Here is a 104144-nt window from a genome sequence, read left to right on the forward strand (position 1 = left end):
CGTATCGCTAGCTCACAGTCCGCAAGAGAAAGCCGATCTCCTGGCTAAACTCCTTGCCGATAACTCCGTCGTTGACGATTGTAGTGCGCTGCCACCAACAATATCTTCATGTGGCCATACGATGCCTAACATCAAAATCAGGCAACGTGATGTGGGTGCAGAGCTGCAATCACTTGATGTACGGAGAGCTCGCTAGCTATCCCGACGGAATACCAGCCATAGTGCTGAAGAAGTGTGTGGCGGAGCTGTCTCCTGTGTTAAGAAGAGCTAATGTGCAAGCGGTTCCCAAAAAAGGGGATCGGTCTGACCCGGTAAATTATCGGCCAATAGCTATCACCTCAGTACTTTGTAAGGTGATGGAACGGATTCTAAACAACCAACTGATCCATTACCTTGAATATCATTGTCTAATTAATAATCGTCAGTATAGGTTTCGACCCAGCCGGTCTACAGGTGATCTTCTAGCGTACGTAACACACCTCTGGGGTGAAGCTATCGACAAGCATGGGGAATCGTTGGCTGTCAGCCTCGATATCTCCAATGCTGTCGACAGGGTCTGGCACAGAAGTCTTCTCTCCAAGCTGCCGGCATATAGTCTGCCTGCTCAGCTTTGCACCTGGATGGCCAGCTTCCTACACAAGCGTAGCCTTCGTGTTTTAGTTGAAGGTTGCGCTTTCCAATTCTATGTAGTAAATGCTGGGGACCCCCAGGGATCTGTGCTATCTCCCACACTCTTTCTTTTGCATATCAATGATATGCTCTCTCTTTGGAACGTACATTGCTATGCAGACGATAGTACAGTGCATGGTGGATACCACGGACGCGCAGTGGCTGGGCGAGCGGAAATTGAGGAGAGGCGGAAGGATCTTCTCATTGAACTCGATAGGACATTTCGAACTCATCGCTAAATGAGGCTCTGATAATCTTGTTGAGTTTAATGCCAAGAAAACACAGGAGACTCTTCCCTGTGGTACTCCGCTGGTAATACAAAGCAAAATGGCCATGCTGGAGAATATAAAAAAAAGCTAAATATATCTATATTTTCATGTGTACACATGAAAATATAGATATATTTAGCAACACAAAATTTCATACTATTTTTATAAGACAGTGTTAGAAACACGAAATTAAGCTATGAATAATGATAAATAAATCAATAAATATATATTAGTCTGTAAAAGCCTCACTGAACTGGCGAATATTTTTTTTTTTTAAATATATTTAAAATCAATCATTTATTCGAAGTTAATATGTGTTCGATGTTACCTTGCATGACATACCGACTCATTATTACGACAAAGAGTGGCGCCCGCGCCGGCTCCCACAGTAACATTTCGATACATTTCATCAATGGTCCTCTCCTTTTTTATTTTCATCCTGCTCCTTTTTTATTTTTTATCTCCACAGAAAATCAAAGATTCACACGCTTCGAAGTGAGACGTTGTCGCTCTTTGTATTAAGGCATTTTTAGTTAAACGTACCTTGTAATCGGTTATTATTACGATGGATCGATCTTCGATTGGTATTTTTGATAAGTGTCTTAGGCCGTTAGCTATTGTCCAGACGACACGGGTATCAATTTAATAGAATCGTTTTTTCAATGATAAATTGAATTGGTCAGCATTTTTTTGATCTGTTTAAAATTATTTGTTATATCAAATACATATATTCGCAATGATAAACAGATTACTGGTAATAACTATAAATACTGGTGGTAGGGCTTTGTACAAGCTCGTCTGGGTAGGTACCACCCACTCATCAGATATTCTACCGCAAAACAGCAATACTTGATATTGTTGTGTTCCGGTTTGAAGGGTGAGTGAGCCAGTGTAATTACAGGCACAAGGGACATAAAATCTTAGTTCCCAAGATTGGTGGCGCATTGGCTATATGCATTGGATATATGGTGGCGTTTGGTGACCACTTACCATCAGGTGGCCCATATGGCCCATAAGGCGCTCCATTGATGGTCGATAAGCACACAACAGAATATCATTGAAACAAACGATGACAGCCGCTACTATGTAATACGAAATTAATTTTATGATTTAGGTAATCAAATATCGAAATGAGAACTTTGTATGCCTTGAGATATATAGAACAGTGTACCCGGGTGAGATTGGCGATTGACGACTGGACCATTTGAGCTTTATAAAGTTGATACAACATTTTTTTATTAAAACTTATTGCAATCATTGGCAGTGTTGAGGCAATGTTTCAAGTTCTTCTTACTATTGAAAAAAAATTGGTATAACGTTACAAAAACTTGCCATAAAATTTCCTACAAACTACGAGTACTTTGATGACAAATAATTAAATTAAGAACTTAAATTTTTTTGTCTCAAAATAATTAACATGATCCCGAATCGCTGTTTTTGCGGTCAGTTAGAGCCAACGGCTACCTAATTTGGTCTTGGAGTTGAGATAAAATAAGAATTTATGTAAATTCTAATACGACTTTACGGTCTCTGCTTAATTAATTTTGGTTATCGGAAATACCGCAATAGGCTATTTTGTGGTTGAATTACTTTGTTAGTTGGCTGAACTTGTCACTACCTTAAGGTTTAATACAGGACCTTCGAATTTGATATAATATATTATCTAATTTGTATTGGATAAAATATTTTATTTGTGATAGAATAGTGTCATGTTAAGTATCTTATAGTATTTAATACTACTCCTGATCTAAACCTAAAGTACTATTTTTTTACCTTATTCTTATCCGTATCTTCCTAGTTGTGACTGATTTCTCTCTTTCGATAAATATTGCAGTAGCGTCATCGCCACCTGCCGTTTTGTGCCTTTGTATTAAAAACTCGAAGACTGCAAATAGTAACTTATTATGCCAATTGCTAGCCATAAATATATATGACCAGAGGCTGTTAATGATGCTATTTTCTGTTTATTTAGGTCATTACAAAAAAGACAGGTAAAATAATAATTATTCGTAACAAATGTTATTAGTATTGTAATTTACAACAAAAAATTTGCTTTCATTTATTTTATATGAAAAATAAGCAACAGCAGCGCATTAAACAAACAAAAGAGGATAATAATAGTAGAGTACCGTGTCCCTTTACAAGTATTTACAACAATATAATATAATAGAAATAGCTGCACATGTGAATATTATTATCTGTGTTGAACATGAAAATGATGTTTTGTATCACTGTGGTCTGCCTCGGGCTGAACGGATCAATTACTTCGATGTTTCACAGATTGCGCCTTCTTGCTCTCGTACTGCCGGAGGATATATGAACTTTCAGCAAATGGTATTTACATACAACATCATTATACATAATACATATAATCATAAATGCCATGTATGATTCGTATTGGCCACATTGTATTCGTTTTAGCGTCTATACGTATATTTGTTTTAACAAAATACTTTTTAGTATTATGTTATAAAATAACTAAATTATTAAAGTGATCATTACATATATATATATATATATTATATATATATATATATATATTACATATATAATATTACATATTAAATCTGTTTTGTAAAAGAAAAGTAAAAAAAAAATAGAATTTAAATTCTGGAAGCTTCGGTATGATTACATCTCTTTCGGCGTTACTCAAAAAGATTTTTAAATATCATTTAATATCAAAAGGGTTTTATATATTAGTTATATAAAACATGTTTTAGTGTATTCGGAGAGGCTTGACGAATTGTTTACATCGTTGTTCCCATAGCCTGCGCCCCCACGCTGCGATATCGCCTCAGGCACAGGTGGTGAAATTTTCAGATGTACTTCCACGTACAAGGCAATTTTGCACGGGAAATTGTTGCAAATGTAACCATCGTGACTTCACGTGTGTTTGGATGGGCACGATTTTTTTTGCCTAATACATTTTTGCTCTAATGTCTCTTGTATTTAGGTTCACTTTTCATTGTCATAAGTGTCATTTATATGAATTGTCACAATCAATTTATTTTTAATATCGGTATCAGTCGTTGATTCATCCCGGAGTAATGGAATAATAAATAGACATATTCTTTCGGTTAGAGATAGGTTATAGTGGTTGAAGTGACGTAAGTTATTTTTATCCTAGCCAAATCCAGGGAAGTAAAGACGCGATTGAATTAATAATACGTATATAATTTATTATATTAATTTAGCATAAAACGCTTACGTGTGAATGGTGGAAGGACGACTGCACCTTTTGACGACCTTGAACAACACTATGATTAGCTAAGATTGATGTTTAGGCAATTAGGCTAAGTGTATAAAACTAGTTTTAGCCATTATAGATTAATCATGATTTTCGTTTATTACCCGTCTCTCGCATCAGAACTAATCTTTATAGACTTTATGGCTGATACATTTATTTATATTTTTTAATTACTTTGTTTTACTTTACTCAATTATTTTTTAGTTTTACTAATTGACTTGCTTTAATGCTGTCATTAAAAATTAGAGCTTGTATTTGAATATCTTTGTGGATTTTTTTAATGAGTGAGATAATAATCGCTTTATGTACGGAAGTTAAGAATTAGAATATTTTTGTACATTGAAAACAGTAGATGGTACTTAAGTTTATACTTTATATGTAACTGTATTGGTTACGTTTAAAATAAGAACGCGAATCGAACTGTAACAGCAATTGTCCTGAGGAACTGTGGCATTCCAGCAATTGTCTTGAGGAACTGTGCGCCTGAACTGTCTCCTATCCTGACACGTCTGTTTCGCCTCTCTCTTAAAACTGGTCAAGTGCCTAAGTCCTGGAAGCTTGCTGAACGTGCAGCCCGTGCCCAAAAAGGGTAGTTGTGCTGACCCTGCCAATTACAGACTCATCTCGGTTACGTCCATTATGTGCAAGACAATGGAACGTATCCTAAATACTAGGCCCCTGACGTACCTAGAAGCCAATGACATTCTCAGTGACCGACAGTACGGGTTTCGCCGAAACTGGTCCACTGGTGATCTTTTGGTGTACGTCACACACATCTGGAGTGAGGCCATCGAGAAACACGGGGAGGCACTTGCTGTTTCTTTGGATATCTCGAAGGCCTTTGATAGGGTCTGGCATGATGGTCTTATCAGCAATATGGCTTGCCTGCTAGCCTGTGTGCATGGATTTCAGACTTCCTGAGGAATCGATCGCTTCAAGTAGTGGTTGATCGCCACTCGTTGGATCAAATGGCTATAAATGCCGGTGTTCCCCAGGGGTCAGTGCTCTCGGCGACACTATTTCTGCTACACATTAATGATCTGCTGATGCCCGGTATCCATGGGTACGCAGATGATTGCACAGTCGTCGAGAGCTACAAGTCCAACGCGCGAGCTAGTGAGGCCCAAATCCAGGCTCAGAGAGAGGCCATGGTAGAGCGCCTGAGCGTGACCCTTAAGGCAGTGTTCGATTTTGGTGATGCCAATTTGGTCATGTTCAATGCATCCAAGACGCAGGCGTGTTTATTTTCCACCAAAAAGAGGGTCTTCCAGCTACCTCCCTCTTTCCGAAACGTGTTTGTACCTATAACTGACCATCTTGACCTTCTTGGCATTACTCTCACGTCGACTCTAAATTTCGGCTCTTTTATTGAGTCCAAAGCCCAATAGCCGCTCGAAAACTTGGTATCCTCTCCAAAGTGAGACGTTACTTTACTCCAGAACAACTGCTCAGCTTATATAAAGCACAAGTGAGGTCATGTATGGAGTACCGCTCTAACCTTTGGGATGGCTCTGCCAATAACCACCTTCAGGCACTAGAGTTGATTGAGAGGCGTGCCAAAAGGCTGATAGGAGACGTCATATTGGTCGAGTCTAGGCTCCAAGGTCTTGAACATCGACGTGTGGTTGCATCACTCTCAGTCTTCTATCGGATACATTTCGGAGAATGTGCTCAGGAATTACATGTACTGATTCCTCCAGCCCCTTTTTACTATCGAACGGCCAGGCAAACGCGAACAAAGCGCCATAGGTACACAGTGGAAATTCCCCGCCTACGTACGAAGCGCTTTGAATCCACATTCATTATTCGCACTGCGAAACTATGGAATGCTTTACCCGAGTCCGTAGTTCCTGATAGGTACAATGTTGGTGTCTTCAAATCCAGAGTAAACAGGTTTCTTATAGTTAAGCGTGCTACATCCTAGACCGTGTCGATGCTTAACATCAGGCATGTCAACGAACAAACGCTGGCCTATTAATTATAAAAAAAAACAGCGACATAAAATACAATGATTATAAAATTATTATTTACTGTATATATTTCAATTATTATATATTAGAAATCTAGATTATATTTTTAGTCTTTTAACCGAGATTATTTTTTAATGTTAATACATTTATATTTGACTTATACGAAGAAAGAAGGTTAACTTAAATATAATGTTAAAATTACACAATTTATTTTTATCTTCACCTCATTCAACTCGTGTTGTGTGGGCAGGAAACCGTTGTATAACACTACAAATACATATGTCAAAACTGTGGAACATTTCAAGTGTTAACTAACAAAAAACTACCTCCGCTTGCGACGAAATTACTCACACTTAGAGTTTTTGTAAATATATTTTTATATTGTTAATTGATTCGACCATCATACTGGGATCATATTAATATAATATCATAATAATAGCCGGCTTCAATAGTGACACGGTTTTGACACAAATGACAGTTTAGTTCAATACGCAATAAGTAAGATTAATTAAATATTGTTTGACCACCGAGTGTGTAATTGCCCTTGAGGTGTATGACCCGGTAATTTTTTTGTATTATATTCAATGAATGTTTTTTTTTTTTCATAAGTCAAGGATTTCATATAGTCTTCATATAGATGTATGTTTTTATTGAACGCTGAATTATCTCTCAGCGCATTTAGAATATATAGAGTGTTGCCAGATTAAGAAAAACTATACACATTTCTGTGCACATACACAGCACGAGGTACTCATTATTCTTATATTGTTTATTCTCTTGTTTCGTAAAGCATGAAAAGGTAAATCCATAGCCCTGGCCGATAGATCAGTTATGATAGTAAGGGTATCTGTTTTTTAATTTAGGTATGTTAACAAAGCAGACGAACAAATAAGCAATCTGATAGTTAATAGATTAGAAGAAAAATGACTTTACTATCTAAGATATTTATGTAAAGCGGTAGATTAAACGATTAATAATAGTATCCCCAGGTTGTACAAGGTTACTTGTATATTATGTATTAATGATTATGTTATATAATATTAAAACAATTAACAAATCAATTCATACATTGTATTCGTCAGGCCACGGACTTGTCATTTCTAACACCCATCAGCAATTATTAAATCCACTGAAATCGATCCACTTTTTACGGCGTGTATTTTTTGCGGCACCCCAATGACTAAGCCGTGATATTAAAACGCTATTAGTATAGATTGAGGTACGATATATCATTTTAGGGCGGTGATTTTATCGCTCCTAAATGCGGACAGGAATTTCGATGTCTCAATTTTTTTATATGGTTTTTGCGAGGCCGAAAACAATGTTCGGACTGCCATTAACGGTTCGGACGTTATATTAATGCGAAATGAATTCCGTTGTATGATTGTTTGTGTGAATCGCTTCGGACGTCTGGCTTCAGAACGGACCTCCCTGACGTTTCTCGCACTTTGTAGGTGGCAATAATAGCTAATTCGTATAAATTTAAACAGTTTTTTTTTTTAATTTATCTGTCAAAGATCACATAAAATGTGCCAAGATAGTTTCCTCTGATAGTCTGCTTTACCATGTCCACAGGTTATTTAAATATTTTTTTGGCTCGACCAGTTTGCTTCCAATGTCTTTATCTTTATACATTAATCTTGTTAAAAATAAATTAACAAAAATATCAAAAATTAGATTGTCATCTATACTAATATATAAAGTAATTGTATGTTCGTTTAAACGCGCTAACCTTAGGATCTACCAGTCCGATTTGAAAAAAAAATCTTATTGCGTTAAATAGTGTATTTATTGAGAAAGGTCATAAAATTTAAAGTTAAGGTAATATCAGGGAATATCTAATATCGAATTTTATTTACTTTGGTAAATGAACGGGTGTCTACGTAATACTTAAAAAACTATACCAATTTCGTTTTGTTTGCAATGTAAGCAAAGCAACAACCTGGAAATGTCACATTGCTGGTATACGTTCTATTCTCCTTTTGTGAGGAGAAGGATTTGACCTTATTTTGCCACTCTTCTCCAATAAGTCTTGGTGGATAAACATGAGGCAGTATTTCATCATATGAATCACAAATAAAGCAAACAGTAATATCGGCGCTTGCCTGTTTGAACCAATGTAACCGTTCCAACCTCCTCCTCCATTCATTCCAACTGAAACTGATTGATGATTATTATTATCGTTTCATTCGCACAATTAGATGATCGTACATAAAGCTTATTAACAAATACATATAAATAAACAATAGATTTTAAAGATTCCGTCAATTATATTTTATTAATTTTAAATTAAACCCATTCCCCGATTGTCATGCATGAAATAACGTAGGAATTAGCAAAAAATTACATATTATTTCTCATTGATGTCGACTGTACAAAATTATATTAAAATCGACTCTGCCTTGTAAAGAAAGCCAAAATTATCTTAACGTAATGTAAAAACATTTTTGCGTATTAGAAAAGATTTTTTCTTGAACGAAATTCAAGAGGACGAAAGCGAGGAGTCTTTGTCGTTTTGAAAGTAATTCATAAACTGCCCCGACATAGACAAATCATCAGCTACGTGGTAAATTTTATGGTGGTCCAAGAGTCGGCTTCCAACGTGAACTCATAAAACTTAAAAGGGACGGAAGGGTTTTTTTCATACAGATCACGCTGGTCGGCGGCCATACTCACTTCAATAGCACCGACTTTATCGGTAAATATAATAAAACTTTAATATTTATGTTCACTTCAAACAATAGATTTACAATAAGCAAGTACTGTAAAAATGCTTCTTTCACTGCTCGCCTTTCAACTACTACATTCAATAGTATACTTTATTGTTACCATATAAAGTATGTTTTAAGTGTCTTGTTGAGATCAAGTACGCCGTTCTTAATTACCCATTTTTGAGTTATTTGTAGTTGCGCATTGTCTTAGAAAGATATTTGCTTTCGTCAGAGATAAGATAAAAATGGTTTTGTTATTCATTTGAACTTTTAATATTTATTTATCAGCGGGAGACTGTTTGTATTTCTTAGTAGTATAAGAACTGTTGAGGTAATTAAATCATATTTTGCGAGAAACGGAAAAGATCAAAGGATACGACAATAAAACTAAGCGTTTCATTGTTTTTCTCAGCTTTCTAGCATTCTCGGTTTGCATTTGTTTTGCTACTACTTGACATTTTTAAAAAATTGAATTTTAAACAAAAGTACATACATATATTCTTTTCTCGCCTATCTATTTGTCAATTTATATGAACTGATTGCCATGGACATTTAGGTGTGGTGACTTAGCTGATAAGGCTGCTGATTCCGAGGTCCTGGGTAGGGCCTTTAGTAAGGCCAAAATACTTTTATGAAGCAGTTGTTTCTGTATTGTATTATAAGATGAGAGTAAATGAACAGGGAGTGCACATGTGCACACATCTAAAAATACTTACTGCATATTTGCACATTTAATAATATTTTTTAACAATATAGAACGATTATTATACTAAGACTTTAAACAGTAAGATTTTATTAGGTGTATCATAAACTCGCATCGATACAAAACATCCTTTTATTGTTTAAATTTAAAATAATCAGTTTGTTTATTATTTTAGCTACAGAATAGGATTTGCCTCCATTATGGAAAAGTCACTGTAGCTATTGCTAACATTCCCTTTTATCATGATTTATACTGTATGTATGTTCAAATTTATTTACTTAATTATATTATATTATTTATAGGATATAAGAAAACAGTACAAATTATTTTTTTAAGGATTACTATAAATTTTAGAAATACTTTTCATATACTTAACAATAATTATTGCTAATAATTGACGCTATTCGGAAGTCCATAACAAATTTCTTGAATGGTTCTTAATACATTCCAAATTATAACTTATTACCAAAACTTTAAAACAACTTTTTCCTTAACACACTTCAGGTTTCCTGAGATAATGACCGGTTTTTCTAACAAAGTCCTTATTCCTTCAAAAGTCGATTTCATGGTGTCTTTGCAAGGGACATGGTAAAGTGTGACATTGAATGAAGCATAGAAAAACCAATAATGGACTTTAACCAACGTGATAAGCTTCATATTGCAGTGTCGCTTATTAAATTACAAAAACAAATAGATACCTTTAATTAGTAACACTTCTGTTTCAATGAATGGATGGATTTGACCAGTTAAAGTCGAACTTTTGTCAATGAAAAATATGAGGATGAAAAACTTAGTATGAGCTTGGGTAACTATGGTTTGTTTCTTAGGGATATATTATTGTAATGTAGGTTCATTTCTAGAATATTTAACAATACCTATTGTAAATTACTGTTAAATTGTTCCTACTGTTTAATATTGTGTTGCAATAATCTATTGCAATAATCTATTGATAAGTTAACAGTTGGAACTTAAATTTACTAGCCCATAAAATAATGATAACCACCAATTTTATCCTAAATCGCTACTCGAGTTTCTGAGATTTCATGTAACAACAATGACCAAACAAATGACCTATAATAAAGTAGTCTTATGAAGTACAGCTTTATTTAAAAAAAATACATGATACCTATATTTTATTGGTTAGGTAAACCTATTATGTGTTCCAGGGCGTGTTCTGCGTGATGCCCTGGAACACCTAGGAGGGAGGCTTCGGGAACTGTTTGACGAGTGTCTCTCCAGTGGGCAGTTTCCGAAGCTGTGGAAGGAAGGAAAGTTGATCAAGTTGCCGGAGGAGGGGCGCCCACTAAGCTCTTCTTCGGCATACAGGCCAATTGTGCTGCTGAATGAGACGGGCAAACTCTTCGAGACGATTGTCGCTGCCCGTCTTGTTCAGCACTTCGAGGAGATGGGACCGGGTCTCTCAGAGGCTCAGTTCGGGTTCAGGGCGGGTCGATCAACTATCGAAGCCCTGAACACCCTGAAGACCCGGACCATAGTGGCCCGAGGGGACGTGGTCCTGGCGGTATCGCTGGACGTGGCGAACGCCTTCAATAGTCTTCCTTTCGGGACAATAAGGGAGGCGCTTCGATATCACAGGGTGCCTACCTATCTCAAAAGGCTGTTGGGGGCATACCTCCCAGGATCGGGTGGTGCTCTGGGAGGGGGGCGATGGGCGACTTGTCCGGCTTCGAGTAGGCTGTGGCGTTCCACAGGGGTCGTTTCTCGACCCAATCCTGTGGAACGTTGGCTTTGACTGGCTCCTGTGGGCACCCGTTCTTCCCGGGATGGGGGTGTTGTGCTACGCGGACGACACCCTCATCACGGCGACGGGACATACCTTTCAGGAGGCGGTCCGCCTGGCTGAGGTCGGAGTGTCGCTCAAGATGGATCGCATCAGGATACTGGGCTTGAGGGTCTCTGTAATAAAAACGGAGGCCCTCCTATTCCACGGTCCACGTCAGGGTCCCCCTCGAGGAGCGTCTATCACAGTCCAGGGGACGGTGATTAAGGTGCAGGCTCAGATGAGGTATCTGGGCCTGATTCTGGATGGAAGATGGAGCTTCGGGCAGCATTTTGTCCAACTCAGCCCGCAGCTCATCAACGCCGCTGCCGCCTTGGGCCGCCTTCTACCCAACGTAGGAGGGCCGGAAACACCTTGCCGGCGATTATACGCTGGTATGGTGTGCTCCATGGCGCTGTACGGTGCACCCATCTGGGTGGACGCTCTCACTGCTAGTAACAAGGCTCTTCTTCGGAGACCACAGAGAGTCATAGCGGTAAGAGCGATACGTGGTTACCGTACAGTGTCGTGGACGGCAGCGACACTTCTCGCGAGCGATCCGCCTTAGGAACTTCAGGCAGAGGTGCTTGCGAAAGTGTACCGGTTCCGGGTGGAAACAATGTCGAGCAGCGACCGTCCAGGATAGGCGGAGACCTCTCGCTGCTGAGCGTGATAAACGCCATGATCGGTAGGGAGAGGTGCTGGAAGGAGATGGTCTTTTTCTGCGAAAACGTCATGTCGCAGAAGGAGACCGCGGAGCACGAGCGTGAGAACAGTGCTTCCGCTGACCCGCTTCGCCGAAGAAGACCGGGGAGAAGACGTCGGCACTATGCAAACCTTCTCCGCCCGTCGTAAGGGTCGCCAGGGCTAGGGGGTGTCTATACCCCGAGAACCCCTTAGAATTTGGAGGCCTGCAGAGGCGGGCCTACCGTCGGGACGTCACGGTAATATGCGCAAGCGATCCCGTGGCGTCCCCCGAAAAGACGGTGTGGGTACCGCTGGTTTTTTTAATGGGTATTCCGGCGCCTTCAGCGTCGGCGAGCCCCACATACCCCGCCACTTCATGTGGGGAAAACGCGTAAATGCGTTTTTCAAGCGAAAAAAAAAACTATTATGTACAATCTATACCAGGTGTCTCCGGATGAAGCAATTAGTTGTGGACGCAAGCGTATGACATCTGCTGGTAGAATAGAACGCCTTACACGAATATTCAATTAACCGTGACAGAACTTTGTCATGTGAACAGCATATGTGTGCGCACGCGCCATTTTTTATATTATACACTTAAGATTACCCATAAGAAACTGTTTATAACATGTAACATCTGTTTTAATAAAAAAAATAAAAAAATATATATAATATTATATTAAGTAGATTAATCGAGCTTCGCTTAGCTCTGATACCAAATAATTTGGCTTTGTTTTTGTGATAAATTGCTTTTATCTCAAGACTCTTATTATACCTTATACAAAATTTGAGCAAAACGTTACAGCCGTTTTCGAGATGCACGAATTACACATACATTTAATATTATACCTAAGATATGTTTCAATATAAGGTAAATAAACTGATTCAAATGAAAATATGCTTTAATATAGAACCTAAATTAAGTTCATTAACCCTAAAGATTTAAACGTTATCAATAATTGTGTCGTGATTCTATGTCACAGATTTGTTGTAAAATATAAAACTTTTCAATCTCATAATCAGAAAATTCTTGGCAAAATGTAGTGAAATTAACATTTTCGATTAAATTGACTGTCGAAGCTATATACGGACATTTTAATAACATATATTTAGTCTTTATTATTATGATGTTACGTTTCACAATTGCATGTTATTTTCAACTTGATGTGATTATGTAATTGTTACTATTAAAAGAGACCGCACGCGTTGATGTCTTTATAAGCAGAGGGCTTAAGTGTAGAAAGACATTGCTTAATTTTGATACATTGAAAAAAGTTTTGATAATATACCGGTTTTATAGAATTTCTTGTTTCAATTAATGTTGATAAAATAATTATCTTAATTATTACAATTTAAGTTTTATTTATTTAAGTAAGTATATATTAAAATAAATAATTTAGCGAAAACTATCAATAATTACTTAAATAGGTGGTTAAGTATACGTACACCTACATTAAAACATGTATTTGATAATTATAAAGAGTTTTCAAGTCGCGTTTAACAGTTTTTATCGTCGATTGAAAACTATTGTAAATTTTTTATTTGTGATTGTTTTTATTATTACAATAAGTTTTTTTCTTATCAGCATTTTTGTTTCTTGTTACAATTGCGTATTGAATTATAATAAAAATAAAAATTACAATATTCAATCAGTACACGTGGTCGCGAACTGCGGCGAGCTACCGACTCAGCGATTGGTCGCCTCCGACCCTCCCACTGCGCGCGCGCATGATTCACGCGCCCGGCCCAATACAATATCACTATTGACACCGCGAGAAAGCAAATAATCACAGTATTTATCATTTATTAAGCGCTTAATATATCAAGCGAATTATAATTTTAACACATATTAACGAAAGTGTATTATTGTGTAGCAAATAAATTTATGTTGTAACGTAAGAAAAATGTTAAAAGGAAATTATAATACTAATTATTATTATTTTTCAGATAACATTATTCAATATTACATATCCAATTAAAGAATAATAAGAATATGTACATACTTATGTACTTTTCGACATATACTTTAATATTAATGTAGTTGGATACTGAATATCTGAGTAAATAATTTCATGCTATAAAAATAACCTATGTTTTTGTTAAATAATGTACTCTGTATGCATTAACAATATTCCTGAATTTTTTTTTTATTTTTCTTAAAACACATTAAGATAAGAGCACAATGACCTTTATCCTTCTTTCAGGAATACAAAGACTGACAATACATTTACCTATATAGTACCCTATTTGCTAAGTAAACTTCTTTGTTAATATTGTTTAAAACATTTTATTATTCAGTTTGCAATAAATTCATTATTTTATGACTTTTAAGACAAGACAAGGTTAAATGATGCTGAAAATGTTTAATGTTCAAGTAAGGTAATAATATTAATTGTCTATTTGTATGTGAAAAATACAGGCTCATTTCAATATCTATAAAAACATTATGATTAATAATATATGTTGCTTTTATATACCCAAAGAGCAATTTCAAATATCTTCTAAATATTAGATTATGACATTGTATGAACTTTGAAGGCTAAGAGATAATAACTTAAGATGGACTAATCAAACCAGAATTGTAAGATATAATCATATTATTTTGTTTTACTTAATTATTGTAATTGAATGGATGCAATATTTATTACAGAGTGTAGTTAGTAGGTGTAATCCTAAGTATGTTTTCACTCATTACAACCTGTTTTATTAATACATTTAATTCGTTTTTTAAATTATATTTAACTTTAGAACATAATGATGAGTTGAAAGACACAAAGTTGATCCTTAAATATATAAAGAATTATGTTAGCTTAGAGCTTCCTTGGAACTTGCTTTATACCAAAGTTTATCAATATCAGTTCAATGGCTTAGCCATGAAAGCGTAACAGATAGACAGACAGGCAGGAGGTAATTTCGCATTTATAATATTAGTATATAATAGTATCAACGTACATATGCTAAGTTATAAAAAAAATTGAAACAAAAGTCTGAAAAGAGAATCTAATGGATTTTAATTGATAGTTTGTGGTGTTACACTTATTATCAAATATATAATATATTATTTGATAATAAGTGTAACACCACAAACGACACCGAAATATAATTAGACATTTGAATCAAAATTAAAAAAAAAAAACAATCCGTGACAATTCATTATCTAATTGTATGATAATAAAAAAAAAACACGAACAAGAAATCGGGCGGGCAAGCGCAGGTAAAACCTCCCTCCAACCGACTCCGCCTCGGCGGTCGTGCCAGCCGTCGTCAGAGTGTATCGTGCAGTGACCGATCGCGCTCATGCGATCTTGCGGGTCCGCCCATCGCAATGAAGTGGCTGTGTTTGTTAGTGCTGTTAATGTGTGTGAGGTGCGAAGCTGCCAGCAAGCCAAGGAGAGGACGAGGCAGCTTATGGTGGTAAGCATACTTTACTTATACAAATTATCATAACATTATTTCAACAACTTACTTTCTATTAAGACAGGTTTGTTAAAAACTCATTAGCTTCGATCTATGTTCGTGACAAAAATATATTGGTTTCATACTATAATTACGAAGTAAACTGAACGAAATCATGCTAAATTGTTCAGATGAAAACTACTATAACAAAATTTTAGTATTTATAATTGTCAATTATAATATATTTGTTGTGTATTCCATGCGAGTTGACATTGTCGATCAGTCGGAACATTATCTGTATGGGAGGACATAATTAGCGAATCGTTAAAAAACGCGTAAACACACGCGCGCGATATTGCTAATGGTGCTGTTAAACTTAATGCGTCCTAAAACTTGCGTCTTACGATCATTATTTGAATTATTGCGCTATAAATAATGGTATGTCGGATTTGTTTCAGAAAACGTCCTGATTTACGCAAATTACTACGGATTTACAAAGTTATTTAATGTTCTTTTTGTAGTAAATTATTAATTTTATTTTAAACGTCAAATTTATTAATATATTTTATGTTAAATGCTTAATATATATTTTTTTTACGTATTCGTCGATTCAAAAATAAAAATGACATGAGAGAAATAGTTACAAAAACTACTGTCACTAGAACTAAGCTGACGTGCGTTACGGATGACAAAACTTTATTTGCACTCACTATCGCCCGGCTCCTGGTATGTGACAACCCTAATCCCCGCAGTATAGAGTTCACGGTCTATTAGAATTATACATTGATTTTTAATTTCTTAATTCTAATAAAAATATAATATAATATTTTTTTTTTATCATTATAAAAAAAATTAAAATAATATTGTATTATTTATTATTTTAAATATGTGTTGTATTCTCAAATTGACGATCAAAGCAAATTTGTCTCACATTTACTTGGTTCATATATTTTCGTGTTTATTGCTTTGTTTTATATGAAAATATATTTTTATTAACAACTTTAAAATATTTATTATAACATAAAACATTTCACCGTGTAGAATTGAGGTTGCAGATAATGTAAATTTAATTTGTTCCAAATCTTTACCAGATACTTATAATTAATTATAAAACATCTTAAATGTTTATCGTTAAATAAATTAAAAATAATATATGTCGAATTATTTTAAAATTTTAATAAATAAATACCGACGGAAGACTTTTGTCTTAAGAAATCATATATATGCATTTAATTAGATACTACACAAAAACTATTAATGTTAATACTTAAATACCTTCTCCTCAAAAAGAGGAGAGGAGGCCTTTAGCCCAGCAGTGGGACACTCACAGGCTGTTACTTAAATATAATAAAACACGACTTAAAACACCATGTTTTTGTACCATTTGTATAATAAATAGAATAAACCTTAACTCACTCTATTCTTAAAAAACAATTAATATGAAATAATATTCATAAAATAATGCATTTTATATATTAATACTAATATAGTTTAAGATTAAAACAGTAGGTGGCCGTCGGTAATCCATAATCAATCAACGCGACCGCCTATCTATTCTCCGATAATGATTAATTGAGTATTAAGAGTTTTGAATTTATTAATAATGATATACAACAAATATATAATAATTATTATATATTGTGTCAATACACAAATAATATAAATTAATTTGTAATAAAGTATAATTTCTGTTATAACTATTTTATTAATGATCAAGATTAATCATAAATTAGTTAGGGACATTGTTATGACTATAATTAAATTAACTAAGAGTATAGGCTAGCCTACTATAGTAATATATTTATTTATTTATTTATTTAGTGTACAGGAAACAAACAGTGAAATAATTACAATAAAATAAAAAATATAAAACAATTCTTAAACCAAAACAGTTTCCATTTATAAATTAACCATAAGTAATTACAAAACAAGACATTTTTTATATTTAATAAGTGCATGAAATTATATAATTCATTTATATAATTCAATTTATTTGAATTGATATACAATAAAGGTAAATTATATTACAGTCAGTACTAATAATAATAATGTCCTCCAGACCGATTTCAGTTACGGCGGCCAATCTCAAGAGAGATTAACCAACTACGCAGGAGATATTATAATGCACAAGTTTGTGCGCAAACACAGGTGCATTGTCTCTTCCCTCACTCTCATAATCCGATGGGACGGCAATCCAACAAGACCGGAAAGAGTTCACATCCAGGACCAATGGCTTTACGTGCTTTCCGAGGCACGGGAGTGTACACACTTCCAACTTCCAGATTCCGGGATGCTATTAAGAATTTTCTGAAAAAAACCCAATAATTTTTATTGGCCCAACCTGGGAATTGTACCCAGGACCTCCAGGTCTACGGCCTTATATCAAGCCACTAGACCAACGAGGCAGACAAAAGTGAAGTCAGTACTACGAACCGAAATATTACTACAATGTTACTACAATATTTTCTCACACTATATTATATATTTATTATCAACATAAACATATGTTGGTATGTTGTATGAAGGGTAGTTATATGTTAATAGGTAGTTTCGCATTAATAAAAATCAACGTCTATATATTTTAACATTAAATTATATTGAATTGTGATAATATTTTTTTTGTGTTTAAGCTTCTGCCCCTTCTAAAACTTTTAAGTAGTATAAAAGTAACTTATCACTTACTATCAGTGAGATACAGCAGCGCGTGCGCATTGCATTAAATAAATATTGCTCGTTTGTTTGTTTAATCAACTAATTAGTATAATACTTCTTTTCATACATTTTTTTCTTTACATAAGAATAGACTTTTTAGTCTTAATATTATTTATTTCATTTTATTTTTTTTTTATTTACCGTCTGGTAAATTTTTGAGCTTAAATTGTTAAAAACATAAATATAATATATTGAAAGTTTATTTGTTTCGTAAAAATATATGAATATTTATTTATAGCTACTTCTTAAGATACAATCGAGGATTTCACTTTTCGCACACTTTTAACAGGGAAAATTTTGTGTTTGTGTGAGTAACACCCACTCAGAAATCTTTCTACCAAAATGGTATTACTATGTTTATTAAAGAAAGAGTAATATTATTGTTTATTGTCAAGTTTCATTATAACATATAAATATCATTAGGTAATTGAATTTCTAAAATGATATAATTCGATAATTTTTTTTTTTTTTATAGAATAGGAAGGCGGACGAGCATATGGGCCACCTGATGGTAAGTGGTCACCAACGCTCTTAGACATTAGCATTGTAAGAAATGTCAACCATCGCTTACATATCCAATGCGCCACCAACCTTGGGAACTAAGATTTTATGTCCCTTGTGCCTGTAATTACACTGGCTCACTCACCCTTCAAACCGGAACACAACAATACCAAGTATTGCTGTTTTGCGGTAGAATATCTGATGAGTGGGTGGTACCTACCCAGACGAGCTTGCACAAAGCCCTACCACCAGTAAGTAAGTATAATATTTATGTATGACAAAGTTATTCTTATATTTGATGATAGTTCCATTTTCAATTTCAATCTTAACATAGGACCACAGGATCTGCAGATTTATACCTAACCTAGTCGCTGGTGTAGTTATTTTTTTATTAAATTTAAAATAAGAAGTCTGATAAAGCGCATCACCGCCTATAGCCAAAGCCACCAAGTATCTGTATACAAGTCACAAAGTATATTTACATGTATATTTATATAAAAAGATAGATATCATAATAAAATTTTATTATTATCTATTTGCTCTTTGTCGTTATATCATATCTTTGTTTAATATTTAAACTTAGTCTCAGTAAAAGAATAAAAAGCTTTTTTCACGGCAACACATGGCAGATCAAATAAAATATACCAAAAAAAAAATCACCACACCTTAACTAATTGTTATTCATCACACGTCTCACATATTGCATTACGTTGAAAATTGCGTGCTGGCGTCATGATATCACTGATAACGAAGTACCATCTTAGCGAGAGCCCAGCTTAAATACATCTTAGGACGAATTAAACAAAAAAAATTAAACGTTAAAAAATATATCACAATTTTTAAATTTCGAATATCTCCATAAACGGAGATTTGTTCTTATATTCTACGATTTTAAATACTTTTTTCATTGGTCTAGTGATTTCCTTATAGACTAGATTTCGAGGTCCTATTTCAATAAAGTTATTGGGATATTCGTTTGTTTCCGGCAGCAGCTTGGAGGTAATTAGTGTTATTATTATTTAATTATTACATTTGTTTTAGACTATAAAAAAATAACAATTTGAACTTTATATTGTAATTATTCTTCATAGTTTCTTAAAAGAAAACATTATTCGAACTCTTATTTGAGGGTCATTCTTTATTGGTTGAACATAAGCGATATTTTGACGCCTCGTAAGAAACTAACAAATTAAATATTAAAAGCCTTATTCGTATGCTGGGTGAGTACGAATCTCGTGGCCACCTACGCTTAAGGAGAAACTATCACCATTATTTAATTAGAAGTTGTATCGGTAATTTTTTTTAAATAAAAAAAATCATTCAATAAAAATAGGTTTATAATAAGTTAAATTTACCAGGTTTCATTTATTCTAATTTAAATTTAAATTAACCAGGTTTCATTTATTCTAATTTTTTTTTTTCTATACGAAACTATTAATTGTCATCGGTATTAAAATTTTGAAAGATGAAATGAAATAAAAGCTTATAAAATCACATTATAGTATAAATATTTATATTTACTGATGGTAGGGCTTTGTGCAAGCTCGTCTGGGCAGGTACCACCCACTCATCAGATACTACCAAAACAGCAGTACTTGATATTGTTGTGTATTGTGTTTCGGTATGAAGGATGAGTGAGCCAGTGTTATTACAGGCACAAGGGACATAACATCTTAGTTCCCAAGGTTGGTGGCTCATTGGCGATGTAAACGATGGTTAACATTTCTTACAATGCTAATGTCGATGCGCGTTGGGGTCCACTTACCATTAAGTGGCCCATATGCTCGTCCGCCTATACTATAAAAAAATATAATTTAGCTTATTATATGTAATATTATTTTAAGCTTAATTATAATTCAATTATTAATTTTTATACATAATTTTATTTTCTCAGTATGATTACACATTACATATTATAGTTATTATTATATGTCTATTAAAACGTCATTAAGGATTACGTACAACGTTTATGAGCTCCAATTAAACATTAAAGGTTCCGAATATCGTTAAATGAAAGATAAACTTAATTACTGGAAAGATATTTAGCATGAAAACTAAATGCGACAGACGTAAGGAAATGCAGAAAACACATACAACTGATGAGAGATTTTGTGCGTATAATAACTGTTTATACTAAGATTATTTTAATTGTATCTAATTCCTTTTTTGTCATGTTCAAAATAACAAGTTATTTTAATTAGGTCCTTAATAGTAAGCTCAGTAAGAAACTAAATGAATACATAATCGAATCAAGAGTTAATGTCATTAAAACAATCTAAAATTCTAAGCTATTAATTTTAATTAAATTACAAAAAATACTGTAATAGCTTATAATAGAAACACAATAGAATAACAAATACATAAAGATCCTACCGCAGATTCTATTGACATTCGTTTTAATTCAATACATAATAATGTAAGTAAAGATTATAAAAATAGTTACATTGGTCTAATCATAACAATAAATATAGATATATATAGATATATGTTACGTAAGCGTTCACTTCGCTTCCTGTTAAACACATTTAACAAACCATGAGTCCAACCCAACATGCCAGTAATGAAATACTGACCTTCGTGTTTTAGGTATAACTAGATCACCGTGGCTCACCGATGAACAAATATTTTTGATGTAATAAAATAATCACAGTCTAGTTGACGAACTTAATTATAGACGTGTTTCGACACAAACAAAATGTAATGTAAAAAACACGATTATTTATAATATAATATAATAGCTCATACAAATAGGAGAACTCTTTAACAGTAAAGAGGATGGTCGATAAACGGTTCATTCGAGTTAGGTTATATGGTAGGAAGTCCGTACGATTTTATTAATACTGTCAAGTCTACTACAGAAATATTACATTATCTATTGAATGATTATATCATTAGAATTCACTGTCTTAAATATAATTATTAATAATTGAAATTATCCAATTTTTTAATTTCGTTGAATATAAATATTTATAATCGATTTGTGCATATAAAAATTAAAAGTTGATTTTGTAGAATTTTATTTATATAAGTCATCAGTTTATAGTTGAACAAAAACTGTTGTAGTTTCTTCGATTCGGATCCAAAATTTGGATTATGGTCTTATAAACAGCTCAAATGTATACATATAAAATTATATGTGTGTAAGATCGATTTAACGAAAATCTTCGCTAATAATTATAAAAAGCCTAACCACAACCAAGCGAAACCAAGAGTAACATCTAGTGTAAACCTCATATTCATTTGAGAAACCCATATCACATAACATCACAAAGTTAATTGATAATTAAGCGGGTCTTACTTTCGTTAGTGTGAACGTCTTCGAAAAGCAAAACGTCTCGAGAAAAGACAATATTTGTCATTTTGACACATTCACACAGTCTTTATCGCTGTCCAAATATTGCGCTTGCTCGTGAAAGCTATTCATTATTTTTCCTTTGGTCCTCGTGTCTTGTTTGGTTTCCTACCAACGTGACAAGTGTAACTTAACAGACACAAATATGGCTATTCTTTGCATTGTTTCTACTAATTAAATTAACAAGTGTCAAATGTGACCTGTATTTAAAATTAGAAGAAATGGTATTTTCATTCACCGTTGCAGTTAATTGGTTTTGTTTCTGTTTAAATTAATGTGCAACCTGAATAATTGTTTGATACTGTTCTATTTGTAAATATATTATCGGTCCTTCTCAAGTATTTTGATATAATATTATGACGTCACTTTTTGTCCATGTCGGTCAGCCTCAAAGTATGTAAACTAAAACACACCATAGTTTTAAGAGCACGAACAAACGTCGCAGCATCTCCATGTATTTTCGAAGGAAATGAGAATTTCCGACGAACACGTTCATATTTACGTAACACTTGACTACAAAGAAAGGTAAATAGAGAAGTAATACGATTTCCAGCTCTCAGAGCATCGCTTTTTGTGGGCCCTGTCGTTTATTATGTAACTTATCTTTCATACCATACAGTTTTAAATCGATTACGGGTTAAACATCTCATGGTACTAAACAAAAGAGTTTATTTTGAGACATCTTCGCGAGCAATGTACGTGGTTTTGGTCGACTCGGTTTCGGAGCGAGTCGCTTTGGGTATGCACACAATAGGTGAGCCGTAGCAGTTCCGAGGCCGTGTCAACAGGCCGGGATGTCGATCGCTCTCGTCTCGTGTTTACTCACTCAGCCCTCGAGGATTAATGCGCGACGCAAATATTTATCTAAACGTCTGCAGATTGACAGTTCGGTCGTCAATTGTTTGTTGTCTTTACCGTCCCAAATGAGCATTTCATTTCGAGTTGCACCCATTGCCTTAAGTGGCGTTCGGGATGTTTGTTTTATTTTTTCCGAAGTTCTCAGGGTCCGTTCGTTGATGTTTGGCATTGTCTTTCGCGATGTGATAAAGGTAATTTTAACAAGTAGGTAAACAGGTAACAAGTAGGTATTGAAGGTGCTTTTTATCTGGCTCAAAGTTTGAGGATTGTATTTCCTTATTATTATTTTCATACCCTTGTCACCTACTTAAAAAAATGTATAATATGTTTGTTATTAAATCTAAATCATTATTCCAATATGATTGACAATAATTATGGCTATAATATTTATTAATGGCGGTGTGTCGAGGATCGAATCAATAATGCAAAATGAACCCCTTCAGCCAAAATTCTAAATCTCTAATCAGTAACTTGATATAAAATTATAAATTTATTTTATTTATCCACCACCTTTGATTATCTTACACAATATAATATTAACATTACATTCAATCTGTTCTCACCAGGGGCATTGCAAAAGCTGGCGAACCAAACAACCTATCCCCGGTATCACCGGGCGTGCTATACATGGACCCAGGAGTTCATGCAACGTTGAGGAGGAAGCAGCGACGCTTAGCACGAGAGAACCCTGGCGTGCTGGCAGCCGTAGCCAAGGGTGCCAACATGGCAGTGGCAGAATGCCAACATCAATTCAAATATAGAAGATGGAACTGTTCCACGAGAAACTTTATACGGGGGAAAAACCTATTTGGAAAAATTGTTGACAGAGGTTAGTTTTAATTTAATTTATAGCTTAAATAAACATTCGGCGAATGATTTCTTAGTTCATTTGCAAGCGTCGTTATATGTCACTGTTCAATTGTATCAAATGTTATTCAATGTAAATGTATGTATGTTGTATCAATGTAATTGTACTTCAATTGTATGGATATTTTAAATATCAGAAATATCTTATATACGAATGGAGTAGTTAACAGAAATTAGTGCCTACATAACAGCAATAGGAGGAGATGTTTGCCCACTGCTGGTAAAGAGAAGGTTAATATGTAATTAAATATATTTAGTACTCTATAAATAAATGTTAGTCTTTAAAAATATTTATAGCACGAACTATTGGTAATGACATAAAAAATAAAAGTAAAACACAGTTAACGATGTAGTCAAAAGAATTCATATAAGATGCTTTTAATTTGATAATAATGTATTCAGAATATTGCGTGTTGCCTTTACCTACTGCAGAGCGTATTGCCTCAATAAACATAAAATTTTAGTTTTATAAATTGTTTATTATGGATTTAATTAAGAATAAATTTTGATAAAGACTGACAAGTTAATGCCTCAGCCACGATTATCCTTTTGGCAAAGTTGAAAAAAAAACAAAATGCTTAAATAGTGAATATGAGAACACGCGTCATCCGTTTGTCTCAATTTTGTCCCAAAAAAAACATAACATTATAAAGAACTTAAGAAGATAATCTCTAAATACCCATCGAGGATACCAAGGAAACAGATTACAAGGCATTGAGACGTTTAAGCGATATTTAAAACACAAGATTGAAATTTTCATTTCAATATGGAATTCGCATTTAAAAAAAGTTGGATATAAAAAGATTTTTAGACTTCAAGCCCTTACCCAATTTGAGTTACAAAGAGTGGCTACAAATTAAGTGATATCTTTACTTGGCAACCCTTTTAAGAGATGTTATCTGTATTCACCGGGAGGGTAGCGCGCCAGGGGCACCTATAAAGGGCTCATCAAGATAAAGCATCCTGGATCAATTACATGCGACCGAGTGACGTTCCCAATCCCGTTTGTCGATGGCCCTTTTATTCATCTTATTACGAATTCATTTCAACTACCCACGATTTAGTTTCGAACGGAAGGCGACAGTTTCAATATCGATCGGATATTTTGACTTTAGAATAGAAATCTTTATTATCTGTAAATTAATTCGCTCCGATGGATTTGAATAAATAAAAAGAAAACAATGTTCTATTTTTAAAAATATCTGCTCGAAATAGTATCGATTCCGTTAAGTTGACGTGAATGAAGATATTATCGATGTTAAGATAAAGATCAGCGAATACGATTTCAATGTAAACATGTAAACGATAATTTCTAGAAAAAGTATCGGCCTGTAACTGGCGAACATGCCGTATTGGGTAGGAGGCTATAATAAAGAGGCGAGATTAAATTTATAAAAGGTGCACTTACGAAAATTAAAATGTTATAACAAGGTTCTTTTCGTTTTTAAATTACATATGCAATATTTTATAGACTTTATTATTATTACCACAAGGTCTACAATAGATTGCACTTCACTATCGCGACTGTACCATTTATTTTTGCTCTCCAAATCAGGGCTGCCCTATCTCCGGTGTCCGATTTCGATGCTTTGTGCGCGATATGCCTTATTATGAGCCTGCAAACTGCGAACATCTGGTCCGTACTTCACATTATTCGCTATTAGCAAAAAAAGAAGTCGTATTGTAAATCAAAACTATCTCGACTTTTTATAACAAACCAAAACAAATACGATTGAGATCGAACGTAACATTTTTGTTGGACCAAAATAGAATTGGAATAAAAGCTTTCCTTCAGGGGTCAGGCAGCATTGAGGGGTTATCTTGAAAATTAAAAGCGTTCGCCATGATATCTCTGTCTAATTCGATCTCATTTCGAACTCGACGATATTGTTTTATATATGTCCGACTGTACGTGCGTGTGCCACGGTTATTGACCCCTTGCTTCTTACGTTAATGAAACGCGCAAACGCTTTCTGTAAATGATGTCTCTATTAACTTGCACTTTAACTCAGTTAAGAAACCATTTTAAAATGATATTTTAAAATATTGAAAAAATAAACACATTTTTGTAAAGTAAACATAATGGGAATATATTTTATTTTTAATATCGGACAACTTGATATAATTATTAAAACAAAATAAGTTGTTATACAAATATGCAAAACACGCCAAACATGACCGAATTAAGCAAATCATTAGTATTGTTACGATCTTCAAACAATATATTGAGAGGACGAGGGCAAAGGAAGGTCACTCCAAATTAAAGGTATTACGACATATATTTTTCGTAATCACCAAAAGATAAGATGGACATCATTATAATTTATTCATTAAAGGTAAATTGGTAACAAATCGCAATTAAATTTATATGTTTACATAACATTATTTTTTATCGAAAAAAAAAACGTGTTCCACGTCACTAGCCGGCGGCGCATAGACGAACGAGCCAGCGCCTTCAATGAACCTGTCCATTCACTAAATCAATGAGAATCATTTTAGAGTCGAGCGATTAGCTCCATCTTATTTATGTAAGTAGAATAATGTAAATTGCTGAGACAGATCCAATTAAAGCGATAAAGTTCATTAATGCGAGACCGACAATTACTCGGCATTTTATTTTTTCTAGTTAAGCAAGAGAACAACGGGGCCGGCAATAAAATAATTATACCCTGACAGTAACCGAAACGCCTAGAGCAAATATAAATATTGATACTTTATTCCGACACAATCTATTCACAAAGATTGTTCAACGTTTTTCTAAATTAAAAGTCAGATATAGCACTGCGGACCACCGTCGTAATAATTTCCATCTATAAAAAGAGCAAAAGGCGATACATAATTTATGTTATATGCGTGTGCGTTTAGAGCATATTACTTTATTAAGGGCAGGCAGGGCGGGCGAATCGCGCGAGCCCATATTACAGACCGGCCGCAAATATCTGCCGATAAACTTTTTTAATACATTGCAATTACGTTCATTTGAGAAACGCATAAAAACGGACAAGCGATCGCGGCGGGAGCCCTATAGAACGGAACTCATTAAGAAAAAAAATCGTAAATATGATTTCGAATCGCTGCAACTCATCGAATACCTAAATCTTTGAATAGGGTTTGCTCGCCATAATTACAGTTTTGACATACAAAGCCCCCCCGGATGGAACACGAATAATTACTAATATACACGTCGACACGCCATTGACGAGTTGACGCGACATCTTCATCTCATTGTGGTGTAAACCTCAAGGATCGTATTAACACAAATGATGACAACGGGACAATGGTACGATCTTTATAGAACGGCTCATTGTTGACCTGAGAATAGAAAAATATATGGACCGGATTCCCGCGGCGAGGCCTCCTGCGGCGTGGTTTGGCGATGAGCATGCGACTGATCGTACACGCTCCACGGAAGCCACGTTTACACCTATCGCAGCGTCTAATGGCAGGTAACTCGGCCAATAAAACGACCTTTCTCAAAATATTTCCTGTTTTGAAGGTTTCGTATGTAGCCCCCGAGATTCCATCGTCGTGGGTGGATAAAAAATATAAAACGATCGGCACCGAAAATAAAACGGATATAAAATGCCCTCGACGAAATATTTAATGCTCAATTAGATAATCGTTTTGTGTTTGTGAAGTTTGAACTGTGTTCAAGTTATAGCAGCTCACGACATTAAAAAAGGATCGAATGAATTTTATATGCCCTAAAACTCATATGAATATCATTTATACAAGACACTCTATATTAAGGATTGTTTTATTATTTATTATACACAGTTAATATAAATCTCGAAAGAAATTATTTAAGTGTTTTTTTTTCTTAGTTTGAAAACAAATGTCTTTGTCCTTTATGAATGGGAGTTGAAACGGTGGATGGTAGCGAGTGGTAGCCCCAAGCGCTTTGTGCCACTCACAATGAGTGATATATGAGCGACGTAATTTTGAATTGTCGCAGCGAAGTCTCGAGCTGAGGATTCAATGTGAAATTATCACCCTTACATGGCATAACGAAAATGAATTATTGCTTTTATGGCCCTTTCTCGCTTCGGCCTCACAGCAAAAGTGATTGTCCTCAAACATTCGTATTCTATTTTACTTAACAAATTGAGTCAAGTGCATTCGATTATATTAAGCGACGTCTATTTATTTAGATAGATACACATCAATGATTTACTAATATACTATTAAATTGTCGTTAAGCTCTGTAAAACACTTATAAATGACTTCGAATCAGTAGACGCCCGTCCTTAATAGGCCCCGTCTAAACCGGCCAAACACCGAATTATAAAACAGGTGATTTATGGTTGTTTTGAGTAATTACATCTCATCAAATTTGAATAATGCGAGTTGCCATAAATAATAAGATACACGAGGCGCGACGCGCGAAATCGTCATAAGTCAATCTTTCAAATTAATCTCTCGGAAACACCTCGGCTTGATGACTTAATGCGGACGGGAACATATTTAATTAGTGCATTAATTTCGAATTATTTAATGGTTTTCTCTGTGAGGCCAGGTGTTCATCAAATGTCAACAGTGATTAAGTTTTATTTTACGGAGCGGCCGTGCGATCGTCTATAGGATTTACGAGTTTTTGACTTTTATAAATTCTCAACGCCTCGCCTTAACTGCCAATCCGACGGGATGAAATTATCGCTCGGCGCTCGACTGCTCGCGTTGTAAACCGACTTCGGGACCATTTATTATCCACACAGATAATCCACCGACAGCACTTTATTATCAGTTATAATAATAATTTACTTTTATAGATTCACATTACTCATGTTTGTTCTTATTTGACTGTAGTTTGATGCGCTTGAACTGCCTTAATAAAATAATAGCGCGCCGTAATTATAAACGCTTTATATCAGACGATCTATGGGACTGTGATTCTAATCGTTATTTGTATTAGGGGCTTATGCGTAGCCGGTGTCAGATTAACGTTGTTTGGGTAGTTAATTAAGTCCATAGAAGGAATTTAAATTTTATTTAATGCCGTGACTAATGTGGCCCCACGAATGGAACAACTTTGCATCTGTCATAATTTTTCTACGTCGCGATTTATTCGCAAATCGCGACAATCCTCTTTGTTATCCGAGGAAATCGATGGCCGGCCACGGCAACAAAATAAATTATTGAATTATTTATAAATACATAAATATTTCGTCTCATATTAGACCAGAACAAAGAATCACCACACGAGCATGTCAAACGAGTTAGATTCGGTCGTGAATCACTTGTACAGAAGTTTATAAATATATCGAACCAATTAAAAATGATATTTCGGTTGCTGTTTATATTCTTAATTGATGAGATAATAATTCTGTTATGTAATAGCGGAGATAAAGTAAAAGTAGCTAAAATCTCAGCAGGCGTACAGCCGCTTGAAGCCAGATGTCGACAAATCGACACTCATGGATATCTAAGCGTTATAAAGACGCGTAGAAACCCCAGCACGTGAGGTGCCACCTGGCTGGCGGCGGCACCCCGGGGTCAGACCTCTGACTCACTCATACGAAATATACACAGTATCACTTGCTTACTATTTAATATAAATAGTAAGCGAAATAAATTGAACTAATTATAATACATAATTCGTTTTTACTTTATTTATAAATACGATTAGAGTTCGGAATAATTTATTTATATGTGTCAAATATAATTGACCTACACCTATTTTTTGTGACGAGTAATCTCTTTCCAACTCATTACGAATGATGAATACTTCAGAGCGGATTGTATTCGTAACAGTTGAATTAATTTCCCCCGAGCATTGAATGATGGCGAAATTGACATTAAAATTCCGGGACGAACGTCTCAAGTAATTGCTGAATAAAATACTTTTGTGTAACATCCCAAAGCGAAACACAAAAAGTGAGTCGGCTACGGCGGTATGCGCTGACCGTAATTTATATCGGTGCACGATGACAACTCAATAAAAAAATGATTTCATTTGCTTATTGAGTCCTTAATAACGATGGCTTGGTCCGGGACCGTTCCATACATTATTATTTTAAATAATATTAAATTAAATTTTCTTGTTATTTTTAATTCTTGCGTTTTTGCAATCAGTACATATTGCTTGTATGTGACTTGTTAGCCCACCTAAGAAGCTGCATGGATTTGGGCAATAAGCTATTTAAACATTTTAATGATACAATATTTAAAATTTAAAAAATAAATAAATTGTGGCCTCCGACAAATTATTGCGTGAAAAAAAAACAGTTCATATTTTAATTATGATTAAGGTAAATGGCCAGCCATCGAACTACTTTCGGTTTTAAACTCCGTGGAATTTAATTATAACCTTGAAACGGCGAGAGTCGATGACTCAGGAATACATATCATAGTCAATTTATTAATATTAATTCCACCTGTAAATAAAAATATCACATAGATTACATTATTTACTTACTCGAACTATATGTAAATTAAAAATATTAAGTGATAATAAAAATTTATTTAATTATTATTGAATTTATTTTAAACGATTTAATTGAAATAGTAAAATTATAATAGGACTGTTTTTATCGATAGTTATCGTTAAGATCACTTGGACATCGATATTAAAGAGATTCGTTGCGCGCGCCACTACAACTTGTAATGATCAAATTTATAATCTCCCGGGTAGGTAAGAGGCACTTCTTTTATTTTCAATCGACGAGATATACCCTCTCTCTTTTAATTGTATTTTATGAGTATTTGATTCTAATGCCGGGCCATTAATTATTTATAGTATTCGATACGGGATGAGAAAATCGATTTATGTATTCGTTTGAGAGATGAATGTATGCATCGATCCTTTTGTGGTTCAGTTCATTCGATAATTATTCAGGATTACGTTATGACTAAGTCAATATCCATCAAGTTTCATATCGTCACTAATTGATATTAACTTGACGCTTCATAAATACCTAATGTTTATAATATTAAGTATTTTTAACGTTCGTGTTAAACAATCTAGAAATAATGAAATATTAATCGAATATAGTTCTTTTATTTAATTTTTTCTTTTGAATGTGTCGAGCTGATAGCTAGTATATTTTTGATAAATAATTATTACCATTATTAATGAACACATGAAAACATATATTTTTTGTGTAGACACCTAACATCACGTTTTTTCACGTTAGCCCTAAGCCATAATAAAATTTGATTAAAATATGGGCATCTCTGTTGCTGGCACGCATTAATTATGTGAATATCAAACATGCCTATACTAAAATGCCATAAACCGAGTATTATTATTACAAAAACAACAATATTAAGCCAGAAGCGAGGTCCGATACCTGCCTTTATAAGTTTATAGCTGTCTATTATCACGATACTCTGCGAAACTGTCTTAATATAAAATATGGCTTTCCAAACAAAGAACACTAATTGTAATGGCATATTAAATGCCAAATTTTTCAATATAGGATCCGTGTTAATATCGATCGAATATTTACGGATGCAATATAATTTTATTTTTAATTCATCATCTTTTTTTAACCATATATCTTTGAATTAGGAATTGTTTTAATATTTTTCAATTTGTTTTGACGCAGGTTGTCGTGAGACAGCATTTATATATGCGATCACGAGCGCCGGTGTAACGCATGCAGTGTCCCGCGCGTGCGCAGAGGGCTCGATCGAGTCTTGCACGTGCGACTATTCGCATGTCGATCGAGCGCCGCATCGCACCCGCGCCGCCGCCGCAGCCAACGTACGCGTCTGGAAGTGGGGTGGCTGCAGTGACAACATTGGTTTTGGATTTAGATTTAGTAGGGAATTCGTCGACACAGGAGAAAGGGGCAAAACTGTCAGAGAAAAAATGAACTTGCATAATAACGAGGCCGGCAGAATGGTAAGTTGATAATATGAACAACCATACGTCAGTGATCCGTCCAATCGACACTTAAGGTAGCTCATATACAACCATTAAACAAAACAATTCGAGTGGCTGTCGAGAGACATGTCATCGCTTCGTGTTTACATTAACATTACGGGTGACGATCGATTGTCAGCCACTTGACGTGTCGCTTAAGTCTAAAATTAATTATGCGTCAAGCGGCTCGGCCCATCGCACGAGGACTGCGCAACAGGCACCCATTCGTTGCGCTCACACATCTCCCTCCCACCGCACACCCACATTTGCATACCCACTGTCCGTACCATCCTAAAATCATCAAAAAGGGACGTCGAGCGTCTCGAGCCACCCAAACACTTCATTAACCGACGCGCTTAATTCCTGTCACGACAAACACCCTGGGTGTCCGTCTGATGAATATTCACAACATTCCATCAATTGTTTAACACATTAAGACACTAGACTGTACAATGCACCCTCCCATCTACATGATAATAAAATATACGTCGACAATTTTCTACGAAGCGTATACACTTGGAGGATAGGAAAATATTTACTGTCTCCGTCCTCGCGTCATTTATCTACCTTCTCAGAATGATGAATGTATCCAGAGCATGATTTATGATCGGTCCAAACGCGGTGACGACCGGCCCACCTCCTCACGATTTGTAACAATTTGCTCGATCGTAAGATTCGATCGATGAAGTGTGCTATAGATATCATCGATCACCAGCATCGGCGCTTATCGGAGGAATTTAAAGATATTTGGACATCATTATAGACCCCCTCACACGATTGAATAAATTAAGAGATTCGATGTTTTCTTGACATATTATTAATCATTTCATTTGTCCACAGCACGTACAAATGGAGATGCGCCAGGAATGCAAGTGTCACGGTATGTCTGGATCCTGCACCGTTAAGACTTGTTGGATGAGACTACCCAGTTTTCGCTCGGTGGGTGATGCGTTGAAAGATCGCTTCGATGGAGCATCGCGGGTTAAGCCTAATACAGAAATCGAAACGCCTATACAGCGAAACGACGCAACGCGTCAAAGAATTCCGAGAAGAGATCGGTACCGATTCCAGCTTCGACCACACAATCCCGATCATAAAACACCAGGGTCAAAAGATCTAGTTTACCTTGAATCATCACCGGGTTTTTGTGAGAAGAACACGAGACTGGGCATTCCTGGCACGCACGGGCGTGCCTGCAACGACACAAGCATCGGCGTCGACGGCTGCGACCTTATGTGTTGCGGTCGAGGTTACCGGACCGAAACAATGCTTGTTGTGGAGCGCTGCAATTGCACCTTTCATTGGTGCTGTGAAGTAAAATGCAAACTGTGTCGCACAGAAAAAGTAGTTCACACCTGTTTATAGGCAAGCTAACGCTGATGATGCCTGCACGCACTTATATGTTCGACGAGAGGAAAATAGTGTCGGACTTGTGACTAGGACTTGAGTGTGGGTTTGAAAAAGTAAAATTATTCAGAGGCCGATAACAGTAATGTATATAATCGTTTTAGTTTCCCCTCTATTGAAGTCTTCGAAACCGATATCCATTTTGACTTATGTAAATAATGTCACTGTTTATTTCACTGTAACGCTTATAATTATTGATCCGCTGTGAAATTAAACTAAACGGCTACTTCATTTAATTAATTTGGTTATTAAGTGCGAACATGTGATCTAGTAGAGTTATTTTTTGTGAACGCCGTCGTCGGGACACTAATGAGACCAGTTTGTCGACGCTTTATTCCTGTCAGCTTGTCATCCCGCATTCTCTATCGAAATTGGACTTGTTGGTTTCCTGACGCGGTCAAGTGTATGAATTATTAATATTATGTAACGCGCTTATCAACGTGACTCCTCACCCGGGCGACTGAAATATCAGACTACTTTTAATGATATTTAAATAATATCATTATAAAGTTAAAAAATATTATTATATTATTTTAATGAAGCCATACATGCTTCTCATATTGATTCAATTTCTATTTTATGGACGTCAGCGTCGGGTGCACGGTCGCATTAACTGTTGTAAGAGCCGAGAGCGAAATTATCTTGTAATTATAATTTTATATGAATTATTTGTGTGGTTAATGGAATATGTGACTTAATTGCATTTGCATAAAGCGTCTTCTTGGGTGTTCGCTCTTAAAGGTTGCATTTGAGCCTTATCAGTGAATAAGTAGCGCCATCGTAAAAGTGTCCCACATTACGAGATAAACGCTCTCGAGAATTTTAATTAAATATTAAATGAATTAAATAATCAGTATTATACGTATATTATTGTATGCGTGCTGCGTCCGATATTCCGAGATAATGTTGCACGTAAGCCCGATTGACACTTGTTATACATTTTAAACGCTCGTTCGTGCTTTTAAATTGTCCAATATTTATTAAGCATGTTCAAAAAAAATGTCTTCGCTTTTTATATATTTTTAATTAGTGGAGATATCGCAAACTGTTGATTCCGGCTGTTTATATTCATACCGATATCAAATATTAACGTTATTAGCTTTACAAATTGTTACCTCTCATTTTACTGACGGTATAAAAAACTCGATATTTTATACAATTAAATATATTTTGTATTAGACTGATGTTCGACAGTTTGCTAATAATAAGGTGGAAGCTTTATTAATTATAATTATTTGTATCAACGTGAATGATGTTTCATATGTGATATAAAAATAGTTTAAAAATAGATATTGTTAAATTTAGTCATTCACCGAGCTTCTATATGTATAATAAGATACGGAGATAAATACGCTAATACATAATATACTTTTAAGCTATTTATTAAAATGTATACTACTATTTCATTTTACTTTAAACCGTGTTCAATTTGAAGTGAAATGAAATATTCGTTTTAATAATCTCGTGTTAAAAATAATGGTAATTAGATAATGATTGCTACACGTATCACAGGATCTTGTTGTCGTCAGAGAAAATTGTTCGTGGACATGAAAATTTAAAAAAAAAAATGTTAATGCATGCTTCTTGTATGATGAACGGCGATAATAAGCTATTACTTAATCTGTGATATGAATTTTTATACTATTCTGTGTAACATATTTAGTACATGTTTTAATCAGCTCCTGTCAGTAGTTATCTATTTTAAAGACTGAAGATTTTTTTTTTAATTCACACATTTGTATTATCCGTAGTCAGAATATTGATTTTAAATTTTAATTTTAAATCGAATGTAATAAAATCGATTTTAATAATATTTTATTCGTTTCGTATCCGAAATTTAATCTGTACCATTGATCTTTTATCGATGACAGTTAATCCCGAGTTTTAATATGTTTCCTTGCCCTAATCAATTTGCCAGTGTAAAAAATGCGCATGTAAATATTATTTTTAGTAGGGTATTTTTTTTTAAGTTATTTATGTGAATTTAGTATTTTACTGTTAATATTAGATAACAATACGATTTAAATCAGCTGAACGTGTCTGAATCTCAACTACCATTATTGTATATTGAATTTACCTATTTGAAAATATTTCGTCCAGTGACCACTCTTTTGGGGTTGACGTATTATTGTAATGATATTGGTTGTACATTAGTATCTATAAATGATTAAAATATTGATTAATTGTTACTGAAAATACATAATTGATCAATCAATGGTTTTTTTTATTACATTACCCACATTTTTAAATTTAAATCGATAATTTCCAGTTTTAAGACTAGTAGTTAGTACTGAACGCTCATTGGTCCCTTATCGCGTCATCAGCTGCCATCGACCAATCAGAACTCCGATTACAGTTAAATTAAAAAAAATTACATTGAGCCGCGTTCCAGAAACTAGGGGTAAATCTGATTGATAACTAAAAATAACTAACAAAACTAAACAAAGAATAGAATTTGAATGATGCTTGATTAATTATTTTAAAATAAATCGAGTCTTCTAATTGAGAATATTGAATAAAAGAAAAATAATTATAATTTTACTTTATAAGGTACCTTTATCTTATATTCATTTTAATTACTCCACTTTATCAAAAAGTCGAGACATCTACTTTTTATCGCACGCACATTTAAGAGACGGTATCAGCTAAGCCTTTCAATTCTCAAATATAATCCATATCTATATTTTTATCAGCACAAGTGTATTAACCACACAATGGCGTTGACTTTATATTCGCACAATTTTTTTATATTTTCATACGATAGGGTAAATTACAATTTTATTATTTGACTATTGTTATCCAGTGTTTGAAATTCGAGCATAATCAATATTGAAAATTTGAGGTGAACAAAATATAAATTTGCATATTAAGAACATTTTTTTTCTTCTCTTGTATTCAATTTTTTAAGCACTAAATAACAAAAACACTAAATAACATAATCAATAGCTAGACAACAAAAATATAAAAGAAAATCGGTTGATAAGCTGTTTTACCTTTGTCTATTTATATGTAGATAAATATGTACTAATTTTGTACATCATTAAATACAAGTGCATGTAACAATAACATCATATGACATTTACTAATAAGTACTGGATCACTCGTTTCACGATGTTATATTGTCGCGCACTGATGACTATGTAGACGATATGAAAAGATTTTAAAGTCAAATTTCTTATAAATAATTTGCGAAACGCATATAAATATGAACTCCTTCGATCATTCAGTTGGCAAGCAGGAGGCCTGGCTGAAGAAGAATATTGTGGCTTGAAAACTCGCGAAAATGGCATAGGAAGACCACAATAATCTTATTTAGTGTAGCGTTTCCAAAATTGAAATCCATATAAAGATTGAGCTCTTTCGTAAGGATACGGCACATTAAGATGATAAATAACTTAAAACTAATTCAAAATTAATTAAATGTGAAAAGAATTGTATGTTGTTTTGAATTGATGTTGTACATCAAACAACGACAAAACTTATTACGTTAAATTGATCGTTTTAACAGAAAATTACTATTTATACCTTGTATAATAAGACAGAGACAGTTTAGTAGAATATTATATAAATATTCAATCATTTAAAACATATTTAGATAAAAATATTTATTCTAGTAACCATTTAACATAAAGTACAAATCAAATGATTACTGGCGAGCTACAAGAGGTTTGCTTAATAACAACCATCGAAGTCAAAGTCGATATACGATGATGTTACCATTTCAATATTTATGCGAATGTATTTCAAAACGCGATGCGAACTGTCATATCTCCGCCATTTTGTTTTATTGTGAACGCAACCGTAGGGACTTGGATGGCGAGCAATTTTCTGAAACGGCTTTATTTTCTAACAAAGGATAGATTGTTAATCGTAAATTATATTTTATATTTATGTAATAGAGTTGATTTTAGCTTGGACGTGAATGTCGAAAGTGAAAAGTCGATCGGTGTTGGTGGTCGACAGTGCCCCAGGCTCGTTCCCACGAGTATCGCGCTGGGGAAAATTTATGTTTATGAACTGAGAAATATGTCATAAGAGATACGAATGGCATGTTCGAAACTGAAATAGCGTAAATAATTTTTCACGCAAATGTATTTTGCTTTTCAAAATGAAGTTGTTGTCTTAATTAAATCTGTTGAAAATATTTTTTATAAATATTTATATACAGACAAAAACATACAACAACATAAATAAACTTGGTATTTGTATTTAAGACGAAAAATAGTGAGAAATTCATATATACATATATATACTTATTTTTATGACTGTATGTCATGAGATAAGAACGAATATAATTTACATTTATATTTAAATAACATTATATTATCATATGATTGTAATATTACACTCTTAAAACAAATGAATTTTTGTAACGACGACATCATTCCGAAGACTAATGTTTTGTTCGCATAACTATGTCGCATTAAGTAGTTTATTTGAAGTAAAATAAATTGTTTATTCAAATGATTATAAGACAATAATATTTTTTTGGAATAATTGTAATGATTTATAACCACAATCCTTATCAATTTAATTATTATGAATTATAAATGAATCGAATATATTTGCGGAACGTCAAGTGTCAAATTTGACAGCTGGGCCAGCCGTTTAAAAAAAAAAATCTGAATTTTACCCCAAGATTGTGCATTACAACCCTGGCAAGCTCATTTGAAATTTCATTTGTTTTTATAAATCGTCTCTCGCTCGGGGATGAAGGAAAACATCGTGAGCAAACCTGCATGTGTTGGATCAAATTCTGTCACAAGTGATTCCACATTGAAGTATCGTAGTGGAATCAGGTCCAAATCTTATCTTCAAAGAAGGGAAAGCCTTAGGTTAGCAGTAAGACAATCACAGGCCATTTCTTTTACTTTTTACTTTAATTTAATTTTAAGATAATATAATATGGATATTAAAGTAACTCGTATTTAATAAGATAGACTTAATAATATAAAGTGGGTACATTCGCAATATACATACACACACTATATTAATCCGTATTCGTAACAGCCTGTGAATGTCCCACTGCTGGGCTAAAGGCCTCCTCTCCCTTTTTTGAGGAGAAGGTTTGGAGCTTATTCCACCACGCTGCTCCAGTGCAGGTTGGTGGAATACATATGTGGCAGAATTTCAGTGAAATATAATCACAAATTAAGCACATGAAAATTCAGTGGTGCTTGCCCAGGTTTGAACCCACGATCATCGGTTAAGATTCACGCGTTCTTACCACTGGGCCATCTCGTACATACTATATAAAACAGCGATAAAAATAAATAGATTTCATTTTCAACAAGGCAAATTGAAATTTTAGTACTGAATTTTATTGAATTGTTTATAGGTTGTAATACTAAGCTGAAATTGTAACAGAAACGCTAAAACGTTTAGAGATTTGTCACATAATGTTATGTCAATTTATCGTAACATGTTTATCTATAATCTTAATAGTCTGTGTAAATATACAAAGTAAGTTTTTAAAGATATGTTGTATACAATATATATGTTTTCCTGAACGTATTTTAATATTTTGAATTTAGAACGTCCGACTTTTAAGTGATACGATTAAAAACAACTTAATAGCTAAACGGTAAACGGTCCGCCTAATTATGTGAAAATCCTGTTTGAACCTGACCCCCTTTTTATAATAAAAGCAGGCTGACGGGGTAATGGGCCATCTGATGGTAAGTGGTCACTACCACCCATAGTAATAAATATTGAGCAATACTTACATCGCCAATTTGCAACCAACATTGGGAACTGATTATGACACTTGTTCTTGAAGTTTACTGGCTTATTCTCTTTACTGGTAGGGCTTTGTGCAAGGTAGGTCTGGGTAGGTACCACCCACTCATTAGATATTCAAACCGCAAAACAGCAGTACTTGGTATTTTTGTGTTCTGGTTTTAAGAGTGAGTGTATTAATGTGTAAGAGCAAGTATAATTACAGGCACAAGGGATATAACATCTTAGTTCCCAAGGTTGGTGGTGCATTAGCGATGTAAGCGATGGTTAACATTTTTTACAATGCCAATGTCTATGGGCGTTGATGACATCCTACTATCAGGTGGCCCGTATGCTCGTCAACCTATCTATTCTATAAAAAAAACTCACCCATCCAACCGGAACACAACAATACTAAGTATTAATGTTTGACGATTAATATTTCTGACAGAGCCAATGTCGATGTTGACTACTTAACATCAGGTGGCTTATTTGCGTCTGCCCGAGCTTTTTAATTTAAAATAACGAGTCTAATGTACTTGGATTGATTTGCTTATCTAACAAATCAAATATTGCTTAACAGTGGGCTATAGAAATCCGTCTGAATGGGCCATGCAAGTATTAAGCGATCCTGAAACAGTACTAGAAAAATCATATTATACTGATCAGTCAGGCTTCGACCTTAATGAAGAGGATAAGTTAAAGTTTCACATCTGGCCTTCAGGAATCATACCGTACTATATTGATGATTTATCGTTTGGTAATATAAATGTTACTTTTATGTTTAAGTTAAAAAAACGAAACCATACCATGAAACTACTATTATGATATGTTACATAAATTATTAAAAAATCCGAATATGTAAATTAAATCCATTCCATTTTATACTAAATATTTTTTTTACTACTTTTTTTATTATCATTGTTTGGCATATGAAAGTCATGTACATTAGTCCAGTTTTAATATGACATCATAATATATACTTTGGTCATGACAAACTATAAGGCAAAGCCTATAAATTGTGGCTTAGGAGCTTCACGAGAACAAAGATACATGACGATGATGAACTCCTAACCAATTTCGCCCACAGCGATCATTTCAAAGAACTAGTACTAAAAATTTGCCAACAAACACGATTACACTATTTTCTCTCATTTTTTTAATACGACGGAATAGTAAATCTAATATATTTGTAAAGAGCAGTAGCAGGACCTCCTGCGCCTGAAAGTATTTTTTACTAACGAAAAATTTGATAACTAAAAACCACATTACAGTGTAAAACAAACGTATATATGTCATATTTGTGGTCTGAGGCTCAGAGAGAGAATGTTTTGTGAAAGTTAACCACAATCTTTATGTTTCTACAAAACCAAACTTTAAATATTTTGCATATATTTATAGTACGACGAGTAATTCATTGTTTATTTTACAGATAAGGTATTAAAAGACAGAATACGTCTTTATCTCAACAATATAAATCTAGTGACTGGACTTCGTTTTAATGAAATACTAACACCGCCTGAAGACGACAAGAGTCGCTGGGTCCTCTTCATCAACAGAATAGGTCAGCTCGGCTGTGTTGATATTCCGTTTAGCAATTTCACCATTAAAAGTGTGCAGGTAGTGTACTTATATGTGCCATTAAATCTTACTTCGATCAATCTTCATTATTTCTAGATAACCCCTTTAATTTTGGGAATAAAGTATAACAAACAATCTTTGAGCGAGATAAAAAGTGAATATAACTATAACTGACAGAAATTAAATTAAATGTATGTACGTATAAAATAGCTTTGCTATGTAATCGACATCTCAAATTATTCGATTCTTGTAAATATAGTAATAAAAATGTGTGTCATATACTTATCAACTTAATCAAAGCGAAACTTAGAAGTAATTATGTCAGCTCTAAAGCAAAAATGTATATTATTTGTGTTGAGCTTACCATTAGCTTAACAACATTAATAATATTATGATTGCAACTGTATTATTCCAAGTATTATTCTTGTCAGATGAAAGAAATAACTATATACAATCAATTATTTTAAGCATTATGTGATTTGAGGTTAAAATTGAGTGAGGTGTAGTAATTAAAACATTTTGTAGTTTTATTCTTATAAAACAGTAACTAATGAGTGTCTCATCGGTTCATCTCATAAGAGCCAAAAAATAGTGGTAAGTTTATTAGAAAAAAGCCTGTAAAGTAAAGATTTGAAAGTGCTTGTAAGATCCTAATTTAGTAAATGAAAGTAATAATGTTTGTATTAGAAATCACCCAAAAGAGATTATAACAATGGTTATTATGTATTTAACAGAAAGTCGTGTTAGGCTACGACTGTTTGGCAGCTGGAAAAATAAGCGCGATCATATTGTCTCTCGTTGGTGTCCCTCCGCAACACAACGCACCAGATAGAGATACTGAGATAACAGTATTTCAAGAAAATATTTTACCAGGTACGAAAACATAGATCAAAATTATTTTTTATCATAAACTAGAAGTAAATATCGTATATATTCATATTATCTCGAAGAATAAAACTTGGTGCACTTTCATAATGATGATGTTGTCCTTCTAATCGCTTCCAGTAACGGCGGCCTTCCATAACGAAGATTTTCCAACTATGTTAGAAATTTTATAGTGCAATGTGTATAACGGTAAACCCTTTATTCCCTTACTCATACTTTTTAATGAAACGACCTTCCGACACGACCTTACTGTGTCTGAGAATTTCTTGGCAGAAAAACTCAATAACATTTTATTAGCATGACTTGAGTTTGACCCCAGGAGTTTTCGCCCACACAAGTTTGTCTTTTGAACTAGCAATATGCAGTTTACGCTGTATATATTGTTTTTGGTTTTAGACAAAATGTACTTTTTCAATAAATTAAAAGATGATGAATGGTTATTCTACGAATGTAAATATGATTTCAATAGTGCTGGCCATTACAGTTCACATCAGTATACATCTAATGGAGGTGAAACTATCTTAATACCATATACCGGTAAGGTAATAGTTATGATAAATTATTATGTATTTCAATGAAATGTTATCAGTATTTTTAACAACTGTGTGTATTCATTATATCTGTATGTCGAGAAAATAATATCTTAAAATTATTTCAGGATTGGTTGCATGAAAGAGGGGTTGGATTGTCTGCTACAGATGTGAAAAAAATTTATATGCTCTACGATTTTATAATACGAAAGGATACTCCTAAGAAAGTACCAGGATGCGATAAGCTCTTTGCTCCAGGAATCAATATTGGCAAGTATTATCAAAATACCAGTGTTAAATTAGAACCGAGAATAAAACCAAACAGATATCTCCTTTTGCCAGAAAAAAAGCCTGTTTCGTCACAAAATGGAAATGTAATATTTTTATCTCATAAATTGACTAATAAAGAGAAAATATTAAACCAATCAGATTATGAAACTGATGACGATAACTATGAAATAAATAAAAGATAAAGAAAAATCAAAAAGTTTTACTTAAAATTAGTTTATTTTAAATTTAATATAATTGTTATTATTATCTATCACATTAAAGGCATGTTTGTATGTCTCGCTTAACATAGCATGTTTCACAAATGACTTCGCAGCACCATTTGAACTGACAATTGCAATTTTCAGCCTCCCTTATAGTTGTTTGTACGTAACCTCTTCTGCAACATAGTTGATCACAGCTGTCAGTCCCTGCAGAACTTATATTACACTGACGTCCTTCAGTGCCGAGAGATCCAGTCTTCATATTTGCTGAACAAAAATCTGGCGATTCTTCCGAATATATAATATCTTTCTTGCCGGGTCTCTTTATGTTAGGGCTCTCTGGCATAAAGCTATCGCCATCATTGCTTGAGATAACCTATAATAAAGACGATTACTACATTCTAGAATACCATTCGAACGTGAAGAAGATAATTTTTATCAAAAGGAAAATATAAAATAGTTTATACCTTAGCAGCCCCTTCAAATCTGTCTCGTAACCGATCACCCACTTCTCTGAAAGTGGGCATCCTCCACCAGCATGTTCGAAGAGTACAAGAACCGGATAACCCGTGACATTTGCATTCCACTTTCATATTATTTTTTATTGCCTGAAGCAAAATATTGAAAATTAATATCGTACCAATAACAATTAAAAATAGTTTGTGTAGTTTATATTCTATACAGTCAGTACTCTATTTTAACTGACAGATTTTGGTAACAAAGCAGCTTCCACATATTTGAAAAAAAAAATATTTAAATCTTAAAATTTACCCAAATTTGTTGTTCCCGAGTAACGCAGTAGTTAATAATTAACATATCAATTAATTAATATTATTGAAAAATGCTATAGATATTTAAATAGAAAAATCTTACTAACCAACCTCCCAGCGTTGTGATTGTGAAGTTTGATTAGTGTTTTTATGTCACTTTTCTTTCTATATCGGCTATCCATGAACTCTCTTGACTTTTGCAAGCCGAAGCGAACATTGTCGCTGCAACCACCCCATTGCCACCTGTCAGTCTGCGCTGGAGACGGGGGCTGGGGCATTTGAGCTACTCTCCCACGACGAGGTTTCGGAACTTCCTAAAAAAATCAAGGAATAAGAAAATATAAAGATGTTCAATAGGATTTCCAGAATTTAATATCCTACTTAATTATCAAACAATTAGGCTAGATGTTTATGTTGGGCAACAAGCTAGGTGATATGCAGACCAGTGAATATAATACAGGGATTCTAACAAAAGATCGGTTTTAATGAAAATCCGAGCCATCGTTGTTGATCACGTGATTAATTCGTGATTATAATAATTAATCTTATGCTCGGCTGTTAAGGAAAATATCGTTTGGAAATGTATTCGTGATATGGGTACATAGGGCTACATATGTATTCAACCGCAGTGAAACAGCGGGAAATGTCCAGCAGGAGATTCAAGGTGTTAAACAAACCTTTTGACAAGAGCATTCCAACAGTGATCCCGCAGTACATGCTCTTGTGATAGCGTACGTAACGCCGGCTGCTGTGATTGCATTCACGAATCCTGTTTCTCTTGTATCTGAAACAATTTCAGGGGATATAACAAAGGAATGTAGATATATTTTAAGTTTACCTATTTACGCGATTTCAAATAAATTTCATGCCATCTACACAAATAAAATGTGTCGTTTAAAATGCAGTAAACCTAACAAAAATGATGTAACGACGCTTTAGTGTTTTATGAATACTTTTGCTGCCGATTCGTCACAGCGATGTTCTAGGGCTTGACCAGAAATAAAATCCTGAAGCATAAAGCACCAATACAATGCAGAGTTAAGCTGTTGACCTAAAAATCAATATTCACACGGCCGCTGTAATAAACAACGATGGGCTTCACGAATCGAAGGCTGCATCCATAAAACATGACGTGATACACAGAGGTTTAGAATGTAAAGTATTTCTAAGTACCAACATTGATTTGTAATTTCAACTATTTTTTTAAATTCGTTTTACATAATCAGTAACGAGTCAGGCCAAGTATTCTCATATTGTATTTTTTATCGAATTTAACCCATTTGCGACTTTCTTTTCTAAGCTTGATTTGTATTAAATTAATTTTAAATTGTGAGATCTCTTATGGGTCTTTAAATTTGAATTTTCTATAAAAAAAATTAAATTGAATTAAAAGAAACTTATTGCTTTAACTGTCTCTTTGATCTCCAATCATTTTAACTAACATTTATTTAATGTTAATTCCATAATTGTAAAAACCAAGAACGCATAGAGCGGTTCCATGCGTATTTGTTTATCGATCACGATGACAGTGTGTTCGTTTAGGCCTGGCTATAACAATTAATGGTGGGTGAAACTGATGTTGGAATATTCAGATGGCATGAATAATGTGAAAATTGTTGTGCCCATCTGAATGAGCTTCGGACATCAACTAAATGGTCTCTGTTTAGGTCGATGACTTCATATGATTGGATATCGATGGCTTGAGCTTAGATTGGTTCCATAGAATTTTTTCTTGCGTAACTAAATTAATTGTGGATTTTATTAAACTACGTATTAACGATCGATGATTGAAATGATATTAATTTATTTCTATCTTGTATTTTTTATGTGAGCGTTTCGTAGTTTTAATTTCAATTATGTCGTTTTTATTTCATTTTTCGTTTAAAGAAATGTTTTTTATAATTCCTAATAACTAAAATTAACGTACACTATATTAAATATACGATTAAGAAACTAATTGTGGGTGAGCAGATTCATTACAATTACATAAATTAACAAAAAAAAACATAAGCAATTAAGGTGGCTGGATATATTCAGGTATAAAACGTACTTTAATTTTCTTTATATTTAATTATGTCGTCAATTGCAAAAGATTCGTTCCGTTTTTTTAATAAAGCAAATGAATGGATCCCATTTGATACGACACCAGGAAGTTGAAATTGAATAATGTCGTATAATTGTTGTGTAATATACTTTTTGTAAGCCACTGGTAGGAAATTGCAGACATTGCTACCAAGGCATTCTACTTTCATTTTCTCTTTGTATCGATGTCCGAATCATTTAAAGAATGTAATTTTGAAAATTAAAATAATCAGTAAAAGATTAAAACGTTCATATTTAATTTTGATGGAGTCAGTTCGACCTACAAATAGAAAACAAAACAAAAACGTTCCTATTCTACACATACTTATAAATGTCTCGATTATGTTATCGAGTAAAGGATTTGAGGAAATCATAATTAATTTTAATTTACCTGTCACGGATTTTTTATATAACTAAGGTTTAACTCATTTTTGTGATAGTAGCGAGGCATTCATTAAGTTCAGATTAGATAACCGAGGCTTACGCAGTGCAGTGCAGTTGACAGGAGATCGGCATCGAGCGCGCCTATCGATCCCATGCTAATTGGGCCCGTATACTGTGGAACGACGCTGTACCGTCGTCGCATTCCACCATGACCAGACCGCCACCCGTCCAAAGAGATACAGCGAAATTTATTGCACAAACAATTTATATAATTGACGTGCGACAAAAAAGCGAGAGTGCACACCCATCCGACTCAGAATTCAGACAGTAATTACATCACGTCACTGTTGTCGTCGGTGAATTTCATGAGTATTTTTATCAGACAGATTAAATTTCGTCCGACATCGGCGAGGATATGTCTCGGATGGAATTATGAAAGGAATGTCAATTTCGAGATATTTCGCTAGTCGCTTAGCAATCCATAGGGGAAAAAATGGCGTCGCCGAAGGGGGAGGAGAAGCGGCGGCTTCAGAACAGGTCCGCCCCGCGCGGATGCTGCGGACGCCACGCTTTTTCTCCTCTGTACGCTGCGCTGTCGATAGGACAGCGCGGTCGCGACACTCGACCGTCATTATAAATCCGAGGCGGTGAGCTCAGAGCGGAACATTCCTCGCGCTCTTCCCGCGTTATGCGCTGTAATTATCGCAAAACGCGGTCCCGACTCGCAAATATGTCGTTGGGAACGAGGGACATGACATTCTCATCACCAAACGTTCCCGTTTTTCTAGTGTCTCCAATCTCGAAATATGCCCCGTATCGAGCCACTCCCACGACGTCCATCAAGCTTTATATTTAGGGTTACTTGATGTTGGTTTTTATCGTATCCGCCACAAGCGCGTGGAATGTCGGTATTCGTGTCCAACTGAATAATTCAGCGAAATTGTCAATCAATCAATAAAACCAATGGATGAAATTGATTCACACTTGTAGATTGTATGGCTTCCATAACGCGTCGCACGCGCGTTTTTGCTGTGTCAAAATACTCGAGAGTTGTTCCGCCATTCACAACCAGTCAATCAGAAGCACGTGCTCAGCAGCCATCTCATGAAAATGTTGTTTGCTCTTTTCTTGGATTGGATAATTGACAACTAGTTTTGAAACAAGTGCCTTCTACGATGACGGTAGGTGGAACTCTGCAACCGGTTCTTGCAGGAAATGCGAGGGAAGCGCATGAATAACATACAAGAGCATAAGAACAAAGAAATAAAACAGTATTTCTTTGTTTTGCACCATTCCAACATTCAATTCAGGAAACAATCGCAAGAATAATCAACTACTAGATTTTTTTTAGTTTTTATATTTAAATTTCGGGCATCATAAATATGAGTAACATTAAAACCACTTTTGTAAAAAAAGTGGTTTTAATGTTACTCATATTTGTGACATTAAAACCACTTTTGTAAAATCAGCTAAACCCTTTTTTCAGTAATTATGTTTTCTATTGCTCGAATTTAGGTGATTTTTAAAAATATAAATATTGGTCATTTGAAAAATATAATACAAAAAATAGATACTAGATTTCAAATCACTATTGATATATATACTATAAATAATTAAAATTACTATGCAACTTGACTTACTTAACATTTTTCCTATTACTGTCATTGCGTAATATATAAGCCATATGTATTATTCAGCTCATATTTATATCTAGTCGATCATTATTTTTAAGTTTATGAAGTATTGAAAATAACAAGCTTTTAACCAAACAGTTTCAAGGCTTGTTACAACTCCGTGTATGAATCACACATAATTATCCCTAATAAACTGTTCCAATGTTTTAATGATTGTATTTTGTATAGGAGCCAATTACAACATTAATCAATAGCACTGACGACATAAATTATATTGATATAAGCGAGCGAGAACACCGCGGATGTCAAATTGATAACGGACTTAAGATCATCTACAGCAGGCCATATGTGAAATCGCTGGGAATTTTTGCAATTTTAATTTTATTTATAACAATGATGTACAAGTTAGAAGAAGAAGCGTTATAGACGCGATTGTTACTATCAAATTAGATTAATTAAATCTTCTTTAGGAAAAACTTATTCGTAGCAAATAGATACCCATTTAAGACAGTTCCTCGGAATATTTTATTTATTAATTTCAGTGAATAAAATTATACCAACCATAATTATATTATAACCATATTACTACTTATGGTTATAAGTAGTAATATGGTTTTCCAATCTCTAAGCTTTATATATGTTATTTATATATATTACAATATCCAAATTTTTTAGAAATTTGTTTTTTTTTTTTTTTTAAATATATAAGCTAGCGCTTGACTGTTATCACACCTGATGGAAAGTGATGATACAGTCTAAGATGGAGCGCGCTTGCCTAGAAGATGCCTATTCACTCTAGACTTGAAGGTACCCATATTGTAGGTGGTGGGGAAAACGGAGGTCGGGAGTGTATTCCAGATTTTAGCGGTGCGTATCAGAAACGAGGAAGCAAATCGTTTCGTACGATGGCACCCAAGATTTATTTTCAAATGCAATCATGTTCGTGTGTTTATTTCGGTGTTTTTGCTTATTTTAAAAAACGAATGGGCAATTTAGTAAAAAAATAGCTTCCCATTTCTATCTAGCGTTGTAGAGAAAATAGCAGATCAATTAAAACTAAACAGGTAAAATATCTAATTAAAATAAACTGAATTATGTATTCATATACAATTTTATGATTTCTAGTTATAATATCTATTAAAGTCTCTGTATTGAGCTGCATTTACCATATTATGACCGGACGTACCCGTTGCCCGCTAGAAACCGATGAACTGAAACTTGCTCCCGATATTGATCGCTTTTTTAGTCTCTTTAATTTAACCGTTCACTCGCTACCCAGTGGAATTTTAGATTTGATATGCGACATTACCGACACTTGCCTGCCCTTTGCAGTTACGGTTTGTATCGCTGATGCAGGTGTTAGGGTTTTTTTTTGTAAAATTGATTTCGTGTAAGATAATTTATTTTAATTATGTGATAAATTATATGCAAGGTAAATTGTTTTTAGTGATTCATTAAATACTTGTTCAAGACTTTTTTAATTTTTATTTATTGGCATACGATGGTAGGTGATCAAATAGGTCATCTGATGATATGTGTTGTTACTAAACCAATCATTATGTATTTAAATCTATATAACATATTTATATTTTGTGCCTCCTACTGATTTCAAATTACATGATTTTGGATGATAGTATTAAAACAAAAATTAGATATTTCTTGAACTTTTATTATTAAGCGTAATTATTAATTTACAAAAGAGTTAAACAACACCCTCATCAGATTGTAAACTGTTAACAATGTACGCATAAAATGTATTAAACAAGTGTCTCAAAGCGAATTCTTGCACGTAACGTCTTCAATCCTGCACCTTTAGGACATGAGTGAAACATGGGATGTGATGTTTCCTAGCCGAGCTGTCAAGTATCGTGTGTCGTGCGAACTCTCTGTCATAAACATGTATGCCAACTTACCACCACGCTTGCACCGTGACCCGCTCATAAAACGATCTCACTATCTTTATTACCCTAGTAGTGACCACGTAACAAATAGATAAAAACAGATTTCTTACAAAAATACAATGCTTAATAATAGAATTACTATTTATATGATTAAAGAGGAAATTTTAAGAATGCAATTATTTAGCACGATAAAAAAAGGAGTGATAGCGACTAAAAAGCGGATCAGAAATACAAGGACAATACATCGAGTTGTCAACGCGACCGCATCGGAATGTTTAAACGAACGCGAACATTTTATCTCATCTGATTAATTCAAATATTTAGCGCAATAAATACGCGCAGGGTGAGTGGGGGTGAACGCTGCTCGTAACGCTGTCGTGGCTGTCTGTGACAGCGGACGGCGCATGCGAGCAATTGCGTCAGTGTCACTGTGACAGCACGAGGCCATTGTGGCTCCTTTGGCCGATATACGAGCGTCGCGCGGTCACAACGACCGTCGGCCGTGCACCTGATTTATCGACGTCCCGCCGAGGCTCGGGCGACGGGACCCGCTGTCGCCGCCCGAATAAAGCGCATTCTCACGCTACCGAACGCACGCGAACGCTCCCGTCTCGTACCCGTATTTAAATTGAACGATCGTTTCTCATTCCTTTCCCCCAGATATTTTACGTCGGGTAATACGATACGACACTGTCCGGCTCTTTCTGCAGTTTTCGCGTTCCTTTTTCCCCTCGACCCGCTATTGTTCACTTGTCAATTTCTTTAGCTAATGCGAGTAAACGTCTCATTATGCGGTGCGGTGCGTCCGCGACGCGCATTGCGTGTTGTGACAGCAACCACCCACCGGAAGGGGCCGAGCGTCATTCAGCCGCGCACAAAACGCGAATATTTTATTCAAAGTACGTCCAATGGTTAATTTGAATGGATTGTGCCCGTTTAATGGGAATAATTAGCCCTGTTAATACAAGGAACGGCAACGAAGGTACATCTCCGTTGTAAGTGATTCGTGCATTTAACTTTTGTTCTCATAGTTAACGCCTAATTAGCTCTTTACACGTTTACATGGAGAAAACTGATGACGATTACATCACTGACTCCGGGTAAACTGTTTAATATTCCAAATGAAATAAAATGGAATGTTATAGCAGCTTTAATTCACTTAGTTTTAAAAGTAATCTTAGTCATCGCGTGTCGGTAGATTTATTAAAGATAAAAGAATGTCGGTGACAAGCGTACACCTGTCGATGTTAAACGCGAGCCTAAAAACCGCAAATGACCTCAGTAATGTTTTTCCACGACAATTAACTTAATAACGCTTTAAGCAGTAATCAAAGCCTGTGCTGTATTTCCTTTAATGTCGTTTAAAGAAAAAACATATTGCAGTTTTGCAGACTATTTTAGCGTAGTGAGGGTATTTTCTTTAATTTGGCATCGGCAACGGCGACATTGACAAGTGCGGATTGTCGAGCGCTCGCGCGCGTCTGTCACTCGTGACGGACAGACGGCTGTCGCCGAGAAAGGGAAAAAATAAAAGTAGAATAACCCTGCACTTCATTGCAAGTGAGATAGATATATGTTTTTGAATTGAAGATGGAACGAGACGTTCGACTTTGAAGAGACAAGCTCGGGGATTTTCTTCGAGATAGTTGCGAGATATCTACCAATAATTTTGTGCTTGAGACGTCGATTACTTCTCGAGCTTGATGTTTGACTTTCAAATAACTCACTGGAGCTATTGTGTATGCCAACATGGACCAAGGAGCTGACAACCAGTGTTTGATGAACATAAATATTTTTCGAATCATATTGAATTAGAAGTTTTTATTTAAAAAGGAAAAATACTTCAATAAGAAACATAATTTAAATTATATATTTTTATTTTTAAAATGCTAATTACCAAACAGCAAATCAGCTCAACTGTATTAATTTTAACGTATTCCTTAAAGCACCTAACGTATCGAGCACCAGTTCGATTATTGCCATTAGCATATCTGGAAACGTATTAAGATGTACTTAAATTTTAAGTATTGTAAGTGGTTGAACCCGAAACGATAATCGATATCGTCGAAATTACGACCATTATCCGCATGGAGGCTGGATGGGAGCGACCATAAGAGTGAACAGATTAGATATAAAGAAAACACTCCCCGAATATTACACTATAATTAAGAACATTTACGTGTTAGGGGCGCCAAATTTATCGCCGAGTTTTTTGTCGATATGAAGCCATCGCTGGGTATTTATGTGAGGATGTTCGGTTACGTGTGAGGTCCGAATGCTGCAGTAGTCGGGTTATCTTGTGGTATATCTTTACGAGTCCCCGCTGACTCCTCTCGGCGACCTGTCGACACTTAATGGCTCTCTCAGATTAGTATACAGTTCGAGACCCCAATATTTTCGGAGTCCGTGTTTTTCGGTTTGTTTATAGCTTAATTAGGCTGTTTTGTTTAAGTGGGAATTGGTACCGTCGTCGGTCTAGCCAGATAAGGTGTCGTGGTATTTACGATTTGATATCGTCGACTGCCTTTGATTACGGGTACGGTGTAGTCGTTTTGTTTTGATCGAGTTTTATGTCACCGCACCATTGAAACTAGGAGCTTTAAAGGTTTATTTATGTATTTTCATGATTTTATGGATCTGTGTGTAAACATTTACGATTCCCTTTCAATTATCTACTCTGTCTATCATATGTTGATTAGATAAAATTTATTTAACTTTTTTACCACGAGATAAATAGTGTCACAGTTTCTTAAGTAGAATGAAATGTTGTATACATAAAGATGTATTTTAAACTTTTAATGTATTTAATGGGTTTAAAATAAATGTTTTTTAGAGGATCCAGATAAAAAAAATCTTATTAATATATATCTAAAAACTCATTAGAGTTACGTCACTACCGCTCACCGATCATTGGACAGAGAGTATAGGTATATGATAAGGCAATTTAAATAAAAATGAAATCCTTTTTCATTGATAAAGATTTGACACCGAAAAAACAACGAAGTAAAGAATGCAAGGATTTACTAATGAAAGGGACCAATTAACGATGATTATTTTTTTCTCATGACTAATGTGATACAGCGGGTTTCTAAGTGCAAATTTTGATTTTATTTTATTTTTATTTTTAGCTATATTATTAATATCGAATAACAACTTTGTAATGTTTCATTTCAGAGGATTTCCTCGATAACTCTTGAAAGGAAAAAGAAACTGCAATGACGGTTATATAATTACATATACAATACATACAAACAACAATAACAGCCTGTAAATGTCCCACTGCTGGGCTAAGGCCTCCTCTCCCTTTTTGAGAAGAAGGTTTGGAGCTTATTCCACCACGCTGCTCCAATGCGGGTTGGTGGAATACACATGTGGCAGAATTTCGATGAAATTAGACACATGCAGGTTTCCTCACGATGTTTTCCTTCACCGAAAAGCACGAGATGAATTATAAACAGAAATTAAGCACATGAAAATTCAGTGGTGCCTGCTCGGGTTTGAACCCACGTTCATCGGTTAAGATTCACGCGTTCTTACCACTAGGCCATCTCGAATTATTATTACATATATATAATATATCATATATATAATTAATTACATATATATATTATACATATAATTACATATATATATAATAAATCATAGTATATAAGTATAAATCTCTCAGAATATCTTTCAAATTATGATTTTATTTATGATATACGATAAAAAGTTGTTTTTTTTTAATAAAATTAAAATGTAGATCAGTTGTCCATTCATCGTTTTTATGCGCTATCTGACCTTTTTGACGGGCAAAAAGTCGATTTACAATCGGCTAAGTCAATTTTTTGTTAACAAAAAAATCCTTAATTGTTAAGGATTTAATAAACAAACGCATATTAAAACTCATACGGAATACCAAATACATTTTATTATGTATCTGTATGTCTGTCCATGCAAATACTATCATTAGGTACTTGGGATTGTGCAATTATTATTAATAGTAAAATTAATAAGGTTAATAATATGTTCCATTCCAAATTTGAAAAATTTAAAACATTTGCATTTATATATACGTAATATATATATAAAGATATAATCATTACTTAATAAACTGGTAGTATTTCTTATTGCTTAATTAGTTGACGGATTAATATTTTGGAGAGGCAAGTTTTTTGCGTACAAGACCGACTTTAGCTGTTTTAATATTTTCTTCATTGTTAAATTTTTAATAAAACACAAACAATGATTCAATTAAGAAATAAAAAAAATGATTCATTTAGGTTGTGGAGCACGCTGTATAGTCTACTTTTTCTTGTCACCAAGTGATAAAAATCCGGGACTAATTCAGTGCGGTGTGCGCCACCCATAGCTGTTCACATCAATTTATGGGCTTTTAACCTAATTTGTTGCTTTGCTCCCCCGTATTAACCGCCCACGCGACTGCCATCTTTATTTAGCGATCGGTATTAATTACATATCCCTTCATAAATTATGCACGATAAATATTTATTCTACAACTGATGCAAGCTAGTTGTAATGATTTTATAGAGGTATAAATCGACTTGGTATGTTGCTGTATAAATATATCAACCTAGTCGCTTTCGTTGTAGTTAGTTGATGAAAACACCTGATGTTAGGTATGGGAATTAGAAGCAGTGGATTTGTTGTGTAACCCTAGCTTATACTTTGGGCCAGATAGTTGAAAAACTTAAGAAAAAAATCGCAAAGGATGGGCAAATTGTTTGAACAAAATAGATAAAAAACTACGCGAGTTTAGATTAAAGAGATACATGTGGAAACATTTTCGAAGACATATTTAAATAATAGTAAATTGGAGAACAGTCGTAACGGTCTTGACTATCGTCCATTCGAACCAATTTTTAAATAAAAATTATTCAACGTTAATTTTTTGATAGTTTTACTGAATTAACTTTATCAACCAACTGAACTTAATCCTGGATTAGGATGACGCTTCAAACTGATAACGTACTAAGATGTCATTAGCAGTGCTGTGCCCAAATTCACTCCACTCGTATCTAGACGGATTCCATATATAATAATGATAAACGGTGATGATGAAGATAATCTCTTGATCGGTATCGGTAACGTTGATGAGCCAACTACGCATGAGACATAGCCATATAGAGCACAAACAAAGGTGCACTCTTTATTCCCTCACTCTTATTAACAATATTCTAATCCGTGTGCTGTGTTTCTATAGACGAACTATTGCGATTTTAAGCAAACTGTTCCAATGTTTTAATGATTGTATTTTGTATAGGAGCCAATTACAACATTAATCAATAGCACTGACGACATAAATTATATTGATATAAGCGAGCGAGAACACCGCGGATGTCAAATTGATAACGGACTTAAGATCATCTACAGCAGGCCATATGTGAAATCACTGGGAATTTTGCAATTTTAATTTTATTTATAACAATGATGTACAAGTTAGAAGAAGAAGCGTTTGTAGACGCGATTGTTACTATCAAATTAGATCAATTAAATCTTCTTTAGCAAAACTTATTCGTAGCAAATAGATACACATTTAAGACAGTTCGGAATATTTTATTTATTAATTTCAGTGAATAAAATTACAATATTAGTATAGTAGTAATATGGTTATAAGTAATAATATGGTTTTCCAATCTCTAAGCTTTATATATACTATTTATATATATTACAATATCCAATTTTTTTAGAAAAATTTTTTTTTTTTTTTAAATATATAAGCTAGCGCTTTACTGTTATCACATCCGATGGAAAGTGATGATACAGTCTAAGATGGAGCACGCTTGCCTAGAAGATGCCTATTCACTCTAGACTTGAAGGTATATATTGTAGGTGGTGGGAAAAACGGAGGTCGGGAGGGTATTTCAGATCTTAGCGGTGTGTATCAGAAACAAGGAAGCAAAGATACGTCAACTACGTACGAGTGCTGATCTTTACGATGCCTCGCAGTTCTGTGGTAAAAAGGTGACGGAGGAACCAAATTAAAATGATTGATAAATATATTTTTTATAAGATCAAAATAATTATTTCGTTTCGTTAAGTATGTACGTTCGTATGTTACGACTAAATGAAGCAAATCGAATTGATTTGCTACTTCTAATTCACTATGCCAATTACCATAACACAAATTCTACAAAAAAATCAATCTTGATGTAATAAAATAAATCAGGCAAGGCTATCTGATAAAATAATACATTATCGATACATTAATCTGATTAGAAATACGTTTTTGTGATCGCGAAAAATTATTCGTAGTTTCGTGGTATTATTAAACAAGATCTAATTTACTTTATGACTAAGTATTCAACAAATACGAATTCAGAAATTCCGCAGATCATTAATTTAACTATACCAATGATTGAGTTAAATATTGATTGGAGCATATTTCTATAAGTATATTTTTGTTTTTAATATATCTTCGAGTATCAAAATGATTATATATTTCTTAAAATATATTAAGGTATATCTAAGAACATATTATCTACCTTTTTTTTTCGCTGGAAAAACGCATTACGCGTTTCCCCCACGGAAACAGCGGGGGGTATGTGGGGCTCACCGGTGTCCAAAGCGCCGAGTGCGCCCCGAATATCGGAATACCCACTAAAAAACCAGCGGTACCGTTTCCGTCTTAACGAGGAGCGCAACGGGATCGCTTGCGTATGCTACCGTGACACTGACAAGAATATATCTACCTAACTTAACTCCTCCTAAACGGCTGGAACAGTTTGGATGAAATTTTTGCTATGTATATTTCATTAGGTTCCTGGATGGTTTGAAATAACAATTGAACTCGGTAGCTGGCGCTGCTGTCGGTGTGTCACCAAATGAAAAAATGTCTATGGCAGGACGACGACATCAATCTGACTAAATCTATCAACAATATCAACTATATTTTTATATATATGATTTTAATTAAATATTGTTTAAGGAGTGATTAGTTAAGAAATACCGTATCTTCTTTCGTATATTAAATCAATAATGAGAGAGAGAAATCTCAATGCTCAACTAAGCACCTGCTCAACAACGCTTATAAGTAATATATAGCCCTGTATACACAAACGTAGACATAAAATTACGATTCATTACGTTATGTACGAACGTATTATATTAAATTTTTTGATAGTTTGATTTTAAGAGGCTGAAGTCCTTTAACTACTTAAACTGAAGGTTTTTAATTTAATCCAATAATAAAAATGGTTTTATTTAATTTTTATGTATATATATATATATATATATATATATATATATATATATATGTATACATAATTATGCTACACATATCAAGATTACTTAAAGCATACTCTACTAAATTCCTAGGTTTTTGCGATCACTGAACGATTGATTCACGAAACGATTTGATCAGTATCTTTACTGCATTTTTTGTTGATCATTAGATAAATGTCTGATTTTCATTAGAATCGTTCGATCGTAAACGTGCATTTATTTATATTATTTGAAAAATGTAATATAAATTAAAGTTTTTTTTTGTAGTAGTATACTGTAGTATTGTAAAAAAAGTGTTTTTATTTTATATACGAGCAAAAACCGCGGCTTCGCCAGCATGGAATTCGGTTAGTCACGACAATCCTCCAAAATATTCATTTTGACATAATACATATTCGAATAATACATATAAACTATTTAAATTACTAGGTAGCAGTATAATTAAAACCTGTAGGCATATTAAATAACGTACAATGATTATAATTTATTATTATAATTTAAGGCAATTACATACATATGTGAAAATACAAAAATAATAAGTTTAAGAAATTCGCCAAATTTTTTATACAAAAACTATGAATGATATAAATTTCATTATTTATATAATAAATATTAAAATAATTAACGACAATCATCGATGTTCAATAATAAAAGATAGATTAATCTCCAGTTTTAATTGGCTGATGGCAGCTGATGACGTAATTTGCAACCAATGAACGTACAGTATTTAGTCTGAATGGTAAATCTGTCCTTGATCAGTGTTTCAAAAACTAAAATTATATAATATATAGTCTTATTTAAATAAAAAATAACTTGTGCTTGAGTTGAAAGTTTTTACAGTTACTGTTGAATTACATAAAAGATTCAGTCTGATATAAACCACGTACAAAACGCAACGCGAGTCATATTGTATAATGCTTTTTAAAAAAAAATACAGAGGCATTGCAAGCCAGTCATTAGCTCGTTAATTACTTCTTATGAAATACCGATAGCACGAGTTATTAAGATAAACTTTTACGCCACAAATTCATGTATAAACGTTGATCTATAAATAAATACTTCGTAGGTTCACCATATGAATCATTTTCCGCGAACGGTTTATGTTTTTGATTCAATTGTAACGTTGGAATGATTGATCTCAGTATTACAATATAGTTTTGAGAAACTATCAATAATTGAGTCATGACGTATACATATGACGATTATATATAAGAGTACACTCATGACGAATTTCCCGGAACTACATAAACCGGACGTTGATGATTCAAAAGTCAATCCGAATATTTTTATTTGATACAGTTTAAAAAGCGTGTTCCAATATAAGGCAAAGATGGCCTAGAGGATAGATCGCGTGGTTCATAACCGGATGGTTAACTCTGATTTTTTATGTACATAATTAGTTTATAATTCATCTCGTACTCGATGATCTTGAGAAACATGAATGTTTACTAAACTCTGACACATTTGCATTTGTATATCCTACCAGTGACCAAGCAGCTTGGTGGATTAAGCTCCAAACCATCGCCCTAATAGGTGAGTTGTGGGTTACGAGTTATTAATAAAGAAATTTACAAACACATATATACATACTTAAAAGATACGCGCGAAAAATATAATCCTTCCCGGGCAGCGGGTAAAAAGCAGTTACGTAATATCTGAAAAGATCTTTTTTGAAACGTGTCTCCCGAAAATACAACTCAACTCGAACTCACCATAATATGGAATCGACTGATTTACAATTACGTAAGGTTTTATAAATATCTAAATAATGTATGAAGTTCTCTTAATTTTCGATATTTGAATTTTATTCTCTTTAAATAATTGTTATCTGTTTGAAATCGTAATTACGTTAATCAATTATTCGTTCCCACTTCTTATCTTGTTTCGTCAAATACGTTGTAACCCCTAAACAACATCATTAAATGAAGCTATCTTTTGAGCAATAAAGCAGTTTATTATGTATCTTACATTAGCAAAACGGCTCCCGATATCCCAAAAAAAGCCGCAAAAAAGAAGCGCTGACATTTAAATCGAGTCGTATTTTATATCGAAATAATATATAGACGAAAATAATTTGTTTCTGTTTTTCTTATACACAAAAAGTAAACGATAATGTGCGTTCCGATAAGACCCAAAAACGTCCCAAGATCTTTGCTAAGGTGAAGTTTATAAATATTTTCAATATGCAGGCGAATTTTTGACATATACCACTTAATTTACACTAATGAATACCAAATGAATGCACGTCGACAACTAATGGTCACCGTTCAGAGCCATAGTGTTGTTAATTTAAGCAACATTTTATATCGACAACATATATATTTCTTTTGACAAATTCAGAAGGCTTTTATGCATGGTTTTAAGTTATTCGAATGCGATAAATGATCTTTTAGGGTACAATTTTAAGGCAAACATAAAGTTTTAATGTTTCAAAAAAAATCATCCTTAATAAAATGTCAAATTGGTAATTTAAATTTAGTGATTATATTTTATTGAATTTAAATCGCTTAAAGGAGTCAACACCCACAAAATTATCGATTATGTTTAATCGCATCACTAAAATGAATTTAGATAAACGAGCGGTCGCATAAAAATCAACTCTTTTGGCCTAATCGAATTAGGCACTGATAGTTATCTGTGCGATTTAACACATTTTGCATTCTTTTGTCCATCGGCTAATAAAGCTGGCAGGTAGCGATCCTCCGCCCGGTGTTCTACCTAAACAAGTTAATGAATTTCTGTTTGTTTCAATTTTGGATTGATTCAGTAATTTTTAGGTTTTTTTAAAGTAATTTTAAAAATGATTTTACTGTAAATCAAAAAGTAACGTAAAACATTTGAAGATTTACAATAAGTATCTTGTTACTGTAACGTTTATCTATTAAAATGCAAAAACTAAGCTATTTACTATTCCTAGGATATAATGCTAGCTATCTATGGGATTACCACACTTGAAAAATAAAGGGTATTGCTCTTTATTTTTAGAGGCTTGTGTATAAAATAAAAAATCGTCTCCGTATATTAATTTCAACTAAATTAAAGATAATAAAAATTTTTTAAAAAAGTTAAAGATAATAAAAATATGCCAGTAACCTTGATAACCTTGCCTATTACTGAAAATATGAATTCTTCAAGCTTCTACATTAATTATCACCAGCAGTCCATTAAAAAGAGAATATATTTCAAAGTCTTTGATGAATTCGAAATTCAAATGTGAAAAAATATGTAGATAACCCACATTAATGCTTGCATCCTTTAATTATCATAATTATCGTATTTAATGTCGTTTGTCAACGGTTTGTTTTTTAGGAATCACATTCGAATTCAGCGATTCGAATTGAAATCATTCTTAAAAAGAATTGTATCTTGAAACTAAGTCGTTCGAAATTTAAAATATTGATATTTATTATAATTATTTAATGGGCCAATATTATTAATTTTATTGAATTAAGTAATACGCAAATTTTGTCTTCTTGCGTTTATAAATTCATTAAAATGATGCCGAATTGAAAAGGTTCTTAACCTTAGTAGCATTTTCTGCTGTCTATTAACGCAATCTGTGATATCTTAATATTTGTGTTTTTATTAATTGAAGGAGGTCAAATGGTCATATTGACTACCTGATGGAACGTTGCCATCTGCACTTTCCGAACCTGGCACTGTAACAAATATAACATCTTGCAATGTCCACCACGAGACTTAAGACGTTATGTCCCTTATGCCTGTAATTACTCTGCACTACACTAACCTTCAACACAGCAATATACATATATGGTGTTGCTGTTTATTAGTAGAATTTTAAGTGGGTGGCACCCACCCAGAAGGTTCATTAAATACTTAAGCATATAAGCTATTACATCGTTTTTAATTTAAATTTGTAAAAATCTACTTAAATAAGCTATATTTCCATTTCACTCACTCATCTTTAGATCAAAACCCCACACACACTACCTTTAAAAACGTCGGAATGCCATCAGATTATAATAGTATGTAATCTGTAGTTGCGCACATGCTTGTGCACTATAATATATCCTGCATGATTGGGTTGCCTCTTTTGCGAATGACTACCATAAAAGAAAATCGTCACCACTGTCATTTTGAATAAAAACAATTTAAGGGTTTTTAAAGGTTCCTTATCTCCTCTTGAGGAGTAGGTCATAGAGCTTATTCCACCACACTGCTTCCATGACGATTGGTGGACAGCTTTATCAGAATTTTATTAGATACAGATTTTCTTATGGTGTTTTCCAGCGAGCACGATGTAAAAACCGAATCTCAACACTTAATAATATTTTACGTTAAACTTCGTTATTAGGATTTATTTTTATCACAATAAACGCGTGCTAAAATCGAATCGTGTAAGTTAGTTTTATGAGGAGTGCTATAAAATTATAAAATTAAATACATATGAAGGTCAAAGGTGTTAGATACTAAACAAAAGGCAATAAATTTAGCATTCGGTAGATATAATATACATTATATAATATACCTATATAATATCTAAGGAACTTTTTAGTCAATATCTAATTGTATTCATAAAAAAATATAGTCTACGCTATGTTTGAAATAAAAAGGTAGTTATGAAAAATGATTGCCACAAAAATATCCTTCGAAATGAAATACCTATTCGTTTATATGCGGTAGGCAGACTGAATGGACGACTTGATGGTAAGTGGTCAATACCACCCATAGACCTTGAGGCTTTATCGCCATCCATCGCCAATGCACCATCAACCTCGGTAACTAAGAAGTTTGTTATTGTAATTACACTGCTCACCCATCGTTCAAACCGGAACACTAATTCCCTTATTCTACCGCTAAACACGTACGTAATGCTGTCGTGTGTGCGGTACCTACCCAAAAATTGAACAAAACCCTATCACCAAGTAAATATGTAAGTTTTGAAGTAATAACGTACTTAAATTATCACTTGCTTAACCCTTAAATTTTATTGATATAATATATTTTGACGTTTTTATCAGGATTATAAAACTAAGAGTTAAAAATAAATTATTCTCATAAAACTTATGTTGGTTTCAACATTGGCCGTCTATTGTTAGCTAGTAACAAAAACGTTTTTATCAAACAATTATAATTAAACGACAATATCGTACGTAACTATGGATCATGAAGATCGATAACTGCGTTGTGGGTAATAAGATTAACACATAATTTATTATGTGCTAAGTATTTTATTTTGATATTTTTAAAAAAATACAGTAACCGTTTATATACTAATTACCTAAGAAGCAAACACCTTCTCTCTCTTAAAAAAAGTATGAGAACTTATTCCACCACAATGCTTCTCTGCAGATTGGCAGATATACGAGTTTCCTCACATTGTCTATCTTCACCGCCAAGCCAAAATATTAACTAAATGCCAAGACGGATTTGAATCCGCGACATTCAGTTCAGATCCCAGAAAGGAACAAAATTGATCTTATTACAAGCTTTCTACTGAGGAGAAAAGGAGGCCTTTGACCAGAAAACGAACCTTTACAGACTGCTACTTCACTTGATAAACTAACCCACAAGTTTGGGAAGTGTTGGTATTCCCGATGAGATGACCAAAATTATATAGTAATTATTAAATAAGCAGTATATTTACCCCTCATGAGTATCTTTCTCATGCTTCGTCTCTGTGTTGTGCAATTCCAACGACGATTTCTGAACTGGTGTGCACACTCTGTTGCCCCCAGCGTGACACCTCGACTGATCTCCTTAAGTAGACCGGTCTCGTTCCTGCAGATCTGGGCTAGACGGCCGCGCGTGCGCCGGTTTTTCTTGCAAACCATACGAGGATCCAGGATTACTGCGCTGCCAGACGCCCTATAAATATATGTTAAATTTTATACAATTGTCATAAGCAGAATTTCAAATGCAGAGAAGCATATTAACGATTAAAAAAATATGAACAAAAAACGCCTACTGTTGGGCTACAGAACCCTCTCCTCTTGAGGAGTAGGTTTTGGAGCTTATTCCACCCCGCTGCTTCTATGACGGTTGGTGGATAAACATTCGGCAGAATTATAATAATACATGCATGCTTCCTAACGACATTTTAATTAATCGTCGAGTCTAAGTTATCTAAGCACAAAATAATCATATAAAAAGTCCGTGTTCCTGGCTGGGGTTTGAACCTCAACTTTCGATTAAGATTGTCGTGTTTTAATCACTGGGCACTGGCCGCTGATATCGTCGTTGTCAATTGCTTCATTACGATATTGCATTTTTATTTTCAACACATCGATAATAACTTTGCATGTCTCAAAATAACAAATTATTAAAATTTTTACGAGATGAAAATAAAAATGAGATAAATCTGAATAGTAAGTACATAATAATCGCAAAATATATTAGGTGATGGTGGACGAAATTTAATCTAGCATTCTGTTTACCTTTGTTCCGGCGTGTTAAGTGAGTGATTTTTTTTAGATTTCCTCTGCGAATCCTTTCACACATTCATACATACATCAAGTGCAGCGAATTTGTCGTAACATATTGTATTTTAATATAACAAGGTAAGCTGCCAAATTAGATACAGACGTCATATTTTAATACTCTAAATAGTCCATACAGTTTTAAATTTCTTACAAATCGTAACAGATAGATTGACAGACATATTAATATCGCATTTATAATATTAGGCACATCATAAAGAGTAAAAGTAGTAAGTAAGTTTATTTTTCCCGTTTCATTCTTAATAGGTTAGTTTATCAGGATATCCATAGGCTATATAGTATGTTTATATGTTGTTTAGTTTTAAGAATAACTGTGTATTGTAATATGTAATATGTATATAACACAACATTGATCGATATTATAATATTAATTGTTTATATGGTATTTATTACATTTTAAAAAAACATATCTACTCGCGCAAAGTCAAAACGGGTACTTAGTTTCATATAATTATTTTATTTATATATACATTGATTTAATGATTAAAACACAAATCTTATCCACACGTCAATTTCAAAATCAGAACGTTCCTAATTACAGAAACGGTCGTAAAAACCGACTTACTACAAGTAGTGTTGTACTCTGAACCGGTAAATATCGATTTACGATCCGCCACGGGGATCGACGAGAGACGAGCGCCAGGTCGCGCTGAGTGATCAATTGTTTACTCAATAAGAGTTCATTGTCAGAGCACCGAGTGCGAAGCTAGTTCGAATAAATTTAGACGTGTCTGAAGACTTACCGAGAATCGGGTCTCGTTCGATATTGATCGATTGTATTACATTCATTTTAATCTTGCGATTCGATTAAAGAAACCCGATTAGAATTGAATTCAACTCAGATTGTCGCTTATTATACGGAACCGGTTTTACATTTCTTCGTTCAATAATGTTTTCAATAGCATAATATATATTCTCAGAATATACTAAAAATGTACATATTTGTGTTGGTTTTAGAGTAAATTTTACCGACATTAATCTTAATTACGTTTAAAAAAAATGATATTGCCTAATACTTCGATGAAAGTTTATACGCAGTGGGTGAGCATTTTAATGAAAAACTTTCTAAAATGCGTATTAATGACTGTCTTTATAATTAATTTATCTTAAATAAGCTACAAATATGTGTATTAAGTTTTCTCTGACACACCATCCTATACTAATTAGTATTACTGAGTAATTAATATTTTCCTATGATGGCCCCCATACTAGACATTAGTAAAGCTGTAGAAAGAGGTTTGTTTTTTTATGGAAAAGGGAGGCGAACTGGTCACCTGATATGTGTATGATGGTAAGTGGTGGAAATATTAACCATTCCTTACATTGAGAATTAGCTACCTTGGGAAATAAGATAGTATGTCCCTTCCTGGAGTACTGAGTACCTGGAGTACACTGGCTTACTCACCCTTTCAATCGGGGCACAACGATATTTAGTATGCAATTTGGCGGTAGAATATCTGATGACTGGGTGGCTACCCAGGCGGGCTTGCACAATACCCACAATGTAGATATACAAAAATAACACATCTGTAAGTGTTTGTATGTACCTATGTATGCCCGTAAACGTTTCTTTCTTCGTATGCTTTCCTTAAATTATAATATTGAATGCACGTAAAATTTATTTGAATATATTTTTTTTATAAGTTGATAAACGATTCGTGAACGCATCGACTCAAACATAAACAAGCATTAATTTTTATACATAATATATTTAACATATAAAGACACACATAGACAAGTTGATTATTTTGTATTCCTTATTTTTTATCCAGTTAACGTCAAATTTTCCTGGAAACATTTCTTTCGGAACGATTTATCCTTTTCAGATTAGTGTATATCTTGTTCGTTAGAATGTAAAACACATGTTTCTTATCATATATCAAGTTAAATTGATTGTTATTAATCTTTACGTCACGATATAGTTTTACACATGCAAATATTCTACCGCCAACTACACGTATTGCTTTGAGTTTACCCTTGCGTACGCCCCTGCGTAGCTTGCCCTTAATGGGCCCTGTATCAAAATTGCTGGTAGTGCACTTCATCTTAATAGCGGCAATGACCTTAATTTTCCGGGTCATTTAGCGTACGGTCTTAGAGTTCGATTGAGATTTTGGATAACCTTTTACGAAGTTTTGCTTACTCGGTTTGAGGCCCTTGGGGGCCCTGTATCTTTAATACGGCTGATACGGTGGTAGCTACGCCGCTGCAAGTGCCCATTTAATTACACAAGGGGCATAACAGCTAGAAAGCGTGTTTGGGGATGCGACCAAGTGTAATGAGTGTTTATCATTTTCATTGTGCGATTGTCTATAGATGCAGGTGACTTGCATTCCACCTTGCAGTTAATTTGGTCACATCCCTTTTTGAATAAAAAAATGTTTGCAAATATCACGTTAACACAATTTAAAAATAGATGTTTACTATACGGGCAACCACATAATAATTAGTAATTATTGTTATCAAAATTTGAAAAAAAAAAACCTATTTATTTATTAAATTTTTGGGCATAGGGATATAGGGGATTAGAACTCATTCTTTTATAATAAATATAAAAAATAACAGAATTTTATATGTGACGTTTATGGTTTTCTATTTTTAATATTCCGAAAACAAATTTTTTACATATAGATTTATAAATATCGACAGAAATGTATGAGTCAGGATGTTACCTGTTTCACTCATTATGAAAACAGCCAAAGAATTTACATAGAAAATATTTTGATCGTATATTAAAAGCAACTAGTAATCGACCTTGTGGTTTTACTACAACAGTAAAAATGCTACAACAGTAAAAGTCAGAAGCTCCGTAAGTTATTACTCGTTCCAGAAATGCAAGGCTCACACGAAATGATTTTATTAACCCCATATGCCGAAAGTGTTTATGCGGTTATAGCTGATTTCATCATCGGAATTTTGAAACAACGAGCTCTTTATCACAACATATGAATGGTTATCTTATAAAACATATAGGAAATCCTTGCGATGGAATTACTCTAGCAGCCTGGAAATATTCCTGCTGATATAAGACCTTAACTCCTTTTAAGGAGAAAGTTTGGAACTTAATCCACCATGCTGCTCAAATACGAGTTGGTCTTTTTTAATCGCCAAGCACGAGATAAACTACAAACAAAGGCAATGAAAATTCATTAGTGCTTTCCCGGGTTTGAACCCGTTATCTTCGGCTAAGATGTGGTCTATGTCCGCGCGCTTTCCATTTTTTTAATCAGAATAATAGCATTTTGTTTTTCAAGGAATTACTAATATTCCTATTTACACCACTAACAAAGCGGACAAGTTGTATTAGGAGTAGGAACGATAAGCCCATGGGATTAGGATCGAACTTGCGACATTTACATCGGTGGCCCGTAAGCCATTGTGCTATTGACGTTATAGACTAAGGTTTGCCGTTATACAATATATAATAGTACAAGCTTAAAATATCGTAACTTAATCGCATTAATTTAAAAATCTCTAACAGATACGGTGGTACGATTCCAGGAGAATCATTACCAACGCTTACATTAGTTGTATCAATCGCTTTCGAGTGGCGTTTGAATGCGCTTCGGTTGACACCTAGCGACGTCCGTCTCGGTTGAGATACGCACCGTTCAAAATACGCGATGCTGACTCGATCGAGTCAAGATTTCTGAATTGTTCGATCCTTTTTATGGAAGTAGTTTTGTATGCACAATCATTTAATTTACCATACGATTAAACGATTTACTTTTTACGATTGTTTGAGGAGACTTTATTTGTGGCAACTGTCTTTTAATTTTTAACTCTAATAACCCTGAAAACCTTACGAAATATATTTATACATACGTACATACAAGTACATATACGTTTCGTCTTACGGGTAAAATAAAATTTTTATATATATTAATTTCCCCATAAACTTTTATTGAACTAAGAACCTCAGGATCGCTGTTTCTAGACAAGCTGCCAACGAGGCAGTTACAAATACTTTAAAAGCAATTTCTAAACAGAGAGTAATCAATAACATATATTTCTTAGCACATTGTATGCTAAATGAGTCAGTTAGTTCGTCACGTATTTGCCATAATTATTGTCACACCGCATCCGAGGAACAGTTACGAAATACGTCAATGAGCAGTTTCGGTTTATTTTGGCTTCAATTTAAGTGTATCTTACTGACAGGATAGTTTCGGTGAACTAAGAAAATTGTATCGAATATTATTAAATGACTTTCAAATTTATATTTACCTACATAAGCATCATAATTGCTTGAACGTGATTTTAATGGAATATTGCCAAATCAGTGACAAACCTCTGTCTATCCAGACGAATAAATTAACTGTGATAAGTTGTATGTCAATTAATTATTCTTCAAAGCACCATCTGGTGAGAAAGTCGGCTAAGCGCAGCGAGGAAGTGGCCTAACGATGGACACGCGAATATTATAACGATTGCATGTTTTTTTAATGTTTTTTAAAATAATCTTAGCAGTTCTGTTTCATATTGTAACATTTCTTATGTCTTCGCATTACTTTCGGAGTTTGCTTCATTTAAAGAACCCAAAAAGCATTTTTTCTATAATCTTCTACGCCATCGAATTCAAATATTTAAAGTGTATTTTTTTATGGTTTATTTATATATTTTTTATAAAATAGTGCGTATTTTCATTATTCCTGATTAAACCAAACTATGTCGATAAGATCTCTAAGGTTACAATTGATTATTATTTTTATCATCTATCGTATAAGTTCGGAATAAACATTTTTTGTATAATTCTCAAATCGAACAAATTGTTTGAATTAACATAATGAAATTACGTATGTATAAAAGACGAATGGATTGTAAGAAAATGCGATAACAATTTTCCTATTTTCTATTCATCTCGAATAAACTTTATTCGTTACTGGAATTCCCTGAATATTTCCCTTTCACTATGTTATCGTGACATCAGAACGAGCCGTGACCTACGTCAACAATACTTGGCACGTAGTGCCCACTTTTATTAGACCACACAGATATATTTGCAGTCACTAATTACCCTGCGATTTATTTAGCCCACTTTCATTTCTCGGTCTCGTTATGTTCTTTAAGGTTGGCCGATTTTCGTGATGCTTCTTGAAACTAATGTTGGCATTTGCAATCTCACGTCCGTCTGTGACGAATGGATTAACTATAGATATTATCAAAGGATGACATTTCTAAGATGTATTTCTGCTCGTGTTTAAAAATGTGTGAAGTAAATGAATTAAAGTTGAGCGATATAAATATTTTTAAATTATATTAAACTAATTTAGTTTGAAGATGAAACGAGCCAAACCGTCCCACTCGATACGTGGATCTTAATCAAAAGTCGGGGATTCGAATCGGCGAGCTATAGTGTATTCTAATTTTGTGTTTCCAATAGTTTATTCTTTGTGAGAAATTCATATCAATTTACCTGCTTATCTATATATTGCATACAGATAAGCAGGTAAACCCTTGGTCCTGCGCCTAAACTACTGGTCCTGTCAGATTTGCCATCTCATTGGATTTGAGAAAAGGGTACAGTTTGCAAGCCCTTGTGTTTGCAAGCACAATTGTGCCCTATGTACTATATTGTCCTAGTACCTTGAGAATGACCTCAATGGCTTAGTGCGGTCAGGAGGACATCATCATATATTTAGAGATATATACTCTATATAGATTATAGACATATATACTCGTACATACACGTAGGAAAGTGTGGATAACATCTTTATATACCAGTTTAACGTAACTTTCTCAGCAAGTAGGATATGTCCAGATCAATTACTTGTTTCTTAATATGTTTTTTAATAATAAAGTATGTAAATATAATTGACATTAAGTCAAATTAACAAATGTCTACTGAACAAGAACTGAATAAATGCCACAGAAGTTGGTAATTCTTTGATATAGAAAAAAACATAGACAACAACAAGAAACTTGCTTCCAGAACATTAATCAAAATACTAATAATACATTTATGAGTAGTTTTAATTGTAATTTTACAAGTCAATTACAATTTTACTCCCATGTAAGTTTTGTTACCGGTTCGGAATGTGGAATTTACTGAGTAAAACCATCAAGGTCTTCAGAATGTTTTATTTTATATGTAATTCGGTACATATATTAACAATAACTATTTAATTTACATATAATAACAATACACTCTTGAAATGAAGATTAAGCTTTGTCTCATTATTGTTTCTTTTCATATATATCAACTTTAAATGTATCGTTGTAGGACTGGCAGAGCTATTCTGTAAGAACTCAGTTCGTATTTTATTCATGTATTATTGAAAACCAACTTACGGCAAGGATACTTGAGTGTATCCTTTCAATGTTATTGTGATTATAGTCAATATTACATCTCACTTTCAGACATTTAATGATTTTGTCCTAACAGCTCTACTCTTCAGAGCTTATTACACATATCTTAAAATCTTTTATCCAAAATCTCGTTGCGGAGTCACAATCAAACTAAGCTGAACTAGTTCACTTAGCACCGACGATAGTGCGATGGCCTGTCGCGCACGGCGGCCGCCCGCATATTTGTGCTGCGTTTAGCGTGCCCTCGCTAATATGCGTGTCGTTCTGATACGGAGTTCCAAAGACTAAATAATTAAACCAGAGAGAGCCAGGTTGAGTTGTGCCTTTCTAGTTGAGTTTTTTTTAAGTAGAATTTGATATAATGAGGTTGATTCCAACCTCGCAACTTTCAAAACGCCATGATAAACATTTGTGACTCAAATAATAAAATCTATCTAAATTTCAAATAAAGTTCAAAATAATATTTCACCGATAATCTATATTAATGTTAAAAACGCGAAAGTAATTCAGTCTATCTGTCACACTTTCATGGCTAAACTAAATTTGAAGCTTCATCATCATCTTCATCAGCCACTGGGTCATTAAGACCTGGCCCTTCGGGCCAAAATAAAAGACACGGCAGATAAACCTGTCGGTGAGGATTAGCCCGGGTAAAGGGGGCAAACCCGAGGCCCGTAGCCAGACTGGCCTAGGCTAGTCAGGATGAACCAACTCTCTCTCTCATCTTCATCAAAACGCAGCTAGCTTGAACATTTTTTTAGATACTTTTACTTAACAAACCCTTAAAGCGCAGGTGAAGCTGCGGGCGGAAACTATTCCATTATGATATTGTAAAATTACTTATATTAAATAAATGAAAATCAAATAATGATTCATTGTTGTATAAAAATGTCGTATCTTCGCCCTTAATCTATCTGTAGCTGTACCCATTCAATGGATACACCGCGTCATTGTGCGTAGCTTCAGCAATTATCGCGCGAACCCATTATAAACGTGGACTGTGGTACTGAAACGATTTATTGTGGCCAGGCCTCATAAAATATATATAAAATCTTCACAGAATTGCTAAATATATTAAAATTATTGAATTTATAATGTTACATATCCAAACATAATATAACATGAACATACGCAAGTTATAAAAACACTTTTTTTTTAAATAATAAGTCAAGTTAACAAATTAAATAAAAACAATTAGTATTCATGCTATGTGTAAATAATGTAATTATTAATACTCCACAATAATATTTATAGCGTAAATGTACGTTAGAGCTTAATAACATTTCATACCATTTTCGAAAGCGTAACACGTTAAAAATACACGAACGACTTAAACCAAATTTTAAATAGTCATACAAACAACTGTACCATAAGTATATATGATGCGACCACTAAAACCCTGCGACAACATTGCTCATCGGCACATACACTTTTAAAAGTGTTTGCTTTCATACAGTGACAGAGCTATCTAGTCTGACGATTGCAGGCTGTTGACAATCGCACCCTACAACTTTATACAAACAATTGAAATGAGTCGTATTGTTATTGTAATAAAGTTACAAATACCATGTATGGATGCATGATAATCTGGTGGGTTTGTAATGGTAATGATGTTTACAGTTAAGTCGTCATGTAGTCGCTAATCGCGTCGAAGTCGCGAGTTAGCGCCTCGCCCGGTGTCCGCAAACAATCTCATTCATTGTCACCCGTTGAATGAGAACCAATCAGTCCTGATGAGTGTGTACACTTATGGTCTCACGACTGGCACTTCGCGGGGGTGGTCACACGTAGCGCAATTATGTTATATTTTATTGAGCTTAATAAATTTAAGTTTAGAGGTTTTTTTCATTAAAAAATCACGACCAATATTGAAAAGTCTTTTTTAATTATAATTTAAATTTTATTTAAAAGTATATAAGTTAGAAACTAAACCTAGCAATCTACATATCTACTTAAACATATGGAAGGTAAAGTAAATTTTAAAGAACATACTTACAAAAACAAATATGCTATGTAACATAAAATCAAACCAAGAAGATTCCAAAAAAAATGAAATTAGTAAAAAAGGTAACAATCTGTTAATCTGCCATTTCTAGGTTAAAATCGCCTCTCTTTTTTGAGTTTTGAGCTTTATACAACGTTGTGTCAGACCAAGGATGAGATAATTAATACAAATAAGCACATAAAAATTTAGTGGTGATTGGTTTAATTTAGAAGAAACGAGGAACGAGTTAAGATTCACATGTTCTAGACACTGCGTCATCTTAGCTCAGTTAACGAAAAATTAGCGCTTCAACAAATGAGTACGATTATGTTATATAACCGTACTAATTTCATTTCGAGAGTAAATTTAACATAAAAAATCATATCATTTATAAAGTAACATATGTTGAAATATCGTAATAATAATTAATAGTTAAACTAGATTTAATTATCCACCTTTGCATCAATACAGAAATGGTGCAAGTAATAAAATTTTAATGCTCATCCACATTTCAATCTGTCCCAGAAAACCAGACTGTTAACAGCGTAATGTAGGTACATACATTTATGACTTTATTGCATTATCAACACCAAGTAGATATAACTAGATTTCGATCAGTGTTCGAAATTCGAATATAATCTCATGCGTTCTGACGCGTTCCGCAGCATACCAGTCAGACGCAAGAGCATCCTAGTAATAGTCCAGCACAAACCTCGCCATACAGCTCTTATCATGAAAACTGCTAAGACAAGCTGAGCTACTGACATACGAGTACACAACATGAGCAGTTGTCAGCTGACTAGTGAGCAACTCGCACTGCGTAAGCCAGGCATTATTTTCAAACAAAATATTAATAACACAAATACTTGTCAATATCTATCAAACAAAAAGAAAAGAAAAACTGGTGACAAGCAGAAGAAAAAAAGGTACCTGACTTTTACTGTCAGAATGTTGCCATTTGGCAAATTACATATGTTCAACTCATTGGGAAATTCAATTTAATAAGACGAACCAACCCGTCCACCGTGACACAGATTAAACTATAGCTATTTCTTTTAGCATCAATGCGCCACCAACCATGAGTTCTAAAATGTCATAAGGGATATGCTTGTCATGTCACTGTCTCACTCACCCTTCAACAAAGCCAGGTATAGCTATTTACTGGCAGACTAATTGATGATTCAGCTATCTACACAAAAGGGCTTATGTAATGGCCAGTTACACAAGTGCATTATTCCATGGTTTTACTATTTATGCTTCTAGATATTCATTTAAACATTAACGGCTTCATCTATAAATGTTGTTTAAGGGGTGATCAGTAAAACAATGCTGTTTTCATTAACTACTTAATTAACTACTTCTATTTACCGCCTATATGTGTGGATACGAATAAATAAGTTTGTTTTTGTTTTTTTTTTTATGTAGAATAAGCGTACAATTTTCAATTTCAATTCGAATACTAATTACAACAATGAGCAGGCATTAACATACAATTCTACAATAATGTGATATGATTAAAATATTTAGGAATGCTTCGACATATTGAGTTACCACGTATTACGAGTGAATTTATTTTCCTGTCTTTTTTCAATAATGAACAATCATTAAGTATTAGCATTTGAGTACCGAAATAATGTAAGGAAACGTAGTTTATGTCAAACATAGTTCAAATCACGTCGACAAAGTTAAACTGTTTAATAGTTACTTTAGTCCACTACGGAAACGTTTTAAGCAAGAGTTACTTACAGAAACGTTACTATTGACGTTTAAACATTAGGCTAAACGCGCCCAAAAAAACACTATGAAAAATTCAATAAAATCGACCAATATTAAAATAAAACTAACATATGTTTTTCCACTTTATGTTATGTTAATGTAAACGGCATTTCTAGCACGCTTTATCAATATATGTTACTAGGGCAGAGCCAAATATAAGTTTCTAATTAGACAGTAATTATTGACTTACCTGTCAAGTATACCGTGATTAGGAAACCGGTGTTGTGACTACTCGGGACTGCTTCAAGAACAGCGGATGTAGTATTTATTAATTTATTACGTATTAAGGGCCAGCAAGTCTATTAATGTTAAATAAATAGGTCTATAAGGGTTTATTATATATTATGTTGTATGCTTTTGCAAATATACAAAGATTATTAATTTACATTTAAGCTTTTATTAAGCGTAAAGGGTAAGTTTTTACGGGGCTAATGGAAAATGTCTTAATTATGCACTGTTCTACTTTAAGTAAAACTTATACAGTGTGTTCTCTTTTTAATTAGCCTGCAATGATGATGAAATTATCAACCTTAAAATGGTAGAATCACTTAATAGTGTTATTATTGATCATTTGAAGTTCTTTTTTTACTTTCTTTAGTTACAAGGCCTCACCACCGTTTCTATTTTTTAAATGTATTAAGTAATTTAATCATGATTTCTTTCACATATTCCATATCTTAATTCGATTTAATATATTAACAACAAAATGTATATAAAAGTAAATAATAATAGTAAATCAGCTACCTGGTGATATATGTTGTAAGATTAAGTCGGTCGGACGTTGATATCTTGAATACTTCAAAACAGTCAACTAAACTTGTCCTACAATAAGAGTATCGCTTTGCGATAATTTTATCTTATTATTTTTTTGAAATAATAATACCTAATATTTATTTAAGTTAATTTAGTTTCTTTATTAATAAAAAACACGTATATTAAATTAACAACATAAAAATTATGTACCACGCACAGATAACACAATATTAAAAACGAGGCGTAACATTTGACCGTTCGAATGCCTTATCTTAGAATATTTTATGAGAATTACCGTATAAAAAGGTTGAACTTAAACATTTGATAAAATTAAAAAAAAAATGTTTCCAAACACTGTCGCCTTAATAGACCAAATGGCTTTTAATGTTAAATAAATAAATTAATTACCTCATAAATCTTTGAGATGCGGATTCAAGATTCCTCATTAAGGAATCAGATACTTTGTTTAATATAATGGGAATGACTGAATTATTTAAATATTATTGTTTATTAGTGATTATTTGTATCTAAACGCCATGTGTTTTTAATATTTATCATACGAAATTATAGGAAATTGAGTCATAAAAATTTGTTACGAATTTATATATCGTTTGACTAACACCTTTTTTTATTTATATATCATAATAATGGTTTAGAAAAACTTTGTCTAGTATTGAATTAAATGTTATAAGCGTGTCTTGTTGATAGTGGTAGATAGTTTTTTATAACACTCGGTACAAATTTAACATTTTTGTCTGTTAAATTTAAGTTTGCAATGAATGAATATTAAGTAAATTGTGCGTAGTATCATTAATAAGATTGTATTTAATTATTCTTTTAAGACTTGAAAGTTTCTATAATATCAATTACATCATGCCATGTTCTGTGTCATTTATGAAGATTTTCTTTAATATTATAAATACGTTCGTGTTTGGATGTTTAATACGTATTAATGATCGATTGGCTGGACGGTTTATAAAATAAGTCATATGATATTTTTTACAAAAAAAATAATTAAGGATCATAGTTGTGTGCAGGCATGTTTAAATACTACCCTCATAATATTTTTTTCTTCTGCCTAACTTTTTATTACTGTTTCCTGGTTTAAATAGTGCCAGTATAAATTTCAAGTTCATTAGATTGATTTAAGGTTTATACTTGATTGAATATAAACCTCAAAATAACAGCCGATGCTGCCATAGAGGTTAGAAAAGTAACGACTTCAGCATTAAAACCTATTTATAGTTCTGATTTCTAAAATAAAAATAAATAAATTTTAAATATCGAACATAACTGCGGGTACAGCTAGTAAAAAAATTACATAATTGAGCTAAACTTTCTAATAAGTAATTTATTGTATCAATCAAATAAACAGCCACCTGATTAGAACGTTAATTATATGAGTTCTAGATATATAGTTTGATATAATTTGAAGTGTTGTCGTGTGTTAGATCCGCTGTTATACGGATGGATACATTAAAATAAAAATGTAATTAATTAGGTAATCGAAGATTTAGCTCTATATCGAATCGTGGGCGAATGAAATTGACTCGTACAGGTATGGCATACCGAAATGGATTATAATTTAATCGATTCATTCGCTTGAGAATTGAGAAGAATTTTTTCACTTCAATTTACAAAACGTAGGTATTTTATTCTATCGGAGATTATATTTTAAGTATTTAAAAAATATATCTGTATAATATACCTACAACGCAACGTTTTCATAACGAATAATACAAACAAAGATTAAAATTTAAAATAACGTTATCGAGTATGGCGTTTACATTAGGCTTTTTGAAACTTCAATTAATAGAAAAAAAAGCTTAGTACATATAACCCAGCAAGTTATACATTTATATAATCAAGCGTAAACCTGTCTTAAAATATTTCATGAATGATTTAATAAAGTAGCGAATGAATGAAAAACATAATATATAGATGTGAATATTATACCAGAAGTATTTAACATTATGAGTTATATTAAATTATAAGTGATTTCATATAGCTTATAATACTTGTAGAAATCATTTCAGTTTAGGCTCTTGGTCGTATCAGATGACAAACTCTCCTACGTCACGTCACAAATGAAATCAACCAAGTCACGAAGTGTGTACGCGCATCAGCCACACCCACGTCCAACGCTGACATCAACTTTTATAGTCAATGATTTAATGAAAGGCTTGATTGGTTCAATGATTAAGTCGAGTATTACATCAACTAAATTGAAAATCGTTGAAATCAATCAACTCGCCACGAATCGGATTATTAACACGGGCCTCTCTTATGAGACTCGATTTTTTTTTTTATATTGCAATATTTTTCTGACGGTACTTTTAAAATTAAAAACTTTAAATATTTTATCAAATAAACATAAGTAGCACTTTTTGTAATGGTTCATCGTGACTTGGTTGATTTCGTTAGTCATTTTTCAATTTTATATGGTTTGTTTTGAAATAAATGGTCGGCGCACACACTCGGGACTATTTTTATACCGGCCAACTTAGACTGCCACGCGCATGAAACGAAACGACATAACATCATAAGTGACATAATTATAAGTGGTTAATAAGTAGATACTTTTTTTTCTTAAGTTTCTTTTAAAAAAAAAAAAAAACATTATTTTTATTTGCTAGAAAAATAAAGAAACAAATGTGTTTGTAGGTTAATTTCGACTGATTAATTATTTAACATAATTTTTCTGCTTCACGCGGTTTTACCAATGATTCAATTATGTCATATAGTCATTGCTTATATTAAGGTTTTATAAAAACAGTCTCTACGGGTAAGATAGTATAAAATGTATTGGCTCGCTTGTCTAGCCCACTATTGTGGACGAAACTAAGAAGTAATTTTATTAAACATACACAACTATGATAGTCCATTGTTTTTTGGCAGCTAGCATGCGCCAGACATCCGATTTTCATTATCCAAATAAACAAAAGTTGCTATCAAGGAAGCATCCAATCGTTTAAATGTTATTACATTAAACCCAAAACTATATAGTTTATCACACGATTCATCTGGACCTTGAATGTAATCAAATTGTCTCTTCGATGATCTGGATGAACGTCAGACGTGACCAAGTTGTTTAAGAGCTATTTTGACATGACTCCGATCCTATCTGCACTATTAGGTGTTTTGTTTTATGAACGAAAGCCTTTGTTTCATTGTGTGAAATTATCTTCAAAATTTATATAAGTTATTTTAATGTTCACGCGCAACGTTATCTTTAAAATAAAATGTAGGGTTATCGTTTTGATTTTTATTAAATAATGAAATCTGAAGACAGGAAATATATTTTATTTTTGTAAATATATACTAGTAAATCGTATTTATGCAATGTGTTTTGATAAAACCTTTAAGACAAGGAGTGCAAGAAAGGTTGCATTGTTAACGAGTGGAGTCCGCTTTATAGCGATACAATCTTAGATGTATATATACAAAAATATTCATAATTTTTTTTATAATATATGTATCTGTGTCTGTGTAATAGACCAGTTTCATTGAAAATCAAAATGAAGAATATTTTTATTGCCTGAAAAAAATGTTTTTTTTATAGTATAGGTAGGCGGACGAGCATTTGGGCCACACGATGGTAAGTGGTCACCAACGCCCGTAGATATTAGCATTGTAAGAAATGTTAACCATCGCTTACATCGCCAATGCTCCACCAACCTTGGGTACTAAGATGTTATGTTCCTGCAATTACACTGGCTCACTCACCCTTCAAACCGAAATACGACAATACCAAATACTGCTGTTTTGCGGTAGAATATCTTATGAGTACCTACCCAGACGAGCTTGCATAAAGCCCTAGCACCAGTAAATTTTTTTTAGATGATCACCAGAAAAGTCAAATGACAGTTGTAATTTTTAGTGTAAAGTAAGGTATCTTCTAAGAAACCACGTTTAATCCTAATTCGCATCATCACTTTCGTAGGTTATTAAGCATTATGACAACAATGAAACCTGATTTACTCATTTCCTCTTATCAAATTTAATTTCAATCGGTACATATATCTATTATATAAGACAGAAAACTATTAAATATTAACATTCCAGGTGGTAATGGTAAAGGTAATATAATAAAACTTTAAGATTATTTATTTAATTGTAAAACACCTTTATTTTTATACGAAAAATGTTGTTCCAAGCTTTAAACTTTATATAAAGATCTTCAAAAGACTAATCGCAGAAATACTGATTTTATTATTTTAATTAATCAATCAATCAACAGCCAATCGTTGTCCACTGCTGAACATAGGCCTCTCCCAAAATGCGCCAAAGCTCCCTGTCCTCCGCCTTCCGCATCCAGTTGGTGCCCGCCACCTTTTATTATTTGTGTTAATTTAATTAGCTTAAACGTTGATGTTCTCTTCTGCTATTAATATCGATTAATCAATGTCTAACCGATAATTGAATCAGAATTAAGTAATACGTCAAAATTATATTTTGACTTTGGAGTTTTCTTTAGGTTCATTGACACGAGCCCTATTTTACATATACGTATATTTTTTGAATGTACAGTATAATTTTCTGTAATAATTGCAGTATATATACTGTAAGTAAGTTTAATGATATATAAAATTAGCATTCACAACTATCTTTATTTTATAGTTAATGACGTCATAGCGACGGTGTGTATCATTTTAGTATAAAGCCATTCTTCTCACATTTAATATCAAATAAATTGACTGCATCGTTAGTATAGTGGCTTGATATGGGCCGCTGACCCGGAGGTCCTGGGTTCAATTTTCAGGTCGGGCCAATAAAAAGTTATCGGGTTTTTCTATCAGAAAATTCTCAATAGCAGCTCGAAGTCTGGAAGTTGGAACTCTTCCTGAAGCCTGAACTCGTTCCGGTCGTGTCGGATTGCCGTCCCATCCGATTATGAGAGTTAGGGAATAGAGAGTGCATCTGTGTTTGCGCACACACTTGTGCACTATAATATCTCCTGCGTAGTTGGCTAATCTCTATTGAAATTGGCTGCCGTGGCCGAAATCGGTCTGGAGGACATTATTATCAAAGAAATAGTCTTGGTCTATGAAAGAAACTTTCAGCTATTAGGAAGAATTAATTTACTAGTAAGCTAAGTATTAAATCTTAACTAATATACTAAATGCTAAAGTGCATTGGTTTGTTACGTTTTCACGTCTTAGCTACTCAACCAATCAATATGAAATTTGGTGGTAGAGAAAAGGATATCGTAGGATTCCTTCCACCCCACCCCTCCATATAGGCAAAACAACGCTCGGTAACTAGTAATTAAAAAGTTTCACAAAATTAATGAATATAAGCTATACAACATCTGTACAACATTTTATTCAACGCCTTATGCGGCATCAATTTTTATTGACTGTTCCGAAACTCCTAATTTAAGGTTCATTCTTGATTAATTGCAAATTAAACTGCCCGCCGCTGTGGTTGGCCGTCCGATATAACTTTATTGAATTTCATACTTCGTGATTTATTGTCCGGATCGCGAATTTATTATCGGATAAGGTGTATCGATTACCTCCTTGAAAGTTAAACGGTAATTGCGAAAATGTTGAAGATGTTATATTTTTTTTAATTTTGAGACTTTTTAAACGGTTGTTTGTGGTGCTAGGGTAGCTATTATAAAGCCAAATATTTTATATTTTATTAAAAAATGATATTTTTTTATCTTTAATCTTAAATATAGAATTTTTTGTCCATAAAATGTATTTCACTATTATTATATATATTATTATATATATTTTATGTGCTGGTTTGGTTACCCTTTAGTTATACTAAACATCAACATTTAGAATACTATGTTTTAAAGAGTAGGTAAGTGTAATTATATGCGATAATATTTTACGTTCAGTGATTTTCACCGCATTGACGTTGTGTGTACTTTCTCTACTTTTTGCAGTGCCATATATATGCTAGTCTATCTTATTTAAATTAAAAAAAAATAACTACACTGAAAATTTCTCTAACACAGTTATCATGACACTAATTGTACATGTATATGTGTTTAATTATCTACATAGGTATACAAACACGAATAACAATTGAGATATTATATTTACATAAAAAATTATATTTAATTAACATTTAAAATATCTTCGTAAGTATTGAATACATATTCGTATATATATAGTAGGATGGACTATAATAGCAACAACCGATTTAAACAAACAGCCATTGTCTTCAGATTCATAAAGTATAAAATGAATACATTCTTTACTTACTTGCAATAAGATTCAAAGTCGCATGAACATATATGATATAATATCTTACATATCATTACTGCAGAGTATAAATCAAATAAGCGACATAATGAATTGAAACCGACCAATAACGAGCGGCGGCCATTAAATCAAATTTAAACAATAAAAGACAAGAGTGCCCTAGATTGGCATACGTGTGTACGAATTAAGTCCGTACAGAAACGCTTTTATTACACTTCCCAGTAATAAATCTCATACGAATATCACCTAACTCATATTATGTTAATGTGTATTTAAATTGTAGATTAATTTAATTTTTACGCAGATTTGTTAAAAAAAATGTTAACTAAGATTATCGTATACAATGAACTTTGTGTCGGTTTTTACTAAAAAAAACATCGTCCAATAACGTCACCATATGAACTAAGAATTCGAAACATACGTTCAAACCATTACAAATTTCCTACTAATATTTTATACTTATATATGTATTTTAAAAAGTATGTCATGAAAATTTACAATGTTAATAAAGTTGTAAAAAATATTACCAGTCTATAAATTACGCTTTTTACTTTTTGCATTGATTCCACGACGATAACAACTAAAAAATATATAGAAATGATCGTAATTGTCTTTAATTAAATGCGTGCACGCTAGATATACAGCGATATTCATGAAAATATTGTATAATTAAGTTTTAAATCAATTTTGATTGTTATCTGTACAATGTGAGTAATAAACTTTACCAAACGATATATGTATATGTTTTTTTTTGTTATAATTCCGTTTCGTTTATCCTATTTGTCTGACATAGCCTGTGGTCATACGTTAATTATTATATTAATATTACCTAATAGTTTTACGTTTTTTTCATAATTAATATTTTAAAAAAATGCCGAGATAGCCCAGTGTTTAGAACGTGTGAATCTTAATCGACGATCGTCGGTTCAAGTACGGGCAAGCACCACTGAATTTTCATGTGCTTAATTTGTGATTATAATTCATCTCGTGATTGACGGTAAAGAAAAACATCGTGAGGAAACCTGCATGAGTCTAATTTCACTGAAATTCTGCCGCATGTGTATTCCACCAACCCACATTGGAGCAGCGTGGTTTTCACCAAGCTCCAAAACCTTCTCCTCGAAAAGGGAGAGAAATCCTTAGCCCAGCAATGGGACGTTCACAGGCTGTTACTTTATAATTAATTATTTCTTATCTTATTAACTGTAATATTGTCTAAATATGTTTTTTTTTAGAAATTCTGACTAATGTCAACATTGTTTTTCTCATTTATTATCTGTGTCTTATAATTTGATTTAACCATAGAGTAAAGGAGTTTATTAAATTTAAATCATAATCGTGTATTGAGCATTTACTGTCCGAAATTAAAAACAAAATATAAATAATAACAACCTTATCCGTCCGAAAACTATAGCAAGAAAAAGTCGGTGTAAATAAAAAAATAAGTTTTTCTGGTCATTGTACTTCTTTCATCACTTTTACACAGAAAAAAAGTTTAAAAAGGCTAATTTCAACTCAGGTCCTATGGCCATGTGGATTGGAATCAAGTATATTTCCTTGCGATTTTTCCCTAGTTCAATATAAAATTTATCTATTTCAAGTTCAGACTACTGAACTTTTAGTTTCATATCCGAAAACAAACGTAAGAACGTCAAATACACTCGTATTATGTATATCCAGACAAAAAAGAAACAGTAACTCCATAATAAAACTTATTTAAAAACATTTTATAAAATACAGGTTCAATTTACAGACATCAATACCGTTATTTTTATAATACCAATATACCATTTTATCGTAATCTAAAAACAAATTAATTCTGTTTTAAAAATAAAGTGACAACGCGTTGATTGCTACATTTAATTTAAACATTAATCAGATTAATGGAGCGATGCTTCATAAAGGAGCGTGGAAATAGTTTTGCCGAGATCGACAAACATTTAATGGAAAACAAGAATTAAAAATAATACATATATTATCAGTAACAAATATTATTGCGAAAATATATTGCACATTTCGAACGCGAAGCTTGGTAATGCTCGAATAAGTAAAAATAAAAGTCGCTTTTCACATAACTTTTTTTTTTGCTCTTATCTCTTATAAAAGAGACATTAAACAAAAGCAGTTTCAAACTGTAATAGCTTATGTAATCATCGCAATTAGGTCGGGTATGAAATCTGAAATCTGAAAACTTCATTTGGGTCAACTTGAATCTATTAGCTAGGAGGATGATTTCCACCAGAGCGATTTTCATCGTCACAGCTATTCTCAATGGAGATTAGCCAACAACGCAAAATATATTATAGTGCCAAAATGTGTAATGCTCTCTTTTCCCTTACTTTCATAAGCCGATAAGAGGGCAAATCTGCTAACAACGAAGCAAATCATGCACAGAACCAACGGCTTTACTGAGGATTTCTTGACATAAAAGCCCAAGAAAAAAATATGGAGGACTCGAGGCTTCACCCCAAACCTTTGGATTTTACGGTGTAATTTTTTTTCTAAGAATTTTTGTATCTTCACAGACGTGCTGTCCATGCCATTTTTATACATTATTTAAATGCGCCTGCACATTCTTATTGCTAAGCAGCTTCGTAATCTAAGAACTGAGTTTCAATTTTTCTTGATCCGAATATCGACTAGCAATCGCACGAAAGAGGTCGAACAACTTGGCTAACTGGTGAACTTGGTAATGCATAGAATGGTTAATATTTCTTACGTTAATATTTGCCTACCTATTTTATGAAAAAAAAAGGTATTATTACATTTCAAAAATACGAATAGAGATTTATTAAAAATGAAAGCATCTACATATAATTTCTCAATCAGATACATGTTGAACTTGTGCTAGGAATAGGATAAAGGATCATATCAAGCCTGGGATATTAACACTCCTAAGCGTATATTAGTTATCTTTGCTTGAAAGCTCACTAATACTCGTAGACATAAATTCTTCTAGAGTTGAGCTTTGTTCATTGTGACAAAATGAAAATCTATCCATATTAATCTATTTTTTATTATTTTGTATTTGAAATTAAGGTAAATTATTAAACGGAATACGCCGATAAATAATCGTTTTCTAAAGATAATTATGTAAGATAAAACAAACGCTTCGAAATAACTGAGGTTATTTTGTAATAGATGTAAGCAACGATGTGTAGTATGTCTGCTGCTTGTCTAGTTCTATGTTTATGAGTTCTTGGGTGACGGGCAGACTAAGCGCGTATATTGTTCATTAACTCCTGACATTTTGTTTTGGCGCTCGGAACAAATAGGTGTGAATTGATGATCGGCTGCCGAAAGATTCTTGGTATATTGTATTAATAAGTAATAAGCTCTATTTTTTATCTAAAATTTTAGTTTTTTTTTCATTATTATATGCAAGAAACCCTTAAATATAATTATGTAGATAGATATAAAGTTGAAAATTTATATAATTTATTTACATTATAAACTCTAGGAATAAGCTAATTGGTGGTAAATGGTACACTTCGACTATAGACATTAATCTTGTAAGTTGTATAAAACATTCTTAACATTTTTAATCTGCGTTGCCTGAGTCTGTTACACTGGCTCATCTTCTCTATAAAATTAAAAACAACAAGATTTGGCAGTAGTATAGGTGATAAAAGAGGTAGTTCCTCTGACAGATTACCTTATAACCACCATTAAAATTTGGTATTTCTTTGAGGCAGTAAACTGTTTCCGTTGTTGCCGTAACTCAACACGCCAACTTTGTTGCTGTTTAGATAGAACAATTGGCAGATTCTGTCGCAAGCATAACATCTTCCTACCACTACTACAAATTAATTTAGAAACATAAATGCCAGTAAGGTTTGGCCTGCACATTGCCTAATGTTTATAATGATGAGATATAATCTTACTAAACATATTATACTTAAATTTATTTTAAATCACGTTTTTATTTGTAAGTAACCATCAATTCAGTTAACATTATAATCAAGGCTCCATAAAAAGGTGCTTAGCCTATAATTATGTATAACTGCAATTTTAATGCTACAAGCGTATAAAAAAGTTAGCCATTAATAAAATACGTGTTAAATATCATACGATTTTTAAAAATATATTAAGGAATATTAGAAAATAAATTATATTTTAATCGAAAAGGAAAAAAATGTAGCGATTGTTATTTTTAAGAATTTTGTTACAAATTAAACAATTATAATTAATTTGATTAATATATGTAACAAAAAGGTATTAATATATGTAACATTAAAGATCGTTTCATATTAAAATCCCCGTTTTACGTTCAATAATTTGAGCATATTTTACAAAATTACTGGTTCGAATGATCTGATTTCTTAATACAAAAATAATACCACATTGCTTTTTTCCATGCAATACACAAAATAATCTTTACTTTAATCTAGTAAAAAGGCAATAAGACGAGAGTATACCCCCGTATTCATAAATCTCGCTACGCAGCATCCTTGATGCAATCTAACCTCAATCACGTAGCAGCATGCTTTTTGAGAAATTCTCGACGCGCTAACAATTTAAACTATTTATAAGGGTGAGTGACACTATTATCTTCAATAGACTCACCACCAAGAGTCGGTGATGGGCGCAAGCAGCAGTAGGCAGGCGGCTATGAGGACCGGCCGCATTGCTCTCGGGACATCACTAGCCTACACCGAGGCCCTAACTGTGGCAGCACCTCATGCATTTATTATACCTCATGTATAATAACTTTTCGAGTCTGATACGATATTTCGTTTTCGTACATAGAACGAATATCGTTCGATTTTCGATACGGTTCCGAAATTTCGCGGCGTTGCGTGCGTGGATCCCTGTCGGCGGGAGATCGCGGCGCGGACTGACGTTCACCTGTGCCCACCCCGCCGCATGCGCAGCGCAAAACGATTTTCGCGCTATTTTGGCTAATATTTAGCGGATTAGGCTTCGCGTGATTAGAAATACTAAGGTGGGGATACTGGCTGTCGTTGCGACCACACGCGTGGGCGATCTGATATACGGGTATGCGCTTTAGCGATTAATGAACGAGTTTTTGATAATCTAGTTTTGGGTATAATTAAATTCGTATCAATACGTTGTTCTCTCGATATGACATCAATAAATTTTTGGAACATTAACAGATGCTTTTGGTTTTTATTTTTCGTTACGTTTTCGTTTTATAAATCACTGATTTTGTATCAGTTTGTGTAATTCTTAAGATATTTTTTACACACAGTATCATGTTATACATTATATAAAATAAAATGACGAAAACTTAATTTAAAAAAAAAAACAAATTTAGAATAACATAACAATTCTGCTAGTTAGTCGAAAGATAAATCTTATATGAGTTATAATTAACCACTTTAATTATACTATCAGAAAAGCCTGGCAATTGTAAATTTGATCGACACTATAAACAGCTGTTTAATTGGTTACACATTTAAAAAAAAAACCGAATAGCTACTAATACGAAACAGATATTCCACGATATCGGAGTGATGGACAAGGGAAACCGTCTTCATCTATTAATAGCGAAGTACAACACGTGCAAAACTAATTGTGTTAAACAAACAGTCTCCGTACTTACACACCTGCCCGCTCAACTATACAGAAAGACGGTAAATAGGAAGTAAGGGGATCAAATGAGCTGTTAATTTACTGATTATTACATTGTTTTTAAAGTTACTAGTGATTGCTTAAGCACGAGTCAAATTAACTTCCGTAATGATGTTGTTTATTGTAGCTAGAATTTATAGTCGTTTTTATACTATTAATTATATAAAAATAGTTATTAAGTGATAAGAATGTAATCTTTTTTATAAACAATTAAAAAAAAATACTAAAGTAATTATATATATATATATATGTATATATTAATAAACAAAAGAAAAACATCTTCGCTTCGGTATACGTGACAGAAGTGCAACAATTTTCTGTCATAAACTTTTTGCTTCGTTTGATTTCATTTCCAGCGCGTCTAAAAAAGCTTTTCTTCAAAAACTATTTTTAATAATTGAACTGATAAACAACGAATCTGTATTTGATATATTTGGTTGAATATGAAGTGTGAATGAGCCAGTGTAATCAAAGACAATAATTAAAGATATATTCACATTGATCTCACGATTGGCAACGCCTTGGCAATGATGTAAGAAAATTATAAACTTTTTTAAAGTATATAATTAAGTGTCAATGGTTAAGGTCAAAAGCCATCACAAGTCATCACCAACTATTACAAACGATTGAGCGTGGGAGACAGAATTAGGCAGAATATTAACTCGCCTGTGTTTCAATAATTAAAAAAAAAAACATAACGTTATATTAAAGCGCTGTTATATGATACCTGTTCATCCAATAATATTTATATAGATTGATAAATTATAAGATTAACAAAGTTATTAATAAAACCGTCAGCTTTGGTGATCGAGTTTTTTGGTGTCGGGTCCATATCCACATGGGTGTCGTGGTACCCAATCGACTGTTATTAATACGTATTAATTGATACATCGAGTGCAAACGTCAGTAGTGTGCTGTTTCAGAAAAACGATGCCAAATTGGACAAGTGATTGTCCACCGGGATAACTTTTTGCATAATTTTCGGCCAATAATAAAACAAAAAAATATTAAATGCCTTTTAACTACGTATTATATCATTTTAGATACAATTTCAACAGGGAATGTCAGTTATGTAGTTATGTAGTTGTTATGCATTTGTGTGAGTGTAAAAGCCGAAATGGCCTAGTGGTTAGAACGCGCGAATCTTAACCGATGATTGTGGGTTGAAACCCGGGCAAGCACAACTGAATTTTCATGTGCTTAATTTGTGTTTATAATTCATCTCGTGCTTGACGGTGAAGGAAAACATCGTGAGGAAACCTGCATGTGTCTAATTTCATTGAAATTCTGCCACATTTGTATTTTACAAACCCGGATTGGAGCAGCGTGGTGGAACAAGCTCCAAACCTTCTCCTCAAAAGGGAGAGGAGGCGTAAGCCCAGCAGTGGGATATTAATAGGCTGTTACTGTACTGTGTGAGTGTAGTGGTTATGAATTATAAGACTTTTTTTTAAATGTATAGGCTAGAGCTTGACTGTTATCACACCTGATGGAAAGTGAGTTACAGTCTAAGATGGAGCGCGCTTGCCTAGAAGATGCCTATTCACTCTAGACTTGAAGGTACCCATATAGTAATACCAGTGATTGGGGTGCTCACGAACCAATCGAGCAACAGTACAAACAAGTGCTTAATTCGAATTATGAGATACCTACTACTTGAGGTGAGGTCCTATTATAAATTTCCGGAATTCCACGAAAAAAGTAATAACTGGTAATGTTGCTGATAAGTGCCATGACCATCGCTGGGCGTGGCACTTCTATTAAGTATAAGTATTTAAAATCAATTCCACCATGCCAATACGATTCAATTCATTGTATGTTGCAAAATATATATATGACAGGTTTCGAATAACCCATTTTTTTAATGTCAAGCCGGGTATTAATTATATGCCAAAATTTAGCATATGAAAAAATAAGTAATACTTGTACGAATTTGAACCTGTAACCTGCGGCTAAGACTATGTATTCTATCCGCTGTACCATCGCAGCGCTCAATGGTATGCTCTACTCTTGAGTTAATATATGTATATTCAATTATAGTTAATTTTTTCAAAGTATCTGTTCAACTACGTAAATTCTATATAAACTCCTTGTACATTAAGATTACCGAACGAAGCTAATATAATAGTTTGAAATGTGTAAAACCCGTTTAACTGATAAATTCCTTTATTACCCTATTAATGTCAAAAGCATTCTTAATTATAAACATTGTATATATTTATTGCCGCGGCACGCTTTCCTAAAGTTGTACGGTTAATATTTTAGTAAAAACTATTAGCTTTTATTTGAACATCTATTTGAAAGAATTTATAAAAATAATAAACATTTATTAATTATCTTACTTTCATTCTTATTTATATTTTTAAACACAAATTTAAAGTAAAGTGAATTTGAAATAAGATTAAAAATTTGACACACATTTTACAATTTGAAGAGAAATTAGCGGCTGTTTACTTAAACACTGATTCAGCTCTGTCTTTCATTGTTAATTTGACATTTGATAGAAAAGGACACAGCATCGTTTAACTGATCACCCTCTAAACCACGTAAAATATAAAATTAAATCATTCATATAATGTGTATCGCTATGTAATTTTTGCGTTTCACTCCACATAGGGCACAATAGTAAAGAATAAATACAGCGGGCTTAGACGAAGTCACACAGCGAGTATCGATTTCATTTGTAAAAAAGGGAAAAATCTATGGAATTAATATATATGTACATTCGATTTATCACGTGATCAAATATTATTGTGTTGTGTTGAATAGACGAACGTGATATTCTAAATTGCAAGTTTAACACTCTTACAATCATATTACAATTACTTTCTTGCTCTTTTTATCTTACCGCAACATTTAGATTTATAAACGTGTTGTGAAGCATCGTCTTGGGATAAGTTTCATATGTATTCTTCGCAAATAAGGAAGACTTTAGCCCAGCTGTGGGACACTTATTGGCTGTTATTAACACGAGAATTATTGTTCCGATAAATAAATATAAATATAGTATTTTGTGATAACTTTAATTTGTAAGCAAAGTATTGTGCAATTGTTAATAACATTCTGAAAAATTTGAAACAGTTGCAAACAAAGATATTGCCAACTATGTCAGTGGAAACGCACCATTAGCGGGAAACCATTACGAAATGCCAAATGTTTACGATATAACTTTCAAAAGAATATTCAGCTCGTCTTTATGAAACATCAAAGTATTCATAGCAATTGTTTGAAAAGTATTCGACAAAGGATGTTATCAAATAAAACAATATCTCGTTCAGAGAGAAGTGTTTTTATGTTTGAGTTTCAGGTGATAATATACAGCTGTTTCCTAGTTACTTCATGAAGTTATTTGAGATCATGATTACTTTGTGGTTACATAATAATCTTAGATCATAGAGCTATATTATATTTATTTTTTTTACAATAAATAGGCCAGCGTTTGACCGTTGATTTGCCTGATGTTAAGCATCGACACGGTCTAGGATGTAGCACGCTTGCCTACAAGAAACTATATATAGAGGTAAGCGAGTTAGATTGGGGATATCTTTATATTATAAGTACATACATTAAATAAATAGTAACAGCCTGTTATTGTCCGAATACTGGACGCTAAGGCTTTCATCCTTTTTCATGACAAATTTTGGAACTTATTCTATCACGCTATTTTAATGCGGGTTGGCTGGATACATAGCAGATTTTCATCCGACGATGCAGGTGTCATTAATTAATTAATATATAAGCACAATTTAATCACATGAAAATGTAGTGGTTCCTGCAAAGGTTTGAACTCCTGATCTTCCGTTAAGATTTACGTGTTTTAACAAATGGTCCACTCAGGTTATGTCAATGTAAAGTATTAAATTCATATAGGAACAGAAATTTTGTTAGACGATTTAAAAAAACAACCACATAATATGATGTATTATTATACACCTTAGCTAGGTCTGTAATAGCAATTTGTATTTTTTTTCCGCTGGGCGAAAACAACTCCTTGAGCAGATATGGTAAATTAAATAAAGTAGTTTATTTATTTTGTGTAATATATATATTTTACTATTTAATATTCTTTATTTAAATCGTTCTAATATGACATATGACCTTCGATGATATAATCTGTTACGACCAGTGATAAGTCGTATAGCGAATTAAAATAATTTATTATCTATAACTACGAATTTATATTTCTCAATATTATAAAAATAAAAATTTAAATCGATTTAAAATCGATTCTATACTTTTTTCAAGAAAGCATAAACCTTCACATAATACCGACAGCACTTGTCACGACAAACTAAATAGCCCACTTGCTAGCCCTAGAATGCAAAGGGCCAACACTCCCGCGCAAACAAAACAAACGGAGTGCTCTTGAGTTAAAACGATTCCGATGTCGGACTTAACGCTCAACGTTTTTTGCTTCTCAACCGTAAGACTAACTAATCGAATGATTGGTATTCGTATCGATGTTTGATGGTCAGTTTTACGAGACATCAATATGTTGAAGGGTATCGGTAGTTAACAAAATTATGTAAACGATTATATATTTATGTTTTTATATTTTAATGCCTTAATTAAAGTAACGATCCCAATTACAGACAGTTTAGGAACAAGCTATGGACTTTTAAAATTGCTCATTACATTATAACCAATCAAATTAATGGTACAATATAAAATACATTTTATCAAATTACATCTTATATTTCTTCGCTTATTCTTTATTTGAAATAAATAATTATTTTTTGGATTTTTGATTTCGATCCATTGCATATTACATCACAAAATAAAAATAAAAAACTATAGTTTACACGTCGATTAAAAATCCATAATACTGTAATACCGCACTTAAAGTTTACAGTTACATATATATCATCATAAAAATTAAATTTACGATTTCAAAAGAATTTTTATTCATATTTTTATATAAATTGTATAATAACAAGTGTTCGTTCTGGAATTCCGATACCAATTAATAGAGGCTCACTTAACAAGATATATCATACAAATCAATTAAAGTAATGCAAAGAATTCATTCACCTTTGATGATGTGAATATTTCATGTCAACATTCTCTATGATATCGAAAATACCTCGGAGGTCCATAAATAGTGTTGCCTCTGATAATCTATCCGATAAAATTGAGATAAAAAATTAATTTTATATGATTTTCCGTATATTAACATCTATATACTAAAAAAGCTGATAAGAAAATCTTTATATAAATTATAAGTTAGCACTGGTGATGGAATTGCTAAAATTACATATTATTTGAGAATAGTTTTCGCCCACGTGTTAGTGGAAGGGAGACAGGTATAAGTTAAGTAGCCCGTCTTTCCTTGTGGTTCAATCTTGCTTCATACACGATTTCGTCAAAATCAGCTTAGTGTAATAGCCATGATTTTTTTTTATAATCAGATTTATTACAATTACAATTATACTAATTTACATTTATGCTAATTTAATATACAATTAAGCACTCAAATATTTTAAATATTTCTTCTTTAAATAAAGATATTAAACTATCAATCTCAAACGAAAACGTATGATTATAAAGCGACATTATCGATAAGCGAGTTAGTGTAATAGGCACATCACTGATCTTATCGCGTCATCGATTAAAACATTTTGATTAGCTTTCAACTTACGAGCAATGTCATAATCTGTAATCTAAACCAAACGTCTTAAACGCCATTACGGTTAATAAAACAACCTGTCGTTTTGACCCGACGCAAGTTTTAGAAATTAAATTCCATACATTAAACGCTTAATGTGGTACTAGATAGATGTAATACAACGAGACATGATGCCACCCCAGTCAAGTGACTGTGCAGGAATAAGTCGATAGTGATCTTAGATCTTAATGTCGATATCTGCGATAGCGGACACTCGACATCCCTATTGAAATCGTGAGCTTGACGAAAAAGCTAATGAATTGTGACTTATAATGACGCAAGTAGAAAGGATATTGACTGCGTATAGTTTAATGGAGGAACAGTTGAGATGCTATCGAATATTCTAACTTTAAAATAATTTATGTGTCATATTGATCCTCGTGAATCGTGATATCATATAGGCCTCTGCATCTTTGACAGATAATTTAAGCGGCATCGCGAAGGCACTTGCGTTCATGACTGAAAAGACCAATGCGAGAGAGGATCCTTCGGCCGCACTTCCGACAAGTGTATGCGCCCCCAGATGGGCGAGGGTTTGAAGCCCGCTCATGACGCCTAGTGTCATGAGCGGGCATGTCAATCGTGATAGCTCAGTGGATAAAATGATTGTATCCTAATGATAGTGGAAAGTTAAATGCGAGTAAGCATTTCTTAATTTTGTATGTGCTATGTTTGCGATTGTAATTAACGTAATGCACTCACTAAGCAATTGAGATAAAACTTATACTTAGATTCAAATGTTACGATTAATATTAGAGTTAGTGGAGTGACCTAGGGAAGAATATCATCCGTTTCATATCTCACTGATGTTTCTTTCAAGAGCCAATCACTCAGTCGTACTTTTTCGGATTTGAACAAACGATCTTCGATTAATATTCACGTTTTCAATCCACTGGGCCATCGTGGCTTACCATCTCTTAAGAGGAGAGCAAGTATGCAGTATTTACAGACTTTACTTATAACAATAAATTGGAGCAGAGAAGTGCATTAAGCTTCTAGTTCTTTTCCTTAACACAAGCGTCCAGCAGTACTATAGACTAACACATTTACAAAAATAGAGCAGAAATTAAAAAACAGACTCAACATGCACTCTATCCGAATAAACTTTAACAGGCATCGTCGTTTTACAAGATTTAATTAAATACAAAATTACCACCAGTTAAAAATGTCACTTGTGTCATATTTATATTAATTTTATACGCAATTAAACGTTTATAGATATACCCTGTATAAAAATAAACTAGAATACAAAACTCCATGCTTTTTATCTATATGATCCCGTATCTTTTTTTTATATATATAACTTGGCAGACATAGGTATTACGGGGTTTACTATGGAAATAATTTAAACTTTGACAAGTAAGTGTGAGGTCTACACTTTTATTTGTAAAAAGCTTTTAATAGATACTGAACACGATTCGAAAATTAAATCTACATTAATATATATATGTAATTTGATCAAAATTGTTTACTGCTAATTGTATTGATTTGAATAATGGGCTTTGAAGCAGGAATTTTATGAATAACTAACGATTGCCATTGTTAGAAAGTTTAATTATAAACTTCAGTGCATGCATGTTAATATTTTTATTACGTTTTCGTATTAGAGTTACAAGCTTTAGCTATAATGAAAATATTTGAACGCTCGAATTAATCGTAAAGTTGAAAATACGAACGTTTTTCGCAAATAGAATTGCATCTATGATTCAAAAGGAAAATAATGGTATTTTCAATTACTCTCTTTCATTATTTATTGTGTCGAAAAAGATAATAAAATCTTATATGTATTGCATTTATTTGTTTATTAGTAATAACAGCGTTATATATACGAATGATTGTTATAAAGAAATATGACATCAACTACTATTTTGTACAGAATTAGAGTTTAAATTATTATATTAAATACTATTATATAAAGCTGAAGAAAATATGTGTTTGTTTGAAAGCTCTAATGTTTGGTCTACCAGTCAGATTCGAAAGACTTTTTTGCGTAATCCCTTGTATTAAGAAACTAGTTTTCGTCCACGTGCTACATGTTTTAAAATACAAAAGGAGTCTGATTAATACTAAATTTCGTCGAAATCGGTGTAATGGGTTTGTCGTGAAAGCGTAACAACTCGACAGACCAACAGATATTTACGCTACGACTAACGTGGGCGAAGCAGTAACGTTTAAAGGCGAAACAGCACGGGTCTGCTAGCTAAGAAAATATAGATAATAAATTACAATACAATAAAAGATATAATATATTATATGGCAGTCATTTAATTATAGATACTCAAGTGTGAGTGTCCATGTGCATATATAATGTGTAGGTATGTATATACAACATATTGCATCAATTATCATTATCTTAATTAAAAAAGGTCTATATTTTTATCAAAATTATAGAGCTGTACATTATAGACAGAACATAAGTGAGACTCGATACCCGAGCAAAAAATAAATTCCATCTGTCATAGGAGAATCCATTACGAATTCATCTTAGCTGATGTCTTACTTGCTTTTTCTTTTATAAACCAAATAAGGGCCATTAAAAGAAAAGACACAGAGTAATTGATACAGTATCATAATATTGCACGTTCATAATGTATCAGCAAGATGATTGTGAGAAAAAGTGGAACGCGATACGTGTGTATTAAGGAGTGGTCAGACTGAGGTAGACCGAGACGCGATTTCACGCAATTTCTACTCTTAACTATTGTAACTATCGCATTCCGTTTTCATTCTTTTTCCCATTATTTATTATTTGTATGTTTTAGTTTGAAAAAAAAGTGGATTCAACGCTATTCACCATCTCGCTTAACATTTCAAGTTATTGCTAAATGCCGTATCCGGTATACTGTAATTTATACTTTTCCTAATTATATTTTTTATATTTTGTATGAATCAATTAAAGTTAAATGTTAAAAACAACTTGCTGCTCAAAAATTATCTTATTCGTACTAGTTCGATCACGTCCATACATGTTTGCGAACTAAATCGGCGAGCGATACCAAGTTAGATATTCATTTCATTTTAGCTTTCGTCAATTTTGATGCGTGTCTCATAACCTCGCGTGTCATTACGTCTGCAAATTAAAAGAAATAAACGACACGTTATAAATAGAATAAACTTTTAATTATATATTATTAACAAATAGATCAAACATACATTACACATATATTATGAAAACATATATTATGAACAACATAGAATAATTTTCAAATCGATTCGCATTAAAATAAATCGCAAAAATTACGGTCTCAAAGTGAAAAAGCGGCGTCAAATCAATTGTTTTTGTGATTTGAACGGATTGTGGAAATAATTAGTGCCTTTTGAAAAATGTCCATTTGTAACGGGTGATAAATGTTTACGAGTTATTGTTCTTTGATGACGCGAAAGTAATTTGTGGATAGTCCCTTATATACTGAACTCAATTCAAATTATAAACTCAACTCAACTCAATACAAAGAACACTTTGTATGTGTATTTTAGGTAGCGGACTCCAGAGTTTTAATGCTTTTTTCTCAACTCAACTTATTATTATATTATGTTTATGTTTATATTATGTTATAAATTGTTATTTTTTTAAATCATTATATTATATTATTTATTTTTGGCTTATCGAAATGTTTAACTCAAAATTGTGTCGATAGTAGGGCCGAGAAAATAGCACCAAAAATATGGTCGCTCAATAAAAATCTCGAGAAATATTAACGATGATAATTTAAAGAATATGCAATTTAAAAAAATGCGTTTTTAGTAATATATATATATATAAATATTTACACTAAAAGTAGTTTTTATAAATTGTTACTAAGAAACGAAAGCTAAACGTAACAAAAGTTACACATGCAGGTTTCCCACGTTGTTTTTTCCGCAACCACAGATCGCAAGATAAATTATAAGCAGAGATTAAGTATTGGAAAAATTAGTGACGCTCGCAGAACGTGGATTCAAGCCCGGGCAGGCACCTCTGAATTTTCATGTGCTTATATTCTGTTTATAATTCATCTCGTGCTTTTCGATGAAAGAAAACATCGTGAGGAAACCTGCATGTGTCTAATTTCACCGAAATTCTGTCACATATATATTCCACCAACCCGCATTGGAGCAGCGTGGTGGAATAAGCTCCAAACCCTGTCCTCAAAAACGGAGAGGAGGCTTAGCCCAGCAGTGAGACATTTACAGGTTGTTACTGTAAACGCTTTGCCATTGCGGCATCAAATGTATATAAATTGAAATATTATTTAAAAATCTATACATACATATATAATACTTTAAATATTTTCTATTATAGCACATCCAGGTAAAACTTACGTTCGGTATATTTAAAAGCTGTTCAGTCACAAACTTCCAACAGTAATTTCATAATAACATAATATTTTATTAGCTTTAGTTCGCGGTGAAATGAGTTACTTAATTAGTTGTATTTAAACAATGGTGTTGAACCGAGTTGATTACGCGGAATTATTTAATAATACCAACACTGTTCACTTAAAAAGCTTACGTGTTCGCTAAAAAGTTCACACTATGAAATGTTAGAAAATATATTTTTAATCTGTGATAAAGAAATCTTGCTTGTAATACCACTGTCATATTCATGTCATGTCATATTGTATGTTCTCTGGTGGTTTATTTCACGTGATTATGAATGACCCAATAAGATGTATCACGCAAACGACTATGAAAAAAAAATGGATTAAAATACTTCTATCCTTTTCGTACACAATAATAATAATAATATCCTAGAACATTATTCACACAGGGCCATCTGATCCCAAACTATGCAAAGTTTGTACTACGGAAACCAGACAACTGATATACTACTTTTCTTTTGTAAATACATACTTATATAGATAATTATACCCAGAGTCAGGACAAACAGACATGTTCATGCACACAAATGTCTGTCCTGGGCGGGAATCGAACCCACAACCTTCGGCGTGAAAGGCAATTATCTACCAACCGCGCCAACCGGCCCGTCAATCCTAACAAAAAAATCATTTTATAAAAAATCTTTCCTTAAGTATTATAGAGGATGTTAGATAGTTACATCTTTCCGAAACAAAAATCTTTTTTTTAAAATGGCTGACACATTTCAGTACTATTTATATATTTAATCATCATCTTTCAGCCAATCGCAGTTCACTGTTGGACACAGACCTCTTCAGGTGCGCTAAAGCTTCCAGTCATATTAAGCCAAATAAAATTGTTAAACCTATTAAAAACTAATATTTTTAATAGATAATAAGTTACTATAAAGGTTATCCGCGACACTGTACGAACTTTATAGAAATAAATGTAATAAATATAAAACTGAATGGGGAAGAATCACTATATTTTTTTCAGGAAGGGCAAAAATTGCAGTTTGCTATGAGTTACTAATAATATTACCTGCACCGTCGTTGGGTCCAGACAAAGTATTTGAAGGAGTAGTTGCTCTTGTTGAAGCTGAAACACTCCTTGACAGAATACTGGCTGTATTGTATGTACATAGGTCAGTTTTATAAGAATATATAGAATTTCTTCAGATTTATCCATCTTTAACTTATATATTATAATATTATATGTATATAAATGGTCCCTCCAATGACTCACATTTGTGAAAATATGCCAAAATATATTTGCCTAATTTGTTAAGTTCCCATAGTTATGTTGGAATGTTCGGTGGTATTTCTGGCGCTTGTAAGCGTTTTGATTCCCATGTCAACCTACCGCGATCACACTTGAAATACGATTGGTATTTTGTCAAGATAATGAGTATTAATGAGTAAGTGCTTTTGTTTTAAGTTTTGATGACTAATAAATATTTTGTTTAATGTACATATAATATTTAAAAATAATATTTAAAAAAAACATTAAAAAAGATACGGCATGACATAGATGTTTTTATATTGTAATGTATTTATATTATATATCTAATAATTATGTAGTAAAAGAAATGTAATTTGTTAATCGATTCTCAGGTTAATACGTAGGAACTAGGTAAATAGGTAGATAAACGAAGGAATTGTCATATGTATAAATCTAGTGCATTACACAAAACTTATTTATGATTTACTTCATAATATAAATAAAAAATAAAAGATAGATAAAATACATAGAAAAATAAAATTCAGGTAAAAAAACTAAATAATATATGGCAAAAGAAACCTGCACTGCCCGGGAATCGAACCCGGGTCGCAAGAATGGGAATCTTGCATGATACCACTACACCAGCAGTGCTACGTGTAGTAAGGTGAAAATAATTTATTGCATGACAAAAAAGGAAAATAACATCTAAAACAAAATATTTTCAAGTACCTACAATATATTACATTCCTAATTTTACAATACCGCTCTATTTCAATGGCTTCTACATCAAAGTAGCATAACTTCAGGAGTCCAGATTAAGTTGGTCCCCGTTTTCTAGTGACATTGAAGATGACAGAGTTCATAAGAACTCATAACTTTTATAATAGGTTACACACAAGCGTGCTTTAACGATTTTTTTTTTAATTTTTAATTTGAACATTTTTAAACATCATCTGGGATGTTGTTGTGAAAGGGTATATGTACATTGTCCAACAAAATAATTTCAACCTTGTGTAAAATTTGTAACCAGCTAATGCTTGACGGTAGTACTTATATGATGAGCTATATTTCAATTTCTAGAAATATCTTGTGCTTGTAAATCTTTAACTTGTACTTATATATCACATCGTGAGAGTACCAACTGTAACGGATTATATTCTGCTAAATGAGTTTCACACTTGGAGCGACGTGTTGGATTAAATTACAAAACCTCCTCGAGAGGAGAGAAGGGCTTCGACAAACAGTCGGAAATATACAGTTGTTATTATTAATATTATTATCGCTATAATTTTTTTTTATATGGAATAGGAAGGCGGACGAGCATATGGGCCACCTGATGGTAAGTGGTCACCAAACGCCCCTAGATATTGGCATTGTAAGAAATGTCAACCATCGCTTACATAGCCAATGCGCCACCAACCTTGGGAGCTAAGATGTTATATCCCTTGTGCCTGTAATTACACTGGCTCACTCACCCTTCAAACCGGAACACAACAATAACAAGTACTGCTGTTTTGCGGTAGAATATTTGATGAGTGGGTGGTACCTACCCAGACCAGCTTGCACAAAGTCCTACCACCAGTACTACCACCAGAATCTATATACAACATATTTTTATATAAAAGTTATATAATATGTAAGCGAAATATAACTGGCTGATTGACTCATCAGGTCCGATTGACTTGAAATATAGTATAATTACTCTTTTTGCGACGTAGACGCTCACGAAGCAGGGATTTTACGTTGACCCCATACTATTTAATAATAAATACTTTTTTATTGCAATCTGTAATTTGAAGCAGAAGTTTTCAACTAAATTATAGTGGTTACTTTGTTTGAATTGTATCCGTACGAAGTCGAGACTGGTAGTTGTAAGTCATCACACCTTTCAATAATATTGCAGAAAAAAATGTTCTAAGTATAAAAATCTAAAATATTTAAAAAAAAACTTTTGCTTATATTAAACTTATATTTGTATATTTACATACTTATCATAAATCATAATTTCAGAATATATAAACAAATGAGTTTAGAACTGCGTACCTACCTCAATATTCCAACTAAAAATCCACCTGCACCACGATGGACCGAAACTATACCGGACGCTTACATGTAAACACTGATCGGCGTGAGCGCAATAAAAACGCTGTAAAATTTTGATGTTTCTATTCAACGTCATCTATCTCACTCACACGCCAACAAATACGTATCCCCATCTCGCCTCTCCACCTGAGAATGGCTCCGATTATTATCAATGCACTTTACATAAAGCAGAAGTTTCCGAGTCTGACATTAATGTGATTTTGAAAGTAAATCGTATAGGTTTAGTGGCTGATAAGTGGCAACAGAATGAGGTGTCAAGCGATAAAATTAATAGATGAGGTTAGATTTCATCAGTACGATGCTTAAAGATTTTTTTATGTATAAAATTAGGATATGATATGCTGGTGTTAATGTCGAGTTTGTATTCAAGGTGCCTTGATAATGCGAAAAAAGATCATTTTAGCCTTCAAATACAATAAATGATTTATGTGATTGACCTTACTAGCCAAAAATTACTGCATTGCTGTAATGATTCTTATCGATTTCACCCGGCATACAGTGCATAACGGATTTACATACTTTCCGAGGAATGGAAGATGAAATACTACCAATTTCTAGACATCAGGCTGCTACTTGCTACCGAGTCTTTCGACGGAATAACTCGATGGCTTTTTAATAGCTCAACCTGGGCCTTAAACCCAAACCCTCGAGATCGGCATCCTTATAAGCTAACCACTAGACCATCGAGGTAGACACATACCCGATACCTGCCTACTGTAATATAGTCTATACTAGTACTGAGGTTGGTTAGTTTAAAATGTATTACTTATGTACTACTTTTTCTTCCTAAACCTTTATTTCAATACTATCATAAATGCGTAACTATGTCTGTCTGTTTCGCTTTACTCCAGATAACTGAACCAAATTTGATAAAATTCGGTATAAAACAAGCTTGAACCTTGAGTAAGTACGTAGGCTACTAAGCCTGTGGTTTCTTACTTACTTACTAAAGTAAGTAAGAAACCGCAGGCGAAAACTAGTATCTTAAATTTATAAACAAATAATATAATTCATTTTTGTTATATCTTCTAATTAGTTTCCGCTCGCGGCTTCCCCCGCCTGTGAGAAGAGAGGGGGGCATGTTTTTAGGTACTTACGTCCTTTTCTGTACCTTTGACAACGTGTATGTAAAATGTCATGATGATCGATTGGGTTAGGACGTGAAAGTGTAATTTATAATATTAGTAAGGATTATTGTTCTTTGTAGACTTAAAGAAATAAATAAATAATAATTATTATTATAGCAATTTAACTACTGGACATTTCGTTTGCGCGAGCTAGCGTCATATCGTCTGTATGCACACGCTTACTCGTAAATGCGCAAACAGGTTTCTATAAGTCATCATATTTTAATGTGAAGGTGTCACACTAAAATCACGTTTATCTAATTTTTATGAGTAACAAAGGTGATGAAATATAGGGCGTACGACGATAAACGCTCCACTTTGAATATAAACAGTGAGAGTAAGCCTAATTTATGCCCATTGCCATTAATATACGAACGTAAAGATCAAATCGCTACTGTAAATACAAAAGGCCGAATATAAAAAATAGGCACTTCACAGGAGATCTTTTTTTTAGTTTACAGTAGGTTGTTTACCCTCGAAACCGGAACACAAGGCGTTTAGCGGTAGAATATGTGACGTAAGAGTGGTACCTGCCCAGGCTTGCACATAGCCCTACCACTAAATAATAATACTATAAAAACGAATTTATCGTCTTATTCATATGTATAAAATTATGTTATAAATAAAAAATACCATGACATGAAAATGTATTCGAAGAAATTTAATCTTTGATTCTGTAGTTAGAATTCCTCGAGATTCCTCAAAATCTAGGGAACGGTGCATTTTCAATTTTTTATAACCCCAACCAGACTCCCAAATTAATTAATATACTGTGTGATATCGAAATGACCCAGTGGTTAGAATATGTGAAACTTAACCGAAGATTTCAGGTTCAAATCCAAGCGAGCACCAATTAATTTTTTGCTTATTTTGCGTTTATATGCTTCATCTATCAGTCGGGCCAAAGAGGTTATATGACGCTGCTTGCACTATGCTCTAAGCAGTGTCATATATTCCATAATTCCCATGTTAATTTGTAAAGATAATGTGCATTGAGCCTAAGTGGCCCATCGCATCCAGTAATAATAACGCCTTTTCTTATAATCCGATGAGATGCAAAATCTAACTGAGATGCTACTGACAACTCTTAAAAATAAGTCTAAACTTTTTAATAGCATGACCCGGTAACGTAGACCTAAGCCCGGGACGTCTAGACCTGCCTCACAAACTAGCGTTATCGTTGATCTAGTGCAACGAGCCACTAATAAAACAAAAACGGAACTATAGTATACTATCATAAAATAATAATTTACTTACAGTAACAGCCTGAATGTCCCACTGCTGGGCTAAGGCCTCCTCTCCCTTTTTGAGAAGAAGGCTTGGAGCATATATACCACGCTGCACCAATACGGGTTGGTGGAATACACATGAGGCAGAATTTCATGCAGGTTTCCTCACGATGTTTTCCTTCACCGTCAAGCACGAGATGAATTATAAACACAAATTAAGCACATGAAAATTCAGTCGTGTTTGCCCGGGTTTGAACCCACGATCATCGGTTAAGATTCACGCGTTCTTACCAATAAGCCATATCGGCTTTTTTCATAATTTACTTAATATATTCTATATACCATTTTTGTCTTCTCAATACAATTATCTAAAATCTAAAAAAATAACACGTAATTATTAAATAACCTTGTTCCTTAAAACCTTTTTCTTTGTATAGTTTCAATTAGCGATTTACTCGAAACGGTCTGCAATATCGGATGTTCAGTGCTTCACACGGTCCTAATGACCCGGAGATTTTATCATTACCAATTTCATCGGAATGTGAGCTCAAGAATCGATATAATTTCTCTCTTAATGTATAGCTAACAGCCTTAAACTGGTGGCTAAAATCGCGCAAAGCTTTTTTGTGTATATTTTTAAAACGACGTGTACGATTTCCGATATTACTGCGATATCTTTATTATTATATTTGAATTAGATAAATAGTAGACACTATTTCCTAAATTAAAGATAATTATGTTTAATTTTTAAGTATTTTATGTTAAACTATTTAAATTCATATTGACAGTTATTTAATCTTTGATCGAAGTGTGATAAAATACTCGTTTTTAATTAAAGATAATTAAACAAATTAATTAACACACCGCGTTTTTATTATGTGATAGAAACTTCTGTGATATGAGAATATATATTTTTTATTGGATTAAAAAATCTTTGTATATTTAAATTGCGGTAGTAGCACTTAGGTTAATCTTATAGTTACGATTAGTCATTTCAGGGGCTTTCAGATAAATTATTTATGAATCATCTTATGATTTTTGGAAATTTTAAATGTGGTTCAAAAAAAATTTAATAGTGCCCGGATCTTGATGTGCGTCATTTGTAATTTTCTACACGATATATTGTAAAGCCCCTTTCATACTGACATGCATTAACCTATCTGTGTGATTCAAATGAGATTTACCTAACCGGGAATGTATACTGGTGCTTATCTTTACTTTTTGATCTATTAACATTGTTCATACGAAGCTCTTCTTAAGATGTTGCTACACTTAATAAAGTGTTTTTATAATTTAGATATGAGTAACGGGCCTAATCTGCATTAGACTATCGATATTTGTGACGTCAGAGAACCCATAATGTTTTTTTATATAGAATAGGAAGGCGGACGAGCATATGGGCCACCTGATTGTAAGTGGTCACCAAACGCCCTTAGACAATAGCATTGTAAGAAATGTCAACCATCGCTTACATAGCCAATGCGCCACCAACCTTAATAACTAAGATGTTACATCCCTTTGTGTCTGTAATTACACTGACTCACTCACCCTTCAAACCGGAACACAACAATAACAAGTACTGCTGTTTTGCGGTAGAATATCTGATGAGTGGGTGGTACCTACCCAGACGAGCTTGCACAAAGCCCTACCACCAGTGTAAATATAAATATAAATATAATATAGTGTAAATGTGTACTAGATGTTATTTTACGTCTATATAGATTCATTATCTATATATCTATCTAATTATATATCTTTTTTTAGCTGAAAAATGAGATAATTATGTTAACCTCATTTCTATAAATATTTTTCTTTTCAAAAGAATAATAGCAACTCTATTTTTAAAGAATTATTAATTTTATTTACCTCTCCATTTAAAGGTACACATTACATTACAATAATGTAGAATATAATGTAATATGTAATATATATATATATATATATATATATATATATATATATATATATATATATAATGAAGATAATTATCCAATAGAGCAAGGAGGTTGATAAAGAAATTCAATTTTTTTTAAATAGCTTTGTAAGAAATTTCCAAGTCTTAATTTGCTCAATTTATGTCGAAATGAAAATCACATTCACTTTCCGTTAACTTGCGTCAACGTTATTTAATTAACTTATTTAAAATATATACATAGATTTTGATATTATTTATTTTATGCTAACCTTAAAACTTTTTCTATGTATTTTTATTGCGAAACTTCTGGTGTGTATATAAATTATTAACCTTTGTTTTTTTAAATTTTTTTTCAAGAACGTAAGGAGTAATTGATGAACTTTACATAATAAAACAAATAAAGAAAGACTTAAAAATAAATAATTTAAACCCTCTTTCGCTTAAAGTTCGAAGTTGAAAATTTCAACAGGAAATATTTCGTTGTTGTAATCAACATTGAGTCGAGAAAGGAATAAGAGTGACAACTCGCAGTGTTAAAGAACAGCAATCGCTTTTGAGAGTTGAGTCAAAACTTTAAATGGATTAAAAATTAGTTGTATTTCAAAACATTACAATGCCTTACCAAATAATGATAATACTCTTAACTATACATATTAATCGTTGTAGTCATAGTGAAAAATGTAATTTATTTTACCATTGTTGAAACCATCTCACAAACCGTCAACAAAACAGAACCACAACAAATATACCGTACACAAAAAAATAATAATTCATAGAACATCCAATGACTCATCTAATTCCCATCCTAAGATGAAAATAAAATAAAATTAATTACATAAGCGCGTAGCAAAACCTTCAATAACCTTATAATATGTAATCTCGACAAAATGAATAGCCACTCACTTGAGATGAGATGAGATGAGATGCTCCGAGATGGGACGTTTCTCACGGCCAAATAGACGTGATTATTAATAACGCACCTCTCGAAGGAGGGGCGATTGACACATTAATTTACCAACAAAGATAAATAAAATTAGAGAACAAAGGAATTTGAACCGTATTCCTTTTAAATACAATTCAATGGTGAGCAAATATAAGTTTGTGCATATAACCGATGGTATCTGGAGCGTTCCCTGAGATCGCTCTCGTCATCGACGTTGAGACAAAATGATTTTGACGCGTCATAATGTATATTTGCGAATCATTGCCGATATTTTTTTTATTCATCGCATAATGTTTATTTAAGTGATG

The 104144-nt window shown here is 33.1% G+C and overlaps 3 protein-coding genes and 1 non-coding gene across 10 annotated transcripts; 2 read left to right on the forward strand and 2 right to left on the reverse strand.

Moving 5' to 3' along the window:
- Positions 1 to 15317: 15317 nt before the first annotated feature.
- LOC126781309 (protein Wnt-1) lies at positions 15318 to 35185 on the forward strand. The gene is made up of 4 exons (XM_050506237.1): positions 15318 to 15450; positions 23422 to 23684; positions 31270 to 31568; positions 32430 to 35185. Exons 1-4 carry the CDS (start codon positions 15362 to 15364, stop codon positions 32952 to 32954), a joined length of 1176 nt encoding a protein of 391 aa, XP_050362194.1. The 5' UTR covers positions 15318 to 15361; the 3' UTR covers positions 32955 to 35185.
- A 3163-nt stretch (positions 35186 to 38348) lies between these two features.
- LOC126781312 (tolloid-like protein 1) lies at positions 38349 to 42198 on the forward strand. Of its 7 annotated transcripts, none has more exons than XR_007670621.1 (7): positions 38349 to 38459; positions 39298 to 39474; positions 40147 to 40334; positions 41030 to 41168; positions 41301 to 41369; positions 41577 to 41722; positions 41839 to 42041. XR_007670621.1 is itself a non-coding variant. In XM_050506239.1 (6 exons), the coding sequence occupies exons 1-6, from the start codon at positions 38396 to 38398 to the stop codon at positions 42181 to 42183; spliced, it is 1059 nt and encodes a 352-aa protein (XP_050362196.1). In that variant the 5' UTR covers positions 38349 to 38395; the 3' UTR covers positions 42184 to 42198. The 7 variants fall into 7 exon arrangements, 4 of the variants coding, with proteins under 4 accessions (XP_050362196.1, XP_050362197.1, XP_050362199.1 ...); XR_007670622.1 differs by having other exon boundaries at positions 41665 to 41722; XR_007670623.1 differs by having other exon boundaries at positions 41665 to 41717.
- A 58-nt stretch (positions 42199 to 42256) lies between these two features.
- On the reverse strand, positions 42257 to 84531 carry LOC126781313 (protein Wnt-6). Its single transcript, XM_050506244.1, has 6 exons — positions 84267 to 84531; positions 61805 to 62025; positions 43649 to 43755; positions 43079 to 43285; positions 42669 to 42809; positions 42257 to 42577 (listed from the first exon to the last, which is right to left on the reverse strand). The coding sequence occupies exons 1-6, from the start codon at positions 84326 to 84328 to the stop codon at positions 42257 to 42259; spliced, it is 1059 nt and encodes a 352-aa protein (XP_050362201.1). The 5' UTR covers positions 84329 to 84531.
- A 12568-nt stretch (positions 84532 to 97099) lies between these two features.
- Positions 97100 to 97170, reverse strand: Trnag-ccc (transfer RNA glycine (anticodon CCC)). The gene has a single exon. It is a non-coding gene; the product is annotated as a tRNA-Gly (tRNA).
- Between the last annotated feature and the right edge of the window lie 6974 nt (positions 97171 to 104144).

This window comes from Nymphalis io, chromosome 3 (genome assembly GCF_905147045.1).
Source record: "Nymphalis io chromosome 3, ilAglIoxx1.1, whole genome shotgun sequence".
Lineage (NCBI taxonomy): Eukaryota > Metazoa > Arthropoda > Insecta > Lepidoptera > Nymphalidae > Nymphalis > Nymphalis io.

Bases quoted from the DNA above. Each gene is read 5' to 3' on its own strand.
- LOC126781313 (XM_050506244.1), bottom strand. From the start codon at position 84,328: ATGCGGCCGGTCCTCATAGCCGCCTGCCTACTGCTGCTTGCGCCCATC. The intron at 43,286-43,648 runs GTTTGTTTAACA...TGATTTTTTTAG, and splicing joins TGGAATGCTCTTGTCAAAAG to GAAGTTCCGAAACCTCGTCG. The intron at 42,578-42,668 runs GTATAAACTATT...TCTTTATTATAG, and splicing joins GATTTGAAGGGGCTGCTAAG to GTTATCTCAAGCAATGATGG.
- LOC126781309 (XM_050506237.1), top strand. From the start codon at position 15,362: ATGAAGTGGCTGTGTTTGTTAGTGCTGTTAATGTGTGTGAGGTGCGAA. The intron at 15,451-23,421 runs GTAAGCATACTT...TGTTCTCACCAG, and splicing joins GGACGAGGCAGCTTATGGTG to GGGCATTGCAAAAGCTGGCG. The intron at 31,569-32,429 runs GTAAGTTGATAA...ATTTGTCCACAG, and splicing joins ATAACGAGGCCGGCAGAATG to CACGTACAAATGGAGATGCG.
- LOC126781312 (XM_050506239.1), top strand. From the start codon at position 38,396: ATGTTATGTCAATTTATCGTAACATGTTTATCTATAATCTTAATAGTC. The intron at 40,335-41,029 runs GTAGTGTACTTA...TGTATTTAACAG, and splicing joins TCACCATTAAAAGTGTGCAG to AAAGTCGTGTTAGGCTACGA. The intron at 41,723-41,838 runs GTAATAGTTATG...AAATTATTTCAG, and splicing joins TAATACCATATACCGGTAAG to GATTGGTTGCATGAAAGAGG.